General features: G+C 48.0%; 2 protein-coding genes across 4 annotated transcripts; one reads left to right on the top strand and one right to left on the bottom strand.

The window, feature by feature from the left end:
* The first annotated feature begins 5,911 nt into the window (after positions 1-5,911).
* On the top strand, positions 5,912-93,881 carry PLCB2 (phospholipase C beta 2). The gene is made up of 33 exons (XM_082057473.1): positions 5,912-6,050; positions 6,592-7,276; positions 11,198-11,275; positions 13,881-13,949; positions 22,906-23,046; positions 23,209-23,288; positions 23,891-23,944; positions 25,777-25,852; positions 26,455-26,555; positions 27,032-27,198; positions 27,379-27,525; positions 27,805-27,962; positions 29,933-30,015; positions 30,394-30,478; positions 31,839-32,010; positions 32,782-32,879; positions 33,601-33,697; positions 34,600-34,684; positions 35,130-35,254; positions 36,275-36,429; positions 36,870-37,034; positions 38,115-38,214; positions 38,487-38,591; positions 38,919-39,004; positions 39,102-39,198; positions 40,528-40,581; positions 41,778-41,988; positions 42,143-42,311; positions 43,502-43,578; positions 45,425-45,520; positions 46,484-46,541; positions 90,055-90,141; positions 90,559-93,881. Exons 2-33 carry the CDS (start codon positions 7,193-7,195, stop codon positions 90,829-90,831), a joined length of 3,633 nt encoding a protein of 1,210 aa, XP_081913599.1. The 5' UTR covers positions 5,912-6,050; positions 6,592-7,192; the 3' UTR covers positions 90,832-93,881.
* A 1,810-nt stretch (positions 93,882-95,691) lies between these two features.
* Positions 95,692-116,017, bottom strand: LOC309442695 (serine/threonine-protein kinase PAK 6-like). 3 transcript variants are annotated; one of them, XM_082058780.1, is made up of 9 exons: positions 115,900-116,017; positions 111,566-111,774; positions 107,506-108,123; positions 104,651-105,142; positions 104,280-104,413; positions 101,382-101,508; positions 101,069-101,194; positions 100,287-100,421; positions 95,692-98,347 (listed from the first exon to the last, which is right to left on the bottom strand). In XM_082058780.1, exons 2-9 carry the CDS (start codon positions 111,767-111,769, stop codon positions 98,180-98,182), a joined length of 2,004 nt encoding a protein of 667 aa, XP_081914906.1. In that variant the 5' UTR covers positions 111,770-111,774; positions 115,900-116,017; the 3' UTR covers positions 95,692-98,179. The 3 variants fall into 3 exon arrangements, with proteins under 3 accessions (XP_081914906.1, XP_081914905.1, XP_081914907.1); XM_082058779.1 differs by lacking the exon at positions 115,900-116,017 and adding an exon at positions 115,371-115,507; XM_082058781.1 differs by lacking the exon at positions 115,900-116,017 and adding an exon at positions 115,371-115,507 and having other exon boundaries at positions 95,692-96,736.
* Between the last annotated feature and the right edge of the window lie 5,773 nt (positions 116,018-121,790).

The following is a 121,790-nucleotide window of genomic DNA, read 5'->3' as shown; positions in this document are numbered from 1 at the left end:
ACTCTAAAATTGTACCTTACTACCACAATGTTATACAGTCCCTTGTCTGAATTTGGCCTTGATTTTTGTTCATGAAGTCTGCCTCTGGCACTGAGACTTCTACAGGCAGATTATAGACTTCATAAAGAATTGTAACTCTTGCTTTATTGGCTGTGTTGCTTTTGAAGTTTTGTGTCCTTGGTCACATTTGTGAGCTGGGGAGGGAAGAGGTGGATTAGGTCTTTCTATCTGCCTCCTAATGATTACAGGAAGGAATAGATACTTTTAAATTAATCTATTTCTTTGCTGGAGTCCTTGAGCAAATACTTCATTAGGCTTGAGCCTTCTGTCTTAGTGAACATCTCTGCTCTTGACAGGGGACAATATCTCAAGCTCTGCTGTCTGCTCTCCTAAAGGAAATATGCCTTATTTCACACTGTTCCAGCCTCCTGTTTGGAGTCTACAGGGAATCAGATTCTGTTCTTCTCTGGCATTTTCCTCATACACTTCAAAATATTCTCTGTTTTATGTGAGAAGGTGCTGTCTCTCTTGTTAAGCCAGTAGCAGATGGGGGGAGGTTGGGGATGTTCCTTCAGCTTCTGACTTAAGTGTGGTAAGTCAAGTTTGCACAGCCCACTGTCTTGTGCTGACTTGGAAAGTGACCTGCAGAGGTTATAGGGTGGGTGGGGAAGATAGTAAAAGTGATGCTGAATTTGAGATATAACAGCAAGAGGTCTGGTTTTGCTCAGGATAGAGGCCTTGGACAAAAAGCTGGTAGCTCAGGGTAGCGATGCATCAGCAGCTTCAACCTTGTGTCACTGATTTTTTGTGAGGCCCTTTTTTTATCCTGTGAACCATCTGCACAATACGAAGCGTGTGTCCTACTTGCAGGAGAGCCTTGGGCAGTAAACGTTTCCTTGGTGGGAAAACTCTTGAGAGAGTGAAGAGTATGTCTGAAAAGGATTTATTGGTTTGTTTTTAACATTTAGAAATTCCTGTAAGTAGATGATGGTTCAGACTCTGGAGTGGGGAGAGCCACTTGGCTGGCTTTATAGCAGAGTTGTGAACAGTTCAGGAGCTCTGCTTTTATTTGGTGTCATTTGAGGTTCTGTGTACTGTTCAGTGGAGATGTATCTTGGTCAGCTTTCTGGAGGCAGACTTGTCCCAGACCACAGGAGTTGTCTTTGCCTGTGAAACATTTCTGAAACTGGGAAAAGGCTGATAGGGATGGCTTGATAGTGCCCTGGCCATTCGCTGAAATAGGCCACCTTGCCATTTGCTGGCATGTTAAGCTCTAGTCCCAGGAGTTCCCAGAGCTCTGAGTTGTATGTTCCACACATCAGTTGTGGAGAGGAAAGATGCCTTTATTTCACTAAGTGCAGGAGTCCAAGAGGGTGAATGTGGTTTGTGTTAGTTTTTTTTTAATAAAAAAGGTTTGTCTTTGCATGTGAACCTGTGCTGTTTGTGGTGGTTGTGACTCTAAACACAGTCTCTGCAAGAATCTGGAGTCAGTGTTTCATTGTTCATTTTGCAAGGAGGAAATATGCATTTACACACACCCACACATACTTAACATCTGAACACAGTTCTAAGGGCTATATTTTGAAAATAACCACTTTTCAAGCAATAGAACAGCAATGATTAATGGCCATGTAATGGGACTGCATCTTTGCCTCTGGTTTTCATGGTCTGAAGAAGCTGAACTTGCCCACACTAAGTGTGGAGAATGAGTATGTAGGACTTGTGCTTCTTCCTGATACACACAGATATACATATATATATATATACACACAGTATTTGCTCATGTGCATGTGTGGGAGAGCATTGACATAGCTTGTCTGAAAGTGCAACCTATAATATTTGCAGAATGACAACAGTTTATCCAGAGTTGCACCAGCTTGTGATTGGCCCTGCAAGCACTGGAACAGGATTTGATTGGGGAGCCTTATCCACAGTCTCATGATGCAGCCCTGAGGCCAAAGTGATCCTGGTTTAGCCTTAGTTACCACCATTTCAATGTGGGATAGGTTGGGTTTTCCCTCCCCCAGGATGGTGAAGGGTGCTTTTTTGGGTTTGTGCATGTTTGCTCCAGCCATCTTTGGGGTGAGCTCTTAGTGCAGTGAAGCTCTTGCTTAGACTGAACAACCTGTCCTGTCTTCAAAGTTAGCTTTACTTAGAGTCCTTGCTGAGTTACACCAAGGCAATGTGGAGTTTTAGCTGCTTTAAAGATCCAAATAGGTTCTTTTTTTATATGGGGTCAACACAGGTTTTCATCCTAGTCAAAATAGCATAGCTTTGAATGTGGTAATGCTCCCTGATCCCACAGTAGTTTTTCATTGCAGTAAAAAAAATGAAAAGTGGCTGTTCCTTTTAACGTTCTCCATTTCTGTGTGTTTGGCATTGGTAGCTGACTAAGGAAGGTGTGCTGGACTCATGTTGATAACCCCATGCAAGGGAGGGATGTTCAACTGAATTAAAGTAGCAGCTGGAAACCTCTCCCAGTTCTGCTGGAGCTGATTCTTGCTTGTTACACCTTATTGTTTTCACTATTCTGCCATCCTGGTTCAGGCTGCGAATGGAAGTGGAGCTGTAAAGTCCTGGGAGAGAGGCTGTTCTGATGCTTCCAGGAGCAGAAGGAAAGGAAGATGTCAGCAGAAAGTTCAGTCCTGCTATGTTGTACCCCTGTGAAAAAGGGCAAGATTGGTTTGCAATGAGCTTAAGTGGGATTCATTATTAATGCTGCGTTGTCTGCAAATAAATCTTGCATTACAAGTCACTGGTCACTCTGCTCAGGAGAATATTTCTGACAGATCCAGTAGTTGGTTAACCATCCACTCTTCTGGATGTGTACTTTCTCAGCAGAGGTGTCCAGGCACTTCTGTCTGTGTAGTAGTAGTATTCTGCCGTTTTCTGCAGCCTGTGGTGCATGCATCTCTTTCAGCTGAAAAATGCTGCGGAGCCCATGCGAGCCTGGGGACCAACCACGCAGTGTTTACTGGGATCTTAAAGACCACAGACTGGGACCTGCAGAATGGAATTGAATGTTGATAAAATGGGGGGCAGGCTCCCCAGTTATGATTATGTTCTTGCTGCTCTGTTACTGCAGAGTAACAGGAGATGGACACTATCTGGTGTGCTGCTGCTCTTCATCCTCCTTCCTCTTCTGTTAGTGACCCATCTCAGAAAGTTTTGGTTTCTTGCTAGCAGTTAGGAATTGCATGGTTCAGTCGTCCCTGTGGAGTGATTCTGTTGGTAGTGCAGTAGCGGATAGGATGTTTAAATAGTGCGTGAGTCTGCTTGCCTTGCTCAGCTGTGCAGTTTGGAAACCTGCAGAAGGCGTATGCTGTAAGCATAATGTACTCCTGCTGCATGTTCCTGCCCAGTGGAAGTTAATTATCAGTCCAACAATGGCTCAGTGGTTGGTCAGGTTGATTTGGGTTTTTTTGTTTGTTTTGGGTTTGTTTGTCTGGGTTTTTTGTATTTTTGTTTTGTGTGTGTGTTTTTTTTTTGTAGTGGTGTCATTGTTTGTTTTGTTTTAGATCTTTTTACACGAAACCTCACTGCTATTATTGTATTGTGGCATCTGTTGCCACTTGTCTTTTTGTGCCATGGTCCACTGCCCTCTGAGTGTTACAGATGAAGCTGAAGAGTCTTGCTGTCAGCCGAGAGCTGTGGTGGTCCTTGGCCTTTGTGGTTTGGGCTCAAAGGAGGACACAAAATATGCTCTGGCAGACACAATTAGCACTTCTTGTCTTCAGGAGTGGTGAGAAAAATATTGTCCTTTGTGGTCCTCATGGTGCCATTAATCCTTTCAGGATCCCCAGGGTTTAAAGGGCAGAATAGAAAAAGGAGCAGCAGGATTAACTGTGCTTTGCTTAGCTGTGACTTCGGTACTGGTATTTGCAGGGGGTGCTAGTGGCTGTGTGTGCAATATCATAGCCGTTCACTAGAGGACAGCATTACACATTGCAAGCTGTAATTATAATGGAACAATGCTGGAAGAGAATTCTTACAGATTCTGTATGTGCTAGGAATAGGTTGGGATTGAGGTTGCAAAGTAATTTGCTGAAACCTGGGAGCCATCCAGTCAAGGTGGTTTAATAGATGGTGTGGCTTAAATTGCTGTCTACAGACCCTATTGTGTAAAATCTCTGCAGGACAATGCTGACTACCTTGCTTCTGCATGCTCTTTGTGGGGGGTAGATGGTGCTGAATAGGTAGGACAGGGAGATAAGGAAGACTCTGCAAGAGGAAAAAAAAAAGTGGGGAATTTTTGCATATCAGAACTCTTGTAGTGGTGGGATGCACAGTGGTGAAGTTAATGTAAGAAAGGAGGCATGATGCCCTGAGCAGAGGGGATGTAGGATGAGTGCATCCTGGGTGATGGACCTTGCAGGAGAAAGGAAAATAAAGGGTGGTTGGAATAAATACTGCTGAAAGTGCTGCTGCTTCTGCCTTCTCTGATATCAGAGCTTTCAGCAGAGGGCAGGACTGTTGCTTTATTCTATTGCTGTTCCATCAGCCATCTCTTCACGCAAGGGACAGAAGCTCCCACATAGAGCAAGGAGTGTGAAATGAAAGATAAGGAGGCTGGGTTATGCAAAAGGAGATGAGCTTCAGCTTTTTGACCATCTTTATGCAAGCAAGGCTCCTGGCAGTTGATGTGCAGTGCCATACAGCTGCTAGTTTGGTGGCAGCTCATCGTGCTGTGTGTGTGTGTTTTTTTTAGTTTGTGTTTTCGTGTGTGTGTATCCCCCAGCAAAAGCTGGCCTTGAGTGACAAGCAAGTGATTCTCAGACCTAAGTAAAGGTCTGCTGATGTGACAGAGCTATTGAATATCCAGGTGTGACAGAAGCAGCCTTTCTGTGAGGCCCAGTTCTGGCAGGAAGCAGACATAGCTCACCAAGTTATGATGATAACTGTAGTAAATACCAGATGGACCACTAGAACCAGTAGCTGTGACTACCTGATCTCACCTGCAGTCCCTCTGCTCTCGGCAGTACTGGGTGGCAAAGCTCATCCCCCTTTCACTCCCTTGCTGCTGTGACTTCTAAGACTTTCCTGTAGTGCTTTCTGTGCAGAGGATGGGAGGACTGCAGCGGTTCTGAGCAAGACTGATGCTCTGTCCTTTTCACAGCTGCACTCTCAGTTGAAGTTTAGCAGCCCTGAAGCTGCTCTGGCCTTGCAGAAGGGATCAGGTGTGAACACAGAAAGCTTCCGCTCCTCACAGCCACCTCCTGTGTTCCTGTGGCCTTTCTCTATACGTACCAGGCATCAGCGTCTGTTCCTAAGCTGCTTACAAGAAGAACACAGAGAACAAAACTCACCCAGCTGAGTCTGGTGTTTCACTGGCATTTATGCCGAGTCCCAGGCTGTTGCTGCTGTCCCTAAGTGCTTCTAGCTCAGGCTTTGGGCTCTGGGCAGACCCTGTCATCCATCTGCTGCTTGGGTGTAACAATGTTCTTGGGGCATGGTGGGGCAGTGATGCTGTTTTGGCTGGGCCTGGAGTACCATGGTGCTCCATCAGCTGGTTGCCTGAGAGCCATGTGTCACTTTGACACACACACGAAGAAAGCTTAATACTATGAGTGTGGCTTGGTTATGAGAACAGAGGTGCTGGATTCCCATGTCCCTGGTGTCAGCCCTGATACCAAGCAACTGCAGCCATGGGTGAGCCACCTCAGTTCCCTGCCCTAATAAAACAGAGCGAATGGCCTTAGCTTGGATAGCCAGTTCTTGGAAAGCATGGTGCCTTGCAAAATACATTAGTAAATGCAGAAAACTTGGTGATAGTTGGAAAAGTAGTTCTCTCATTCCCAGTTCATCGGGTCGATAAACCATTGAAAGAAATGAACAAAGGGTGTTAAGTTTGCTCAGGGTTGTCTTTCTGCAGCAGGCATCTCTGATAATTGCTGCCATCTCTGTTTTACAGCTAGAGCACTTGCTTCAGATCCACTTAATCTCTCCTCCCTCATGCCACTACCATTTGAGAATGCCCTTTGGATATCTTCAGTCAGCCTTCCCCTGGTTGTCCAGTAGGATTTGAAGTGCTGGACTTCTCATCAAACTGGGTAAGTCAGAGGTGGGACAGAAACACCAAACCCATGCAGCTGTCTCCCTTTGCACAGCGGGAGTTTTTGTCCACCCTTCTTAGAAAATCTCTGCTACTTCTGATAGTACCTTGTCCCTCTTGAGCAGTTACCTCCACTTCTAATTTGTTGTGGGGCTCTGCCTTTTTGACTAAAATTAACCTTGCCCATGTCAGTCCTTCTCACAAGCCAGTCTCCTGGTTAGCCAGTGCCTCTCTGCCACCAGCAGCTCCTTTTCTCCTCTGCTGTTCACATGCAATTCCTTTGTTCCAGGGTCAGGAGCAGGGACTCATTTTTGCCCTGTTTGCCATTAACTTTCTGTTCTGCTTTCTGTCACTTCCCTGCAGCTTCATCATTATAATCCCCGCCTTACACATCTGTCCCATTCTGTGTTCCCAGAGCATCTGCAGTTAGACCCAAGTGAATCTGGAGAATATTGCTGTTCCTAGGGACTCCTGTGAATGTTTTGTTTCATCTGTCTGTGGAATTTACATCTGTTCTGCTGGTCTGTCTCACTTTTCAGATTAACATTCAGTGGAACCCAGAAGAGAAAGGAAAAAAGTTAAAGGCTGGACAGTGCAGCATGTGGCCTCAGAAATGGAGTCTGTAAAGAGCAAGGAGTTAGTTTATTTTACGTGATATTTGGCCCATTGCATGAAGGGGGCAGTCTGCTTGTAGCCAAAGCCTGAGCTGTTCCGTAACCACATCTGCTGAAATAGTTTGAGTGTCGGCTGGCAATGCCTGCACTTCGTCAAAGAACATTTAAGGAAGTTCAGTTGCGGAAGTTCTATGAACCGTGCGCTTCACAAGTACAGCTCTAAGGACCAGGTCCCTTCTGGAGAGACAGCATCTCAGCCATCGCAGACTTTCCTCTAGGTGACCTTGTGCTGAGCTTCTCCTGCTTGCTTGGGGAGCTGCTGATTTACAATGCAGATTCATTGGTCCTCGCCTGCCTGCCCCTCCTAAATTTGGCTGTGATATAAGAGGCTGTCTGATGCCAAGGGTGGCAATGGCAGAGAGCCCTGCCATGTGAGAGACAGAGATAGAGGAGAGGGGGCCAAGGAGGAGCGAACTCTGCAGCTGCTGTTGCCTCTGGGAGCTGAGGAGCACATCTGTGGGACAAAATGTCAATGCTTACCCCTGTCCTGCAGCCCCCGAAGGTAAAGGAGTATCTCTCCACGGGCGAGCGCTTCATCAAATGGGATGATGTGAGTACCTGTGTTTTTCCTTCGCTGGGTTCTGTGCGCTGGAGGTCAGATGCAGTGTTGAGTTTTGGGGGAGCCTGGATGTGTGGGGGATGGGACACTGTGTGCTGTACTTGAGAGCAGCGATGTCTGAATAAGGGAGTGAACTGAGAAGAACAGGAGACCTGAGAGCTAAAAACAAAGGACATGTGTTAGGGGCTGGTGATGTGGCTTCTGCACCTCTGGTTATTGTGGCAGCTAGAAGGAAGTGGAGTGTGCCACTGGGTCTGTGTGCGAGGCTTCTCTGGTGTGGGACCTTAGCGTCCTGCCTGTGTGTGAACCAGCTCTCAGGAAGGTAGTTGCTGCTGGGGGTCTCCTTGGGGTAAGAGGCATCTACTGCATTTGGACCTGTCTGGAGGAGCATGAGGGGCAGGACTTCAGAGCTGAGCAGAGTCTGTGCTTTGCGGAGAGAGGGGAAATCAGGCTCCAAGTTTCTTCCTCTTCTGGCCCCGTTGCTGGAGGGGATCAGAGGGGGAGCCATGTCCTCCCGTGCCTGCCTGCCTTGTGGGTCTGTGAGCTACCAAGTGTGTAGCGGCTAAGCAGTGATCAGCCTGTGCTTTAGCAGTGTCAGAGCCTTAGAGGGTGCTGCAAAAACCTTTTTCTCCCTCCACTGTGTCCTCTTGTATCTTTAAAAATGCTTGGTTTGCAGTTTGTTTGTATTTTGTTGTGACGGGAAGAAAGTGTGGAACAGCGGAAGAGAGTTAATGTGAATGTAAAAGTCCCCTCACTTTCTAAGAGGCCAAAGAGTGTTTCCTCTAATACCTACATACCTGAGCAAGAGGACAGCAGCTGCCCATCCATTTGGCCTGGAGTAGGAATTGTCTGCTGTTGAGCATGGATGTTGATAAGACAGGGGGCAGGCCAGGTTGTGATTATTCACCAAGATCTGGGAGAAGCATTTGATGCGATGTTGCAAATGAGATGCATGAGAAGGAGCCTCCAGCAGCAGTGCTCGAGGGCTTAGTGCTTACTGCAGTGGGTGTAAAGCTGGAACAGAGTTTTAAGTCCCAAGGCAGTGTGTGTGGGGGAGGCAGATCACTTGTGCGTGGTGTAAGCCAGGGGTAGAGCAGCAGCACGGAGAAGTGAGAAAGCAGTGTAACGTACAGCTGGCAGAAAGGATGGATGCTGAGGAATACAGTTGGAACATCACTGGTAGTTATTCAACTCGCTGTACATAAACAGAGGATGACACCAGGGTATGGTGGAAAGCAGAGCCTTCTCTTCCTTTCCAGTGGGACCACTGCCTGGTGGCTTCTTTGAAACTGAACAGGGATTTGGAGAATAACAGGAGCCAAACTTGTTTAAAATTGCTGCTGACTTTCTATGGTCAGTCCTTGGGGACCATTTTCCCAAAAACCTGAAGCTGTTAAGTACTTCCCAGGGAATTCCTGGCATAGTTAGGCTCCCTTGAAACCCGAGTCAAGTTGGGCTGCTGTAACCATATGAGTTAGGGAACTCAAGTCCTGTGTGGATTTTTCCCTAGGGTTTATAGATGTTCCTGAAAGGTTGGTTCTAATTACTAAGTAGTTTACAGACTTGACCTCCAACAGTAAAGAATGCCTTCTCCACAAGTGGGCTGTTGAGGTCGTGATGCTGCACCTCCTCATGCTTTCCCACTCCACAGTTAGAGCAGGCTGCAAAAGGTGCTGGCAAGAGCTCCAGGCTGCAGGATTGCTGCTCTTCAGCGGTGAAGGGCCTGCATTTTTTTGTCACAGTCTTTGAATTGACCTTGCTGTGCTGTTGGTAACAGTCTGAACTCCTTCCCCAATATTGGTGGTGAAGGAATGAAGGTGGGTCAGATTGGCTCCTTACGTCACTCTGTACAGTTTGGGACTGGACTGGAGCTTTCACTGTACCAGATAGTTTCTTGAGAAAAGCAAACCCACACTTGTTCTATAGTATCTTTACCTTGTCCAGTGTTTGTAACGTGTTCTCTAGGGGGGTGTGCAGCAGGACCTCTGCCAGGCAGGACTGTTCTGACCAGCCTCACTGAGTGAGCTGCCTCATCCTGAGGTAAGGAGCAGCTCTGCTGCACTTTGTTTAGCAGTCAGCAAGCTGGGGCTGCCAGACAGACTAGAGAGGTTAAGTCCTACCACATGGGTGGCAGTTTATTTCATGAACCAACTTAGAAACTCTTTCAAAACCCCAGGTAGGGCACAATGGAGTAGCTGATCTCTTAAGCGGAGCAGATGCGTGTGGATTTGGCTCTGTGCTGGCTCTTAGCCCTCGAAGTGGAAGCAAAAATGCTTCTGTCTATTGAAGATCATGGATTACAGGATTTTACCAGACAAGGCTTGCTTTCTTCCCTAGAGTTGAACTCCACAGTGTGAGCAGCTGCCAGTTTGGCTGCCAGACCATCTTCTGCAGAACTGACCATTTCCTTTGATGCCAGGAGCCACCCTGCAGGAGGGTTTGCCTGCACCCCGCAGCTGTCCGCATCCCCGACCAGGAGTCCTTATTGCAGCCTCAGCTTGCTTGCAAGAAGGCTGCTTCATAGGAGATAAGGTTAATCTAGAAATGCGGCACTGTACTCAGTAGTAGTACTACAGTGCCTGTTCTGCAGTTTGTGCCTTGTGGCCCTGCGTTCATGGAGCTAATCAAGAGCTCCAGGAATATGGACATGATGCTCTGCAGATCAGCACTGTCCCTAGTATAGCGTGAGAAATACAAGGGGGAGCAAAAGGAAAACGTACAACACTGTGGCATGGGCAGTTTATTCTAATGAAGAATACTGAATGTGGAAATGGAGGTGCCTGGGAATACAGATGTGCTCTGGACTGAAGTGCGAGTTCAGTAACAAACTGAAGAACCCAAGACCAAGTGACAAATACGACTTCCAAATTTCATTACTGGTTTCATCTGAGTGGCTGGGTATTTCAGCTTCCTGAACTGAATTTGAAGCCTTCCTAGAAATGGCTGACAGGCCTTTTGATCCTATCTTCTGTGGCACCAGAGGTCAAATGCGGTGAGGAGTCATCTAGACTGAATGAATAAATGGGCTGGGACTGAAGCAGAGGCACCAAGTGTCCTTCATCTCGGTCTCCAAGGAGCTCACGCTAATTCATCTCTTAGCACAGGCTTGCCTGTGAGATGGGAAAGGATGTTGTCTTGAAAATGTCTGTGAAGTTGCCTTTAACTGAACATGCAGCAGCAGTGTAGTTATTCGGAGGCTAAGCACACAGCCTCAGAGCAGCCCCTGACTCCTTTGCAGTATGTGCCTCAGTTCTGATCTGAAGGGCCTCCCTCTTGTATGAGATTCAGGATCAGCCCTCAATAATTTAATCTGATTTTGTGCCTGTAGTGTGGGTGTTTAAATAGCTGCTGCTTTTTGTAGCCTGTGTAGAGCTAGTCCATGGAGTTTAAGAATTGCTACCTAAGCACTCATCTGCTGTAGTAGGTCGACCCCTCCTTGAACTCTTCCTGACTAGGTCTGTTCTCTGTAAAGAGAGCCCAGATAACACCATGAGCACCTAGGTGGTAGATGCCAGGGATGAATGCTGTCTCTGCTTGGACTGGGCTACTTCTGAAGCTTGTAGAATGAAGTAGGTGCCTCGGAGGGAAGGCAGTTCAAACAGAACTATTAATCTCACTGACAGGCACTTTTTTTCTCCTTAATTTGTTGTATGGAAAACTCCGAGAGTTGTTTGAGCTAAATGTATAGTTTAGCTGAGACTCAGGCTTCAGCAGAGATCAGTTTCCGTAGCCTCACACTGCTCTTCTGGAGATGTACTAAAATAATCTCGTTCATTTCTGTAAATCACGTGATGAATCACCTGACTGGGTCTGTATTTGAACTGGGAACCTTATGTGACTCGGAGAACCCATCGAACCCATCATGGGACAGAAGGTGCTAACCTTCTCTTTATCTTTTTTTCTTTTGGTCAGGAAACAGCAAGTGCTTCTCCTGTGATTCTTCGGGTGGATCCAAAGGGCTTTTACTTATACTGGACCTATCAGAATAAGGTAAGTGCTAAGACTTGAGAGCTTGGTCTCCAAATAGCTAGTTCAGGTTTGTGTGAGATAAAACACCATAAGTACTCGAGTTCTGCATTCAGGAGCAAACTTAACAGGAAGCCCTCCTGAAAAACCTGGGAGTCTCATGCTTATTCAAGAGCAGATTTGTCTGTCTTCAGAGTTCCAGAAAAGAGCAGGAAATTAAGCTGTGAACATGCCAAGGAGATGAGTGTGGCCTTTTTGTGCTCGTTGTGCTGGCATCTTATACTGGGAAGTTCATTAGATGTACTTCAAAGTACTTCACGGAGAACAGTAGTGTTGATAAGCCCTGTTACCCAGCATGCTAAAAGATTATCCCAGCCAGTGCAATGGTGCAGTTGGAAGAAAAATGGCTAGATGTGTGCAGCTTCAGTGAACATGTACCTCATGTGCAGCCTGCGTTGCAATTAACTGACTCTTCTCAGTGACAACGAATGGTAGGACAAGGGCCAGTGGGTGCAAACTGGAACACAGGAAGTTCCACTTAAATATGAGAAGAAACTTCTTCCCAGTGAGGGTGGCAGAGCCTGGCCCAGGCTGCCCAGGGAGGTTGTGGAGTCTCCTTCTGTGCAGACATTCCAACCCGCCTGGACACCTTCCTGTGTAACCTCATCTGGGTGTTCCTGCTCCATGGGGGGATTGCACTGGATGAGCTTTCCAGGTCTCTTCCAATCCCTGACATTCTGGGATTCTGTGATTTATTGGGGTTTTAGAGATTTTAATTAAAAAAAAATGTAGTGACTGTAGTGATGCAGAGACTACACCCAGTCTAGGGAGGGAGTTGTGCTCCTCTCAGGCCACGATGGTGTGTGCACAGTGCTGGAGATAAACCATGGGATGCTGGCTGCTGGAGGAGAGAGGCAACACAGGAAAGAGAATGCAGTTCCTTGCCAACAAGTAGCAACAAGGGGTGGAGAGCTCTGGCTGGCTGGAGGTGGAAGGCTTACTTCTGCTTTCCAGAGCAGGGCTGTGGTTCGGCTCTACTTCCTCCGTGTGACCTACATGCTGAAGAGGCATGTTAGATAATGAGACAGACAGTCCTGCACAGCCCCCGGCCCAGAGACCTGTCATGTCTTGGTGAGCTCTGCCTTCCCAGCAGCCTGTGCCCCAGTGCCCGCTGGGGCAGGGGCTGCCGCAGGGCTGTACCCTCTGGGAGGAGTGTCGCAAGGCTGGGGACTGTCACATCCCTCTAGAAGGTGTGCTCTCCTTTCAGCTGTCTCAATCACTCTCATTCCCCTTTCATGGTCTACTCCTGATGGTAGAGTTTTGCTGTAAGGTTTCTAGCAGACAGTAGGAAGAGGTTGTGGCGCTGGAGGAGATGCAGAAAAACAAGGCAAGGGGAGCTGTTGTCCCCCATCCAAAGTGAGATATTTAATTGGGTTTGTGGTCTGAGCGACTTAATTTCCTGGGAAAAGGGGCCAGGGTAAGGAAGCATTAGCTGACATGAGGAAATCTGGACTGGAGGGGCTCTCATGTAGCTGGAAGATGCCACTGATTGGCACCTAAAATAAACTGTAAACAAATTTGAGAGCTGCAGTGGAGCAGCAGCATGTTTTATATCCTTGGGGGAGTCATTGTCTGGCATCTTTCCTATTCTCTGAAGAAATTTGCAGACAGTGCGAAGGAGCAAGGGTGGTGGGCAAGTGCTGGCTGGCAGACAGAGCTGGGCTGCGCTTGTGAAGGTCCTGTGCAGGCTGGCACGAGATGGGCTGAGACAGCATGGTGTGGTATGGTCAATGGTCTGTGGAATTTGTGTGGCTAATTAATCTTTGGCTGATTCCAGATCAGCTTGTCATGGACAGCACGGAATTAAAACTGCACCACTTTTGCACTAGGAATTCAGAAAGGAGTGGGTTTAGGAGTAAAATTTCTACCCCACTTGAGAATAAAATGGGGATACAGCCAGAAGGCATGGTATCCACATTGTTCCTTATTGTGATCTTGGAAAATAATATTATCTGCTGCAACAAATATAATTTCTTCTCCAGATCCATGGTGAGCAGACAAATTAGTAACAGAGGAAGGAAATTCAGGTTGGATATTAAAAGAACAAACAAAATAAACCTGACAACTAGCCAGTAGTGAGGACATGGAGTGGGCTGCCTGGGGAAGGCTGTGGAATGTCCTCTGTGGGAATAGTTTCACACCAGATTAGGTGAAGGTCTGCTGGGAGTGACCTGGGGAGAAGCGGTCCTGCCTCCCTCCCAGCTCAGCTGCTCCGTGCTGAATGCACAGAGGAAAAAAGGGCTGAGAACATTTGTGACAGGAGCCTCGGGGGTGTATTAGCACACAGACTGAAACTGGGGTAGAGTTTCCCCCTGCAGAACTGTATGCATGTCATATGCTCCTGCTCATGGTAGTCCACACCAAGCCTCTGGCCTCACCCTGAAGAGGACGGGGCTGCTGGCCCCTGCTGCACTGGCCGTGTGGCCAGCTGGGCTGGTCAGCAGCTGATGTTCCCCTGCCTGGGTTGTTCCTGCCGGGAGGGCTCTTCCCCAGGGAAGGGTGCTGCCTGAGGATTTCTTTCCTTTCTCCTTTGTCGTTCCTAATCTTCCTTGTCCTTATTCTTTTGTAGGAAATGGAAATATTGGATATAACCAGCATCAGGGATACCCGAGTAGGGCGATTTGCCAAAATCCCCAAGGTGAGTGCATAGCTTCATTGCTGCCAGTTGTTCATCTGGGAAAGGCAAGGCTGCCTGGGGCTTCAGCGCCTGAGGAAGTGTGGCCTGGCTTTGTGTTACAAAAGGTGGAGAGGACCTTACATCACAACCACATAAATAAAGAGAAGCCGTCTTTACTCTTGTCCCTGAACTCCCTCTGTGCACCCGAAACAGAGGCATTTCCAGACTATGGTGTGTGAGCTTGTGGGAAAGAATACGCCAGAATGATTGAAAAACAACAATTCCCCTTCCAAGTGCCGAAAGAGCCATTTTCCAGTGTGCACAGTGGGTGTGGTGTGTGTTTGGTCTCAGCCTGGCCTTCACGGACACGGGGCTGCACCGGAGGAGACTCGTGATGCTTCTGTGGGGAGTCACCGGAGCCGCGCTCCTGCGCAAAGACGCGCAGGCTGGGTCAAGGCAGCCACAAACATGTAGTTACAGTGAGATTCCAACACAGTGTGTGGTGGGATTCTTTTCCTTTTGAAGGGAAAACTAGTTTTAGAAAACTAGTGTTTGTTTTGTTGTCCCGTGTCCCTGTCTCCCCCAGCCCCCTATGCTGCCCCCCCCCCCCCCAAAAAAAAAAAAAAAAAGAAAAGAATAATTTGCCTGTTTGCAGGGTGGCAGCCCAAGGGAAGCAGTGCTTATGGCTTTGTTCTTGGTTTCAGATATAATTTAACCTTCCTGTGGCAAAGTTGCCCTTGTTAGGACTTTTTTCTAGGTCTGTTTTTTGTTTGGTTTTAACTTTTCCATGTATGGAGAAGGCAAGGAGAAAATTGAAGTAAAGCTAGAATGTGCGAATGAAACAGAGGAGTAAAGATAATGGCTCCACGTGGTAATGTAGGTGATTCTCAGTCACACGCAGAAGAGCAAGATTTTGCAAGATATACTGAGAGACTCGAGCAGCCTCTTTGTGTAAGTAGTACAGCTGTTTGCTTGATACTGCTCCGAAAACGGCTCCTCAGAGCTCCCAAGACTGATGGTTCTCAAAAGACCATGAAGAGATGGGTACTAAAAGCACAGAAGAGCTCAAGAACTGTACCCACCTTACACAGCTCTTAAAAATCAACATTCTTCCTGAGAAACTTTTTTCTTGGAAATTCACTAGAATGAAATATGAGTTTTCAACAAGCCTAAAACTGTCTGCAACTTGTTTTGTGGGAATAATGTATGGGGGAAAAAAGGCTGTGTGATTTTTGTGTGTTTTGTTTGGCTTTGTTTTTCCTTTGAGAGCTGGTAGAGGTAGGTGCTACACTCCAGACAGAATGTAGTAAGGAAAAGGCCAAGGTTAGAGGTGTGGTATAGGTTGGATACATGGTGAAAGTACTGAGGCCATGAGTGGATATCCTTCTGGTGGCGGCAGCCAGGCTGGAGGAGAACGTTCCAGATTTTAGCAATTAGTGAAGGCAGACACTGCAGACTGCCAGGAGAAACGTGCTGGCACAAGCGCGGTGTCAGAGCTGCCTCTAGACAGCAGGAATTTCTACTGAAGCAGCATCTCTCGGTGATGAGCCCCTACTCGCAAACAAGGAACTGCCCTGGAAACAAGCCCGACTCCAGGTTTTTTAATAGTAACTCACAGCCCAGATTTGGGATGACCGCATTCCATATTCAGAAAAAAATAAAATGGACTCTTTTAATTTTTTTTTTTAATAAAAGCACAAAGAAGTGTGTGAAAAGAATGAGGAAATTTCTGAGCAATACCAGGACAGTAGAAATCAGAAGAGGAGGGGCAGCAGTGGCTGTGTTCCATAGCTAGCTCTGAATCTTATCAACAAAATTGGAACGTGGCCTATGTGGTTCTCATCAAAAGCTCTTAAAGAACTGAATAAGAGAGATCTTTGCATGGGAAAATTACTGCTGGAGAATAAGACAAAGGTCTCTTGAGAGAAGAGAGAACCAACAGACTCCCGGCATGATCAGTGCTTGGGCCCGTGACGCTCCGCATGTTTGTACGTGATCTGCAAAAGAGATGTGCAGGGAGAAGACCACGTTTGCTAATGGGACTGGGTTATTTGGGGTAATAAAATGAGGGCTGATTTCTAGGAAGACCTTGAATTGCTGATTAACTTGATCTATTAAGTGTAAAATTTTGTACAGATAAAAATCAGGTGGTGCACACAGGGGAGAAACCCCACAACAATCCCAACCTTCTGTAATAACAGGCTCTGAGTGGACTCTTGCTGGTCAGAAACAAGATCATGAGGATATGTTAAATCAAAAAATATCAACCCAGTGTTCAGTAGTATTTGCTCAAAAAAGTAAGCTGTGTATTAGGAATAGTAAGGAAAGAATTAGGAAATCATGCTGCTGTGTAGAGCCTGAATGTACCCATGTTTCTCTGCATTTCTAGTGTCCTTCTCTCAGGTGAGACAATGAAGAACTGGAAAAGGCAGAGAAGAGCAGTGACATTAATAAAAGAATTAAACAGCTGCTGTAGGAAGGGTGTCTGAGTAGGTGGGGGCTGTGGGCTGGCAAAAATGAAGATGGGGGGATGAGGAGTGCTGTGGAGTGCTGTAAAATCAGGAGTTGAATGGGAAGGTGAGAGGAGGAGTTACTCAGTGGTTCCCCCGCGTGCTAGCTGCACATCAAGTGGAATTTTCCAAAGGCAGGTTCAGCACAAGCAGAAGGAGGTGCTGCTGGTTTCTGTGTTGCTGTGCCGTGGGCTGCCTTCCCGCACAAGTCATGGAAACCTGGGGGAGTTTAACAAATCAGGACAAGAAGGAAATGCCCTTTGAGGGTTGTCAAATGCAAGAGGATGCCTCTGGTTTAGGAAGCTGCTGAATCACAAATTGCTGGAAACTGCAGAAATATGTCAGGGAAGTATCATTGCATTTGCCCTATTCTTATACCTTCCCCAGGCATCTGGATGGATCTGTGGCCTGACCCCTTGTAGCTGTTGTGTTCCGGCCATTGGAATAGGCCGGAGACAGTATCTTACAGCCCTGGGAATGGGCTACAGCTCACTCTTTACACGTGAAGAAACAAAGGTCAAGCACCAAGTGATTTACTAAGTTCTCAACAGGCAGAAGTGATGCACTCAATGACAACCCCTGCTGTGAAAATCCCAAGTGCTTTCTGAATTCTGTGTTTCACAGACACACATTTTAAATAAGTCCTTTTATTTCAGGGATTTTTTCCTGGCATTTCTATGACAACATGTAGTAAAATGCACTAGGCTCGCTACTTATCCACCTTTCTCTTATGGGCTGATGGGAGGTCTTGTGGGCACTGAAACGGCCGTTGAACTGAAATGGTGCGAGATGCACTGACCAGTGCTGGAAATTTCTTATGCACACATGGCGGAACTGTCCATGAGGCTTCTGCAGGGCTCACAGGCCTCGCTCGTGCAGTCAGTTGGCTCTCCTGGGAACAGAATTTGCTCAAAGGAATGCAGAAAGCAGTGAGAATTTCTTAACGTGAATCACCACGCCCTCCATGTAGGGCAGCTATGGCTGGTGCAGCCTTACAGAAGGGTATAAATGTGCAAAACTGGTGTGACAAAGCAAACAGATCTGTTAGAGGTGAGGGGTGGAAGAATGAAAAGGGCAGTCTCCTCTCTCACAAAATAATGCCTTGGAAGGGCTGTGGGGTACAACTGCTGACATTAATACAAAGAGGTACTTGTTTCATTGGCTAAAAGTGGAGAAGGGGCTAATGGATGATATTTAACACAAGGGGAACAAGATCTCAGCTGTGAAGCAGCTTTGGAGAGGACCAGTAACAAATCAAGCATCCTTTTGCTCTTGTCTCCCCTTCTTTGTGAGTGACCCCGTGGTCAATCCACAGCCTCTGTCAGGCAGAGCTGGTTTTCACGCTGAATATGACTGAAGGAGTTTCCAAGGCCAAAGGTGCTTTTTGGGGGGCTTCTGCAAGTACTGCTTCCCTCTGCAAGGTGCTGTGCACTTTTGGGCTGTGGCTTATGCTGCATGAGGGCGGAACGTGCCCGGAGTTTTTCCGACCGATGGAGGTGAAACGAGTCTCCTGCTAACGGGTGGTTGTACTGTGGATGCTGGGAGTTGCCCACTTTCAGTTAACATTTTCTTACCGCTGCTAGGCAAGCGGTTTGGGGTTTTTCTTTACAAGAAGAATAACACCAAAGCGCCCACGCAGAAAGCCGCGTGTGAAGAGCCCTGCCGTCGCAGGCGCTGCCCTGCCAGCGCAGGGCACAGCTCTGCCTGCCAGCGCAGGGCACAGCTCTGCCCGCCAGCGGGGAGGCAGGGATGGGTGGAACCCCCTTCCTGCGCTGTCGGTGTTAGGCAGTAGATAGGCAAGTGCCCAGCGCATGTGGCACTGAAAAAGGGACATGTCACCAACGGCTGTCAACCATAGGAGCCACCTCCAAACGAGAAGGGCCCCTGCAGTTTGCCCCAGAAGGAAACGATTCCTGGAGCTGAGCGGAGACTCTCGTCTTCCCTCCTGAGCTGTTGCCCTGCGCCTTATTCACACATAAGAATGCACACAACCCTCCAGTCCTCCTGTGACCTCTCCTATGCACGTGCAGATTTTCTCTTCTCACCCCCTTTGCTCTATTTTCTTTGAGAGCTACTCAGTGTTCCGCAGTGTTTTTTCTCCATGGAAATCTTTTTGGAGAGACAGGGCAGAATGAACTTTGGCACACGTTCAAGAGTAATAAAGATAAGAATTAGCAGGAACTCAATGTAAATGAGACAAGATAAAAAGCTATTGAATGTAGTTCAGCAGCATGCCGAAGCAGATCAAGATGTTATTTACAATGTAATTCTGTGTTTTCCTTTCAGTAACGAGGAACAATAATGGCTGCTCCATTTTGTTTTATTCTGATGCACCAAGACCCTAGAAAATGAAATAATTAGGACCAAAATACATGATGTTTTAGGCCAGACTGCTGGGCTGTTGGCTTCATCTCGGGTTTGTTTAGACGTGTCAGCAGGCATTGGCTTGGAAACAAGCATAGTTTTTCATAAAAACAGAAGTTGTATTTTCTGACTGTCATGATTGTGAAACAGTTTCATCCTCCACACACATTTTGTTACTGAACCCAGAGATGCAGACTCTGAACATGCACAAGGGAGAGGAATATATCAAGGTATTCCCCAGGTTGTATGTTGAGATGATGAAGTAGGACGAGTCGTGTTGAGGCACCGCCAATGCGGGGAGCATGCACAGTGTGCTCAGAGCGGGGCTGTGCGCTCTGAACACGTTGTGCGTGGTCAGTCGCTCTCCGCCACAGCGGGATGGCAGCAGCTCGGGGGACCGAGCATCATCTCAGCCCTCACGGTGGATTCAGCAATGTGCACCGGCACAGGATGGAACTAAACAAAGGTGATGTTCAAACAAAAGAATGATCACGAGAGACTGCATGGAGACAAACTGATAGGTGTGCATGCAAGAGAAGAGCGGGTAGAAGCCTGTGGTTTGCAAAGGATTTATAAATAGTGGAGCAGGGGCCTAGCGAGTAAACAGTAACATCCCAATATTGGCCTTTTGCCATGCTGGGCCCTTCTGCCTCTTCCATCTTTCTACAGCACGAGCTCTTAGACCACAGGGACAGCAGTTACTGTGGATGCCCAGTCTGCAGCTCTCCCTCGCAGTCTATTCCTGCTCAGTTCCAGAATGCTATGGGTTATTCTGTGACACGTGAATCTGTGTGGTGCTGCATTTTCTGGTTCCTTTAGATCAGACAGCGAGGAGAGCTGAGAGTGCTTCCTCTGTGTATTTTTTTCTGCCTCATCTCGCTGAGATACTTGGGCAGAGACAGGCTGGTCTTGGTGCTGAATCCCGCGATGGAGCAGTGCTGCTAACGAGGACAGAAGTGTTACTGCAGAGCCAAAGCCATTTGAATGGCCTTGCTGCTGCCTTTCCCTTCTGGCAACCAAGCAAGACCTTTCTTCTCTAAAGACAAGACTTGTTGTCAACTCCTGTCATCTAATACCCCAGGCTCTGTATCAGTAAGCACGTTTCATGGAGGTCCAGAGTTGTGCGAGTGTAGTCCGTGCGTGCAGCTGTGGCAAATCCTGGCTGTCATGGGGCCGTGTCCCGTTTCAAGTAGGGAGAGGACAGTCTGTCTCTGTCTCTTGCATCAGGCCTGGCTCTTTGTTTATATTTGCATGAGAATTTGCTTTTCTCTGGACTATGAATGTGGTTTGTACAGATGAGGGTTTTGGGCAAATGAGGAGGGTGGGAAGTGAAATGCAAGCTGGATCCATTTCAGCCGCTCTGCCGGTGGGTTGCTTTCTGTTTGGGGGTTTTTTAAGTGGATTTGCTAAGCATGTTTCCCTTCTGATTTGCATGGCTAATGTGGTTGTCCTGCTTTTCACATAGCAATTCCTATTTTTCCTTTACGGCCACCTGCAACGTGACACTAAGTAATGATGTAGCAAAACTGCAGTACAAGGTGCTAAAGGAGCACAGGTTATGAAAGAGCCAAGATGTGGCATCACGTTCAGTGCTTTTGGATGCCGTCACTGGGCCTCTCTTGCCATCTTCATTCAGGGTCACGCCAACATTGCTGCATTTATCCCGGGAGGGAGATAATCCCCACGTAAAGTCGGCAGCACACAGCGAGCGAGCGACTTGCTTAAGGCCTGGCAGGAAGTCAGTCGCTGGGAAAATATGACCCAATTTAGATCCCTAATGAGATCATCCGTTCCTCTCCCTGCTGCAGTTTCCCTCTCATAAAATGAAGCTGTCAGCTTCACCGAGGTGTGAGGGGGCGTCAGAAGTTGCTGCTGCTCAAGGGTATGGCATATGACAAGCTGCACGGGCTACGGCTCACCATGACCAGCTCCTGAGAAGGTGATCAGATATCAGGCCGTTACCGAGCACAGCGTGTGGCAGCTTTATCTGGCAGATGCTCTGATTTCAGCTTGCTAGGGCCATGGCCTGAACAGAAACATCTGCTGGAGAGCCCAGCGACACCAGCTTGCAGAGAAGGAAGGGCTGGGAGGAGCCCGTTTGTAACAAATACAGGAAATGAGTTCAGCATAAACCACAAGTTCTCTATTGTCTTAGCTTCGTCTGATTTACAACACTGGAGGTAAGGAAGCTGAACAAATGCCAGTGGGTTTGCACGATGAAGTTAAAATTTGAAGTTCGAATCCTAACAGTTGCAACGAAAAGTTAAGCTCCATCAAGAAGATGCTCTGAGTGTGGAAAGGAGGTGTGGGTATGTGGGTGCTTCTCACTTCTGTCAAGGACGATTGTTCATGAAGCAAAAATGAGGCATTTTGGAAATTCCTGAACTATTAGAAAATAGGCAAATCTTCTGGGTGGCTGACTGGCTTCCCCCTTCTTTCCCTCCAAATGCTCTTGGATTATGCAGGATTCAGAGTTACTGCTGTGGAGAGCTGCTTTTGTGAAGTGAAAGACAGCAGTCAGGTGATCCTGAGCTATAATCCAGCCCATCATGGTTTTCCTACAGATGCCTGTTTGCTACAGATGTGTCAAAACTGCAAATGCTCCAGAAATCTGGAAAAATGCAGTAGAAAAAGTCTGCAGAGTACCTTCTAAAATATATACGCAGCTCTATATGTGACACCAAGCAGATGTGTAAGAATGCCTGAGGCTGAGCTGCTTTGGGGTTCCCGCTATTGTGGTCCAAACATAAAGAGAAAATTCCAGGGCAGAAATGACTTTGTTTCCATGTGACTCACAACAGGATGCAAACAGATGGTTGCATATAGGGGGTTTTGGTTGGTTTGGGCTAAATTGAGGTCTATGGAAGTCTAAGATCGGGGGCTTTGCTTGCTTCAGCTAGCACAGATTCAGACATTCTCCAGTTAGCAGCAGCTTAACAAGTCACCAAACACGAGCTGCACTGCAGAGACTGACTTTGTACGTTCTTTAAGTTTATAGCAAACATAGAGTCATTTAGGCAAAACTTCTTTTGCTGAAGTTAACGTGATATCTACTGTGTTAAGGTGTTACTGGTGTTTTAACTTGTTGAAACGCGGTAACTCGGCCGTGTGTCTAACTGTAGGTTTGTGCATCCAGCGAGAGCTCCGATTCCGGCTCTGAGATTCCACTGGGAGTCTGACCTGCTCTGCCAACAATCCCGGAGGAGGAATTTTGCCCTTAGTTTGTGAAGGAGCAGGTGCTCTCGCAGCCTCCCTGGGTGCTTTGATATGGATTTATCCTGCGCTTTAGATAATGAATTGCTGTGCTTTATTCCAGGACGTGGGAATATTATCCTTTCATTATAAGTAGCAACTGTCAGTACAACTACAGGTTACCTTGGCTTAGTGAAGCTTTATGTAGGAATGCAGAAAATGCTAAATAATTTAATGGGATTCTATAAATACTTTCATATGGTGATGAAATCCAAGTATGACTAATCGGATGAGCCTTACACTTAACAAAACAAATCTCTGGTGAGCCATCGCTGTAGGATACTGCAATTGCGATGGAAAAAACCACTTCTAGCAACTGACAACTAGCAGAAAATGTGACTGGAGGGAGAGAGCCCATCCTTCCAGGCAGCAGCTCTAAAGCTGGTAGACGTTCTGCGTCCTGAGCTATGTCTTTCTTGTGGTGGAGGGAGGTTACAGCAAAAGGTATCACACTAATCTAAAAGACTTTCTTGGTATATGTTTTGACAAATGCAATAAGCTTGTTATGCAGCTCTGGCGTGAGCAGGCCGAATACTCACCTCCTTGTCTGCAGGCTCAGGCTGAAGTTTCAGAAGGAATTTCTTTAAGATCAGCCCAAAGACCAAAATGGCATGTTTGGGCAGTGACGTTAGTCACCAGGCTTTTGTCCATGGAAGTTCCGGGTCATGTAGGCTCCAGAACAACAGTGACAAATAAGGAAAGCCAAGGAAAGGAAGATCACATTAAACAATTTTGCAGCTCTTGAAAAGCTTGCTGTGAATTTGGGTCAATGTTTGGGTTGGGTGCTATCTTTTTTAGGTGTGGTTTGCCTCATTGTTCCTTCATCCCTGTCTGTTCTGTTTCTTTTGCAGTGCCAGAAGCTCCGGGAGGTTTTTAACTTGGATTACCCTCACAGCACCTTCCTGCTTAAGACTCTGACTATTGTGTCTGGCCCTGACATGGTGGACCTCACTTTCCATAACTTTGTGTCCTACAAGGAGAATGTTGGCAAGGTATTGGGTGCTGAGGGCGAGGAGGCACTGGGGAACAGTAAGGACTGGGGTGCTAATGGGGAGCAGGAAAGAAGAGGGGAAGGCAGGGAACACAGGTTGTTCTGTGTACTCTGCGCAGTTCCATAATGCCCAGCTGCCTCTGCCTTGTGTGTTTGTTCCCAGAGCTGGGCTGAGGATATTATGGCCATCGTTCGGAATCCCCTCACATACAACGCTTCTCGGTACACCTTCCTAGAGAAAATGTAAGTGATTTCTGACAGACTCTTTTCCCTGAAACATTCATGTCCTGCCCTTTCTGTCTGTACTAGAAAGAAAAGGCATCTTGGCATCCTGGTCCTTTGGCAGCCTCCGAAACAAATCCTGGGTCAGCTCCTGGGCAGGGGGTTGGCCGTTGGGCCATATGCTGCACGATGACTGAGTGGCACAGAAGTGCTTGAGCCAGCCAAACACACCTGTGCTATTAAACTGCAATTCTGAGCCTCAAGTGTGTCCCACAGCACTCACCCCTACAAAGTGCTGCCTCTTTTTCTTGGCTCAGTAATACTGTTTGGTTGGCAGCAGCCTGGGATCACTGAGAAATGCTAAATAATAGGGGATATCGTTATCTTACGTATGTATCATGTTTCAGAGGAATCTTTCTGGTATCTAAGATCTTGTAATTTACCTGTTTCTCCTTCCCAAGGAACAGGAACAGGTTCTGTCTGAGGTTAAGCTGATGGTCTGTAGGGCCCTGATTTTCAGTTAACTGTTAGATTGTTTTCCCAGTTGCCTGTTTTTTCTTTCCCCTTACTTAACGGGACCTCAGAGTGTACAAGTGCATTTTCATAATCTTTTTTTTTGACAGCCTGGTGAAGCTCAAGATGCAGCTTAATGCGGAGGGAAAGATCCCCGTCAGGAAGTGAGTATGGCTGCTTGTTTTGTCGTGTGCTCAGTCAGAGGAAAGGCAGAGCAGCTGCTAGGAGCTTGGCTGCCCAGTGGCTCCAGCCGCCTGCTCCTTGTGCCGCCAAGAGGCGGAGATCATTCTCTCAGGATTCAGGCTGCACCTATGTTCCTCCCAAGGAAGGGCCTGGACATAATTTGAGTCTGGCCTTCATCTACAGCAAGAAATTGCCTTCAACAGCCATGGATTTCACTTCCTGGCTGTTGGCAAGAAATGATCAACAAAACCAAGCAACTTTGCTAAAATTCTGATCACAGATTGTTTTCAAACCTGAATTGAAAGGTGGGTGTAGGACCTATTTTACCTTTCATATATGGAGTTCTGTGTTCGGAGAACTTTTTGCTTGACTCTTTGGCCAGCCTGAGGCAGGGGTTCATTGCTTTTGCTCGTTCCTCGCGGGTGTACCTCCGCTGCCCTCGGTGTTCACGCTGGATGTGCATGAGAGGGAAGCAGGCTCTGTGGCCAGACCGCTGGGCCAGTGTGCACAACAGGGGAGATCTGCCCTTCGCTGTCCCCAAGACTGCTGCCTGAATAAGCCAAGGCTACTTTGCCAAAGCATAAACCAGCCTATTACTTCTCCTCTGCACTGCATGGCATGAATCTAGAATGGATTTTGTGTCAGTCAGTGTCTTCCCTAGGAAAACCCCTCCGTGGCTGATCCTATGGCTCCTCCATCCCAATTCAGCTCGTAGAATGACAAAAGGCTGCACTGCCGTGTTGAATTCCCTTTTCGCTGCCTAAATTATCTTTTGTTTTAAGAATAAGGACCTGCAGATAGTGCACTTGTGGGTGTTCACTGGGAAGGTTTGAACCGCGCTGCTTCTACGTTTATGCTGTGTTTATGGCATCTCAAGAGGCAAGTGCTAATCACCTGTAATAAATATGCTGCCTACTGCGTGGTATATTGCATAACAATTCTAGATTAAGTCTATGCTGGCTAAATGCGCTCCTGGATGGTTGATCATTGTTCAACAATAAACATCTTTTGTTATTTGTTTTCTGAACCACCAACCAGCAGAATTTCATTCTGTCAGAAACCAGTGTATTCATCAAAGGGCTTTTAAAAATGTATAGGTCTTTAATGAATAACTCACACTAGGGAAGCGTACTTTGAATTGATCTTGAAAATGCAAGCAAGGTAGTATTACTACAGAGAGAAAACAGCTTGTTCTTCCGAAATAAGCTAGAAAAAACATCTGGTACAGGCTGTAACTCTCTTTAATGCCCTGGTCTGTCTTGCTTGCAGAGTGGTAGAAGTGCTTTATTGTGTAAAACATTAGACTATTAAATGGCCCAGATTAAGAGCCAAGTTTCTAAAAATATTCAGTATCTCCAGGTATATGTAAGGCTTTCAAAACTCTGTGTCTGAATTCTGAAAATTCCACTGAGCACCTGCCTTTCTCTTTAGACATTTCAATCCCTTTTGAATCAGAACAAGGGTGCTGCAGTTTTTGCCTTGCAAAGGGCACTTGGGAGCCAATATGCACCGAGTTTGCATACGGCTGCTGCAGCTCCCACTGGCCGCTTTCCCACCTGTCAGCACATTTGGCTCTTTTTGTCCCCCGTTTTTGGCTGTGAGCACCTGAGATGCCAGGAGGTTAATAGAGCTGACCTCTAAATCTCTCCACAGAGCAGACCTCCTGGCTGCTGACTGGGATAGTCTGAAAGCTGGGGAGACTTGACTCAGCGTTACTATTCCATAGTACAGCAAAGAGCAGCCACCCAAGCCCAGGCTTTCCAGTTTCACTCCTCTTACGTTACAGTGATTTATTTTTTCTGTGCCTGGTCAGTATTTTTCAGATGTTTCCTGCAGACAGGAAGAGGGTGGAAGCAGCATTAAGTGCTTGTCATCTTCCAAAGGGCAAGGTAAGGTTTTTGCTAGGTAGCCAAAGGTCTCACTAGTTTGAGAATAATCTTTTTACCTACCCTGGCTGTGATGGCCTTGGCTATGAAAAAAACTGTCAGCCCAGAGTCTCTCAGTTGCTGTGAAACCTTTTCCTTACCACTAGCTGCTATACCTTAACCATACGGCCGCTAAGATCAGTCCTCACTGTTTGTATTGCAGTAATGCTCGCGGCTCCAGCCCTTGCACTCTGCGGCACAAGAAGCAGCAGGTTCCCTTCCACCTGCTTCCCTCCCTGCTCTTTGAAGCAGCAGATGTGACGGTTAATGTTGGCACTTGTGCCAGCCCGCTGAGCACAGTGCAGGCCTCTGACAGCTCCTGCCACTGCATCGCGCTTTAGCTTTATACCATCGCACAAGAGGCACCAAGGAGCAGTTTAAATAATTGTCTGTCCTGAAACAGGGCATCGTGGTGCCTCTCCACTCCCTCTGCTCTTTCCTAAACACCTTACCAGATGTTCCAGTCGCTTACATTGTCACAAAGAAGTGCTGAACTGTGGGTGTTGATGGAGAGGTGAAAGCTGTAGTGGGTTTGTGATGCTGTCATGTCTTTGTTGCATTCCCAGAATGATGCCATCAACCCAGAGGACTTCCCCGAGACAGTGTATAAAACTTTCCTCATGAATCTGTGTCCACGGCCTGAGATTGATGAGATATTTACCTCACAGTAAGTTTCCTTCAAGCCGCAGCAGAGAACTTGATCTCTTGTGGCAAGAAAGAGTGACAAGGGGATTTTACGCTATGTGGTTTATCTGGTCTTAGGCCTTAGAAGAACAGGAAGCCAGGTCACAAAGCAGTGCCGGTTCACCTAACACTTTCACTCGCTGCCTGAATAAAAAGGAATAAAAAGGATGAGACCTCGCTGTGCTGCAGGGACTCTTTACTGTCCCCATCCAGAGGGCTGATGCCAGGTCAGCACTGGATCATGCCAGTGGGATCTTCTTGTGGCAAACGAGGCCATGTACGGTGTGAGAACCGTAGATCCTCACACGTAGCCAGTGACCTTTTTTTCACAACTAGATAAATCTGTGACTTCTTAAATGGGCTTGATTTCACAGGGCAAGCAATTCAGTGTGGTCTGAAATCCAGTTCTGGGTAATGCACGGGCCTTACCCCTGTTCCTCTGTCATTCTCTCACCTCAGCCATTTAAAAGCAAAGCCCTACATGACCAAGGAGCACTTGGCAAAGTTTATCAACAAGAAGCAGCGGGACTCTCGCCTCAATGACATCCTTTTCCCGCCAGCCAAACCTGAGCAGGTGCAGAGCCTGATAGAGAAGTATGAGCCCAGCGGGATCAACATCCAAAGGGGTGAGTCTTGTTCAGCCCAAGGTCTTGCTATAGCTAGCATGAAAATAGCAGAGGTTCTCGCACCTTCTGGAGCAATTGGCCCAGATCTCCCGAGTTACTGTGTTTCAGTGCACCAGCAAAGAGGTGCCAGAACCATTTTGTTTCAGAACTGTTACGTTAACAGCTTTGTTTTCCATGTAGGGCAGTTGTCTCCGGAGGGGATGGTCTGGTTTCTCTGTGGCCCTGAGAACAATGTCATAGCACTGGACAAATTGATGCTGTACCAGGACATGACCCAGCCGCTCTCACACTACTTCATCAATTCATCACACAACACATATTTAACAGGTAGGGGCAGTTCCAACACGTGTGTACCACCACCCGGGGGGTGAATGAACCTACAGTTGGGCAGGTGCATCTGCCCTGAAGTTTGGAGGGCCGAGGGCTGCACTCACCCCGAGGAGCTTGGCACTTAAATGCTGTGTAGGAAGAAGAAATGTGACCCTGTAACCAAAAACGTCTTGTCAGTCTGCCACGTTCACCTGCTCAAGGGTGGCAGAGAGTTCTGTCGCTCCTGTCATGTGTGAACAGCTGATGTTGAGCCTCCCTCTGTTTGCTCTTCCGCAGCTGGTCAGTTCTCCGGTATCTCCTCTCCCGAGATGTATCGGCAGACGCTGCTGGCTGGCTGCCGCTGCGTGGAGCTGGACTGCTGGAAGGGCCGGCCCCCGGATGAGGAGCCCATCATCACTCACGGGTTCACCATGACAACTGAGATCCTCTTCAAGGTACGAAAAGAAGGAGTTTTCTCCAAACTTGCTTTCCCCTGCTCAGTTTTAGACTGGTCTCTGTTTGAGGAGCCTGGCTGAGGGAACTGTCAGATGGATGCGCAGAGGGCAAAGGTGTTTGAGCAGAAAAGATTGATGGTGAGATGACAAGGGAATGGATGTGTAGATGGTATGAAAGATGAACAAATCTGCAATAGGTTGGCATTTGTGTACGTTTTTGGAGTGGGAGGTCGAGAAGGGAGGTTGTTAGCTGGAGGAAGATGACTGAGTGAGGGAAATGTGGACAGTCAGGTAGAGCTGATGGAGAGATGATAGAGTAGATGTGCCTGCGTACACAGGGCTGTGCAGCAGATGGATATATGGGCAGAAAGGTGCACAAGGATGGTGGATTTATGGATGGATGCAGGTCAGAGAAAGAAATAAGATGGCTTTTGGAAAACAAGTGGCTAAACTGAGTTTATGTTCTAACTGGCCTGCAGCAGGTTTCCGTGGCTCACAGCCTCACGCGGTGTAGCTTTGGAGGAGCAGGTTTCAATTACTTTGTAATTACACGAGTGTGTGGAATGTGTTCAGTGGAGCAGTCGCCCTCTGGCTCGCTGGGCAGACAGCTGCCCGGGGACTCAGCTCCCAGGCGTCAGCAGCACAGTGCGAGGCCTGTTTCTCCCTTGGAAATGTAGGGCACGTAAGCGCAGAAGTTACAAACAGCTTGCAGGTTACAAATCAATGCATCACACTTACATTTTTCTGCACTCTTTAACACAGCTGCTGCCAACGGGCAGAGGCACTTTAGATTCTATTTAAAGCTGTTTATTCTTCTTCATATCTCCCTCCCAGTTCCCACGCTTCACTATTACTAAAATATTTAGCGGGGGGGAGGGGGAGCAGTCCTTAAGATGAGAGGTATTGTCATATCCGGTGTCAGTGATTTCCCAAATCCTGTAGCACCACTGCTGCTTTTGCACAGCGGTTCACTGCAGCCAGGAGAACTAATGCCAGCTGTAGCTGCTCTAATTGCAGAGTTCTCCTGAAGCACGTGACTGGACCTCAAGGAAATTATAACCTATTAACACAGCATGTGCCCAGGTTTTAGTTTTCTATGATGTGTAGATCTTTCCCTCCACACCTCTCTCCCTTTTCTACCATTGCCTGTGGCCTTTTAGTAGCTTTTTCAGCTCCTCTGAACCTTGTGTGTTTCTGTGATAGGAAGTGCAAGTGGTCCGTGCAGGAGCAGCTTTGGCAGCCTCCTTCATGCTAAGGTCATGGCTGGACCAGGATTTGGGGGGCGCAGGGGACTGTCAATGACACTTGTTTACCATGTCAGTTAGCAGCACCAGAAAAGAAAATAGGGGAAAGTTTGTGGCAGTTTAACAGGGGCTTGGGAAAAACATGATTATTTTCTCTTACATTAGTAATGCTGAGAACGTTTCCATGGTATTTGCATTTGAAATGTCAGCACTGCTGGCTACTGAACATTTTGGTTTTCTCTGTTGCTAGACAGAAGGATTTTGTAAGCAGGTGAAATGACAGAAAACTGGACAGGTTCCCAGGCAGGTAGAAATAGGGGTCAAGCAGTTTGACCTGGTGCTGCACACACCTTTCTCTACCAATTAAAAGTGCTCATGGCAGTGGCTTTCCTCTGTGGCAAATGCTTTCACATTCGTTCATGTATACACTGAACTATGTAAGAATTACAGAATCACATAGAACCTCATATTCTTACCTCTTTGGCATCATTTTTAATGTAAGCTATTGAATTTAATTGCATGTTTTATCCCCTGGAGCTGGAAATCCAGGCAGGTATGAAAAAGATCAGGCAGTTATTCCCTTCTGACTGGGCGGAGGCTAGTTCCTTGAGAGAGAAGCTCCCGACAGTGACCAGTTTGGGGTGGGTTCCGTGGGAGGTCAGCCACATGGCTCTGTTATTAATTAATGAGCGCTGACCTTTTCTCTGTCCGTTGCCGCTCCTTTAGGATGCCATTGAGGCCATTGCAGAAAGTGCCTTTAAAACATCTCTCTACCCTGTCATCCTGTCCTTTGAGAACCACGTGGACTCGTGAGTATCTACTGACTGGGAGAATCGTGTTCTCTGTTGTCCAGAGCAGAAAGGGCCACTGGGTTTTCAGTGAGTGCTGGAGCTGAAACAAAACACCGGTTGAGATTTCTGAAGCAATGGGAGGTGGGTCAGAGCTGAAGTGTGAGCAACAGGCTGCAGAGTGAGAGTGACCACAGGTGTGCAGCCTTTTAGCTCAGGATAGGAGATTATGAACAGATGGGAATAAGTCCGAGATGGGACTTCAAGATCTGCACAGCTGTCTGAGCAACGGCAGGAGGTAGATAGAGTACGGGAATCTTGAGATGGTTGCACTTGCCGAGCTCTGGATTTGGGCATGTGTTTTCCTGTTCACTCCTACTTGATCTCTTTGTTCCTTAGGCCCAAGCAGCAGGCGAAGATGGCCGAGTACTGCCGAACCATTTTTGGAGATATGCTGCTGACAGAGCCGCTGGAAAAATTCCCGGTAAGCGGAAGTTGGGGAAGGAGGCTCGTGGAGAGGTCTTGGTGGAAAAACAGTCACTCTGGTGCTAGGAGATGGCACAGCAGTTACAAGGACAGTGACAAAGAAGACTGTTCATAGTGGTGAGCAACATAGCAAATGGATGGATTACCTCTCAGTCACAGAGGTTCTCCTAAGCCCTTGCCTGACTCTGCTCATATTTAATGCTCTGTGACTTGGGTGACTTTGGAAGCTGAGCTCTGGGTGACAAAGGCATACCAGTTGTACCAAGGTGGGCCAGTGTATTTTTGTACACAGTACCGTTTCAGATCTCTCTGCCAGCTCTTGATTTGGAAAGAAACAGGAACAAGAGCTTAGCAGTGCTTCAGGCTCTTCCTAGCAATGCTTCTCCATTCCTGCTACCAGGCTGGGGATAGTCCCTTCCAGGCAGAGAGGGGCAGGTCGGTGTCGTGCATCGCGTGGTGCTCAGAGAGCTCGGTAAAGCTCCCCATCCGCTTCACCCTCGTCAGCAGCTTCCTTGTGCAAGCCTGTGTTTTTGTGGACACAGTGACAGCTTTGGTGATCCGCAGGCACACTGCTGCTCCCGCCGCCTTCTGAGCAGATGCTGATTGACAACTAACAGGAAGTGTCTGTGTTCCACAAAGCGTGAGGCAGTTCCTTGGGATCAGTGGTGGAGCGGGGAGCTGAGACACCCAGCCCAAGTATCTGTTTTCAAGCACCAAGATCACAAGAAGAGCTAAAAGGAAGCAGGGAGCAAATCAGCAGTTGCCCACTGTCCAGACCCTTGTCCTTGTCCAGGCAACAGGGAGAAACAGGAGGGGGTGTGTTATGAATAGGCCTGTTGCTGTCTGTACAGGGAGCGTAGGTCGAGAAGCACGGGCTGAGTCACACATCCTTGTCTTGAGCCACCTACTCTGGGATCTTTTTTTTTTCAAATCTGCTGCAGGCAAAGTGTTTAAATGTGGCCTGAGTGCTGATCTGGGACTGAGGCTCTGGGATAATGAGGGAGTAGGTGGAATGTGAAAGCCAGGGGTGTGTGGATGGCTTCAGGACATGGAGATGTTTTTTTAGCTGTGCTGCAGGATGGGTGGCTGGGAACAGCATGACCTGTGCAGGCAGCAGAACATGGGAGGGCTGAGAGGTGCGAAATGCTGGTCTGAAACTGAAGGTGAAGTCTTAGAAAAAATGGCATGGATATAGTGGGATATGCTGGCAGATGGAGAAATTCAAGTAGACAGTGGGTGAGAGCTGTGTCCATGTACCAGCAAATGGCCAGAGGAACGGTACTGGCAGGAACAGGAGAGATGAGTATTTGAATTCTGTCTTTGCGATGAAAATTCAGTATGAAGTTTATTTGTTGCAGCTGAAGCCAGGAGTTCCTCTGCCAAGTCCTAAGGATCTCTTAGGGAAGATCTTGATTAAGAACAAAAAGAAGCAGTCTGTATCTGGGAAGAGGCAGAACTCTTTGAAGAAAGGGAGGAATGTGGAACCAGAAATCGTCGAGCAGCCAAGCCTTCTGGATGCTGAAGATACTGGTATGTCTGAAGGGAAATGGGACCAGTACAGCTAGATGAGCGAGTCTGGCCCACTGGAGACCTTCCAAATCACCCAATACCAGCTGGAGGCGAGCCGGTACTGGTCATTAACTCAGCTCCAGAAGCAGTATAAGCTTGGAAGAGAAACTAAGTCTTCAGAATATTTTCAAACACTTCATTCCAGCCAAAAAAGCCCATCAGCAGCTCTTTGCCTGCTCTGAGGTGTACGGCAGCATGAGCTGGTAATTCATTGATACATTGATTCATTGCTTTGATGCAAGGGTGGGGAATTTTTACTGCTTGTAGCTCTCTGATAACCACAAATGTACGATGGCCTTGTTCTTCGCCATGAGGTTCTTGGAGGTTTGTAGAACCTTCAGCCCCTCCCTCCTCCAGTCTCAAGGCTGTCAGCTCTTGGGCTCAGGGAAGAACAGGGAATTTTCAGCCCCTATCATGGTAGGAGCACATGAAGGCAGATGAAGACAAGGCGAGTGCCTCTACAGAGCACCTGGAAATGGACATTTATTCCCACAGAAATGTGTGAGCTTTGGGAAATCAGCACCGTGATTGGCACTCTTGGGGTGTGATGGGAGCCTGTGGCCTCTTGAGTGTGCTAGTTCAAATTTGGATTTGACTAATAAAATGGTATGATTCTGCCACTTAGTGCTCCTGCATGACTTGATGGTGAGGTTTGGCAGAGCTCTTCCTTGCTGACAATAGGCAAGGGCTTGTCTCGGTGTGCAGCTGATATGTGCCCCTGTGTGTGCTTAGTCTGGGCAGGTGATGTGGCTGAAGAGGAACCAGAGGAAGAGGATGAACTTGTGGGAAACCTGGATGAAGAGGAGCTTAAAAAGATGCAGTCAGATGAGGTGCTGTCACTGTTGTTTCTGTTCCTTTTCTGGTTTTTGATTTGTTTTTTTCTGACCTCCCGTTTCCTCTGGGGCCTCACCATATTGAATAGAGATGAACCCAAAATGCCAAGGGGAATGAGCGTGCTGTGACCAGTCGGGGACTTTCCTTCCCCCATGCAACAAGACTTTTGCAGGAGAAACTGAATAAGAGAAATTATGTGGCAAGCTTAGAGAATATGGCAGAAGGGTTATTACTGCTGACTCTGCCTTTGATATTCTGCATGATAACTCTGTGCCTTCAGGGGGTTTGGAGAGGCTTAGCCTCAGTCTGATAAAAGTTGTTGCTGAAACATGAAGTACTGCTGCTGAATTGGGAAGGAGATCAGCATTCCCTTGAATAAATCAATCCATTTCCATCTCCTCAGTGTCACTCAGAGAGGAGGGAAAACAATGTCCTGGGTGTGTCCCAGACTCTGTGCTTTCAGAGGTTAAGGAGGTCCTGGGCTTCTTACACACTGATGCCTCTCCGCGTGCCTCAGTTTTTGCCAAGCTACCTAGAAACTGTGCCTCTGGCTGCGCTGCCCACAGTGTAACCGTAGGAGCAGCAAGTCCAAGAAACTGGTGTGCTCTGGTCAGGGCAGCCACCAGAGCTTTGCTGTAGTGAAGCCGAGCTGTGTTTTGTTCCGTATCTAGGAAAAGACTCTTCATTTATCTTGTTTGGGTTTTGTTTTCTGCTCAGGGCACTGCTGGTTTGGAAGTGACAGCGTACGAGGAAATGTCCAGCCTGGTTAATTACATACAGCCCATCAAATTTGACTCCTTCGAAGTCTCTGCCCGTAAGTCAAACTCAGTCCTTTCAGAATCCCAAGTATTTCCATTTGACCAGGAGTACGGTGCTTTCAGATGCGACTGTTCTCCATTTTCTGTTGCGTTCTCTCTCTCCCACAATATATGTGTGATCTCAAACACTTCCCTTCTGCCTTCCTCCCTGTGGTAAGGAATTGGTCAGGAGAAGAGAGGGATAAGTCAGATACTGCTCCCATTTGTACAAGTGAGGATGGAAAGAAACAGCTCAGAGGCCAGTGACATCTCTGTGAGCTTGATTTGCTGCTTTGCAGGGCAGGGTTGAGCCCAGCTGTTCTTAGTGTATGTGACTGGCCTTCCTCTTCCATGGTGATTGAACAGAGAAACACCCGAAGCACTGAAAATGCATGTGATTTCTTTATACACAACAGGTTCCTCTAAACAGTTCCCTCGTTTGGGTCTGACTTTGAGTGAGCTGGTTTGACTGATGAAAGAAAGAAAAGAAAAATCAAGGGGGAGTGAAGAACAGGAAACTCAACAAAATAAAAAAAATGTGCAAGATCTTTGAATATTTGGATTCACTTGGAACTAAAACTCTAGGCAGGAGTTATTCTCTCAAAGTCACTGAAATCCAGAAAGAGATGGGCCAACTTATTGCCATTTAAACTTTGCCAGCCAGTCCTGCCTGTTCTCCATGCAGTTCCTGTCTTGTAGTGCACAACCATTGTCTCTCAGGTAAACATAAATCACCTTTTATGGAGTATTGTTCTTCATCCCTTTTCAAGACACCAGAGAAAGGTAAATTGTCTTGATAGAAAATGGTAGCTGGGAGAAAGTGGTAAACAGGCCCAGTGCTTCGTGGGTCCTTCAGTCCTCACACAAAAGAGGGGCTGGTCATGCCTTTCTTTTAAATGCTTTTTTATCTTTCTTGTAGAGAAGAACCGGAGTTACGTCATCTCTTCCTTCACGGAGCTGAAGGCTTATGATCTACTAACCAAGTTCCCTGTGCAATTTGTAGAGTATCCTTTGGGCAAACCTTGTCTGATGTAGTTGGTTGTATGGAGTTTGGGAGCTAGCCTGGAGCCTGGCTGAGGCAGAGGTGTACAGAATCACAGAGCCATAGCCACCCAGCTCCTGGTTTCAGGACCTGGTAAACATTCCACCAGAGATGTATAGTGTGGAGGTGGGCCATGGGATCTTCTGGGGCGGCTTGGGGGCTGTTGACAGAGATTCTTGACAGGGTGCATCCTGCTGTAGTGAATGCAGGGCTGCCAGATGCTTGTCCTTCAGTGGAAAGGGGATGGGGAAGAAGCCTGTTGTTGCAAGGGCCTCGCTTACTTCTTGTCAGGAAGGCTCTGAGCATTTGATAGCAGAGCTTAAACAATTTTCATAATCTGAATATGTGAGCTAGCCCCAGGGTACACAAAGAATGCTCCAGACTTGTTTCCAATAGAGCAACTGCAGATACAACAAGCGACAGATGAGCCGGATTTACCCCAAAGGCACCCGGATGGACTCCTCTAATTACATGCCCCAGATGTTCTGGAACGTCGGCTGTCAGATGGTGGCACTCAACTTCCAGACCATGGGTGAGCGTCACATTGTCCTCCAGCTTGCGAGCGGGTGAGGCTGTGTGCTTGTGTTCGCTGTCTCTTCCGTCACTGCTGGCTCCCTGACCGTGATTATTCTGTGTGCCTTCTCCCAGAGCGCTGCTCTGCTTTGACTCCATCTCCCGCAGACCAAAAGCACTTCTCTAGGCCCTGCACAGACCTCGCATGCAGTGTCCAGGGTTCCGCTCTGACACACTTGTGCTTACACACATACACAGACTTGCTGTCATCCCTGCACCGTGAGGTCAGAGTAGATAATGTGCACGGATGCATCAGAAGCTCCTGCTCCCCCTGAGTTGTGTCCTGTTTTGCAAGGCAGCAGGCAGGGCTCCATCTGGTTCCGGGACTGGCCTGTCATTGCTCTTATTTTCCAGTATTTCGATGTGAACAGGGAAGAAGGGCCTTCGTGCTCCATAACCAGCATGAGAAGTAGAGAAAAGCCTCCAGAAAATGTTATTCTTTACCCCTTTTCCTTCCTCAGAGGGGTGTCTTACGTATAGAGAGTGTAGGAGACTAGCTGTAGGGTCAGTAGGAGAGGGGAAAAAAGAAGCAACTTTAAAAGGGAGTGAGAGACGAGGGTTATGAAGAGGATGTCAGACAGGTGCAGAAACCACAAGACAGTGTTCTCAAGAAAAGTGGCAGGGGAGAAGGTGGACTCAGAGGAGGCCCAAAAAGAAAGGGAGAAGGGGTGGAAGGATTCAGACAACTATTTACTTCACACCTCAAAATAGCGGGTACTTCTTAAAGGAGGTTTTAATTTAGTTCTACCCAAGACTTATGGCGCAATCATAAGTAAACCACTTACCTTTCTTACAACAGCTGCTGTAATATTTTTCCCTGTAGGGTGCTGAGAGGCTTAATTAGTTTTTGGAATGGTTGTGCGAGCCTTTGGCTGGCAGGTGCTGTAAAAGAACAGCATCTTTCAGCTCACCCGCAGCACGCGAGCCACCCAGTGAGGTCCCACAGCAACCTGTCTCTTTGTGTTCCTCTGTATCGCAGACGTCCCCATGCAGCAGAACATGGCTCTCTTTGAGTTCAATGGCCAGTGTGGCTACCTGCTCAAGCATGAATTCATGCGCCGTCCAGACAAGCAGTTTGACCCCTTCTCTGTGGACCGCATTGATGTGGTGGTGGCGAGTACCCTGTCTGTCACGGCAAGTACCAGCGCGGTGCCGGTCCTCCCCTCACAGCCCGTGCCTGGCGCCGCGGCTAGAACTGGCATCTATGCTCCTGCTATTCATTACCCAGTAGGGTTCTTAGCGGCAAACGAACCCGGAGAGTCCTGGGGGAGAGTGTTACCATGGCAACTCCCAGGCTTTTCGCTATTTTAAATTAATCATAATCGCATGAAAATGGAAAATTAGCATCTGCCACACGGAAGAAGCCAAGGCTGTGGTGATGGGGAGGGAGGAGGTTGGAGGAAGTGCTGAGGCAAGAAACCTGGGTGAAGGTAAAAAAAAAGCCTATTGTGGATTGGAAGCTGCAGCAGAAAAGATGTTTGGGGTGGGAGAACGACTTTGGGGTGAAGGCCTGGGGGGGTTCTTCTGTTTCATTCTTTTCAGCAGTTGCTAATTATGTTTCTGCTTGTTTGTAGATTCTCTCTGGTCAGTTCCTCTCAGACCGCAGTGTGAAGACATACGTGGAAGTAGAGCTGTTTGGGTTGCCAAGGGACACAAAACGCAAATACAGAACCAAACTGACCTCCACTGCCAATTCCATTAACCCTGTATGGAAGGAGGAGGCTTTTGTTTTTGAAAAGGTAGTAACATTTGGTAGTAATTCAAACAGGGGAACCTTAAAGATCCTGTTGGCCACAAGCACTGCCTCTTGAGAGGTCAGGACAACAAAGGGACTCCCTTCTGGAGATCTCAGTCATGGCTGTAGACACACCAGGCACCTCAGATAATATCCAAACAACATCCAAAACAACTCTCCATCACTATTTCCCTGAACAGACAAGAGATAGCTGGGAACATTTCTGGAAACAACAGGGATCAAAAGTCTCCCATTTGTGATGTACTTCAGACTGAATTGACTAATCAGCTTTGAAAACTTCAAGCATCAGGAAGCAGAAAGGAACTGAATGTCTGTGGTTAAACTCTCAATGAGAAGCAGGCAAACTGGAGAAGTAATGGGACTGGTGGGAGGTTTTCAGTTGTGCTGGAAGAGGGAAAACTGCCCTGTTTGTCCACAAGAATTCAGCGGTCACTAATCCAGCTGCAGGGTACGGGGAAGTTAAGTCAGTGATAGTGATGTTCGGCCTTTCTGCAGTGAGTTACAAAATACGTGTTACACAATTCATCTCTGTCAAGCACACTGTGGAGCAGCAGATATTTTCAGCGTACTTGGGATGTGGTAGATAAATATTATCCTCATTTAAGAAGACATTTTTCAGGCTTCAGTCCTGGCAGAATAATTTTTAATTCATTTCATGGCAGAAGAAAATGGGGGAGGAGGGAGACAAGAGCCCTTGAGGCCAAGTTACCATGCGTGCTAAATTATCCTTCCAGGTTCATTCCCCACCCTGGTGAATTGCTTCACAGAAGTTGTGGTTTGGAGGGTTTGTTGCCCCATTTTTTCTTTAGGTAAACTGCCCTCCTATGATCCTGTGCAGTCTCTCCTCTGAGAAGCCCGTTTTGTGGCGTTTCTGTGAATTTAGTTATGTCTGTCATAAGCTGTGGCCTTAAATGACAAGATGCAAAAATAGGCAGTGGCTTCCATGGAGAGATGGCTTTGTTCTGGTGGAAGGAGGAGAGAGTAAAGCTCTCCTTAGTGATGCCAATATGCTGTGAGGAGTTAGAGGTGAGGACATGGGTGCCTTACTCTGTTTTTTCCTTAGATCATGATGCCCGAGTTGGCGTCTCTCAAAATTGCAGCTTGGGAGGAAGGAGGGAAGTTCATTGGTCATCGCGTCATTCCCGTGATCGCACTGCACTCAGGTAAATGTGGAAATTCCTTTGGCTTTTGTGCCCTTGAGACCTGTCCATTGAAAGCTGTAAAGAAGATAAGAACATCTGCATATTTTGCAGCTTAATCTCCTTTCCTGTAGGCAGTGGAGCCTTCAAATTCATCCTGTTATAGCCTTGGCTTAATTCCATAATACATTTACCATGCTCTTCCGTAAAGAGAGACTTTGTTTTAGTGTTGGGGCACACACACAAGGAGGGACAGAGATTCTCTCAGCTTACCCTCTTCTGCTCTCTGTTTCCAGGCTACCACCACGTTTGTCTCCGCAGTGAAAGCAACATGCCGCTCACCATGCCTTCCCTGTTCGTGTACCTGGAGATAAAGGACTACGTTCCTGATGCCTGGGCAGGTAGTACACGTTAGGATGCTCGTGGTGGGAGCTCTGGCTTTGTCCAGGAGCTTTGCAGGTTAGGAAAGTCTTAACCTGGCTTGGGCTTTTGGGAGCAGTATGTTCTTTTCAGCTTCATAGAGGGGCCCCACTTCAGAGTGGGACTGGGGTGGAGACAGTCCCCTTGCTTTGTGCTGTCAGGGAGAAGCTTGTTACAAGTGCAAAATACAAAATATCCCTTCTCCACAATTTCATGTCCTAAGCCAGAAAGGAAACCAGGAGGCGAGGAAAATCAGAGTACAACGAGTTATTTGATAATCTGAGCAAAGACCTTCTCTTTGTTTCCAGATCTGACTATTGCTCTCTCCAACCCCATTAAGTTCTTCAGTCTGCAAGACAAGAGATCAGTTAAGCTAAAAGACGGCTCGGTGGAGGTAAGCTTTCCCAAGTTCTGGCATTGTTTCTAAAACATGCTGTGTGGATTCAGCCTGAAATAATAGAATTTTGATTTATTTCTGATCCTTTTTTTAGAGGCCTGGCACACAGAGGAACTTCCCACCTGCTGAGACGAATGGGATGCCAGACTCCACTGGAAAATTCAGCACTCCTCTTTCAAATGGGCCTGCAGGTAAAGCTGCGGGCTGAGACAGTGCTGGGGGTGATGATCCTTGGTAATTGGGTCAGAACCTCTCAGGCCAAGTCACCAACTTAAATTCTTGTGCTTGTCATTAATGGCAAAAGTTGTAGCTATGCCCTGATTCCTGGGCTGGCGTAAGTGTGAGGTGCATAGTGCTTGTACTCCACAACAGAAGAGTAGTCTCAGATGTCTCCTAGAACCCCAGGAAACAACCTGAAGATCCAGCTGGTCTGAACGTGGTCTGTCCCCTCCAAGGCAGGGTGGGGGTGTTGGGGTAGCCCTGCCATTTGCTGGCTGCCCTGCCGTTCGCTGGCTGCCCTGCCGTTCGCTGGCTGCCCTGCCGTTCGCTGGCTGCCCTGCCGTTCGCTGGCTGCCCTGCCGTTCGCTGGCTGCCCTGCCGTTCGCTGGCTGCCCTGCCGTTCGCTGGCTGCCCTGCCGTTTGCTGGCTGCCCTGCCGTTTGCTGGCTGCCCTGCTGTTCGCTGGCTGCCCTGCTGTTCGCTGGCTGCCCTGCCGTTTGCTGGCTGCCCTGCTGTTCGCTGGGGACTCAGGCAGGGGAACCTCAGCTCTCCAGGGTCATCACAGGGTTCCCTGGGAGATATCTGAGTTAAGAGGGAACCACTGTCCAGGGAAGAAGTGGCCTGTGGCCGAGATGTAACCTCTCATCTTAAGTGTGAAACTGGAGATTGGGTATTGATTTCGAGCAAAGACATGAAAATTCTGGATGTTTGTGAGATAAAGGTTTTAAGATCTGGCTTGGTTTTATCCTATATCTCACTGCCCTGCATCTCTTTGTTGTTCTTTTCAAGGGTCTCTTTCTGCAAATTACTGTTGATTTATGACATTTTAAATATGTTTAGATCCCCCTGAAAACTCTGGATCTCTTGAAACTGCACTTGCACCTGTCTCCAGTTGTATAATACCTAGAAGCTTTAAAAGATTAGTGGTTTTATTCATCACCTGAGATGAACACCAGACTCTTCATAAGATGCATTACAAGTTCAGAGTGAACAGATGCCACATCTGGCATTCTGCAAGAGCGGGAGTGAAGCACGGTGCTGTGTTTTGACTGCTAGGTTATTTGGAGACCCATTGACGTAACAAGGGCAAAACCTGCTTAACTCTGGCCAGTCAGATGAGTTGAAAAAAAAGTTGTAGATTTGCTCTAATAGAAATCAAAGCACTTAAGCATCTCAGCATCTTAATTAACTCCTTTGTATTCACACCAACATCCTTCATGATCTTGATGAGCTCTCCACTGTCTGGTTTTGATCTGAAGATCCAGGATAGAACATAAACAGGAACATCTTTTGTGGTTTCAGGAGCAGCAGCTTTCACCAAGGATGAAACTGTGACAGAAATGACACAGATTGCAGGTAACTGCTCGTGCTGTTCACGTGGGCTGAGGCCCTGCCAGTCATCCTGCATTATTCCCTGTCTGCCCTGTTCCTGACTGGGATAGAGATGAAGCCTGGTTTGCAAATTAAAAAAGACCTGGCCCAACCGTGCATGTTGGAGCCTGCACTAAAGACAAACCCCAAGAATCTCTGGGCTCGGGGACCTGGTTTTCCTGCCTGTGGCACCATTTGCCCATTTTGACCACTGCCATGGTATGTGGCTGGGACAGAGCTCACAGCAGGTCTCAGGGAGAAAAGAGGCTTGAAGTTTCCATGGTGTACGCCTTGCACAAGCTGGGCCGCTGTCATCTGCACCGGTGGGTCAGAGGAGCTTCGGACTGCACCAGCTTTGGCTCTCTGAGGCCACTGGCTGTGGTTACTTTCAAGATGTACACTGGAAAGAGGCATCACAAACTGTGAAGGTGTAAGGGGCTCTGGTTTGAGAGTCTGGACTTGTTGACTGAGAGATTTGCATTTATTAATATCTGTGAGGCTCAATTTTCTCAATCCGAGCCTTTGGGAAGGGGCTGGCCCTGCACAGCATTGTGTTGCAGACACACCCACAAGTTCTGTTCGTTTTTACACATTCCAAGCCAAAAGAAAATAGTTACTTCCCCTGAGAAGAGAACTCCCTGTGTCCTTTTTGCCACAGATAACACCTGACTGACTTGCTACTGCCAGATAGCAAGTTCTCCAACAGTTCACAGGCATCCTTCCCCCCTCATTTTCATCTGCCTCAAAACCCCTTTCATTTATTCCACACAACTGAAGAAATGCCAGGCATTAAAACTGGAAGGGCTGAAAGCACTTGTCATTATAACTTAGTTTTGCAAAAAAACCCAGTAATGAAATAACAGAGCTTTTTTCCCTTATAGTTAGAGCTGCCAACCAGCTTAACAATTGTGCTGTACTTAGAATTGTGGAAAAGAGTGCAAGGCACGAGCCAGACAGACTGGCCCGTCACCACCACTGTGTTCCTCTGCCAAAATACCAAAAGGCAGCAGTTCTTCTGGCCATCACCATGCCACATCCCTCCAGATGGTGAACTGAGCTGCACATAATGCTGAAAAGAGGGAGGAAAAGTGCAGAAAAAACCTGTCTGACCACAAAAAGCATCACAGCAGTTGGGAAATGCTGGGTGAGAGAAAACGACCTCTCTTTATTTTGCATTTTAGAGCCTGAGACAGCCAGCCTCGCGGAACTGCAGCAGATGAAGCTCTTTCTGAAGCTGCTGAAGAAGCAGGAGAAGGAACTGAGGGAGCTGGAGCGGAAAGGAAGTAAACGGAGGGAGGAGCTGCTGCAGAAATACTCTGTACTCTTTTCGGAGCCCGTCTGCTATGGAGGCAAGAAGAGGATGATGCCCACTAGGAAAACCCAGAAGAAGAGGTAAGTGCAGCACAGGGTCTGCCTGTGAGTCACTTCCCCAAACCAAAGCTGCTCCGAAGGAAGCACAAGTGGTGCAGGCAGCCACATCGCCCTGGGTTAGGGGGCCAGGAAGGTCAGGATGGTATCAGCATCAGCTGCTCTATCTGCTCTGCAGGAGTGTGACAACAGGTGACATTGGTACATGTGCAAATCGTGTAGACATGGCAGAAAGCATCGATAGCCGAGTTTGGGAACTGAGAGAGAGGCTGGAGATGGACCTCATCCAGCTGGGGGAGGAGCACCATGATGGGATTCGAAGGAAGAAAGAGCAGCACGCCACAGAGGTAAGGACCACAAATGTCAGCAGAGGATGTGGCCTAGGAGAGTCCCTGCAAGGACAGCCCCAAAAAACAAGTTCTTCACTAAAACGTTAGCTTGGAAATGCGGCCCCAGGATGGAAAACAGCCCTCAGAGCAATTGTCAGGTCCATGCAAGATAATTGAGAATGTAGACAGTGATGCTTATTTGTTAGAAGCTATAAAAGTCCAGCAGAAATATTTTTATAGGTCTGTAATTTGACACATGGGAAAAGAATAGCCCTGCTGACCCCCTGGGTGTTTGCCATTGCCATGTCTGTGCCAACACGTGAGAGCCTGTGAGGGACAGGGCCCCTGGGACCAGCCAGTAGCACCCACAGCAGGGCTGGAGCTCATTCCTCTTGACACTGGGCAAGTGTTTTGCTGTTTGACTTAGTACAAGTCAAAGCAAGTGTCCACACAGCATGTTGCCAGTGAGTCCCACCCGTGCCTCAGTGTTTCCCACACCTCAGACTCCCCACCCTGAGCAAACGCCAGCAGTAGACACAGTGATGCCTGGAGACACAGCGCGGTCCACAAGGTGGTGGTGACAATACAGTATATACCGTCTGTTGCAGTGAAAGCAGGGTGGTTCCAGGGCTTGGAGATCTTTTCCTGTCATTATTTTCCAAAGGAGTTTGCATCATGTGTCTTAAGTCTTAGTTTCGCTGGTGCATTTTGCCTTGACAGGCACCTTGCAAACTGTCTACAAGACTGGCTGCTCTGACCTGTACCAACCCTGAGGGGAAAATAACCTGCTGCTTGAGAACTGGCTTTGCCCGGAAATCATGCTTATCACCAGGGAGAGAAGCCAAAGGAATAAAACATCCTTGTCTCACAACTCCGTCAAAGACTGAGAATTAGTGAGTGAGGCTACAAAAAGGAGGCCAAAACCCGAGTTCTCACTGTGCAGCACATAGCCCATATCCATAAAGATAACCCAGAGGTGTGTGATGTGGCTGTGGAGCCATGGGGGAGTCAGTCCACCTGCACGGTGCAACCTATGCCCGTCCGAACTTGGCGCTGTAGTGCAGGGTTTGCACAAAACCTCAGGGATTAGCTGGCCCTGGCATTCAGCACAGGGAGGGGTGAGGCTGAATCTGGCGGTAATTAGATATGGGTGGCATGCTGTGTCTCATCTTGGTTTGGTTTTGTTCTTGTTTTCATGCCCTGAACAGCAAGTTACCAAGATAACAGAGCTGGCCAGAGAGAAGCAGACAGCTGAGCTGAAGGCGCTGAAGGAGTCGTCGGAAAGGTAAGCTCAGCGTTTGAATAACAAAGTCAAAATGCCTAGCTCTCATCTGGGGTAGCATCTTCTGCTAGACGTCAAAGCACAGGACTACAGAGAGCAAGTGAACACAGGGGAAGGGAAGCGTTTCTTTTACTTTGGTGAGAAATTGAGGCACAGGGATGTGACCCAGGGTCTTAAACAGGGGCAGCGGTGGGATCTCTAGAGCAGTGTTCCTGCCACGCGGCACCACCTCGGGCACTGGCGTTCAGGCTGCTGTGAGGAGCCCTGACTGATTCAGAAAGATCAGAAATAAGGCTGCTGGTCACTGGGTGTCATCTCCATCTGCTGTAGTCAGTACATCACATTATGCCCTCCAGGGACTGATTGGCTTGGTCTTGTAAGTGAATTGAGCATCTTGGCTCCAGTAGTTAAATAAACTGGCAGAATCAATTCACCCGTTGCCAGCCAGGCATTTATCCATTTGTTCTTGCAGTAACATTGTCCTGAAGCTGAAATCCTCGCTCATTCCTCCTTCCTGTTAAATCCTTTCTCAGCCTTTAGTTGCTAAGTCAGGCAAAACTTCCTCTTTCCATGTCCTCCATCAAGAGAGATTTTCTGTTCCTCTCAGCTGTTCAGCATACTTAGACAAGACTAAGAAAAACACGTTGAGTAGCTTGGTAACGGTTTGCGAACAACACGTTGTCGTTTAGTACAGTCACATCTCCAGCTGCCCGTGAGGAGCTCCAGAACAATTTAAAGATCTTGAGCAAGGGGCAATAAAATGGCAGGTAAATTCAGTATGGATAAATACGCAGCGGCCAAAGTGGCAAATAGAGTTTTTTGGAATTGTATGGAAAAAAGGAGGTTCCAAGTCAGCATTATGCCATCAGATCTGTCTCTGCAGTGCGGTCGCTTTGTCAGTGTGCCATCTTGAACAGAACGCTTTGAAAGAGCAAGACGGGGGTGGCAAGGACAGGCAGCAGGGAGGAGTCATTTCTGCAGGAAAAGAAAGTAAATAGGACTCAGCTCGGAGAACAGATGACTGAGGGGGATGTGACAGAAGCACGTAAAATCATGAATGGGATGGAGAAGAACGGGAAAGTGATTACTCATTGTTTCTCATAAGAGAAGAAAGGTGGGGCAGCCAGTGCAGTTCTCAGGACGCTTGTGTCACACAGGGTATAAACTGGGTTCTCCTCTCAGGGCAGGAGCTATGAAGGCCAAAAGTGGAGCTAAACTCCAGGGGACAGAGGTGGGACTGGTGGTGCGTCAGCAGCTTCTCCTGCCCTGACACCCCCTGTGTGTCTGGGCGCGCTCTCCGGGCTGCAGTTTGTGGTTTTGGTGGCCTCAGTCAGGGGCACAGATCTGAGCTTTTTCTGGGTTTTGTTCTGTCCGTCTTTCCTACTGCTTGATGACATGCCTTTTAAGTGTTTATGGGTTTTGCTTTTAAGTCACATCCCATAGTTTGTGTGCTTGCTTCAGGCTTTCTTGTTAGCTCTGCAATATGAACATGTAGTTCCTTCTTTTCTTTTCCTTTTTTTTTTTTCCTTTTTTTTTCTTTTTCTAATTTAGCAGTGTAAGTACTTTCAGCAAATGTCCTGCTCCAGCAGAACCCAGTGCAGGTGTACAGTGCAACCTGATTACATAACATGTATTGTCTACTGTCCCTTTGTTATGACTCCCCCCCCCCAAAAAAAAAAAAAGTTACGGGACTGAACTATTGTTAAGACTCAGGGCGTTCTGCTGACAGTCACTCCAGCACGGCTTTTCTGGGCAGCACAGCACTCCAGAGAGCAAATGCGAGGGGCTGCCTCGGTCTCGGGGCTTTGTAGCCAGGCCTGTCTCTCACAGTGCTTGTTTCTCTCCACAGCAATATTAAAGACATCAAGAAGAGGCTGGAGGCAAAGCGAGTGGAGCGGATCCAAACCATGCTGAGGAACACGAGTGACAAGGCCGCTCAGGAGAGGTACTGGGGTCGATGGTCCTGGGCTTGGTCATTGGCAGCTGTCCCACCCTGTCCTGCTCCAGGACAGGGACGGTGCTATGTCACTGTCACCATCAGGGAGACCTTTTGAGCAGCCAGACAGGTGTGCACGGGCTGCCCACATCTCCCGAGCTGCAGCGATAGTGTCATTCCTGCCATCGCTGCTGACAGTGGCTTCCAGCGCTTTCTCCAGCAGCTTTGTATTTTTGTGTGAGGCACTTGGTTTCACTTACCAGCCTCTGACTGGCCCGAGAGGAGCAGAGCCTTAGAAATGCTGCAGGAGCTCCCAGGAAAATGCAGGGGGAGGCCATGACAGGTGGAGAAATTGTACGTTGAGGACAAACCTCCCAGGTGCACGTCTCTTTGGCTCTGGAAGGTGACACGGAAGGTTCTTGCTGACGTGACGATGCACCTTCCAGTCACTTCAGTTGAAGCCCAGGCGTGCTTCCAAATCTGCTTTGGTGGGTATGTACCTCCCCCTAGAATCAACAGCAGGTCTTCCCAGCCTCATCTCAGAGGTGTGTTCACTCAGGTAACGGCTGCAGCTTTCCCAGTTGTTCTAAATCTGATACTCGGGTACTGAGCTGTGCATTCACCTACTGCAGCATGTGAATCGGGGTAACAGCTTCACATGTTGGTGGTACAGAACAGGGGACACTCCCTCCTTTGCTCCCCACTCATAGCAAGGTTCTTTTGCGGTCTGTTAAGCTGAAAAAGTAGAACTTTGCATGTAATTCTTTGGCCTGTGTCTCAGTCAAATTTGAATGGTGGTTTATTTGCCTTTCCTAAAATTACAGCAACCTCTCAGTGTGGGAGGAGGCAGTGAGAATATAACACACCTGGCTGGCTGTTGTGCTGTACAGCACTTCATTGCTATTGTTCCACAGGTTTTATGTAAAGATAACAGAAGTATTACAGGTTTTTATACATTTCCTTTATTTAAAGGTTGAAGAAAGAGATAAATAACTCTCACATTCAGGAGGTGGTGCAAACAATCAAACGGGTAAGTTCTCCTGCGACAGGCTGCCCCAGCAGCGCTGGGCGCCGCAGCGTGAGGGTGTTGCGTTCCCATCAGCACCTCGCACAGAGCCAGTTCTCCCAGGCATGGAAATCCATTAAAGTGCTGCCACACCAAGGGCTCCAGCTGTGTCATTCAGCCAGTCCCAGGGTCTCTGCTTGTGTCTCTCTGTGTGTGCGTGTGTCTGTCTGTCCATCTCTGTGACTGTGTGTGCAGGTGTGCACCCATGTGCATATGTCTGTGCATCTGTACATGTGTGGCCTTGTGTGTATCTGTGCTTGTGTGTCTGTCTGTGTGTCTCTGTGCAGGCCTGTCTGTGTGTGCACGTGTCTCTGTATGTGTCTATATGTGAGCATCTGTGCTTGTGTGGGTCTGTGCCTGTGTGAGCGTGTGTGTGTCTATGTGTGCACATCTCTGTGTGTCAGGGTGTGCGTGTCTGTGCAGTCTGTGTGTGTGTCTGCATGTACCTGCTCAGCTGTGTGTGCGCATGTGGCTGTGTGTATGTCTCTTTGTGTGCATCTGTTTGCATGCACGTCTGTGTGTGTGCATGTGTCTGTGTGTGTGTCCGTGTGTGTGTCCATGTCTGTGTGTGTGCCGTTGTGTACATCTGTCCCTGTATGCATGTGTCTGTGTGTTTCCGTGTGTGCGCACGTGTGTGTGTGTGCATGTCTGTGCGTGTCTCTGTATGAGAGTGTGTGTCTGTGCGTGCATGTCTGTGTCTGCGTGTGTACATCCGTCTGTGTGTCTGCATGTACGTGTGTGTGTCTGTGCACGTGCCTGCGTGCATATCCATGTGTGTGTCTGTATGTCTGTCTGTGCATACATCAGCATGTCTGTGTTCATGTGCGCCTGTGTCTGCATCTGTGTGTGTGTGTGTGTGTCTGTGTGTGAAAGTTTCTGCGTGTGTCTGTCTGTGTGTGTCCGTATGTCTGTCTTCATGTGTGTGCCTGCATGCATGTGTCTGTCTGTGTGTCTCTGTGTGCGGCTCTGGGTGTGTGTCTGTTCATGTGTGTCTGTGTCTGTTTCTGTGTGTGCATGTCTGTCTGTATGCGTGTGTCTGGGTGAGTGTGTGTCCATCTGTGTGTCTGTGCACGTTTGTCCATGTGTGTGTGCATCTGTCTGTATCTGTGTACATGTCTGTGTACGTGTGTGTGTGTGTGCCCTTCTGCCTGTGTGTGTCCGTATGTCTGTGTGTGTGTGTGCACGTCTATATGGCTGTGCATGTCTGTGTGTATTTGTGTATCCACTTGTCTGTGCGTGTGTGCCTGTGTGTGCGTGTCCGTGTGTCTGTCTGTGTGTGTCCACACATGTATCTGTGTGTGTGTCTCTGTGTGCGCGCATCTGTCCGTCTGTGCAGGACTCTGTGTGTCTGTGTATCCATGTGTCTATGTGCATATGTCTGTGTGTGTGGGCTTGTGTGTGTGTCCATATGTCTGTCTGTGTCTGTCCATCTATCTGCGTGTCCATTTTTCTGTCTGTCTCTGTGTGTGTGTGTTTGTGTGTCCATATGTCTGTCTGTTTATGCATGTGTGTCTGTCTGAGTGCTTCTGCCTGTGTGTCCACACGTCTGTCTGTCCATATCTTGTCTATGTGTCATTTGTCTGCATGTGTGTCCATATGTCTCTGCGTCCGTTTGTCTTTGTATCCATTTGTCTGTGTGTCCATCCATATCATTCATATGTCTTTGTGTCTTTGTGTCCGTTTATCTGTGTCTATTTGTCTGTGTGTCCGTTTGTCTTTGTGTCCATTTGTCTGTGTGTCCATTTGTCTGTCTATATCCATTTGTCTGTCTATGTCCATTTGTCTTTGTGTCCATATTGCTGTCCGTGTGTCCATTTGTCTGTCTGTTTGTATGTCTGTCCTGTGTCCATTTGTCTGTCCGTGTGTTCGTATGTCTGTCCTGTGTTCATTTGTGTGTCCATTTGTCTGTCTGTGGGTCTGTGTGTCTGACTGTCCATTTGTGCATGTGTCCGTTTGTCTGTCTTTGTGTCCGTTTGTCTGTCTTTGTAACCATTTGTCTGTCTGTCAGTATGTCTGTCCTGTGTCCATTTGTGTGTCCGTTTGTTTGTGTGTCCATTTGTCTGTCTCTATGTCTGTCTGTCCGTATGTCTGTCTGTGTGTCCGTTTGTCTATCTGTCCGTCCGTTTATCTGTGTGTCGGTTTGTGTGTCCGTAAGTCTGTCCTTATGTCTGTTTCTCTGTCCTTGTGTCCATTTGTCTGTCTCTGTGTCTGTCTGTCCGTGTGTCCGTTTGTCTGTGTGTCCACTTGTGCATGTGTCCGTTTATCTGTCTGTCCGTATGTCTATCCTATGTCCATTTGAGTGTCCGTTTGTCTGTCCATGTGTCTGTTTATCTGTCTGTCTGTCCATTTGTGCATGTGTCAGTACGTATGTCTGTCCGTTTGTCTGTCTGTCCATCCGTTTATCTGTCTTTGTGTCCGCTTGTCTGTCTGTCCATATGTCTGTCTGTGTGTCCGTTTGTGTGTCTCTTTGTTTGTCTTTGTGTCCGCTTGTCTGTCTGTCCGTATGTCTGTGAGTCCATTTGTGTGTCTGTTTGTCTGTCTTTGTGTCCGCTTGTCTGTCTGTCCCTATGTCTGTCTCTGTGTCCATTTGTGTGTCTGTTTGTCTGTCTGTGTGTCCGTTTGTCTGTCCATGTGTCTGTCTGTGTGTCCGTGTGTCTGTCTGTCCATCTGTTTCTCAGTGTGTCGGTTTGTGTGTCCATTTGTCTGTCTTTGTGTCCCATTTGTCTCTGTGTCCGTTTGTCTGTCTGCATGCCCATTTTTTGCATGTGTCAGTATGTCTGTCTTTGTGTCCATTTGTCTTTCTGTCCACTTGTCTGTCTTTGTGTCCGTTTGTCTGTCCTTGTATCTCTCTGTCTGTCCGTATGTCTGTCCTGTGTCCATTTGTGTGTCCGTTTATCTGTCTTTGTGTCCATTTGTCTGTCTGTACATATGTCTGTCCCATGTCCATTTGTGTGTCCGTTTGTCTGTCCATGTGTCCGTTTCTCTGTCTGTCTGTATGTCTGTCTGTGGGTCCGTTTGTCTCTCTGTCCGTTTGTCTGTATGTCTGTCCGTGTATTTGTTTGTCTGTCCGTATGTCTGTCTGTCCGTATGTCTGTCTGTGTGTCCGTTTGTCTGTCCGTGTATCCGTATGTCTGTGTTGGTTTGTGTGTCCATTTGTCCGTGTGTCTGTCCTTGTGTCCGTTTGTCTGTCCTTGTGTCCGTATGTCTGTCCGTGTGTCCATATGTCTGTCCTTGTGTCAGTTTGTCTATCCTTGTGTCCGTATGTCTGTCTGTCCTTGTGTCCGTATGTCTGTCCTGTGTCCGTATATCTGTCCGTGTGTCTGTTTGTCTCTCCTGTGTCTGTCTGTCCTGTGTCCGTGTGTCTGTCCTTCTGTCCGTTTGTCTGTCTGTGTGTCCGTTTGTCTGTCTTGGTGCCCATTTGTGCACATGTCAGTATGTCTTGTCTGTCTGTCCATTTTGTCTGTGTGTCTGTCTGTATGTCCATTTGGCTGTCTGTCTGTTTGTCTGTCCATGTGTCCGTATGTCTGTCCGTGTGTCCGTTTGTCTGTCCGTGTGTCTGTCTGTCCGTGTGTCCATGTGTCCGTATGTCTGTGTGTTGGTTTGTGTGTCCATTTATCCATGTGTCTGTCCTTGTGTCCATATGACTGTCCTTATGTCCGTTTGCTGTCCTGTATCCATTTGTCTGTCCGTGTGTCTGTCTGTCTGTCCTTGTGTCCGTATGTCTGTACTGTGTCCGTTTTTGTGTCTGTTTCGTCCGTGTCTCTGTCCTTGTGTCCGTATATCTGTGCATGTGTCTGGTTGTCTGCCCGTGTGCCTCTTTGTCTCTCCTGTGTCTGTCTGTCCTCTGTCCATTTGTCTTTCCTTGTGGCTGTTTGTCTGTCCATGTGTCTATTTGCCTGTCTGTCCGTATGTCTGTCTGTGTGTCCGTTTGTCTGTCTGTCCCTTTTGTCTGTGTGTCCGTTTGTCTTTGTGTTCGTATGTCTGTCCTGTGTCCGTATATGTGTCCGTGTGTCTGTTTGTCTCTCCAGTGTCTGTCTGTCCTGTGTCCATTTGTCTTTCCTTGTGTCCATTATTCTGTCCATGTGTCTATTTGTCTGTCTGTCTGTATGTCTGTCTGAGTGTCAGTTTGTCTATCTGTCCATTTTGTCTGTCCGTATGTCCGTTTGCCTGTCCTCGTGTCCGTTTGTCTGTCCGTGTGTCCGTTTCTCTGTCTTTGTGTCCGTATGTCTGTCCTCATGCCCGTTTGTCTGTCTGTGTGTCCATTTCTCTGTCCTTATGTCCGTATGTCTCTCCTCGTGTCCGTTTGTCTGTCTGTGTGTCTGTCTGTCCTCGTGTCCGTTTGTCTGTCCTCGTGTCCGTTTGACTGTCTGTGTGTCAGTTTGTCTGTCCTTGTGTCCGTTTGTCTGTCCTCGTGTCCGTTTCTCTGTCTTTGTGTCCGTTTGTCTGTCTGTGTGTCTGTCTGTCTGTCCTCGTGTCCGTTTGTCTGTCCTTCTGTCCGTTTGTCTGTCCTTGTGTCCGTATGTCTGTCCTCGTGTCCGTTTGTCTGTCCGTGTGTCCGTTTGTCTGTCTTTGTGTCCGTATGTCTGTCCTCGTGTCCGTATGTCTGTCTGTTTGTCTGTCTGTCCTCGTGTCCATTTGTCTGTCTGTGTCTGTCTGTCTGTCCTTGTGTCTGTATATCTGTCCTCATGTCTGTTTGTCTGTCCTTGTGTCCAAATGTCTGTCTTCGCGTCCGTTTGTCTGTCCGCGTGTCTCTTTGTCTGTCTTTGTGTCCGTATGTCTGTCCTCGTGTCCGTATGTCTGTCCTCGTGTCCGTATGTCTGTCTTCGTGTCCGTTTGTCTGTCTGTGTGTCTGTGTGTCTGTCCTCGTGTCCGTTTGTCTGTCCTCGTGTCCGTTTGTCTGTCTGTGTGTCCGTTTGTCTGTCTATCCATTTTGTCTGTGTGTCTGTCTGACCGTGTGTCCGTCCGTATGTCTATCCTTGTGTCCGTGTGTCTGTCCTTGTGTCCGTTTGTCTGTCCGTGTGTCTGTCTGTCCTTGTGTCCGTATGTCTGTCCTCGTGTCCGTTTGTCTGTCCTCGTGACCGTTTGTCTGTCCTTGTGTCCGTATGTGTATCTGTCTGTCCGTATGTCTGTCTACATGTCAGTTTGTCTGTCTGTCCATTTTGTCTGTCCGTATGTCCGTTTGTCTGTCCTTGTGTCTGTATGTGTATCTGTCTGTCCGTATGTCTGTCTCCGTGTCAGTTTGTCTGTCTGTCCATTTTGTCTGTCCGTATGTCCGTTTGTCTGTCCTCTGTCCGTTTGTCTGTCTGTGTGTCTGTCTGTCCTTGTGTCCGTATGTCTGTCCTCATGTCTGTTTGTCTGTCCTTGTATCCGTATGTCTGTCCACGTGTCTGTTTGTCTGTCTTCGTGTCCGTATGTCTGTCCTCGTGTCCGTTTGTCTCTCTGTGCGTCCGTTTGTCTGTCCTTGTGTCCGTATGTCTGTCCTTGTGTCCGTTTGTCTGTCCTTGTGTCCGTTTGTCTGTCCTTGTGTCCGTATATCTGTCCTCGTGTCCGTATGTCTGTCCTCGTGTCCGTTTGTCTGTCTTCTGTCCATTTGTCTTTCCTTGTATCCGTTTGTCTGTCCTTGTGTCCGTATGTCTGTCCTCGTGTCCGTTTGTCTGTGTGTCTGTCTGTCCTCGTGTCCGTTTGTCTGTCCGTGTGTCCGTTTGTCTGTCTGTCCGTATGTCTGTCCTCGTCTCTTTTTGTCTGTCTGTGTGTCCGTTTGTCTGTCTTTGTCCGTGTGTCTGTCCTCGTGTCCGTTTGTCTGTCTGTGTGTTTGTCTGTCCCTGTGTCCGTATGTCTGTCCTCATGTCTGTTTGTCTGTCCTTGTGTCCGTATGTCTGTCCCCGTGTGCGTTTGTCTCTCTGTGTGTCTGTCTGTCCTCGTGTCCATTTGTTTGTCTTCGTGTCCGTTTGTCTGTCTGTTTGTCCGTTTGTCTGTCCTTGTGTCCGTATGTCTGTCCTCGTGTCAGTTTGTCTCTCCATGTGTCTGTATTTCTGTCCTCGTGTCCGTATGTCTGTACTCTGTCCATTTGTCTTTCCTTGTGTCCGTTTGTCTATCCATGTGTCTATTTGCCTATCTGTCTGTATGTCTGTCTGTATGTCCATTTGTCTGTCTATCCATTTTGTCTGTGTGTCTGTCTGTCCTTGTGTCCGTGTGTCTGTCATTATGTCCGTTTGTCTGTGTGTCTGTCTGTCCTCGTGTCTGTATGTCTGTCTGTGTGTCTGTTTGTCTGTCCTTGTGTCTGTATGTCTGTCCTCGTGTCCGTTTGTCTGTCTGTCTGACCTCGTGTCCGTTTGTCTGTCCTCGTGTCCGTTTGTCTGTGTGTCCGTTTGTCTGTCCTCGTGTCCGTTTGTCTGTCCTTGTGTCCGTTTGTCCATCCTCGTGTACGTTTGTCTGTCTGTGTGTCTCTCTGTCCTCATGTCCGTTTGTCTGTCCGTGTGTCCGTTTGTCTGTCTTTGTGTCAATTTGTCTGGCCATGTGTCCGTATGTCTGTCCTCATGTCCGTTTGTCTGTCTGTCTGTCCTCGTGTCCGTTTATCTGTGTGTCTGTCTGTCCTTGTGTCTGTATATCTGTCCTCATGTCTGTTTGTCTGTCCTTGTGTCCCTATGTCTGTCTTCACGTCCGTTTGTCTGTCCTCGTGTCCGTTTGTCTGTCTGTGTGTCTGTCTGTCCTCATGTCCGTTTCTCTGTCCTCGTGTCCGTTTTCCTGTCCGTGTGTCCGTTTGTCTGTCCTTGTGTCCGTATGTCTGTCCTTGTGTCCGTTTGTCTGTGTGTCTGTCTGTCCTCGTGTCCGTTTGTCTGTCCTCGTGTCCGTTTGTCTGTCTGTGTGTCCGTTTGTCTGAGTATCCATTTTGTCTGTGTGTCTGTCTGTCCGTGTGTCCGTCCGTTTGTCTGTCCTTGTGTCCGTGTGTCTGTCCTTCTGTCCGTTTGTCTGTCTGTGTGTCTGTCTGTCCTTGTGTCCGTATGTCTGTACTTATGTCTGATTGTCTGTCCTTGCGTCCGTATGTCTGTCCTCGTGTCCGTATGTCTGTCTCCGTGTCCGTTTTTCTGTCCATTTTGTCTGTCCGTATGTCCGTTTGTCTGTCCTCTGTCCGTTTGTCTGTCTGTGTGTCTGTCTGTCCTTGTGTCCGTATGTCTGTACTCATGTCTGATTGTCTGTCCTTGTGTCCGTATGTCTGTCCTCGTGTCTGTTTGTCTGTCTTCGTGTCCGTTTGTCTGTACTCGTGTCCGTTTGTCTGTCTGTGTGTTCCTCTGTCCTTGTGTCCGTATGTCTGTTCTCCTGTCTGTTTGTCTGTCCGTGTGTCTGTTTGTCTGTCTTTATGTCCGTATGTCTGTCCTCGTGTCCGTATGTCTGTCCTCATATCTGTTTGTCTGTCCTTGTGTCCCTATGTCTGTCCTCGTGTCCGTTTGTCTGTCCTCGTGTCCGTTTGTCTGTCTTTGTGTCCGTATGTCTGTCCTCGTGTCCGTATGTCTGTCCTCGTGTCAGTTTGTCTGTCCATGTGTCCGTATGTCTGTCCTCGTGACCGTTTGTCTGTCTGTGTGTCTGTCTGTCCTCGTGTCCGTTTGTCTGTGTGTGTGTGTCTGTCTGTCCTTGTGTCTGTATATCTGTCCTCATGTCTGTTTGTCTGTCCTTGTGTCCCTATGTCTGTCTTCACGTCCGTTTGTCTGTCCTCGTGTCCGTATGTCTGTCTGTGTGTGAGTTTGTCTGTCCTCGTGTCCCTTTGTCTGTCCTCGTGTCCGTTTTTCTGTCCGTGTGTCCGTTTTTCTGTCCGTGTGTCCGTTTGTCTGTGCTTGTGTCCGTATGTCTGTCCTTGTGTCCGTTTGTGTGTCCTTGTGTCCATATGTCTGTCCTCGTGTCCGTTTGTCTGAGTCAGTTTGTCTGTCTTTGTGTCCTTATTTCTGTCCTCATGTCAGTTTGTCTGTCCATGTGTCCGTATGTCTGTCCTCGTGTCCGTTTGTCTATCTCTGTGTCTGTCTGTCCTCATGTCTGTATGTCTGTCTGTGTGTCTGTTTGTCTGTCCTTGTGTCCGTATGTCTGTCCTCGTGTCCGTTTGTCTGTCCATGTGTCCGTTTCTCTTTGTGTCCGTGTATCTGTCCTCGTCTCCATTTGTCTGTGTGTCCGTTTGTCTGTCCTTGTGTCTGTATGTCTGTCCTCGTGTCCGTATGTCTGTACTCTGTCCATTTGTCTTTCCTTGTGTCCGTTTGTCTGTCCATGTGTCTATTTGCCTATCTGTCCGTATGTCTGTCTGTGTGTCCATTTGTCTGTCTATCCATTTTGTCTGTGTGTCTGTCTGTCCTTGTGTCCGTGTGTCTGTCCTTGTGTCCGTGTCTGTCCTTGTGTCCGTTTGTCTGTCTGTGTGTCTGTCTGTCCTTGTTTCCGTTTGTCTGTCCTTGTGTCCGTATGTCTGTCCTCGTGTCAGTTTGTCTGTCCATGTGTCTGTATGTCTGTCCTCGTGTCCGTTTGTCTCTCCATGTGTCTGTATGTCTGTCCTCGTGTCCGTATGTCTGTACTCTGTCCATTTGTCTTTCCTTGTGTCCGTTTGTCTGTCCATGTGTCTATTTGCCTATCGTCCGTATGTCTGTCTGTGTGTCCATTTGTCTGTCTATCCATTTTGTCTGTGTGTCTGTCTGTCCTTGTTTCCGTTTGTCTGTCCTTGTGTCCGTATGTCTGTCCTCGTGTCCGTTTGTCTGTGTGTCTGTCTGTCTGTCCTCGTGTCCATTTGTGTGTCCTTGTGTCCGTATGTTTGTCCTCGTGTCCGTTTGTCTGAGTCAGTTTGTCTGTCCTTGTGTCCTTATGTCTCTGCTCGTGTCCGTTTGTCTGTGTGTCTGTCCGTCTGTCTGTGTGTCCGTTTGTCTGTCCTTGTGTCCGTATGTCTGTCCTCGTGTCCGTTTGTCTATCTCTGTGTCTGTCTATCCTCATGTCTGTATGTCTGTCTGTGTGTCTGTTTGTCTGTCCTTGTGTCCGTATGTCTGTCCTCGTGTCCGTTTGTCTGTCCGTGTGTCCGTTTCTCTGTCCGTGTGTCCGTTTCTCTTTGTGTCTGTATATCTGTCCTCGTGTCCATTAGTCTGTGTGTCCGTTTGTCTGTCCTTGTGTCAGTATGTCTGTCCTCGTGTCCGTATGTCTGTACTCTGTCCATTTGTCTTTCCTTGTGTCCGTTTGTCTATCCATGTGTCTATTTGCCTATCTGTCCGTATGTCTGTCTGTGTGTCCATTTGTCTGTCTATCCATTTTGTCTGTGTGTCTGTCTGTCCTTGTGTCCGTGTGTCTGTCCTTGTGTCCGTTTGTCTGTCTGTGTGTCTGTCTGTCCTTGTTTCCGTTTGTCTGTCCTCGTGTCCGTTTGTCTGTCTGTCCTCGTGTCCGTTTGTCTGTCTTCGCGTCCGTTTGTCTGTGTGTCTGTCTGTCTGTCCTCGTGGCCGTTTGTCCTTGTGTCCGTCTGTCTGTCCTCGTGTCCGTTTGTCTGTCCGTGTGCCCGTTTCTCTGTCTTCGTGTCCGTATGTCTGTCCTCGTGTCCGTTTGTCTGTCCTCGTATCCGTTTGTCTGTCCATGTGTCTGTATGTCTGTCCTCGTGTCCGTTTGTCGGACCTCGTATCTGTATGTCTGTCCTCGTGTCCGTTTGTCTGTCCGTGTGTCCGTTTGTCTGTCTGTGTGTCTGTCTGTCTGTCCTTGTGTCCGTCCTCATGTCTGTTTGTCTGTCCGTCTGTCCATTTGTCTCTCCATGTGTCTGTATGTCTGTCCTCGTGTCCGTATGTCTGTACTCTGTCCATTTGTCTTTCCTTGTGTCCGTTTGTCTGTCCATGTGTCTATTTGCCTATCTGTCCTTATGTCTGTCTGTGCGTCCATTTGTCTGTCTATCCATTTTGTCTGTGTGTCTGTCTGTCCTTGTGTCCGTTTGTCTGTCTGTCCTTGTTTCCGTTTCTCTGTCCTTGTGTCCGTATGTCTGTCCTCGTGTCCGTTTGTCTGTGTGTCTGTCTGTCTGTCCTCGTGGCCTTTTGTCTGTCCTTGTGCCCATGTCTGTCATCGTGTCCGTTTTTCTGTCTGTGTGTCTGTCTGTCCTCGTGTCCGTTTGTCTGTCCGTGTGCCCGTTTCTCTGTCTTCATGTCCGTATGTCTGTCTGTGTGTCCGTTTGTCTGTCCTTGTGTCCGTATGTCTGTCCTTGTGTCCGTTTGTCTGTCCTCGTGTCCGTTTGTCTGTCCTCGTGTCCGTTTGTCTCTCCGTGTGTCCGTTTGTCTGTCTTTGTGTCTGTATGTCTGTCCTCGTGTCCGTATGTCTGTCTGTGTGCCCGTTTCTCTGTCCGTGTGTCCATATGTCTGTCCTCGTGTCCGTTTGTCTGTATGTGTGTCTGTCTGTCTGTGCTCGTGTCCGTTTGTCTGTCCTCGTGTCAGTTTGTCTGTGTGTGTGTGTGTGTCTGTCTGTCTTCGCGTCCGTTTGTCTGTCCGTGTGTCCGTTTGTCTGTCCTCGTGTCCGTTTGTCTGTCCTCTGTCCGTTTGTCTGTCTGTGTGTCTGTCTGTCCTTGTGTCCGTATGTCTGTCCTCATGTCTGTTTGTCTGTCCATGTGTCCGTATGTCTGTCCTCGTGTCTGTTAGTCTGTCTTCGTGTCCGTATGTCTGTCCTTGTGTCCGTTTGTCTGTGTGTCCGTTTGTCTGTCCTTGTGTCCGTATGTCTGTCCGTGTCTCCGTTTGTCTGTCTGTTTTGTCGTGTGTCTGTCCGCGTGTCCATTTGTCTGTCATTGTTTCCTTTTTGTCTGTCCGTTTGTCTGTCTGTCCCCGTGTCCGTTTGTCTGTCCGTGTGTCCGTTTGTCTTTCCTTGTATCCGTTTGTCTGTCCTTGTGTCCGTATATCTGTCCTTGTGTCCGTATATCTGTCCTTGTGTCCGTATGTCTGTCCTCGTGTCCGTATGTCTGTCTTCGTGTCCATATGTCTGTCTGTTTGTGTCTGTCCTCGTGTCCGTATGTCTGTCCGTGTGTCCATTTCTCTGTCCTCGTGTCCGTCTGTTTGTCTGTGTGTCTGTCTGTGTGTCCATTTGTCTGTCTGTGTGTCCGTTTGTCTGTCCTCGTGTCCGTTTGTTTGTCTGTGTGTCTGTCTGTCCTCGTGTCCGTTTGTCTGTCCGTGTGTCCGTTTGTCTTTCCTTGTATGTATGTCTGTCCGTGTGTCCATATGTCTGTCCTTGTGTCCGTTTGTCTGTATGTGTGTCTGTCTCCGCTCGTGTCCGTTTGTCTGTCCTCGTGTCCGTTTGTCTGTCCGTGTGTCCGTTTGTCTGTCTTTCTGTCCGTATGTCTGTCCTCGTGTCCGTATGTCTGTCTGTGTGTCAGTGTGTCTGTCCTCGTGTCCGTTTGTCTGTAGGTGTGTCCGTTTCTCTGTCCTTGTGTCCGTTTGTCTGTCCTCGTGTCCGTTTGTCTGTCTGTCCTCGTGTCCGTTTGTCTGTCCTCGTGTCCGTTTGTCTGTCTGTCCTCGTGTCCGTTTGTCTGTCTTCGCGTCCGTTTGTCTGTCCGTGTGTCCGTATGTCTGTCCTCGTATCTGTTTTTCTGGCTGTGTGTCTGTCTGTCTGTCCTCGTGTCCGTTTGTCTGTCCTTCTGTCCGTTTGTCTGTCCGTGTGTCCGTTTGTCTGTCCGTGTGTCCGTATGTCTGCCGTCGTGTCTGTCTGTCTGTCTTCGTGTCTGTATGTCTGTCCTTGTGTCCGTATGTCTGTGTGTCCGTTTGTCTGTCCTTGTGTCCGTCTGTCTGTCCTCGTGTCCGTTTGTCTGTGTGTCCGTTTGTCTGTCCTCGTGTCCAGTTGTCTGTAGGTGTGTCCGTTTGTCTGTGTGTCTGTCTGTCTGTCCTCGTGTCCGTTTGTCTGTCCTCATGTCCGTTTTTCTGTCCGTGTGTCCGTTTGTCTGTCCTCATGTCCACTTCTCTGTCCTTGTGTCCGTATGTGTATCTGTCTGTCCGTATGTCTGTCTCCGTGTCAGTTTGTCTGTCTGCCCATTTTGTCTGTCCTGTGTCCGTTTGTCTGTGTGTCTGTCTGTCCTTGTGTCCGTATGTCTGTCCTCATGTCTGTTTGTCTGTCCGTGTGTCCGTATGTCTGTCCTCGTGTCTGTTTGTCTGTCTTCGTGTCCGTATGTCTGTCCTTGTGTCCGTTTGTCTGTCCTTGTGTCCGTATGTCTGTCCTCGTGTCCCTTTTTCTGGCTGTGTGTCTGTCTGTCCTCGTGTCAGTTTGTCTGTGTGTCTGTCTGTCTGCGCTCATGTCCGTTTGTCTGTCCTCGTGTCAGTTTGTCTGTGTGTCTGTCTGTCTTCGCGTCCGTTTGTCTGTCCGTGTGTCCGTTTTTCTATCTTTCTGTCCGTATGTCTGTCCTCGTGTCCGTATGTCTGTCTGTGTGTCAGTGTGTCTGTCCTCGTGTCCGTTTGTCTGTCCTCGAGTCCGTTTTTCTGTCCGTGTGTCCGTTTGTCTGTCCTTGTGTCCGTATGTCTGTCCTCGTGTCCGTTTGGCTGTGTGTCCTTGTGTCCGTTTGTCTGTCCTTGTGTCCGTTTGTCTGTCCGTTTGTCTCTCTTTGTGTCCGTGTGTCTGTCCTTGTGTCCGTTTGTCTGTCTGTGTGTCTGTCTGTCCTCGTGTCCGTTTGTCTGTCCTCGTGTCCGTTTGTCTGTCTATCCATTTTGTCTGTGTGTCTGTCTGTCCGTCCGTTTGTCTGTCCTCATGTCCGTTTGTCTGTCTGTCTGTCCTCGTGTCCGTTTGTCTCTCCTTGCGTCCGTTTGTCTGTCCTCGTGTCCGTTTGTCTGCGTGTCAATATGTCTTTCCTCGTGTCTGTTTGTCTGTCCTTGTGTCCATATTTCTGTCCTCGGGTCCGTTTGTCTGTCTGTGTGTCTGTCTGTCCTCGTGTCCGTTTGTCTGTCCTCGTGTCCGTTTTTCTGTCTTTTTGTCTGTATGTCTGTCCTCGTGTCCGTATGTCTGTCTGTGTGCCCGTTTGTCTGTCCGTGTGTCCATATGTCTGTCCTCGTGTCCGTTTGTCTGTCGTTTCCGTTTTTCTGGCTGTCTGTCTGTCCTCATGTCCGTTTGTCTGTATGTGTGTCTGTCTGTCTGCACTCGTGTCCATTTGTCTGTCCTCGTGTCAGTTTGACTGTGTGTGTGTCTGTCTGTCTATCTTCGCGTCCATTTGTCTGTCCATGTGTCCGTTTGTCTGTCTTTGTGTCCGTATGTCTGTCCTCGTGTCCGTATGTCTGTCCGTGTGTCCGTTTGTCTGTCCTCGTGTCCGTTTGTCTGTCCTCGTGTCCATTTGTCTGTAGGTGTGTCCGTTTGTCTGTCCTTGTGTCCGTATGTCTGTCCTCGTATCCGTTTTTCTGGCTGTGTGTCTGTCTGTCTGTCCTCGTGTCCGTTTGTCTGTCCTCGTGTCAGTTTTTCTGTCCGTGTGTCCGTTTGTCTGTCCTTGTGTCCGTATGTCTGTCCTTGTGTCCGATTGTCTGTCTGTGTGTCTGTCTGTCCATTTTGTCTGTGTGTCTGTCTGTCCATGTGTCCGTCCGTTTGTCTGTCTTTGTGTCCATGTGTCTGTCCTTGTGTCCGTTTGTCTGTCCTTGTGTCCGTTTGTCTGTCCTCGTGACCGTTTGTCTGTCCTTGTGTCCGTATGTGTATCTGTCTGTCCCTATGTCTGTCTCCGTGTCAGTTTGTCTGTCTGTCTATTTTGTCTGTCCTCGTGTCCGTTTGTCTGTCCTCTGTCCGTTTGTCTATCTGTGTGTCTGTCTGTCCTTGTGTCCGTATGTCTGCCGTCGTGTCTGTTTGTCTGTCTTTGTGTCTGTATGTCTGTCCTTGTGTCCGTCTGTCTGTCCTTGTGTCCGTTTGTCTGTTCTCGTGTCCGTTTGTCTGTGTGTCCGTTTGTCTGTCCTTGTGTCCGTATGTCTGTCCTCGTGTCCGTTTGTCTGTCCGTGTCTCCGTATGTCTGTCCTCGTGTCCGTTTGTCTGTCCTCGTGTCCGTTTTTCTGTCCGTGTGTCCGTTTGTCTGTCCGTGTGTCCGTTTGTCTGTCCTCGTGTCCGTTTGTCTGTCCGTTTGTCTCTCTTTGTGTCCGTGTGTCTGTCCTTGTGTCCGTTTGTCTGTCTGTGTGTCTGTCTGTCCTCGTGTCCGTTTGTCTGTCTATCCATTTTGTCTGTGTGTCTGTCTGGCGTCCGTTTGTCTGTCCTCGTGTCCGTTTGTCTGTCTGTCTGTTCTCGTGTCCGTTTGTCTGTGTGTCCGTTTGTCTGTCCTTGTGTCCAGTTGTCTGTAGGTGTGTCCGTTTGTCTGTCCTCGTGTCCCTTTGTCTGTGTGTCTGTCTGTCTGTCCTCGTGTCCGTTTGTCTGTCCGTGTCTCCGTATGTCTGTCCTCGTGTCCGTTTGTCTGTCCTCGTGTCCGTTTGTCTGTCCGTTTGTCTCTCTTTGTGTCCGTGTGTCTGTCCTTGTGTCCGTTTGTCTGTCTGTGTGTCTGTCTGTCCTCGTGTCCGTTTGTCTGTCCTCATGTCCGTTTGTCTGTCTATCCATTTTGTCTGTGTGTCTGTCTGTCTGTCCGTTTGTCTGTCCTCGTGTCCGTTTGTCTGTCTGTCTGTCCTCGTGTCCGTTTGTCTCTCCTTGCGTCTGTTTTTCTGTCCTTGTGTCTGTTTGTCTGTCCTTGTGTCCGTTTGTCTGCGTGTCAATATGTCTTTCCTCGTGTCTGTTTGTCTGTCCTTGTGTCCGTATTTCTGTCCTCGTGTCCGTTTGTCTGTCCTCGTGTCCGTTTGTCTGTCCTCGTGTCCGTATGTCTGTCTGTGTGCCCGTTTGTCTGTCCGTGTGTCCATATGTCTGTCCTCGTGTCCGTTTGTCTGTCGTTTCCGTTTTTCTGGCTGTCTGTCTGTGCTCGTGTCCGTTTGTCTGTCCTCGTGTCAGTTTGTCTGTGTGTGTGTGTGTCTGTCTGTCTTCGCATCCGTTTGTCTGTCCTCGTGTCCGTTTGTCTGTCCTTGTGTCCGTATGTCTGTCCTCGTATCCGTTTTTCTGGCTGTGTGTCTGTCTGTCTGTCCGTGTGTCCGTTTTTCTGTCCGTGTGTCCGTTTGTCTGTCCTTGTGTCCGTATGTCTGTCCTTGTGTCCGTTTGTCTGTCTGTCCTTGTGTCCGTTTGTCTGTCTATCCATTTTGTCTGTGTGTCTGTCTGTCCATGTGTCCGTCCGTTTGTCTGTCTTTGTGTCCATGTGTCTGTCCTTGTGTCCGTATGTGTATCTGTCTGTCCGTATGTCTGTCTCCGTGTTCAGTTTGTCTGTCTGTCTATTTTGTCTGTCCTCGTGTCCGTTTGTCTGTCCTCGTGTCCGTTTGTCTGTCCTCTGTCCGTTTGTCTATCTGTGTGTCTGTCTGTCCTTGTGTCCGTATGTCTGCCGTCGTCTCTGTTTGTCTGTCTTCGTGTCTCTATGTCTGTCTGTGTGTCCGTTTGTCTGTCCTTGTGTCCGTCTGTCTGTCCTCGTGTCCGTTTGTCTGTGTGTCCGTTTGTCTGTCCTCGTGTCCAGTTGTCTGTAGGTGTGTCCGTTTGTCTGTCCTTGTGTCTGTATGTCTGTCCTCGTGTCCGTTTGTCTGTGTGTCTGTCTGTCCTCGTGTCCGTTTGTCTGTCCGTGTCTCCGTATGTCTCTCCTCGTGTCCGTTTGTCTGTCCTCATGTCCGTTTTTCTGTCCGTGTGTCCGTTTGTCTGTCCTCGTGTCCACTTCTCTGTCCTTGTGTCCGTATGTGTATCTGTCTGTCCGTATGTCTGTCTCCGTGTCAGTTTGTCTGTCTGCCCATTTTGTCTGTCCTGTGTCCGTTTGTCTGTGTGTCTGTCTGTCCTTGTGTCCGTATGTCTGTCCTCATGTCCGTATGTCTGTCCTTGTGTCCGTATGTCTGTCCTCGTGTCCCTTTTTCTGGCTGTGTGTCTGTCTGTCTGCGCTCGTGTCCGTTTGTCTGTCCTCGTGTCAGTTTGTCTGTGTGTCTGTCTGTCTTCGCGTCCGTTTGTCTGTCCGTGTGTCCGTTTGTCTCTCCTTGTGTCCGTTTGTCTCTCCTTGTGTCCGTTTGTCTGTCCTCGTGTCCGTTTGTCTGTCTGTGTGTCCGTATGTCTGTCTGTGTGTCAGTGTGTCTGTCCTCGTGTCCGTTTGTCTGTCCTCGTGTCCGTTTTTCTGTCCGTGTGTCCGTTTGTCTGTCCTTGTGTCCGTATGTCTGTCCTCGTGTCCGTTTGTCTGTGTGTCCTTGTGTCCGTTTGTCTGTCCTCGTGTCCGTTTGTCTGTCTTATCCATTTTGTCTGTGTGTCTGTCTGTCCGTCCGTTTGTCTGTCCTCTTGTCCGTTTGTCTGTCTGTCCTCGTGTCCGTTTGTCTCTCCTTGCGTCTGTTTGTCTGTCCTTGTGTCCGTATTTCTGTCCTCGGGTCCGTTTGTCTGTCTGTGTGTCTGTCTGTCCTCGTGTCCGTTTGTCTGTCCTCGTGTCCGTTTGTCTGTCCGTGTGTCCGTTTGTCTGTCTTTGTGTCTGTATGTCTGTCCTCGTGTCCGTATGTCTGTCTGTGTGCCCGGTTGTCTGTCCGTGTGTCCATATGTCTGTCCTCGTGTCCGTTTGTCTGTCGTTTCCGTTTTTCTGGCTGTCTGTGTGTCCTCATGTCCGTTTGTCTGTATGTGTGTCTGTCTGTCTGCGCTCGTGTCCATTTGTCTGTCCTCGTGTCAGTTTGTCTGTGTGTGTGTGTGTCTGTCTGTCTTCGCGTCCGTTTGTCTGTCCATGTGTCCGTTTGTCTGTCTTTGTGTCCGTTTGTCTGTCCTCGTGTCCGTATGTCTGTCCGTGTGTCCGTTTGTCTGTCCTCGTGTCCATTTGTCTGTCCTTGTGTCCGTATGTCTGTCCTCGTATCCGTTTTTCTGGCTGTGTGTCTGTCTGTCTGTCCTCGTGTCCGTTTGTCTGTCCTCGTGTCTGTTTTTCTGTCCGTGTGTCCGTTTGTCTGTCCTTGTGTCCGTATGTGTGTCCTTGTGTCCGTTTGTCTGTCTGTGTGTCTGTCTGTCCATGTGTCCGTCCGTTTGTCTGTCTTTGTGTCCATGTGTCTGTCCTCGTGACCGTTTGTCTGTCCTTGTGTCCGTATGTGTATCTGTCTGTCCGTATGTCTGTCTCCGTGTCAGTTTGTCTGTCTGCCCATTTTGTCTGTCCTGTGTACGTTTGTCTGTGTGTCTGTCTGTCCTTGTGTCCGTATGTCTGTCCTCATGTCTGTTTGTCTGTCCGTGTGTCCGTATGTCTGTCCTCGTGTCTGTTTGTCTGTCTTCGTGTCCGTATGTCTGTCCTTGTGTCCGTTTGTCTGTCCTTGTGTCCGTATGTCTGTCCTCGTGTCCCTTTTTCTGGCTGTGTGTCTGTCTGTCCGCGCTCGTGTCCGTTTGTCTGTCCTCGTGTCAGTTTGTCTGTGTGTCTGTCTGTCTTCGCGTCCGTTTGTCTCTCCGTGTGTCTGCTTTTCTATCTTTGTGTCCGTATGTCTGTCCTCGTGTCCGTTTGTCTGTCTGTGTGTGTGTCAGTGTGTCTGTCTTCGTGTCCGTTTGTCTGTCCTCGTGTCCGTTTTTCAGTCCGTGTGTCCGTTTGTCTGTCCTTGTGTCCATATGTCTGTCCTCGTGTCCATATGTCTGTCCTCGTGTCCATTTGTCTGTCCTCGTGTCCGTTTGTCTCTCCTTGTGTCCGTTTGTCTGTCCTCGTGTCCGTTTGTCTGTCCTCGTGTCCGTTTCTCTGGCTGTCCATTTTGTCTGTGTGTCTGTCTGTCCGTCCGTTTGTCTGTCCTCGTGTCCATTTGTCTGTCTGTCTGTCCTCGTGTCGTTTGTCTCTCCTTGCGTCTGTTTGTCTGTCCTTGTGTCCGTTTGTCTGTCCTCGTGTCCGTTTGTCTGCGTGTCAATATGTCTTTCCTCGTGTCTGTTTGTCTGTCCTTGTGTCCGTATTTCTGTCCTCGGGTCCGTTTGTCTGTCTGTGTGTCTGTCTGTCCTCGTATCCGTTTGTCTGTCCTCGTGTCCGTTTGTCTGTCCGTGTGTCCGTTTGTCTGTCTTTATGTCCGTTTGTCTGTCCTCGTGTCCGTATGTCTGTCTGTGTGCCCGGTTGTCAGTCCATGTGTCCATATGTCTGTCCTCGTGTCCGTTTGTCTGTCGTTTCCGTTTTTCTGGCTGTCTGTCTGTCCTCATGTCCGTTTGTCTGTATGTGTGTCTGTCTGTCTGCGCTCGTGTCCGTTTGTCTGTCCTCGTGTCAGTTTGTCTGTGTGTGTGTGTGTCTGTCTGTCTTCGCGTCCGTTTGTCTGTCCTCGTGTCAGTTTGTCTGTGTGTGTTTGTGTCTGTCTGTCTTCGTGTCCGTTTGTCTGTCCTCATGTCCGTTTGTCTGTCTTTGTGTCCGTATGTCTGTCCTCGTGTCCGTTTGTCTGTCCTCGTGTCCATTTGTCTGTAGGTGTGTCCGTTTGCCTGTCCTTGTGTCCGTATGTCTGTCCTTGTGTCCGTTTGTCCTGGTGTCCGTTTGTCTGTCCTCGTTTCCGTTTGTCTGTCCGTGTGTCCGCATGTCTGTCCTCGTGTCCATTTGTCTGTCCTCGTGTCCGTTTGTCTGTCCTTGTGTCCGTATGTGTATCTGTCTGTCCGTATGTCTGTCTCCGTGTCAGTTTGTCTGTCTGTCCATTTTGTCTGTCCTGTGTCCGTTTGTCTGTCTGTGTGTCTGTCTGTCCTTGTGTCCATATGTCTGTCCTCATGTCTGTTTGTCTGTCCGTGTGTCCATATGTCTGTCCTCGTGTCTGTTAGTCTGTCTTCGTGTCCGTATGTCTGTCCTTGTGTCCGTTTGTCTGTGTGTCCATTTGTCTGTCCTTGTATCCGTATGTCTGTCCGTGTCTCCGTTTGTCTGTCCGTTTTGTCGTGTCTCTGTCCTTGTGTCCATATGTCTGTCCTTGTGTCCATTTGTCTGTCATTGTTTCCTTTTTTTCTGTCTGTGTGTCTGTCTGTCCCCATGTCCGTTTGTCTGTACGTGTGTCCGTTTCTCTTTCCTTGTATCCGTTTCTCTGTCCCTGTGTCCGTATGTCTGTCCTTGTGTCTGTTTGTCTGTGTGTCTGTCCTCGTGTCCGTTTGTCTGTCCTCGTGTCCGTTTGTCTGTGTGTCTGTTTGTCTGTCTATCCATTTTGTCTGTCTGTCCTTGTGTCCGTCCATATGTCTGTCCTTGTGTCCGTTTTTCTGGCTGTGTGTCTGTCTGTCTGTCCTCGTGTCCGTTTGTCTGTCCGTGTGTCCGTTTGTCTCTCCTTGTGTCCGTTTGTCTCTCCTTGTGTCCGTTTGTCTGTCCTCGTGTCCGTTTGTCTGTCTGTGTGTCCGTATGTCTGTCTGTGTGTCAGTGTGTCTGTCCTCGTGTCCGTTTGTCTGTCCTCGTGTCCGTTTTTCTGTCCGTGTGTCCGTTTGTCTGTCCTTGTGTCCGTATGTCTGTCCTCGTGTCCGTTTGTCTGTGTGTCCTTGTGTCCGTTTGTCTGTCCTCGTGTCCGTTTGTCTGTCTTATCCATTTTGTCTGTGTGTCTGTCTGTCCGTCCGTTTGTCTGTCCTCTTGTCCGTTTGTCTGTCTGTCCTCGTGTCCGTTTGTCTCTCCTTGCGTCTGTTTGTCTGTCCTTGTGTCCGTATTTCTGTCCTCGGGTCCGTTTGTCTGTCTGTGTGTCTGTCTGTCCTCGTGTCCGTTTGTCTGTCCGTGTGTCCGTTTGTCTGTCTTTGTGTCTGTATGTCTGTCCTCGTGTCCGTATGTCTGTCTGTGTGCCCGTTTGTCTGTCCGTGTGTCCATATGTCTGTCCTCGTGTCCGTTTGTCTGTCGTTTCCGTTTTTCTGGCTGTCTGTGTGTCCTCATGTCCGTTTGTCTGTATGTGTGTCTGTCTGTCTGCGCTCGTGTCCATTTGTCTGTCCTCGTGTCAGTTTGTCTGTGTGTGTGTGTGTCTGTCTGTCTTCGCGTCCGTTTGTCTGTCCATGTGTCCGTTTGTCTGTCTTTGTGTCCGTTTGTCTGTCCTCGTGTCCGTATGTCTGTCCGTGTGTCCGTTTGTCTGTCCTCGTGTCCATTTGTCTGTCCTTGTGTCCGTATGTCTGTCCTCGTATCCGTTTTTCTGGCTGTGTGTCTGTCTGTCTGTCCTCGTGTCCGTTTGTCTGTCCTCGTGTCTGTTTTTCTGTCCGTGTGTCCGTTTGTCTGTCCTTGTGTCCGTATGTGTGTCCTTGTGTCCGTTTGTCTGTCTGTGTGTCTGTCTGTCCATGTGTCCGTCCGTTTGTCTGTCTTTGTGTCCATGTGTCTGTCCTCGTGACCGTTTGTCTGTCCTTGTGTCCGTATGTGTATCTGTCTGTCCGTATGTCTGTCTCCGTGTCAGTTTGTCTGTCTGCCCATTTTGTCTGTCCTGTGTCCGTTTGTCTGTGTGTCTGTCTGTCCTTGTGTCCGTATGTCTGTCCTCATGTCTGTTTGTCTGTCCGTGTGTCCGTATGTCTGTCCTCGTGTCTGTTTGTCTGTCTTCGTGTCCGTATGTCTGTCCTTGTGTCCGTTTGTCTGTCCTTGTGTCCGTATGTCTGTCCTCGTGTCCCTTTTTCTGGCTGTGTGTCTGTCTGTCCGCGCTCGTGTCCGTTTGTCTGTCCTCGTGTCAGTTTGTCTGTGTGTCTGTCTGTCTTCGCGTCCGTTTGTCTCTCCGTGTGTCTGCTTTTCTATCTTTGTGTCCGTATGTCTGTCCTCGTGTCCGTTTGTCTGTCTGTGTGTGTGTCAGTGTGTCTGTCTTCGTGTCCGTTTGTCTGTCCTCGTGTCCGTTTTTCTGTCCGTGTGTCCGTTTGTCTGTCCTTGTGTCCATATGTCTGTCCTCGTGTCCATATGTCTGTCCTCGTGTCCATTTGTCTGTCCTCGTGTCCGTTTGTCTCTCCTTGTGTCCGTTTGTCTGTCCTCGTGTCCGTTTGTCTGTCCTCGTGTCCGTTTCTCTGGCTGTCCATTTTGTCTGTGTGTCTGTCTGTCCGTCCGTTTGTCTGTCCTCGTGTCCGTTTGTCTGTCTGTCTGTCCTCGTGTCGTTTGTCTCTCCTTGCGTCTGTTTGTCTGTCCTTGTGTCCGTTTGTCTGTCCTCGTGTCCGTTTGTCTGCGTGTCAATATGTCTTTCCTCGTGTCTGTTTGTCTGTCCTTGTGTCCGTATTTCTGTCCTCGGGTCCGTTTGTCTGTCTGTGTGTCTGTCTGTCCTCGTATCCGTTTGTCTGTCCTCGTGTCCGTTTGTCTGTCCGTGTGTCCGTTTGTCTGTCTTTATGTCCGTTTGTCTGTCCTCGTGTCCGTATGTCTGTCTGTGTGCCCAGTTGTCAGTCCATGTGTCCATATGTCTGTCCTCGTGTCCGTTTGTCTGTCGTTTCCGTTTTTCTGGCTGTCTGTCTGTCCTCATGTCCGTTTGTCTGTATGTGTGTCTGTCTGTCTGCGCTCGTGTCCGTTTGTCTGTCCTCGTGTCAGTTTGTCTGTGTGTGTGTGTGTCTGTCTGTCTTCGCGTCCGTTTGTCTGTCCTCGTGTCAGTTTGTCTGTGTGTGTTTGTGTCTGTCTGTCTTCGTGTCCGTTTGTCTGTCCTCATGTCCGTTTGTCTGTCTTTGTGTCCGTATGTCTGTCCTCGTGTCCGTTTGTCTGTCCTCGTGTCCATTTGTCTGTAGGTGTGTCCGTTTGCCTGTCCTTGTGTCCGTATGTCTGTCCTTGTGTCCGTTTGTCCTGGTGTCCGTTTGTCTGTCCTCGTTTCCGTTTGTCTGTCCGTGTGTCCGCATGTCTGTCCTCGTGTCCATTTGTCTGTCCTCGTGTCCGTTTGTCTGTCCTTGTGTCCGTATGTGTATCTGTCTGTCCGTATGTCTGTCTCCGTGTCAGTTTGTCTGTCTGTCCATTTTGTCTGTCCTGTGTCCGTTTGTCTGTCTGTGTGTCTCTCTGTCCTTGTGTCCATATGTCTGTCCTCATGTCTGTTTGTCTGTCCGTGTGTCCATATGTCTGTCCTCGTGTCTGTTAGTCTGTCTTCGTGTCCGTATGTCTGTCCTTGTGTCCGTTTGTCTGTGTGTCCATTTGTCTGTCCTTGTATCCGTATGTCTGTCCGTGTCTCCGTTTGTCTGTCCGTTTTGTCGTGTCTCTGTCCTTGTGTCCATATGTCTGTCCTTGTGTCCATTTGTCTGTCATTGTTTCCTTTTTTTCTGTCTGTGTGTCTGTCTGTCCCCATGTCCGTTTGTCTGTACGTGTGTCCGTTTCTCTTTCCTTGTATCCGTTTCTCTGTCCCTGTGTCCGTATGTCTGTCCTTGTGTCTGTTTGTCTGTGTGTCTGTCCTCGTGTCCGTTTGTCTGTCCTCGTGTCCGTTTGTCTGTGTGTCTGTTTGTCTGTCTATCCATTTTGTCTGTCTGTCCTTGTGTCCGTCCATATGTCTGTCCTTGTGTCCGTTTTTCTGGCTGTGTGTCTGTCTGTCTGTCCTCGTGTCCGTTTGTCTGTCCTCGTGTCAGTTTTTCTGTCCGTGTGTCCGTTTGTCTGTCCTTGTGTCCGTATGTCTGTCCTTGTGTCCGTTTGTCTGTCTGTGTGTCTGTCTGTCCATTTTGTCTGTGTGTCTGTCTGTCCATGTGTCCGTCCGTTTGTCTGTCTTTGTGTCCATGTGTCTGTCCTTGTGTCCGTTTGTCTGTCCTTGTGTCCGTTTCTGTCCTCGTGACCGTTTGTCTGTCCTTGTGTCCGTATGTGTATCTGTCTGTCCCTGTCTGTCTCCGTGTCAGTTTGTCTGTCTGTCTATTTTGTCTGTCCTCGTGTCCGTTTGTCTGTCCTCTGTCCGTTTGTCTATCTGTGTGTCTGTCTGTCCTTGTGTCCGTATGTCTGCCGTCGTGTCTGTTTGTCTGTCTTTGTGTCTGTATGTCTGTCCTTGTGTCCGTCTGTCTGTCCTTGTGTCCGTTTGTCTGTTCTCGTGTCCGTTTGTCTGTGTGTCCGTTTGTCTGTCCTTGTGTCCGTATGTCTGTCCTCGTGTCCGTTTGTCTGTCCGTGTCTCCGTATGTCTGTCCTCGTGTCCGTTTGTCTGTCCTCGTGTCCGTTTTTCTGTCCGTGTGTCCGTTTGTCTGTCCGTGTGTCCGTTTGTCTGTCCTCGTGTCCGTTTGTCTGTCCGTTTGTCTCTCTTTGTGTCCGTGTGTCTGTCCTTGTGTCCGTTTGTCTGTCTGTGTGTCTGTCTGTCCTCGTGTCCGTTTGTCTGTCTATCCATTTTGTCTGTGTGTCTGTCTGTCCGTCCATTTGTCTGTCCTCGTGTCCGTTTGTCTGTCTGTCTGTTCTCGTGTCCGTTTGTCTGTGTGTCCGTTTGTCTGTCCTCGTGTCCCTTTGTCTGTGTGTCTGTCTGTCTGTCCTCGTGTCCGTTTGTCTGTCCGTGTCTCCGTATGTCTGTCCTCGTGTCCGTTTGTCTGTCCTCGTGTCCGTTTGTCTGTCCGTTTGTCTCTCTTTGTGTCCGTGTGTCTGTCCTTGTGTCCGTTTGTCTGTCTGTGTGTCTGTCTGTCCTCGTGTCCGTTTGTCTGTCCTCATGTCCGTTTGTCTGTCTATCCATTTTGTCTGTGTGTCTGTCTGTCTGTCCGTTTGTCTGTCCTCGTGTCCGTTTGTCTGTCTGTCCTCGTGTCCGTTTGTCTCTCCTTGCGTCTGTTTTTCTGTCCTTGTGTCTGTTTGTCTGTCCTTGTGTCCGTTTGTCTGCGTGTCAATATGTCTTTCCTCGTGTCTGTTTGTCTGTCCTTGTGTCCGTATTTCTGTCCTCGTGTCCGTTTGTCTGTCCTCGTGTCCGTTTGTCTGTCCTCGTGTCCGTATGTCTGTCTGTGTGCCCGTTTGTCTGTCCGTGTGTCCATATGTCTGTCCTCGTGTCCGTTTGTCTGTCGTTTCCGTTTTTCTGGCTGTCTGTCTGTCCTCATGTCCGTTTGTCTGTATGTGTGTCTGTCTGTCTGTGCTCGTGTCCGTTTGTCTGTCCTCGTGTCAGTTTGTCTGTGTGTGTGTGTGTCTGTCTGTCTTCGCATCCGTTTGTCTGTCCTCGTGTCCGTTTGTCTGTCCTTGTGTCCGTATGTCTGTCCTCGTATCCGTTTTTCTGGCTGTGTGTCTGTCTGTCTGTCCTCGTGTCCGTTTGTCTGTCCGTGTGTCCGTTTGTCTGTCCTTGTGTCCGTATGTCTGTCCTTGTGTCCGTTTGTCTGTCTGTCCTTGTGTCCGTTTGTCTGTCTATCCATTTTGTCTGTGTGTCTGTCTGTCCATGTGTCCGTCCGTTTGTCTGTCTTTGTGTCCATGTGTCTGTCCTTGTGTCCGTATGTGTATCTGTCTGTCCGTATGTCTGTCTCCGTGTTCAGTTTGTCTGTCTGTCTATTTTGTCTGTCCTCGTGTCCGTTTGTCTGTCCTCGTGTCCGTTTGTCTGTCCTCTGTCCGTTTGTCTATCTGTGTGTCTGTCTGTCCTTGTGTCCGTATGTCTGCCGTCGTCTCTGTTTGTCTGTCTTCGTGTCTGTATGTCTGTCTGTGTGTCCGTTTGTCTGTCCTTGTGTCCGTCTGTCTGTCCTCGTGTCCGTTTGTCTGTGTGTCCGTTTGTCTGTCCTCGTGTCCAGTTGTCTGTAGGTGTGTCCGTTTGTCTGTCCTTGTGTCTGTATGTCTGTCCTCGTGTCCGTTTGTCTGTGTGTCTGTCTGTCCTCGTGTCCGTTTGTCTGTCCGTGTCTCCGTATGTCTCTCCTCGTGTCCGTTTGTCTGTCCTCATGTCCGTTTTTCTGTCCGTGTGTCCGTTTGTCTGTCCTCGTGTCCACTTCTCTGTCCTTGTGTCCGTATGTGTATCTGTCTGTCCGTATGTCTGTCTCCGTGTCAGTTTGTCTGTCTGCCCATTTTGTCTGTCCTGTGTCCGTTTGTCTGTGTGTCTGTCTGTCCTTGTGTCCGTATGTCTGTCCTCATGTCTGTTTGTCTGTCCGTGTGTCCGTATGTCTGTCCTCGTGTCCGTTTGTCTGTCCTCATGTCCGTTTTTCTGTCCGTGTGTCCGTTTGTCTGTCCTTGTGTCCGTATGTCTGTCCTCGTGTCCGTTTGTCTGTGTGTCCTTGTGTCCGTTTGTCTGTCCTCGTGTCCGTTTGTCTGTCTTATCCATTTTGTCTGTGTGTCTGTCTGTCCGTCCGTTTGTCTGTCCTCTTGTCCGTTTGTCTCTCCTTGCGTCTGTTTGTCTGTCCTTGTGTCCGTATTTCTGTCCTCGGGTCCGTTTGTCTGTCTGTGTGTCTGTCTGTCCTCGTGTCCGTTTGTCTGTCCTCGTGTCCGTTTGTCTGTCCGTGTGTCCGTTTGTCTGTCTTTGTGTCTGTATGTCTGTCCTTGTGTCCGTATGTCTGTCTGTGTGCCCGTTTGTCTGTCCGTGTGTCCATATGTCTGTCCTCGTGTCCGTTTGTCTGTCGTTTCCGTTTTTCTGGCTGTCTGTGTGTCCTCATGTCCGTTTGTCTGTATGTGTGTCTGTCTGTCTGCGCTCGTGTCCATTTGTCTGTCCTCGTGTCAGTTTGTCTGTGTGTGTGTGTGTCTGTCTGTCTTCGCGTCCGTTTGTCTGTCCATGTGTCCGTTTGTCTGTCTTTGTGTCCGTTTGTCTGTCCTCGTGTCCGTATGTCTGTCCGTGTGTCCGTTTGTCTGTCCTCGTGTCCATTTGTCTGTCCTTGTGTCCGTATGTCTGTCCTCGTGTCCCTTTTTCTGGCTGTGTGTCTGTCTGTCCGCGCTCGTGTCCGTTTGTCTGTCCTCGTGTCAGTTTGTCTGTGTGTCTGTCTGTCTTCGCGTCCGTTTGTCTCTCCGTGTGTCTGCTTTTCTATCTTTGTGTCCGTATGTCTGTCCTCGTGTCCGTTTGTCTGTCTGTGTGTGTGTCAGTGTGTCTGTCTTCGTGTCCGTTTGTCTGTCCTCGTGTCCGTTTTTCTGTCCGTGTGTCCGTTTGTCTGTCCTTGTGTCCATATGTCTGTCCTCGTGTCCATATGTCTGTCCTCGTGTCCATTTGTCTGTCCTCGTGTCCGTTTGTCTCTCCTTGTGTCCGTTTGTCTGTCCTCGTGTCCGTTTGTCTGTCCTCGTGTCCGTTTCTCTGGCTGTCCATTTTGTCTGTGTGTCTGTCTGTCCGTCCGTTTGTCTGTCCTCGTGTCCGTTTGTCTGTCTGTCTGTCCTCGTGTCGTTTGTCTCTCCTTGCGTCTGTTTGTCTGTCCTTGTGTCCGTTTGTCTGTCCTCGTGTCCGTTTGTCTGCGTGTCAATATGTCTTTCCTCGTGTCTGTTTGTCTGTCCTTGTGTCCGTATTTCTGTCCTCGGGTCCGTTTGTCTGTCTGTGTGTCTGTCTGTCCTCGTATCCGTTTGTCTGTCCTCGTGTCCGTTTGTCTGTCCGTGTGTCCGTTTGTCTGTCTTTGTGTCCGTTTGTCTGTCCTCGTGTCCGTATGTCTGTCTGTGTGCCCGGTTGTCTGTCCATGTGTCCATATGTCTGTCCTCGTGTCCGTTTGTCTGTCGTTTCCGTTTTTCTGGCTGTCTGTCTGTCCTCATGTCCGTTTGTCTGTATGTGTGTCTGTCTGTCTGTGCTCGTGTCCGTTTGTCTGTGTGTGTGTGTGTCTGTCTGTCTTCGCGTCCGTTTGTCTGTCCTCGTGTCAGTTTGTCTGTGTGTGTTTGTGTCTGTCTGTCTTCGTGTCCGTTTGTCTGTCCTCATGTCCGTTTGTCTGTCTTTGTGTCCGTATGTCTGTCCTCGTGTCCGTTTGTCTGTCCTCGTGTCCATTTGTCTGTAGGTGTGTCCGTTTGCCTGTCCTTGTGTCCGTATGTCTGTCCTTGTGTCCGTTTGTCCTGGTGTCCGTTTGTCTGTCCTCGTTTCCGTTTGTCTGTCCGTGTGTCCGCATGTCTGTCCTCGTGTCCATTTGTCTGTCCTCGTGTCCGTTTGTCTGTCCTTGTGTCCGTATGTGTATCTGTCTGTCCGTATGTCTGTCTCCGTGTCAGTTTGTCTGTCTGTCCATTTTGTCTGTCCTGTGTCCGTTTGTCTGTCTGTGTGTCTGTCTGTCCTTGTGTCCATATGTCTGTCCTCATGTCTGTTTGTCTGTCCGTGTGTCCATATGTCTGTCCTCGTGTCTGTTAGTCTGTCTTCGTGTCCGTATGTCTGTCCTTGTGTCCGTTTGTCTGTGTGTCCATTTGTCTGTCCTTGTATCCGTATGTCTGTCCGTGTCTCCGTTTGTCTGTCCGTTTTGTCGTGTCTCTGTCCTTGTGTCCATATGTCTGTCCTTGTGTCCATTTGTCTGTCATTGTTTCCTTTTTTTCTGTCTGTGTGTCTGTCTGTCCCCATGTCCGTTTGTCTGTACGTGTGTCCGTTTCTCTTTCCTTGTATCCGTTTCTCTGTCCCTGTGTCCGTATGTCTGTCCTTGTGTCTGTTTGTCTGTGTGTCTGTCCTCGTGTCCGTTTGTCTGTCCTCGTGTCCGTTTGTCTGTGTGTCTGTTTGTCTGTCTATCCATTTTGTCTGTCTGTCCTTGTGTCCGTCCATATGTCTGTCCTTGTGTCCGTTTTTCTGGCTGTGTGTCTGTCTGTCTGTCCTCGTGTCCGTTTGTCTGTCCGTGTGTCCGTTTGTCTCTCCTTGTGTCCGTTTGTCTCTCCTTGTGTCCGTTTGTCTGTCCTCGTGTCCGTTTGTCTGTCTGTGTGTCCGTATGTCTGTCTGTGTGTCAGTGTGTCTGTCCTCGTGTCCGTTTGTCTGTCCTCGTGTCCGTTTTTCTGTCCGTGTGTCCGTTTGTCTGTCCTTGTGTCCGTATGTCTGTCCTCGTGTCCGTTTGTCTGTGTGTCCTTGTGTCCGTTTGTCTGTCCTCGTGTCCGTTTGTCTGTCTTATCCATTTTGTCTGTGTGTCTGTCTGTCCGTCCGTTTGTCTGTCCTCTTGTCCGTTTGTCTGTCTGTCCTCGTGTCCGTTTGTCTCTCCTTGCGTCTGTTTGTCTGTCCTTGTGTCCGTATTTCTGTCCTCGGGTCCGTTTGTCTGTCTGTGTGTCTGTCTGTCCTCGTGTCCGTTTGTCTGTCCGTGTGTCCGTTTGTCTGTCTTTGTGTCTGTATGTCTGTCCTCGTGTCCGTATGTCTGTCTGTGTGCCCGTTTGTCTGTCCGTGTGTCCATATGTCTGTCCTCGTGTCCGTTTGTCTGTCGTTTCCGTTTTTCTGGCTGTCTGTGTGTCCTCATGTCCGTTTGTCTGTATGTGTGTCTGTCTGTCTGCGCTCGTGTCCATTTGTCTGTCCTCGTGTCAGTTTGTCTGTGTGTGTGTGTGTCTGTCTGTCTTCGCGTCCGTTTGTCTGTCCATGTGTCCGTTTGTCTGTCTTTGTGTCCGTTTGTCTGTCCTCGTGTCCGTATGTCTGTCCGTGTGTCCGTTTGTCTGTCCTCGTGTCCATTTGTCTGTCCTTGTGTCCGTATGTCTGTCCTCGTATCCGTTTTTCTGGCTGTGTGTCTGTCTGTCTGTCCTCGTGTCCGTTTGTCTGTCCTCGTGTCTGTTTTTCTGTCCGTGTGTCCGTTTGTCTGTCCTTGTGTCCGTATGTGTGTCCTTGTGTCCGTTTGTCTGTCTGTGTGTCTGTCTGTCCATGTGTCCGTCCGTTTGTCTGTCTTTGTGTCCATGTGTCTGTCCTCGTGACCGTTTGTCTGTCCTTGTGTCCGTATGTGTATCTGTCTGTCCGTATGTCTGTCTCCGTGTCAGTTTGTCTGTCTGCCCATTTTGTCTGTCCTGTGTCCGTCTGTCTGTGTGTCTGTCTGTCCTTGTGTCCGTATGTCTGTCCTCATGTCTGTTTGTCTGTCCGTGTGTCCGTATGTCTGTCCTCGTGTCTGTTTGTCTGTCTTCGTGTCCGTATGTCTGTCCTTGTGTCCGTTTGTCTGTCCTTGTGTCCGTATGTCTGTCCTCGTGTCCCTTTTTCTGGCTGTGTGTCTGTCTGTCCGCGCTCGTGTCCGTTTGTCTGTCCTCGTGTCAGTTTGTCTGTGTGTCTGTCTGTCTTCGCGTCCGTTTGTCTCTCCGTGTGTCTGCTTTTCTATCTTTGTGTCCGTATGTCTGTCCTCGTGTCCGTTTGTCTGTCTGTGTGTGTGTCAGTGTGTCTGTCTTCGTGTCCGTTTGTCTGTCCTCGTGTCCGTTTTTCTGTCCGTGTGTCCGTTTGTCTGTCCTTGTGTCCATATGTCTGTCCTCGTGTCCATATGTCTGTCCTCGTGTCCATTTGTCTGTCCTCGTGTCCGTTTGTCTCTCCTTGTGTCCGTTTGTCTGTCCTCGTGTCCGTTTGTCTGTCCTCGTGTCCGTTTCTCTGGCTGTCCATTTTGTCTGTGTGTCTGTCTGTCCGTCCGTTTGTCTGTCCTCGTGTCCGTTTGTCTGTCTGTCTGTCCTCGTGTCGTTTGTCTCTCCTTGCGTCTGTTTGTCTGTCCTTGTGTCCGTTTGTCTGTCCTCGTGTCCGTTTGTCTGCGTGTCAATATGTCTTTCCTCGTGTCTGTTTGTCTGTCCTTGTGTCCGTATTTCTGTCCTCGGGTCCGTTTGTCTGTCTGTGTGTCTGTCTGTCCTCGTATCCGTTTGTCTGTCCTCGTGTCCGTTTGTCTGTCCGTGTGTCCGTTTGTCTGTCTTTATGTCCGTTTGTCTGTCCTCGTGTCCGTATGTCTGTCTGTGTGCCCAGTTGTCAGTCCATGTGTCCATATGTCTGTCCTCGTGTCCGTTTGTCTGTCGTTTCCGTTTTTCTGGCTGTCTGTCTGTCCTCATGTCCGTTTGTCTGTATGTGTGTCTGTCTGTCTGCGCTCGTGTCCGTTTGTCTGTCCTCGTGTCAGTTTGTCTGTGTGTGTGTGTGTCTGTCTGTCTTCGCGTCCGTTTGTCTGTCCTCGTGTCAGTTTGTCTGTGTGTGTTTGTGTCTGTCTGTCTTCGTGTCCGTTTGTCTGTCCTCATGTCCGTTTGTCTGTCTTTGTGTCCGTATGTCTGTCCTCGTGTCCGTTTGTCTGTCCTCGTGTCCATTTGTCTGTAGGTGTGTCCGTTTGCCTGTCCTTGTGTCCGTATGTCTGTCCTTGTGTCCGTTTGTCCTGGTGTCCGTTTGTCTGTCCTCGTTTCCGTTTGTCTGTCCGTGTGTCCGCATGTCTGTCCTCGTGTCCATTTGTCTGTCCTCGTGTCCGTTTGTCTGTCCTTGTGTCCGTATGTGTATCTGTCTGTCCGTATGTCTGTCTCCGTGTCAGTTTGTCTGTCTGTCCATTTTGTCTGTCCTGTGTCCGTTTGTCTGTCTGTGTGTCTCTCTGTCCTTGTGTCCATATGTCTGTCCTCATGTCTGTTTGTCTGTCCGTGTGTCCATATGTCTGTCCTCGTGTCTGTTAGTCTGTCTTCGTGTCCGTATGTCTGTCCTTGTGTCCGTTTGTCTGTGTGTCCATTTGTCTGTCCTTGTATCCGTATGTCTGTCCGTGTCTCCGTTTGTCTGTCCGTTTTGTCGTGTCTCTGTCCTTGTGTCCATATGTCTGTCCTTGTGTCCATTTGTCTGTCATTGTTTCCTTTTTTTCTGTCTGTGTGTCTGTCTGTCCCCATGTCCGTTTGTCTGTACGTGTGTCCGTTTCTCTTTCCTTGTATCCGTTTCTCTGTCCCTGTGTCCGTATGTCTGTCCTTGTGTCTGTTTGTCTGTGTGTCTGTCCTCGTGTCCGTTTGTCTGTCCTCGTGTCCGTTTGTCTGTGTGTCTGTTTGTCTGTCTATCCATTTTGTCTGTCTGTCCTTGTGTCCGTCCATATGTCTGTCCTTGTGTCCGTTTTTCTGGCTGTGTGTCTGTCTGTCTGTCCTCGTGTCCGTTTGTCTGTCCTCGTGTCAGTTTTTCTGTCCGTGTGTCCGTTTGTCTGTCCTTGTGTCCGTATGTCTGTCCTTGTGTCCGTTTGTCTGTCTGTGTGTCTGTCTGTCCATTTTGTCTGTGTGTCTGTCTGTCCATGTGTCCGTCCGTTTGTCTGTCTTTGTGTCCATGTGTCTGTCCTTGTGTCCGTTTGTCTGTCCTTGTGTCCGTTTCTGTCCTCGTGACCGTTTGTCTGTCCTTGTGTCCGTATGTGTATCTGTCTGTCCCTGTCTGTCTCCGTGTCAGTTTGTCTGTCTGTCTATTTTGTCTGTCCTCGTGTCCGTTTGTCTGTCCTCTGTCCGTTTGTCTATCTGTGTGTCTGTCTGTCCTTGTGTCCGTATGTCTGCCGTCGTGTCTGTTTGTCTGTCTTTGTGTCTGTATGTCTGTCCTTGTGTCCGTCTGTCTGTCCTTGTGTCCGTTTGTCTGTTCTCGTGTCCGTTTGTCTGTGTGTCCGTTTGTCTGTCCTTGTGTCCGTATGTCTGTCCTCGTGTCCGTTTGTCTGTCCGTGTCTCCGTATGTCTGTCCTCGTGTCCGTTTGTCTGTCCTCGTGTCCGTTTTTCTGTCCGTGTGTCCGTTTGTCTGTCCGTGTGTCCGTTTGTCTGTCCTCGTGTCCGTTTGTCTGTCCGTTTGTCTCTCTTTGTGTCCGTGTGTCTGTCCTTGTGTCCGTTTGTCTGTCTGTGTGTCTGTCTGTCCTCGTGTCCGTTTGTCTGTCTATCCATTTTGTCTGTGTGTCTGTCTGTCCGTCCATTTGTCTGTCCTCGTGTCCGTTTGTCTGTCTGTCTGTTCTCGTGTCCGTTTGTCTGTGTGTCCGTTTGTCTGTCCTCGTGTCCCTTTGTCTGTGTGTCTGTCTGTCTGTCCTCGTGTCCGTTTGTCTGTCCGTGTCTCCGTATGTCTGTCCTCGTGTCCGTTTGTCTGTCCTCGTGTCCGTTTGTCTGTCCGTTTGTCTCTCTTTGTGTCCGTGTGTCTGTCCTTGTGTCCGTTTGTCTGTCTGTGTGTCTGTCTGTCCTCGTGTCCGTTTGTCTGTCCTCATGTCCGTTTGTCTGTCTATCCATTTTGTCTGTGTGTCTGTCTGTCTGTCCGTTTGTCTGTCCTCGTGTCCGTTTGTCTGTCTGTCCTCGTGTCCGTTTGTCTCTCCTTGCGTCTGTTTTTCTGTCCTTGTGTCTGTTTGTCTGTCCTTGTGTCCGTTTGTCTGCGTGTCAATATGTCTTTCCTCGTGTCTGTTTGTCTGTCCTTGTGTCCGTATTTCTGTCCTCGTGTCCGTTTGTCTGTCCTCGTGTCCGTTTGTCTGTCCTCGTGTCCGTATGTCTGTCTGTGTGCCCGTTTGTCTGTCCGTGTGTCCATATGTCTGTCCTCGTGTCCGTTTGTCTGTCGTTTCCGTTTTTCTGGCTGTCTGTCTGTCCTCATGTCCGTTTGTCTGTATGTGTGTCTGTCTGTCTGTGCTCGTGTCCGTTTGTCTGTCCTCGTGTCAGTTTGTCTGTGTGTGTGTGTGTCTGTCTGTCTTCGCATCCGTTTGTCTGTCCTCGTGTCCGTTTGTCTGTCCTTGTGTCCGTATGTCTGTCCTCGTATCCGTTTTTCTGGCTGTGTGTCTGTCTGTCTGTCCTCGTGTCCGTTTGTCTGTCCGTGTGTCCGTTTGTCTGTCCTTGTGTCCGTATGTCTGTCCTTGTGTCCGTTTGTCTGTCTGTCCTTGTGTCCGTTTGTCTGTCTATCCATTTTGTCTGTGTGTCTGTCTGTCCATGTGTCCGTCCGTTTGTCTGTCTTTGTGTCCATGTGTCTGTCCTTGTGTCCGTATGTGTATCTGTCTGTCCGTATGTCTGTCTCCGTGTTCAGTTTGTCTGTCTGTCTATTTTGTCTGTCCTCGTGTCCGTTTGTCTGTCCTCGTGTCCGTTTGTCTGTCCTCTGTCCGTTTGTCTATCTGTGTGTCTGTCTGTCCTTGTGTCCGTATGTCTGCCGTCGTCTCTGTTTGTCTGTCTTCGTGTCTGTATGTCTGTCTGTGTGTCCGTTTGTCTGTCCTTGTGTCCGTCTGTCTGTCCTCGTGTCCGTTTGTCTGTGTGTCCGTTTGTCTGTCCTCGTGTCCAGTTGTCTGTAGGTGTGTCCGTTTGTCTGTCCTTGTGTCTGTATGTCTGTCCTCGTGTCCGTTTGTCTGTGTGTCTGTCTGTCCTCGTGTCCGTTTGTCTGTCCGTGTCTCCGTATGTCTCTCCTCGTGTCCGTTTGTCTGTCCTCATGTCCGTTTTTCTGTCCGTGTGTCCGTTTGTCTGTCCTCGTGTCCACTTCTCTGTCCTTGTGTCCGTATGTGTATCTGTCTGTCCGTATGTCTGTCTCCGTGTCAGTTTGTCTGTCTGCCCATTTTGTCTGTCCTGTGTCCGTTTGTCTGTGTGTCTGTCTGTCCTTGTGTCCGTATGTCTGTCCTCATGTCTGTTTGTCTGTCCGTGTGTCCGTATGTCTGTCCTCGTGTCCGTTTGTCTGTCCTCATGTCCGTTTTTCTGTCCGTGTGTCCGTTTGTCTGTCCTTGTGTCCGTATGTCTGTCCTCGTGTCCGTTTGTCTGTGTGTCCTTGTGTCCGTTTGTCTGTCCTCGTGTCCGTTTGTCTGTCTTATCCATTTTGTCTGTGTGTCTGTCTGTCCGTCCGTTTGTCTGTCCTCTTGTCCGTTTGTCTCTCCTTGCGTCTGTTTGTCTGTCCTTGTGTCCGTATTTCTGTCCTCGGGTCCGTTTGTCTGTCTGTGTGTCTGTCTGTCCTCGTGTCCGTTTGTCTGTCCTCGTGTCCGTTTGTCTGTCCGTGTGTCCGTTTGTCTGTCTTTGTGTCTGTATGTCTGTCCTTGTGTCCGTATGTCTGTCTGTGTGCCCGTTTGTCTGTCCGTGTGTCCATATGTCTGTCCTCGTGTCCGTTTGTCTGTCGTTTCCGTTTTTCTGGCTGTCTGTGTGTCCTCATGTCCGTTTGTCTGTATGTGTGTCTGTCTGTCTGCGCTCGTGTCCATTTGTCTGTCCTCGTGTCAGTTTGTCTGTGTGTGTGTGTGTCTGTCTGTCTTCGCGTCCGTTTGTCTGTCCATGTGTCCGTTTGTCTGTCTTTGTGTCCGTTTGTCTGTCCTCGTGTCCGTATGTCTGTCCGTGTGTCCGTTTGTCTGTCCTCGTGTCCATTTGTCTGTCCTTGTGTCCGTATGTCTGTCCTCGTGTCCCTTTTTCTGGCTGTGTGTCTGTCTGTCCGCGCTCGTGTCCGTTTGTCTGTCCTCGTGTCAGTTTGTCTGTGTGTCTGTCTGTCTTCGCGTCCGTTTGTCTCTCCGTGTGTCTGCTTTTCTATCTTTGTGTCCGTATGTCTGTCCTCGTGTCCGTTTGTCTGTCTGTGTGTGTGTCAGTGTGTCTGTCTTCGTGTCCGTTTGTCTGTCCTCGTGTCCGTTTTTCTGTCCGTGTGTCCGTTTGTCTGTCCTTGTGTCCATATGTCTGTCCTCGTGTCCATATGTCTGTCCTCGTGTCCATTTGTCTGTCCTCGTGTCCGTTTGTCTCTCCTTGTGTCCGTTTGTCTGTCCTCGTGTCCGTTTGTCTGTCCTCGTGTCCGTTTCTCTGGCTGTCCATTTTGTCTGTGTGTCTGTCTGTCCGTCCGTTTGTCTGTCCTCGTGTCCGTTTGTCTGTCTGTCTGTCCTCGTGTCGTTTGTCTCTCCTTGCGTCTGTTTGTCTGTCCTTGTGTCCGTTTGTCTGTCCTCGTGTCCGTTTGTCTGCGTGTCAATATGTCTTTCCTCGTGTCTGTTTGTCTGTCCTTGTGTCCGTATTTCTGTCCTCGGGTCCGTTTGTCTGTCTGTGTGTCTGTCTGTCCTCGTATCCGTTTGTCTGTCCTCGTGTCCGTTTGTCTGTCCGTGTGTCCGTTTGTCTGTCTTTGTGTCCGTTTGTCTGTCCTCGTGTCCGTATGTCTGTCTGTGTGCCCGGTTGTCTGTCCATGTGTCCATATGTCTGTCCTCGTGTCCGTTTGTCTGTCGTTTCCGTTTTTCTGGCTGTCTGTCTGTCCTCATGTCCGTTTGTCTGTATGTGTGTCTGTCTGTCTGCGCTCGTGTCCGTTTGTCTGTGTGTGTGTGTGTCTGTCTGTCTTCGCGTCCGTTTGTCTGTCCTCGTGTCAGTTTGTCTGTGTGTGTTTGTGTCTGTCTGTCTTCGTGTCCGTTTGTCTGTCCTCATGTCCGTTTGTCTGTCTTTGTGTCCGTATGTCTGTCCTCGTGTCCGTTTGTCTGTCCTCGTGTCCATTTGTCTGTAGGTGTGTCCGTTTGCCTGTCCTTGTGTCCGTATGTCTGTCCTTGTGTCCGTTTGTCCTGGTGTCCGTTTGTCTGTCCTCGTTTCCGTTTGTCTGTCCGTGTGTCCGCATGTCTGTCCTCGTGTCCATTTGTCTGTCCTCGTGTCCGTTTGTCTGTCCTTGTGTCCGTATGTGTATCTGTCTGTCCGTATGTCTGTCTCCGTGTCAGTTTGTCTGTCTGTCCATTTTGTCTGTCCTGTGTCCGTTTGTCTGTCTGTGTGTCTCTCTGTCCTTGTGTCCATATGTCTGTCCTCATGTCTGTTTGTCTGTCCGTGTGTCCATATGTCTGTCCTCGTGTCTGTTAGTCTGTCTTCGTGTCCGTATGTCTGTCCTTGTGTCCGTTTGTCTGTGTGTCCATTTGTCTGTCCTTGTATCCGTATGTCTGTCCGTGTCTCCGTTTGTCTGTCCGTTTTGTCGTGTCTCTGTCCTTGTGTCCATATGTCTGTCCTTGTGTCCATTTGTCTGTCATTGTTTCCTTTTTTTCTGTCTGTGTGTCTGTCTGTCCCCATGTCCGTTTGTCTGTACGTGTGTCCGTTTCTCTTTCCTTGTATCCGTTTCTCTGTCCCTGTGTCCGTATGTCTGTCCTTGTGTCTGTTTGTCTGTGTGTCTGTCCTCGTGTCCGTTTGTCTGTCCTCGTGTCCGTTTGTCTGTGTGTCTGTTTGTCTGTCTATCCATTTTGTCTGTCTGTCCTTGTGTCCGTCCATATGTCTGTCCTTGTGTCCGTTTTTCTGGCTGTGTGTCTGTCTGTCTGTCCTCGTGTCCGTTTGTCTGTCCTCGTGTCAGTTTTTCTGTCCGTGTGTCCGTTTGTCTGTCCTTGTGTCCGTATGTCTGTCCTTGTGTCCGTTTGTCTGTCTGTGTGTCTGTCTGTCCATTTTGTCTGTGTGTCTGTCTGTCCATGTGTCCGTCCGTTTGTCTGTCTTTGTGTCCATGTGTCTGTCCTTGTGTCCGTTTGTCTGTCCTTGTGTCCGTTTCTGTCCTCGTGACCGTTTGTCTGTCCTTGTGTCCGTATGTGTATCTGTCTGTCCCTGTCTGTCTCCGTGTCAGTTTGTCTGTCTGTCTATTTTGTCTGTCCTCGTGTCCGTTTGTCTGTCCTCTGTCCGTTTGTCTATCTGTGTGTCTGTCTGTCCTTGTGTCCGTATGTCTGCCGTCGTGTCTGTTTGTCTGTCTTTGTGTCTGTATGTCTGTCCTTGTGTCCGTCTGTCTGTCCTTGTGTCCGTTTGTCTGTTCTCGTGTCCGTTTGTCTGTGTGTCCGTTTGTCTGTCCTTGTGTCCGTATGTCTGTCCTCGTGTCCGTTTGTCTGTCCGTGTCTCCGTATGTCTGTCCTCGTGTCCGTTTGTCTGTCCTCGTGTCCGTTTTTCTGTCCGTGTGTCCGTTTGTCTGTCCGTGTGTCCGTTTGTCTGTCCTCGTGTCCGTTTGTCTGTCCGTTTGTCTCTCTTTGTGTCCGTGTGTCTGTCCTTGTGTCCGTTTGTCTGTCTGTGTGTCTGTCTGTCCTCGTGTCCGTTTGTCTGTCTATCCATTTTGTCTGTGTGTCTGTCTGTCCGTCCATTTGTCTGTCCTCGTGTCCGTTTGTCTGTCTGTCTGTTCTCGTGTCCGTTTGTCTGTGTGTCCGTTTGTCTGTCCTCGTGTCCCTTTGTCTGTGTGTCTGTCTGTCTGTCCTCGTGTCCGTTTGTCTGTCCGTGTCTCCGTATGTCTGTCCTCGTGTCCGTTTGTCTGTCCTCGTGTCCGTTTGTCTGTCCGTTTGTCTCTCTTTGTGTCCGTGTGTCTGTCCTTGTGTCCGTTTGTCTGTCTGTGTGTCTGTCTGTCCTCGTGTCCGTTTGTCTGTCCTCATGTCCGTTTGTCTGTCTATCCATTTTGTCTGTGTGTCTGTCTGTCTGTCCGTTTGTCTGTCCTCGTGTCCGTTTGTCTGTCTGTCCTCGTGTCCGTTTGTCTCTCCTTGCGTCTGTTTTTCTGTCCTTGTGTCTGTTTGTCTGTCCTTGTGTCCGTTTGTCTGCGTGTCAATATGTCTTTCCTCGTGTCTGTTTGTCTGTCCTTGTGTCCGTATTTCTGTCCTCGTGTCCGTTTGTCTGTCCTCGTGTCCGTTTGTCTGTCCTCGTGTCCGTATGTCTGTCTGTGTGCCCGTTTGTCTGTCCGTGTGTCCATATGTCTGTCCTCGTGTCCGTTTGTCTGTCGTTTCCGTTTTTCTGGCTGTCTGTCTGTCCTCATGTCCGTTTGTCTGTATGTGTGTCTGTCTGTCTGTGCTCGTGTCCGTTTGTCTGTCCTCGTGTCAGTTTGTCTGTGTGTGTGTGTGTCTGTCTGTCTTCGCATCCGTTTGTCTGTCCTCGTGTCCGTTTGTCTGTCCTTGTGTCCGTATGTCTGTCCTCGTATCCGTTTTTCTGGCTGTGTGTCTGTCTGTCTGTCCTCGTGTCCGTTTGTCTGTCCGTGTGTCCGTTTGTCTGTCCTTGTGTCCGTATGTCTGTCCTTGTGTCCGTTTGTCTGTCTGTCCTTGTGTCCGTTTGTCTGTCTATCCATTTTGTCTGTGTGTCTGTCTGTCCATGTGTCCGTCCGTTTGTCTGTCTTTGTGTCCATGTGTCTGTCCTTGTGTCCGTATGTGTATCTGTCTGTCCGTATGTCTGTCTCCGTGTTCAGTTTGTCTGTCTGTCTATTTTGTCTGTCCTCGTGTCCGTTTGTCTGTCCTCGTGTCCGTTTGTCTGTCCTCTGTCCGTTTGTCTATCTGTGTGTCTGTCTGTCCTTGTGTCCGTATGTCTGCCGTCGTCTCTGTTTGTCTGTCTTCGTGTCTGTATGTCTGTCTGTGTGTCCGTTTGTCTGTCCTTGTGTCCGTCTGTCTGTCCTCGTGTCCGTTTGTCTGTGTGTCCGTTTGTCTGTCCTCGTGTCCAGTTGTCTGTAGGTGTGTCCGTTTGTCTGTCCTTGTGTCTGTATGTCTGTCCTCGTGTCCGTTTGTCTGTGTGTCTGTCTGTCCTCGTGTCCGTTTGTCTGTCCGTGTCTCCGTATGTCTCTCCTCGTGTCCGTTTGTCTGTCCTCATGTCCGTTTTTCTGTCCGTGTGTCCGTTTGTCTGTCCTCGTGTCCACTTCTCTGTCCTTGTGTCCGTATGTGTATCTGTCTGTCCGTATGTCTGTCTCCGTGTCAGTTTGTCTGTCTGCCCATTTTGTCTGTCCTGTGTCCGTTTGTCTGTGTGTCTGTCTGTCCTTGTGTCCGTATGTCTGTCCTCATGTCTGTTTGTCTGTCCGTGTGTCCGTATGTCTGTCCTCGTGTCCGTTTGTCTGTCCTCATGTCCGTTTTTCTGTCCGTGTGTCCGTTTGTCTGTCCTTGTGTCCGTATGTCTGTCCTCGTGTCCGTTTGTCTGTGTGTCCTTGTGTCCGTTTGTCTGTCCTCGTGTCCGTTTGTCTGTCTTATCCATTTTGTCTGTGTGTCTGTCTGTCCGTCCGTTTGTCTGTCCTCTTGTCCGTTTGTCTCTCCTTGCGTCTGTTTGTCTGTCCTTGTGTCCGTATTTCTGTCCTCGGGTCCGTTTGTCTGTCTGTGTGTCTGTCTGTCCTCGTGTCCGTTTGTCTGTCCTCGTGTCCGTTTGTCTGTCCGTGTGTCCGTTTGTCTGTCTTTGTGTCTGTATGTCTGTCCTTGTGTCCGTATGTCTGTCTGTGTGCCCGTTTGTCTGTCCGTGTGTCCATATGTCTGTCCTCGTGTCCGTTTGTCTGTCGTTTCCGTTTTTCTGGCTGTCTGTGTGTCCTCATGTCCGTTTGTCTGTATGTGTGTCTGTCTGTCTGCGCTCGTGTCCATTTGTCTGTCCTCGTGTCAGTTTGTCTGTGTGTGTGTGTGTCTGTCTGTCTTCGCGTCCGTTTGTCTGTCCATGTGTCCGTTTGTCTGTCTTTGTGTCCGTTTGTCTGTCCTCGTGTCCGTATGTCTGTCCGTGTGTCCGTTTGTCTGTCCTCGTGTCCATTTGTCTGTCCTTGTGTCCGTATGTCTGTCCTCGTGTCCCTTTTTCTGGCTGTGTGTCTGTCTGTCCGCGCTCGTGTCCGTTTGTCTGTCCTCGTGTCAGTTTGTCTGTGTGTCTGTCTGTCTTCGCGTCCGTTTGTCTCTCCGTGTGTCTGCTTTTCTATCTTTGTGTCCGTATGTCTGTCCTCGTGTCCGTTTGTCTGTCTGTGTGTGTGTCAGTGTGTCTGTCTTCGTGTCCGTTTGTCTGTCCTCGTGTCCGTTTTTCTGTCCGTGTGTCCGTTTGTCTGTCCTTGTGTCCATATGTCTGTCCTCGTGTCCATATGTCTGTCCTCGTGTCCATTTGTCTGTCCTCGTGTCCGTTTGTCTCTCCTTGTGTCCGTTTGTCTGTCCTCGTGTCCGTTTGTCTGTCCTCGTGTCCGTTTCTCTGGCTGTCCATTTTGTCTGTGTGTCTGTCTGTCCGTCCGTTTGTCTGTCCTCGTGTCCGTTTGTCTGTCTGTCTGTCCTCGTGTCGTTTGTCTCTCCTTGCGTCTGTTTGTCTGTCCTTGTGTCCGTTTGTCTGTCCTCGTGTCCGTTTGTCTGCGTGTCAATATGTCTTTCCTCGTGTCTGTTTGTCTGTCCTTGTGTCCGTATTTCTGTCCTCGGGTCCGTTTGTCTGTCTGTGTGTCTGTCTGTCCTCGTATCCGTTTGTCTGTCCTCGTGTCCGTTTGTCTGTCCGTGTGTCCGTTTGTCTGTCTTTGTGTCCGTTTGTCTGTCCTCGTGTCCGTATGTCTGTCTGTGTGCCCGGTTGTCTGTCCATGTGTCCATATGTCTGTCCTCGTGTCCGTTTGTCTGTCGTTTCCGTTTTTCTGGCTGTCTGTCTGTCCTCATGTCCGTTTGTCTGTATGTGTGTCTGTCTGTCTGCGCTCGTGTCCGTTTGTCTGTGTGTGTGTGTGTCTGTCTGTCTTCGCGTCCGTTTGTCTGTCCTCGTGTCAGTTTGTCTGTGTGTGTTTGTGTCTGTCTGTCTTCGTGTCCGTTTGTCTGTCCTCATGTCCGTTTGTCTGTCTTTGTGTCCGTATGTCTGTCCTCGTGTCCGTTTGTCTGTCCTCGTGTCCATTTGTCTGTAGGTGTGTCCGTTTGCCTGTCCTTGTGTCCGTATGTCTGTCCTTGTGTCCGTTTGTCCTGGTGTCCGTTTGTCTGTCCTCGTTTCCGTTTGTCTGTCCGTGTGTCCGCATGTCTGTCCTCGTGTCCGTTTGTCTGTCCTTGTGTCCGTATGTGTATCTGTCTGTCCGTATGTCTGTCTCCGTGTCAGTTTGTCTGTCTGTCCATTTTGTCTGTCCTGTGTCCGTTTGTCTGTCTGTGTGTCTCTCTGTCCTTGTGTCCATATGTCTGTCCTCATGTCTGTTTGTCTGTCCGTGTGTCCATATGTCTGTCCTCGTGTCTGTTAGTCTGTCTTCGTGTCCGTATGTCTGTCCTTGTGTCCGTTTGTCTGTGTGTCCATTTGTCTGTCCTTGTATCCGTATGTCTGTCCGTGTCTCCGTTTGTCTGTCCGTTTTGTCGTGTCTCTGTCCTTGTGTCCATATGTCTGTCCTTGTGTCCATTTGTCTGTCATTGTTTCCTTTTTTTCTGTCTGTGTGTCTGTCTGTCCCCATGTCCGTTTGTCTGTACGTGTGTCCGTTTCTCTTTCCTTGTATCCGTTTCTCTGTCCCTGTGTCCGTATGTCTGTCCTTGTGTCTGTTTGTCTGTGTGTCTGTCCTCGTGTCCGTTTGTCTGTCCTCGTGTCCGTTTGTCTGTGTGTCTGTTTGTCTGTCTATCCATTTTGTCTGTCTGTCCTTGTGTCCGTCCATATGTCTGTCCTTGTGTCCGTTTGTCTGTGTGTCTGTCTGTCCTTGTTTCCGTTTGTCTGTCCGTGTGTCTGTCCTTGTGTCCGTGTGTCTGTCCTCGTGTCCATTTGTCTGTCCTCGTGACCGTTTGTCTGTCCTTGTGTCCGTATGTGTATCTGTCTGTCCGTATGTCTGTCTCCATGTCAGTTTGTCTGTCTGTCCATTTTGTCTGTCCTGTGTCCCTTTGTCTGTCTGTCCTTGTGTCCGTGTGTCTGTCCTCGTGTCTGTTTGTCTGTCTTCGTGTCCGTATGTCTGTCCTCATGTCTGTTAGTCTGTCCTTGTGTCCGTATGTCTGTCCCTGTGTCCGTTTGTCTGTCCGTTTTGTCGTGTCTGTCCTCGTGTCCATTTGTCTGTCATTGTTTTCGTTTTTTGTGTCCGTGTGTCTGTCTGTCCCCGTGTCCGTTTGTCTTTCCTTGTATCCGTTTGTCTGTCCTTGTGTCCGTATGTCTGTCCGTATGTCCGTTTGTCTTTCCTTGTATCCATTTGTCTGTCCTTGTGTCCGTATGTCTGTCCTCGTGTCTGTTTGTCTGTCTTTGTGTCCGAATGTCTCTCTGTGTGTCCGTCTGTCTGTCCTTGTGTCAGTATGTCTGTCCTTGTGTCCGTTTGTCTGTCTGTTTTGTCCGTGTCTGTCCTCGTGTCCGTTTGTGTCTCCTTGTGTCCGTATGTCTTTCCTGTGTCCATTTGTCTGTGTGTCCTCGTGTCCGCATGTCTGTCCTCGTGTCTGCATGTCTGTCCTCGTGTCCCTTTGTCTGTCCTTGTGTCCATATGTCTGTCCTCGTATCAGTTTGTCTGTCCATGTGTCTATTTGCCCATCTGTGTGTCCGTTTTCTCTGTGTGTCTGTCCTTCTGTCCGTTTGTCTTTCCGCGTGCCCGTATGTCTTTGTGTCCGTTTGTCTGTCCGTTTTGTCCGTGTGTCTGTCCTTCTGTCCGTTTGTCTGTGTGTCCGTTTGTCTCTGTCTGTCTTTGTGTCCGTACGTCTGTCCCTGTGTCCCTTTGTCTGTCTGTCCTTATATCTGTCCGTGTGTCCGTTTGTGTGTCTGTGTGTCCACTTTTATGTGTGTCTATCTGTCCTTGTGTCCGTATATCTGTCCTGTGTCCATTTGTCTGTCCCTCCGTCCGTTTGTCTGTCATCTTGTCCTTGTATCTGTGTGTCCATTTGTCATTGTGTCCGTTTGTCTGTGTGTCCGTCTGTCTGTCCTGTGTCCATTTGTGTGTTTGTTTGTCTATCTGTCCCTATGGCTGTCTGTGTGTCCGTATGTCTGTCTATGTGTCCTTTTGTCTGTCTGCATGTCTGTGTGTTGGTTTGTGTGTCCTTTTGTCTGTCTTTGTGTCCGTACGTCTGTCCTTATGTTTGTCCTGTGTCCATTTGTGCGTCCATTTTATCCGTTTGTCTGTCCTTGTGTCCGTATGTCTATGTGTCTGGTTTGTCTCTCCTTGTGTCTGTCTCTCTCTGTGTCTGTTTGTCCTGTGTCCATTTGTCTTTCCTGTGTCTGTTTGTCTGTGTGCCCACTTGTGCATATTTCAGTATGTCTTTGTGTCCGTTTATCTGTCTGTATATTCGTTTGTCTGTCTGTCCATATGTCTGTCCTGTGTCCATTAGTCTGTCAGTTTGTCTGTCCGTGTGTCCATGTGTCTTTTTCTGTGTTTGTCTGTCTTTGTGTCTGTCTGTCCTTGTGCATTTGTGTGTCTGTTTCTCTGTGTGTCCCCTTGTGCATGTGTCAGTATGTCTGTCTTGGTGTCCATTTATCTGCCTGCCTGTCCTTGTGTCTGTCCTGTGTCCATTGGTGTGTCAGTTTGTCTGTGTGTCCATTTGTATCTTTCTGTGTCTGTCTGTCTTTGTGTCCATATGTCTGTCTGTGTGTCTGTATGTCTGTGTGTCCATTTGTCCATCTGTCTTTGTGTCCGTCTGTCCTATGTCCATTTGTCTCTCGGTCTGTGTGTCTGTCTTTGTGTCCGTATGTCTGTCCTGTGTCCGTGTCAGTTTGTGTGTCTATTTGTCTGTCTATGTCTGTTTTTTCTGTGTCTATTTGTGTGTTCATTTGTCCCTCTGTCTTTGCATCCATAGGTGTGTCCTTATGTCCATTTGTCTGTCTCTCCCTATGTCTGTCCTGTGTCCATTTGTCTGTCTGTGTGTCTATTTGTGCATGTGTCAGTATGTCTGTGTGTCCCTTTGTCTGTCTTTGTGTCCATTTACCTGTGTGTCCGTTTATCTGTCTTTGTCTCCGTTCGTCCATATGTCTGTCCCCTCTGTGCCTTTGTCCGTCTATGTGTGTCCATGTTTCCGTCTGCGTGTCTGTTTGTCTGTGTCTGTTTATTTGTCTGTGTGTGTCTGTATGTCTGGCTGTGTATGTGTCTGTGGTCTGTGTCTTTGTGCATGTATGTTCTTATATGGGTGTCTGTCTGTCTGTGTGCATGTGTCTCTGTGCGTGTGTACATCTCTGTCTACCTGTGTGCGTCTTTGCATGTGTGTCTATGTCCATATATCTGTTTGTGTCCATGTGTCTGTCTGTGTCTCTGTGTCTGTGTTCACACACACTCAGGCCTTACCTGGAGCTCAGGGGTTCCCACTCGACACCATTATCCTGGGGCAGCAGGACCAGTTGGGAGCTGGGCCGGAGAGGCTGCCCAGCCCCGGCTCTTGCTCCCCTGGGCTCGGGAGGGCTAAACCATTTGTTTATATAAACATAAATGTGGGTTTTTTCAATGTGTTCTCTTTGAAGGTGACAGAAAAGACAGCCAGGTATCAGCAGAAACTGGAAGAGAAGCAGGCAGAGAATCTGAGAGCCATCAAGGAGAAGGAAAGTCAGGTAAAGCACAGACAGCGCTCAGGGTCAGGGCTGTTACTCAGTACCGTAAATCCCTAATCTCAGAGGGGATTGGTCAGTAATTAACGCTGCACCACCCTCCACACACCCCAGACACCCCTCCTGAGCACAATGAGGAATGAACACCCCCATCCAACCCCTCTCATGCACAGTGTGATGCAAAAGCACCATCAGACATAGTGTAAATCAGCACAACATCGTTCACAGACTGTCCCCGCTGCCATTGTCAGGCAAGCACAGAGGCGTGTGGGGGTGGAGACAAGTCCTTCCTCGGGGGGGTGAGGCCGCAGACGTGCAGAGCTGACGTGTCACCGTGCTGGTCTCTCTCAGAGCTGGTTTTTATCCCATTCTTGGCCTGACGTCGCTGTTTGGAGAATGATGCGAGGTCTCTGTTTGCAGCTCCTGCAGGAGGCGCTGGCAGAGTATGAGGAGAAACTGCAGAGCCTGAACGCAGCGGTGCAGGAGATGGTGAAGAACTGTGTGCGAGCGGGCTGTGCTGGAGAGCCGGAGACACCTGGGGAAGCAGTTCAGAGCGTTCCAGAGGGAGAACAAGGCTCTGCACAACAACTGGAAGGGAAGATGCCAGTGGCAGAGGCATCAATGCTTACGATAGCCAGGCCTGAGCCCCCAGGAGCCGAAACAGCTGTCGAGATTGAAGAAAGCAAACTTTGAGAGATGCTTCCCTTGCATTTCCACTTCAAGAAGGTTTATGGAGGTAGAGAGTGAAGTTAAAGACCGGCTTGACAAACTACTACAGTCCCTTTCCACTCCGGGGAACTCCTGCAGTCCTTCAGGAATTTACTACTTTATTATCCTTGACAGCAGCCGGGGGCTGATGGACTCGCCCTTCAGAGGGCTGCGCGCTCTCCTTCCACAGCCTCGGCCCTCGGTGCTCGAGCAGCACAACAGCCTGCGCCTCAAGACAAGTCGGCCTTGGCATTCACAGCAGCATCTACATTCATGTTTTAGTCTGGATTCAGACCTCAGTTTTTAGATTAAGTTCTGTCACATACATTTGTCACACACAGCTCTTCACATCAGAGCACAATCGCTTCGAACAGAATTTACCAGACCTTGTCCAGTCACCCCAGTGCGCTCCAGGCAGCTGAGAGCCATCCCAGAATAGACCTCCCGAAATGCAGGGCAGCATGGATGGCAACAGCAAAAACTGTTGTTTTCTAAAGTGCCATTTTTTCTGGCAACACTACCTGCTAACGCAGACACAGCCTCTGCTCCCAGGAGGAAAGGTCAGTTTGGCAGAACCCCAGACCCGTTTTGTCCCCACACCACTGCCTTGCACCACCTGTGCTGGCTTGTTTAATTGGTGTGTTCCACCCCCCCAGAGTCAGATGAGGACAGTTTTCAGTACATTGGTATCCACACAACACAAACCAGCATTTCCTTCTGTGGAAATGTGCATTACCAGCATCACAGCTTTTCTTTCTGACCTCCCCTTATTCCCAGGGGCTGATTCTCACTCCTGATTCTACCTTTGACTCTGAGAGGCCCTCAGGCAAGTTCTCAGATCTGGATCCACATCTCCCTGAGACCTGCCAGCCTTGAGCAGGCTCCCTGGGCAATTACAAGGCATATGATGAGTGTAAGAGCCTCATCATTTGTTCCAGCTCCCACAGAAACACTTGCAGAGTTCTCTTCTACAGCAGTTTGACATTTTTAGAGCTTCACCAACACTTTTTCTCATACAGCTAAATTAGTTCCATATTATGGCCTTAGATGACAATAGTTAAAATCTCTAAACAGTTTGAAAATAATTTTGTTGCACAAATAAAGAACCAGCCAGTTATATTGCCCATAAGATTCCTCATACACAAAGCTGAATATGGCTCATAAGAAACCACATGGAATTATCCATTCAGGTAGCAGCAAGCAGTTCTCTGGAGCTGCTTTTCTAAGCTGCCATCCCATCTAATGAGAACAGCGGGCTCAGCAGTGAGCTCTAGAATCTGTTCCTTGCTGCTGGGAAAACCACACTCCCCAAATATCCACGTTCCTGAGGACCTTGTGGGGAGGAACACATGCTACTGCTGTTTGCAGGAACACAGACACATCTTACCTCAAAGCCTTCGTCCCTTCCCCTTTCTTCAGGAAGCACGTGCATCTGTAACCAAGAGCAGTCCCCCCCCTTGGTGACATAACAGATCAGTCTCATTCCACTGCCCACACCAGCAGACATTGCCCAGCCCTGCGACTTTGAACAGCAAGTGGTCCTCGGCCTCTATCAGCCCTGCTGCAGACTTGCTGCTCTGTCTTCACTTATACAAAACCTAAAGCAGAAGACACTTGCAGGGCAGGTTTCCAGCATGCTGGCCTTGTCTTGCAACAGAAAAAGGGTCAGCTCCTCTTCCCCATCTTTACACCTCCACTTGCTACGCCAGCAAAGCCTTATTTTGTGAATACAGAACTTACATTGCTGTCCCCTGCCTCCACACGTACTCTCACCTGTTTTCTGACCTCATGCACTGAACAGCTTTGACACAGCAAGTGCTCGCTCATCCAGGAAGAAGGAACTGGAAACACACGGTCCAACTCTTTTCCTAGCACCTTCTAAGACAGACCTTGCTTATGGCTCCTAAAAAAGCAGGAAATAGCAATAATTCAGTATAGAGCAGCCACGTCCTGCCCTTCCTTGTGTCATGGCTGACACAACGTTAGCCCAAAACCTGGAGTTCAGCCTGCCAAAGTACACTGGCACCAGTCACGGGGACCCTGGCAAACTGGGACTTCTGGTCACCAGATGTCACAAGCAGAGGGCGAGGAACTGACCCTCATCGCCCCCCCAAAAAAGTCAACCCTCTCCAGTCACACACCTGCAAATGCCAGAAGTAATTAAAGGAGAAGATACACTTAGGGACACAAAAGAAAATGGGAACTGCAACTGTTTCATTACAAGTGCTTACCCTAGAGATAAATTACTGTGGGTCAAATTTGCCAAATTGTTCAAGGGAACAACAAAAACCCAAACAACAACCCCCCCCAACACTGCTGAAGAGAAATGGGGGGTATGGGGCCCCCAAATCTCCACCTGCAATTGAGCAGATCTGTGACTGCTGCAAGTCTGAGCACCTGCAGCCCAGAGAACCCCATGCTGCCAAAACCCTCCATGTATTTATTTGCCCATTCAAGCCCCTTTTACTGCTACCTTAGAGATCCCCAGAGGGTCAAGTGTCTTTAAACCCGGACATAGAAGAAAAACCAGTTAGACTATGGTCTGATAAAGGAGCTTCTTCCATCCTCTTGTTATGAAAACCTTTGCCCTTAATTTGAGACAGTACTAGAGGAGATGACATGTTCCTGTCTGGAGCAATGTGTCTCTGCTGCCCCAGAGCTGTAAGTGCCACCCGGCAGAGTGACCCCAAAGTCCCCACTCACCCCTCTGCTTGTTCTTCGGGTTTCTGTCTTCTCTGAAAAAGTGAGCTCAGTCACAGCCAACCTACAGCATGCAGTGGTTGGGACACGAGAACAGTTACACCTGGAAACTGCATTGACAAACACAGTATGAAGTGCTGCTATTAAAAAAAAATAAAGACAACCGAACAACCAAAACAGCTCGAGTAGGTATGAGAGACCTTCCAAGCCTGGTCTGACACCCAAGAAGAGACCATACTTCCCCTGTGGTGTTCACATCATACTGGAATTATGTATTGTACATTTCTGACTTATTTATTTTCTAAAAAGAAATAAAATGTTGCATTTCTTAAAAAGTTGGATCGCCTTTGTTGGTTTCTAGAGCAGTCTCCATCCCTCCAGCAGCACAGTGGCTCAGTCACATCATCTGGTTACTGACATACTCGGGAGAAACGCCACTTTCTGATTTGCAGCACTCGCTCCGCCCCAGCGTTGCCCAGCCCTGCGGGCGCTGGGCGCCCCGCCTGTGCTCGCGCTTCACCGGGATACTCGCCGACCACAGCAACACACAGCACTGGCATCACATAGGTCACTAATGAGGCTGTTACTTACAGAAACCAAATTCAATGGTGATTAAGACGATAATAGTGCCTGGTCAGACACTAAACAGCAGCAGATCTAGGCATAATCTTAGATATTTTTTCTTCTCATATTTTCATCTTTTATGCGTCATATTCTAAATGTCATTCTCTACCACTAAATTCTCCTGCCCTAAATACTTATTTTAATGAACCCAAACTTTGTACTATATTCTTAAAAAAATAAATAATGAGGATTCCTAAGCAAAGGAGGACTCAAACCACACCAAGGGATACAAACACAAGACATCGCACCTGAAGGATCAGCTCAGGGACTCGAAAACAGGAGCATTACTAACAAATACACAGCAGTCCATCTCCTCTCTCAGCCAAGCCCTTTGCAGGCAGCTGCCCTCATGAGAATTCAGCACCGGTGTTTTTCAGAGCACTTCACAGACACCAGGAAAAGCCTGAAGGTCATTGCTGAAGCAAATCAGTTTGCTGTGAATAGATAGAGATGCCTGGGAATATGATGCCGTCAACCAAACCCTGAGCAGCAAATAGCCAGAAAATGCTCAGAGCTGGTTGCTGTAGCTTTATTCCCGTCATCATTCCCCGGGCAGTCAGGGGCCCAGAAGCCTTTGATGTTTCTTTGCAGCTCCACACACGTCTGGCCATCCTCTCCTCCGCTGTAAGCAACAGTAACGCATTTCCTTCCAGTCTGCACGGCTACAATGCCTCATTTTTAACTGAACACTGGGCAGTGTGTCCAGGTAGTTCTCCCTGATCCCTTTCCTGCAATTAAAAGAAACTTTGTATTCAAGTATTTTGTAACCACTCTGCAGAGCACAAACTTCTCTAGGTATTCAAACAAACCGTATCCAGCTGAGAGCCACCATTCAGCCTCACTTTGTACTAAATAATCCAAAATTATCTTCTACCTCGGTAATAAAGATCTGGTGCTGATGTGACCGTTTCTGCTACAGAAGGAAGCGCTGCACAGCAGCTCCTGTATTTTAAAGCCACTCTCCCTGCCCCACACACTCAAGATTCACTACTTATTATTATCTCCATTTATAGACCAGGACGAAGGGCACAGCAAAACGCTTTCCAGGCTACAGGGGGAAGCGTAGGATTCCTCACTAGACTGAACAATCTTTAAAGTCGTGAGCCTCATTTGATCTAAGGTCCTTCTGTAACCACTGATTAAAAGACAGGGGCCTTCAGAGAAAGGTTTGTCCCATTCTGAAATAAATGGGACAATACGCTGCTGCATTTGACAGTGCAGAGCCCTGTCTGAGGAGGACAGGCACCATTCCATATAAACAAGTGCAACTGGGAGATGACAGCAGTCACAGGCTCCCCGTTTGATTCAGCAAATTGTTCACATAAACTCAACTTGCCGTCTTCAAAGGCCTGCTGCATGCTGATTGCCAGGGCTGTGGCAGCAGGAACAGACTCCATACCAGCAATGCTGACAGGAAGGAAAAATGAAAGGGAAGGATTCAGGTGAAACATGACACAAAACAAAAAAAAACCCTGAGACATAAGGGTAACCTTGTTGAAAGCATAAACAAAAAGATATTCAGAGAAAACAACATCTCAAAGCATAATTACCCAGGGAGTAGGCGAGGAGCTCTTCAGAGAAGAGGTTACAATTTGTATGTACTCAGGTATCACTCAGCATACACAAAATCTCCCTCGCGAATGCAAATTACAAACCTGCTCTGCTTACAGTTGTGCAGCCTGGCTGCCTCTTCCTGGGGAGGAGCTCCTGGCCCTGCGGACAGAGCTTCAGTCTCCCAGCTAATCTAGGTTTACCTTAGGATTTAGATTTCATTCCATACTCATCTACATAATGGAGCAGCTAACTGGTGATATGCCATGCACAAACTGTAAAGAGAGAAACACAAGAATCAGCTATTTAATTCTGTATTGGACAGGAAGATGGATACTTTCTGCATTCTTTACAAATAGGGTAATGAGTTTTTTAAATTTTGTAAGATACTTCAATGCAATCTTTCAAGGGCCTTCCCTCACTGTGTTTAGTCAGACTTGGGCCAAAGTATAAAAGGATGTTAAATGTTAAACCTGTTACCTCTGTCGCTAAGAAACAGACATTTTAAAGCATCTCAGCACCGCAAGAGGATTATGAATAAATCAGGATCTACTTTAATTTAAAACACAAGTGCAAAGGATTCACAACTACAGATGAGCAGGATCTTTTGTTTCAATTTATAAATCTTTTCAAAGCCCTGCTCTTTTGCATTTAAAAAAAAAAAAAAAAAAGCAATAAATCTGGAATACAGAAACTTTTTACATCAAAAGTTTTTCAGTGCAGCTAAGGAGGAGCTAAATGAATTCATTTCAACCAGCCTCATCAGCCCCACGCTTGGACATCCCGTGTGGGCGATCCCCGCACCGGCCGCACTGAGCGGTGTCAGAGGGCATCTCAGAGAACGGAGATGAAGCACCCGCCGGGGTGCTCGTCTCACCCTGCTCTGCAGGGCCCACCCACACGCCCGCAGACGGGGTGCCCACCATCTGGGTGGCTGGCAGCAGTGCAGATTCGTTCCATCCCAAATTACTTCAAGTAATCAACTGTGGCTTCACTTTTGAAGCAGGATCTGTAACTGAGTAAATAGCAGAGGATAGAGATTATTCACATCTTCTGAAAAAATGCAACTATGAGTTCAGTTTCAGAGACAGTAGGACTGTCCCAAGAATAACTTAAATTCCAATAAATTTCTATCTGAAGTTTCAAAATAGGATCCCAGTTTTACATGTAAGATTAAATTCTTGAGACCTCACAACAATACACACCAGCACTGTACAATGTTACATCCTGACCTAGAGTCCAATTACCTTGACTATCTCACTGATCAAAAAGTGTATCATACAAAATATCTAACTCAATTTAAAATAACCAAAAGAGCTGCTTAGACAACCAGGAACCTCTGGAATGTATCAAAGGGATGGTGGGGAAGGGAATACCAATAACAAAACAAACATCAAAAGTTTATCTTCTCACATCCTGCGGCAACAAGCAGGGGGGATGGAGGCTCAACAAACTGCTTCACACGAACACAAAAGCCTCTCCTGGGATGTGCAGGACAGCTGAAACCTTTTCATCCAGCATCCCAGAGCATCTCTAAAGTGCTACCCAACAAGTGTCTCAGGGCAGCGTTTCTCAGCCTCTCCTGGGAGAAAGGACTTGGAAAGAAAGGTGCCTGAAAACTAAACACAGGAACAAGCTCTCACAGACTCTGCTCCAGCCAGGAAGGGAGATGTTGCATATTGCGAAGTTTCAACTGCAAGATCCTGGTGGCAACAAGATGTGTCTTCCCAGAGTCCGTTTTGAGGAGTTTATCCAAGGGTTCCCCCTCCAAAAGTTCAAGATCATGAAATGATTCAAGATTGACCACTAAACCATACATATTCCTCAGCAAAAGAGAAGCACGTTGATGCAAGAAAGCCATTTAGAAACAAATACATACATATCACATCTGCTCCCTGGGAAAATATAGGCAGTTTTCTAGGTCCATGTTGAACTGAAGGAAATAAAGATCATCTGTGAAAAAGTCTCAGAGGAAAAAATTGTTAAGTCTTTGTGCATCATTTGAGAGTTTAAAAGGGTCTGTGCCCCAAAATGTACATTTGAGTCAGCTCAAGACTCCAGTGTATGACTAATGAAACAAAGATCACATTTCTAATTGGGAAATACAGTTCCAGTTCAGTAGTCAGCAGCCAAGGTTTGCAGGAACCTGCAGACATTCAGATACACAACTTCAGACTCCGCTTTAAAATGCCATTTTCAGAAGAAGTGATGCGCAAGTCATGAAACACCTCATTGTTCTTGAGACATACTCGCTCTTATTTGGATCTAGTACATGTTGATTGTCTTCAGCAAAGAGAAGCCGCAAAGGCTGAGACTGCAAGGACAGTATTCACATTCATCCTCTAAGAAGATCGCTGACAATTTCCAAGCACCATTCAGAGGATGAGACTGCCTTGTCTCATGATTATATTGTTTTTAATAAACATTATTTTTTCCTAGCATTTCCCCTCATGTAAAATCAGCAGGTGGATGTACGCTTCCTGTATTGCTGGATAAGGGGGACCAGGCACTCTGGAAGTCCTGTCTGGAGCAAAAAGGGGTGATCCAGAAGTTCTTGTGCCGTTGCTCTTTCTAGCGGATCCCGAGTCAACATCCTTTCCAAGAAGTCCCTCAGAACCGGGGAGGTCTGTGAAAAAGCAACCAACCAAGTCAACCCCTCAAAGGAACCAGGCAACGCTTCATGCGACAACAGCTGCCGAGGTAGGTTTGGTTAAAAGGGATCCTGCACATTTCAAGTCTGCAACCCTGCTTTTGCACAGAAATGGAACACAAGAGCATGCTTTTTATGGCAGGGTAAAAACTTTCTGTCACAACACAACATTTATTGACACACAGGTGGTTTTCTTTTTAGTGGGGCACAGCAAATTAAGACAAGACTGCCTGCCATGCCCTTCCATCTAAGTTGATGTTGCTTCCTGTTTTGTTATTTAATCTTTTCTGCATTACAGCTCAAAAATTCAACAGAATTCCTGCCACCCAAAGAACATCACTTGGGTGGGAAGGGTTGATCAATTTATTTTTTTCCTGGCCACAGACTGTGGAAAAAGTAGTTAAATAGTATTCCCAAAGGGTTTTGGGAGTCTGGAAACCTGATGCTGCCAAGTACAAGAAGATGGAGAAGCTGCAGAACAGCATACTGGAAAGGTAAATGTCCCCAGCAGGTTTGTCCTTTAAAGGATACGTAAAAGCCTGTTGAGAAGCCAGACCCAAGAACCACTTAATGGCCCTGCACATCTCTTGCTGGTGGTAATCCTCTGCATCCTTAAAACTGAATAAAAAAATTAACTTGGCATGTATTTATTTATTTTAATGCTGCTAATTACATCCATTTTAGATTGGGGGCATTTTCCCAGCTCTGGTTAACTTGGAAACAGATCACAAAATACTGTTCGCACTGAGCTACTGCTTATTTGATGAATGCTCTGAATGCCTTCGCTGTCACTGCTGAAGGAAGAAGGCACAAGACAGCTACGTACGAGTGCCATGATCCAACCTTTATCACTCTGGGTCAATAAACCTCATCATGCTTTAGAAAAACAGCAGAGATGATCCCGAGTGCTGTCTGTTTAACCTGGCGCAGCCCACACTCCAGTAAGTGACCCCACCAAACTATTAATTGTCGCTGGAATGGAGCGCTGGATCCGAGCTGGCGCTGAGCTCTGCAATCTAGAGGTCTGCTGGAAACTGGTTTGCTTCCCAGTACAAAGCAGAGAAGACCATAAACAGCTCTGGCTTTCACAGCCTGTGAAAACCAGGCAGGGTTGTCTCACCAAGCAAGGTGTGCGGTCCAGAGCAGAACTGGCTTTACAGCACCTCACGAGTAAAAGCACTGGGTCCAGGATGTGCCATTGACATTTTAATTAGTGTTGTGAAGGCAAAGAGGAAAGAGCAGCTGTTGATGTTGGAGTGTATGCTGTTAGTTCAGCAGTCTACTCTGTTAAATAATTCAGTTTTAGCAGCTGCAGATATTCTGATTAATTGGAAAGTCTGGATAACTCAGGAACTGTTTGATCTCAGAGGCTTGGGCTGAAATGAAAGGAGGACTGCTCTAAGTGGGGACTAAAAGGTAATCATGGTATTTCTTATGTCACTGCTACTTTGTCACAGGAAACCATGAAGCTGAGTTCATCTTCAAAGCAGCTGCATTGTCTCCAGAAGCCACTGTCTGTACTGAGCACTCCTGCTCCGAACATGACACGGTCTTTGCAGACCTGAAAGCCGTGAAGCTGGAAACTCTCAAGAGCAAAGATCCTCCGAGTTACTTCCCTAAAGATGAGCTACTCTGTCGACATCAGCAAGATACTGGCGGTTGAGTGCACCTGAAGCAGCTGTGATGTGCTTTATCAGGTGTGTGCCCCAGTGACCCTACATCATGAGGGCTATTTCCCAAACCCACCAGTAGCTGTTGGCAGCAGCTCACAGCCACTGAGGCACCAGGGCCAAGAGCTCCCCAGGAAACATGGCCTGGCAAGATCCCTGTCACAGCCAGCTTTACTGGGAAGGGCTGATATGGATGTTTCCCCAGCATAACCACCAGGTTTATGAGTGTTTGATGATATGCTCACCCTGTGGAAGTTTTTCAGTTTGGGAGGAGGGCTGTCACGGAGCCTCTTCATTGCCTGGACTGGAGAATCACTAAAATAAGGGGGTTCTCCATCCACCATCTCTATCACCATGATCCCCAGAGACCAGATGTCCACCTGTGGGAGCCAACAACCACATCAATACGCACAGTTCAGAGCAACAGGTCCTTGCTCTGCTGCTTTCACACAGACTGCAACAGCCCACCCATGACAAACATTACCGAGACAGTACAACATTAACCCACTGGATGCTATTGGACCCATCCGGCAGTTTTCCAAAGACAGCTTTGCACCTAGGGCTGAGCCACACCGGTGTTGCAACATGCAAAGGTCTGCAAGTAACTGCTTGTGCTATACCTGGTTGGCTGGTAAACAAAACTAATCAATCTGCTGCCACCTGCCCCTAATTTCAGAGCTCCCATCTGTGCCTTCCCTCCTCTCTTCCCCTCCCTCCATGGCACTGATTGATTTACTGATCCGTATCTTGTCACAGGCCGCTCCTTGCTAACATCTGTCTGCTCCACAGCAGATCCAAGCCTATGCCGAGCTTCAGCTGTAAGAATAGATTAAGTTTACACCTTGCTCTCGGAAAGCAGAATAACCTGGTCTCCTACTGGTTTAGGAAATATTAATATAATCACAATCAAATCTGTAGTCATAGTTGCATCTATATTTTAAATAGGGCCTAGCCAGTAGTTATTTTCCTGGAACACATTAGAATATTATTTGCTACCCTCTCTGATATTAGGGAAGTGGGTCCTTACCTCGGTGGTGTACGGTATCCTTGCAATAACTTCTGGAGCCATCCAGTAGGGAGTACCTACTAGGGACTTTCTTTTAGGTACATCTTTACTGATCTGAGCACAGAAGCCAAAATCTGAGAGTTTGACCTGTACAAAGAGAAAAGCAACCAACCTTAAAAATAATTTTTAAACAACATGGAGGGAAACACCAAAGATGAAGACAAAGGGAGTAAGGGGACGAGGTACAAATGAGATTGTGAACAGAAAGGAAATAAGGAGACAGACTAAGTCTGCAGCAGCAGACGACAGGAAACGATTTGTCTCAGAACCGTACCCTTCCATCCAGTGTCAACAGAATGGAGTCGCTCTTAATGTCCCGGTGAATGACCCCCTGAGAGTGAAGATAGGACAGAGCCTGCAGCACTGACTCACACACTGTTGCAATTTGCTCTTCATTTAGCCTGAAATTAAAGACACGGCAGTTTAAGCGCAGTGGACAGTGCTCATTCACGGGTCCGCTTTAAAGGCACAGTGCAATTCCAGTGTTGAACTGCAGATACATATTTTGGTTCCCTACGACCATCACTAGTTAATTTTTACTGTTCTTCTATGACTGTCTTTTACTGTTGAAAATATTTTTGTTTTGATGGGTAGCAATTTTAAGTTTTCATAAGTCTAATACAGAGAAATTGCATTTTAAATCTTGAATCTACATTCATTCTGGAAGATGCTGTTTCAAGCCAATTCTGATAGACAAGAGTGCTTCTTCATGCCAAGGTGCCACAGGAACTGTTGAGACAGCTTTTCTTAAAAGCAAATACAGTAAAGCTATTGTGCACAAGGCATATTGTGTAACTTTATCCAGAAAGTGTCTAAATATGTAATTTGATAGAGAACATAGGGATCCTTTACAGGTTCCATGCAGCTAGACACCATAGTTTTACATGTAACTAAAGGTAGCACAGGTTAGAAAGGAGGGAAGACGCTGCTGAATTTTACCACTCTCTCTTTCAACCGGCTGAACAGGAACACCAAGAAACTTCCCGTTAAAAGCTCTTTCTGTTTGGAACACCAACACAAGAACCTTCATGGTCAAGCATAAGTGAAAACAGCAGAAATGCAAACTGTTTCCTGTAACTGGGGACAGCAGCAGTGTTCTCTGCACATTTACACTGAGCAATGCGAGAAGTTAAGTATTTCAAAGAATAGCTCAAGTACCCAATTAGAGCACTTTTGATTCTCAGCCTGTCTCGAGCAGTTGTTTCAAACCACTCTCAGCTGGAAACATGGAAATGACATCTCCTCAAACCCCGGTCTGCAAGTGAGACTGAAGAGCAGAGCGTGCTTGGAAGAGAGCACCAGCACCTTCTAAATGCACACGAGCAATTCCTACATGTTCATGAAGGAGGTTGCACCATCAGCTGAGAAATTTATCCTTCCACTGCTTGTTTGGCTTTCCGTATCTTGCTCTACCAAACTGAGCACCTGACCAGGACTCCACATGTTGTGGCAGCACCGTGCCATGAGAATCTATCCGAATGGTAGCAGAGGGCTCCTTTTGCCACTGATTTAACCTCTAACAGGAGAGGAACTTCTCCGATACAGAACCTGAGCTATTCAGAAACAGTGCTTTCCATTGCAGAGTGCCTGAGCTGTAAGAACAGCTGATCCAGCCCTGCGCTCTAACGAGAGCTATGCTTTCAGCTTGTCACCCATGGAATTTGGTTTCAGTCAAGTGATTGCACAGTCTAAAACAGACTACTAGAGGATTAGCTCACTCCTGGAGATGCAAATCAGTTATCACCTTCAGCAAATGTTTCATGAGTGGAACGAGGGTATTTTCCTTCCTGCGAAAAACTGATAAGGGCTCACAGCTGACTTTTGATAAATGTTATAACAGATCCTGTTTCCACTACATGGAAAAACAAGCACCCATTAGTTCAAAGGAAGGCTTTGTAAAATAACTCGAACCTAGGTTGAGGTCCCACCATAGAACTCAGTCTCACTGGTGGATTTAAACTACACAGACCTTTCATAAATCTCCTCAGAATACTTTTTTTTATCTGTAGTTCCATTGGTTCTAGTACCAGCTAAGACCTCCCAGAGTTTCACTGGCTCTGCAATGCCGTAACTCAGCACTCTGTAAGACTAAATGGTCCTTCTCCTGTCCAGGAGCAGATCCATGAGTTGCAGTGAAATCTGGGTTCTCAGACCCAGGACGTGCCCCTGAACTGGGCCTGGAGAGTCTGCCTGTCCACGTGTCTCCAAGAAACTCCTTACATGAGGGGCTGTAGAAGCTACAAAGGACAACGTGCTCTTTTATGCCTCCCAAACACATCACAGACGTGCTTGCAAAACAGAGAACCCAACGGAGCGAGATACCTGCCTTAAATCCACCACGGATCAGTAAGGCTAGTCAAAGCACTTAAGTGAATTAAAGTCACATTGCAATTTTTAAAAGTAAATACAATTAGTGTTAGCAATACTACCTAATTGTAATCCAATTAAAATTCTGAATCTTCAAAAAAGGAAAGCTCATCCTACAGACTTTGTTGGTTCATTGGCGGTCCCTGCACCAGTCACCAGCCTCGCAGGACTGCTGGGCAGGAGAAGGGGCCCAGGGTCAGGGGTACGACACGATGGGCACAACTGCGTCACCAGAACACCTCGTGAGGGGGACTCCAGAGGCCATTGCAGAATAAGCGCTTTGCCCTACAGGCACATTTTGGGCATTAGTGAACATGAAGTGGTGTGGATAAGAAAACAAATTTAGGAGAGTGTCCAATAGTTGCTATCTTTAGGCAACGAAGTTTGGGAAGGAGTCCAGATCTCAAGGCTCTGCTGCGCTCCTCCAGAGGAATGAGCCACAAATTCAACCTCTCTAAGGTTGTACCACTGAAAACTATTTCTGCATGTTCTTTAATACTTGTTCAATGAGCTTCCTGGCCAGAATACAACAGATACAGCAAACAATACTTTTCATTAGTACTGTGTTTTACAGGGAAGGTCATCAAGCAGATGAAGAGTGATCAGTACTATAAATTAGTTCACTTCTACATCAGAAGTATTGTCACATGCTTCCAATTTATGACAGTTATAAAGCCTAATAGTTTCAGGGCACTGCAGTCACAAGATCTCAGAGGGGACCTATTCCTCCCAGAAATCTCCATTCTGTTGCTCTTGCCCGCCAGGTGGGCACACAAACATCAACGTTTTGGATTTTGCTTCATACCTGATTTGAGACACGATGTCTGTGAGGGCTCCTCCCTGCAGGAACTCCATCAGCACCCAGAGCTCCTCTCCCACCAGATAGCTCTTGTACATCTCCACCACATTGACATGTTGATAGTCCCTCATTATCACCACCTGTAAAAACACAGTGGACAATCGACCCCTACAAAATCACTAATGTCACTTAATTTTATCCAACAAAGCAAGTACACACAACCCTGTGAGCACAACGCAATAGCCTCCATCCCCCCAGGCATTTTTCTTCTTGGTACTAGCAGAATTCTATTAAAAGGAACATCTCCTCCTCTACCCTTTTTTTTACCACGGCTTTTCAGTGGACAGCAGATCTCCACCTCTTGTCATTCTACTCACCTCATTAAAAAGAAGCTCTCGGCGCTGCTGCTTTCTCAGATCCATCATTTTCACTGCCACCTGCCGCCCCGAGTGCTTCTCTCGAGCAATACAGACAATACCTGTGGACCCTTCGCCAATCTTTACGTAATTCTCCAGCAATGTCCGGGGATCCCCCTGATCCACCACCATCCTGAGGGCAGCTTTGAACTGCTCATGGGTCACAACCACCGGGTCCTCGCTGGCCAGCTGCCCTTTCACAGAGGAGTCCTGGGGAAGGTGAAGGTTGCTAGAACTAGTCTGAGTCTGGTGGTTCCTGGGCGATCCTGCCGGTGAGGGCCTGCCCGGTGGCACTGCAACCGCCTTCTCCACTGTTGGCGACTTCTGGGGGGTCCCAGCTTCTGAGATTATCCTGGGGAAATCGGATGCAGGCTGGTCTGGTGGAAGAGACTGGGCTTTGGCTGCAGGACTGCACGGTGAACCCCACTGCTGTGGCCTGAAGAAAGCAGTCGGCTGCAGGAAGAACAAACGTGAAAGTGGGAGAAAGAAAAAGTGATGGTTAGATTAACAAGAAGAAAGAAGTGCTGGGAATCAGTTGCGTGTTATGCCACTCTGGTCTAGTACATTTTGTAGCAGACTGGAGTTACAGGTTATGCCCGACGTGCTGCATGACTAGGAGCAGCCGCGTGGCTGCACATTTTCAAGAATCAGTTACAGGATGGGTGCTGTGCTTTAAGGACCTCCAAATGGAGGCAGTTTAAAAAGGACCTTTTAAAGCACATGCTTTAAAAATAATTCAAAACAACAACAACAACAACCCCTACAAACACCAAAACCCACAGAAAAAAAAAAACAGCTGCTAAAAAGCATTCCAGCCTTGCCACCAAAACTCAGGGGCAACCTGTATTGCAGAGAATTTGAAAATCCTTTATCCCTCTGTGCCTCTGATCTTCCTATATATAAAAGGAAAGAGGATTCATGCCAAAGCTATAAATCACTTTGATGTCTTGGCCTAATTCCCTTTGGGTAATTACACTCTGCCTACTGAAAACTCTCCCTGCACTCTCCGCTGGTACCTGCGGAGCTTTCCTGTCAGTCAGATGCAGAATTCGCATTCTGTTTGGGGAAAAGCACCCTGGACCGGGCCAGCTGTGCCTGAGACCCCAGCTGCACAGAGCCTCCAGACTGGCTCCACACTGACCTACGATGAATCTGAATTAGCAGTTGCTCTTTCCCAAAACACTCGAGGCTTTCGGAGACCTCCCACTCAAGTACCAAGCAGCCCAACCCTGTTTGGTTTAGGAGATGCAGGAGGATCACAGCCTGCGGCAACGTGGCTGCAGGATACATAATTCCCATGCTCACACCACACATAGGTCTCCCAAAAAGGATAAATCTTGGCGTACTAATACTCACCCAGGAGAAGTTGACTAATTCAAATTCAACATCATCTAGCAGGTTAGGTATCAAATACATTATATACTTGGCTATATGTAAAACAATAGTGGATCCAACAAAGTAGCAACTTCAGAAAGAGCAAGTCAATCATTTATGTTATAGGGCAAAATAAAAACTTCAAAGCAACAAGCATTTTCTCTCTCACAATTCAGACAGATTATTAATAAAGTTAATAATATGGGTATGGGAATTGAAAACTGCCAAGAGAGAAACGTTTAAAAAAGCACTAATTTTCTCCGTCTCAGACAGAAAGTAATTGTATAGAGTTTAATTTAATAAAGAATTTTTGTCAACAGGAAAATCTGCATAAGCCTTACACGCATACAGTTCATTTTCACACACAGCAGCTCTGAAGAGATGATCGAGCAGCTCCTGGCACTGGGTGCAGGAGGGCGCAAACACAAACTGCCTGTCAGAAGTTACTTCCTCCTCATACACCAGCTCCACCCCTGCATTCCCGCAGAGACACGCTCATGACAACCAAGTATTTATTTCCCAACTCTTGTTTTGTCTCAAGAGAAAGAAAAAAAAAAAAAAAAGTCTTATATAACCTAGAGCATGCAAAAGGGCACACAAGATGCACGCAAGCTCACACATGTTTGCTTAAGGATTATTTCCTGCTTCTGTAATTTGGCAGCCCCTCTCTCCACGTTTTCAGTCTCTGGACATTTGGAGATGTCACTGGTTCTCCCACTCCCACCCCCCACATTAGGCTGAAAGAGCACCCAACCTTCCCATGGTGACTACAGGAGCCTGTCAAGGTACCCAGCCTCCCTGTTCTCAGCCCATTATATCCCCTGTGCCGTTCATCTGCAATTGTGTGTTTCTTACACATCACAGTTACACGTCATCATCTCCATTCGTAAGGGAGTCAAAGGTTTGACTCACTGGAGGCCGTTCAGAGCAGCTCAGATAAACAGCTGCCATCGATGGCAGAGATGGACTGGATAACCTCCAGGTCTTTCCAGCTCCTCTGTCTCAAGCAGCTCCAGTTCAAGCACATCCATGCACACACACCATTTGACTGGTAACCACTGTCCTCCCTGCAAAAGTGCCGAGGCCTGGCAAAGACCCTCTTGCTGGAGAAAGGAGTGTCAGTTGTGCCTCTACTACTATAGAAGGGCAAAAGCGAGTAAGCCCCCTACCTCCCTCCCAGCTGCACTCCTGCAGGCACAGCTCCTCTAACAAGCCTTTCTCATGTAGATCTGGCTGCCATTTTGAGCTCCGCCTAGCAGTGCATTCTGTGAAGCTTAGGCGGACTACACAATCCCCCTTCCAGGACTATTTTGATTCCAGCATTAATCATATAATAACAGATGGTTGCATGATGTTTGCAATTAAATTTGTTCAGCTGTGTAAGTAACCTCTGGAACTGTAAAGTCAACATTGCACTCACAAAAATACTGAATAAATTATACCTTTATCTGCAGGGAAGGGCCTGACTTGTTTGAGCTGCTGGATGAAGGGAACACGCTGCGTAACAGCCTCCTCTTCAAGCTGTTTTCCCTTGATTTGGAGCTAGGGCTGCCCTCCCCTGAGGGTCTGGAGTTTGCTTGTCGTGCGAGACAAGGCTGAGGCCAGCACTCTTCCGAGCTCTTTAATCCCGTCTTCTCACTATCCGCTGGTAGAGTTGGCATGTGCTGCAAACCAGAGACACGCTGGAGGCAGCTACCATCAGCGTCCTGGAACTCTGACGGCCCAAGGGATTGTGCTTTCGTTACCATCCCATTGGGATGAGACTGTCCTTCCAAGCGGGGTTTATAATCTGGCCACATTGTTTGCCTCCGGGTCACCTTGGTCCCACCGTTGCAATTGAGGTAGTTTCCATATTTGTCTGCCCAGTCTGCTTCAGGGCTCTGGAGATACATATCTGGGGGTCTGTCTTCCCCCAGGAGCCCAAGGGACTGAGCTCTCCTCCTGCTAGTGGGGCTCCTTCCCCTCAGAGTGTTGGAACTGATGGCAGAAAGCTTCTGGATGTCATTGAGTATCCCGGAGATGTAGCCTTCCACTTCCATGGTGCTGCCCCTCACCACCGTCTGCCAAATAAAAGGAAGGGGGGGAAAAGTTGGAGTTGTAAAAATTAAGGCTCAGTTTATCTTGCAAAGGTTAGACTTTGTCTATCCAAAGATTACTGAGGAAAGTTAGGAAAAAAGATAAATGTTTATTTCTGTCTTTTTTTTTAATTGTCCTTCACTGAAGACAAAAAAAAAAAAAGGAATCACTGGGTTCCATCCTTCTGTCGGAGGCAGCAGTGCTTTCAGGCAGAACAGTGAGTTCTGCTGCAGGCACATGCTGAAGGACATTCTAGCAAAACTGGGATGTTTTCAGCACTCCTGACTCTCTTATGCTCAAGTTGTGCTCCACCACACCACCAACTTAGGCTCAACAAGCTCCTGAAAGTATCATTTCTCAGGGGCTGCAGCACGCCCCAAGCTCTACCTGGAAAAATCACCTTTCTATTCCAAGTCAAGGTTCATCTCTCCCCTGCACCCCTCTCAATTGTGTTGTAATCAGCCTCCCTTAGTCTGATTCTCTACAAGTTTTGCTAATGCATCTTAATTCTGACCAGTGAAGACCACGCTGTTCCAACACTGCATCCCTCCTCTGTTCTGCCAAGCTATTATAATTAAAAACGATGAACAAAGGGTCACAACAGCTCCCAACTGCCTTGTAAGCAAACAAGGAAGAACAAGGCTCCCATCCAAAAGAGCAACAGCACTATACACGCAGGACACTCGAAGCTGTGTATTCTGCAGTGCTCTACCTTGTTTATTCCGGAACCAAAAAGCTTACAGAAGCTTTTTCAGTGCCGGGAACCAAAATGTCTCATTTCTTCACAGAAATTCACAGCACAGGATCACTCCTAGAGTTCCATGAATCTCTGTCTGGGGAAAATCCTTCCCTGGAGTGATGGCAATCTCCTGTTTGCTAGCGGAACTCCAGGGATCTTCCAAAGATGCTGAATTTTAATTACACTGAGCCTAATATTTAGCTGGTGCGAAACAGCAGCTCCAGTTTGCCAGAATGCCACCACAGCACACAAAACAAGCACCCAGTTTGCTCCGTGTCCAAGCATGAAAGACAGAATAGAAAGATTTTGTCAAACAAGGTGAAGAAAGGACAATCTGGCTCCTATCATTGCATACACATCATCACTCGCAGCAGGAAATTCTGCTCTTTGGTCCTAGTGCAGCAAAAGAGCTCCCCCCCGCCATAAACGCACCTTCCTCCACAGCCCCCGCTGCTGGCCAGTATTAATAAACAACCCGCTGAGGACACTAATGCCTCAAACTGGCCCCATCAGTTTTGTACCAAACTCAATAGGGGAAAAAGATACCAAAAGTAAATGGTCAGAAACTCAGTCTTGGAAATCTGTCAGTGGGGTGGGAAGAGCCTTCTGTCCATTGTACCCCATCCATTAGAAACGTCACACGTCTCAGCACACCTCAGGAACGCACCAGCTCCCCAGGGGACAGCAGGGACGGCTGTAACCCGCACACCCACGTCACAGAGTGCTTGGCAGGATCCTTCCACGGTCTCCTCCTGCTCACGTTCTATCGCAACAGCCACACCCCAAGTTCTTGTTTTAAGTATACTTTTCCTAAGACTTGAGAACTTGCTCAGTTTGCTCTGGGAACGGTGCAGGTGCAGCGCCCAGCGCCTGCCTGCAGTCAGACGGAGGCCAGAGCTCTCGGTTTGCCCTGAGCCAGAGCGGGATACCCTGGGATTGACAGAAATCGGGTTGCCTGACGTGATTTGTTTGTGATAAACCCATGCTGGCTGCTGCCTATTACCCTGCTATCTCCTAGGAAGTGCTCGCAAATAGATTAGTTGCTTATTTGTTCCAGTCTCTTTCTGGGAATTGAAATTAGTCTGACTGATCTGCAATTCCTTGAATTTCATTAGGCCCAGCTGACTTGAATATATGTAACTTATCTAAGAAGCCTCATTTCTGTTCATGTTCTGTTCTTATTCTAGCCCGCATTCTTATCTCTTCATGCTTGGGTTAATTGTGTTAGCCCACTGATCACAGTTAACCTTTTCAATGACGACTGAGGAAAAGTCATTAAACACTTCAGATTTCTCAGTGTCATCTGTTATTAACTTCCTTCCACAATGAGTAGCCAACAAATTCTTTCCTTCATCCTTCTACTCCTCAGTGTACTGATGATGTCTCCTTGGTGCCCTTTGTGTTCTTTGGGAACAACATCTCTTTTTGTGCCTTGCTCTTCCAGTTTTATCCCTCCATACATTTCTTTTCTATTTGCCCTTTATAACTTGACCCATTTTCCACCCTTCTGAGCAATCCTCCTGCAGCTTAAGCTCATTAGAGAGCTCCCGATCTAACCAAGTTGGTCTCTTATTACACTTTTTCTCTCTTCTCTGGATTGTGGTCCTATCTCCTACTATATTTTGGACCGCAAAGCACATTCAAGACACCATAAAAGAGAAGACACCTCCTCCCTTTTTCTTCTACTTGTTCTTCCTGAGCAAGTTCTTCCTTTCTAAATCAGCATTCTACTCAAAGATCCTGATGTACCTTTTAAAGTGCAGGTTTGATTTTGCATTAATACCTGCATTATATGAAAATGTAGTCCCATTTAGTCCCCATGTTTTAAGCATCTGTACACAAAAGCTGAACATATTCATCAAGACAGACAACTATTTTCTTTTATGTCCCTCCTAAAATCCAAGTATAATAGTAACATCTCTACCTTACAATTTACCTTTCAGTTTTTAGGCCCCTAGAAAGAATTTAAACACAACAGTTCTGTCACCATCCTTCATTGCCTTCTCCAAGAGGTCAGCGTGGATCTGCCTCTTCATGCTGCAGGTCTCTGCAGTCACTGAGGAGCACACAGTCCCAGATGCTGTTATCAACATCCATCCATCCATCTAAACACACCCACTTACAAACATCAGGAACTTGTTTCTCCTTACTGAAGGAATTGTTTTAAGGCTGTTCCCTGTTTACTATGTCCCACTTTCTCTTAAACTGCTGCTGTAAAAACCCTCGTTTAGTCCTGCTCCCTGTGTCACTCAGCCATTCATAACCGCAAGGGAGTGCTACCCCGCTCGCTCCCACTCAGCCTTTCCTGTCAACTTCATTACCAGCCAAATTTGCTCACCCACAAGAATGACAAACTTGCTAAAACTGGTCCCTCCACAAATTCTCCTCTTTGCTTCCCTGCACAAGGGCTGAACACATCCTAGGCCCTGTCAGCTGCCACTGGAGCTTTCAGTGACAGGCAGCCAGCTGGTTATTGGAACAGTGAAGGATACTACTGTCCTTATTGCTGATGAAGATACTATCACCACAACAAAAAGACGGTGTTACAAAAACCGAGACCCTGCTGCCCCCAGAATTCCTTGCAGATCCCACCCTTGGCCCCACTTCAATACATATGGGGCAATGGAAACATTGTCTCACCTTGGGGGCCCCCCAAGGAACAGCAAGAATCAGTCTTCCTCTCTTACCTTCATGGGCTGGAGTTGCATCCTCGTGATCCTTGAAGGATCTACCACCGGCTTGGGGCGCCTCAGCGTGTCTAGAATGTTCTGCCATTGAGGTGGCAGGCCAACAAACTTGCCCTCTTTTGGATCAAACGAAGTGTGGACACGGTGCTCAAAGTTCTGTGGAGCCGAGATCTCCGGGCGTTTCTTCTTCTTCTTGCGGAACATGATGCCTGAATCAGAGAAGGCAATGCTGTCAGTGCTCTTGCATGTCTACATCTGATATGCGCCATCAGTAATATCACATCTCAATTATACTATTTAATTACATTGTATTAAGAACATTCTCCAGTGACAGGCACTTTAACAATAGAGTTGATCATCTGCTTTTTGCAGATGGGAAAACGGAGGGAACAAGAGCAATGACTTGCTCAAGACCACTGAGCAGGTGAGTGGCTGAGCTGGGATTTCTAGGGACACAGCGCTCCTGTTTCAGCAGACCAAAGGACACCTGCTACATCTGTAGCTGAACTCCTACCACTTGACATCCTTTATTTCTACAAATTCATATTGCTCAACATAAACATTTTAAATATAGATGAGATACATATTTATATTTTACAGGCTTGTACTCAGGTTAAATGGCTTTGGAGTCCAGCCAGCGAGACAGCACTGATTCCACCGCAAGCCTGCAATGAAGGCTGGTTACAAACAGGGCGCAGGCTGCCTTCTCACTGCTTACTCCAAGTAAGTAACGAACATTTAATTCCCACTTAAAGATGACAGAGTTGTTGCCAAAGGGAGAGCTACCCAAGACTGATTTTGGATCTCGCTTTTTCTAGCTTAGACAGAGGGCTTGGGAGAGAGCGAGGAGGTGATAGGTGGAAATCAAACTCTGTCAGCAGGTGGCTGAAGAAGCTAAAATTAAAAACCACGATTCCTTTCCCTTGGGGGCTGAGAGAGACAGTTTGTGTGAACAGCCATCACGGTTGCAACAAGCCAAAACTAGCTAACACTTAAATATACCCAAACAAAAGAGATGTTCAAAATCTGAATTTAGACTTTATAGCACCCCCCAAAAAAAAAGAGATGTAGATAGATAAAAAGACAAAAGTTTTAGACCTTTTTGAAATTGGGAAGATACAAAGAAAAAGGAAGAACTGGAGCTCCTCACGCAGTCAAAGGTGGGAAAGCTTGAATAACTGGAGGACTGCAATAGATGGACACAGCCTCTTCACAAAAGACAGGAGAGATCTCCTGAATTGTTCTATTGTTCTATGATTCTACTGAGTGGTTTGATGGCTCTGAAGTTACAAATATTGTAAGTTACATTTTCCTATTTGCTGATGAAGAAACACATCTAATGAGCAGATCCACACAGATCCATTGTGTGCATGCAATGGAACTGGTGTGCTCCAGAGCTCATCATCTCATCTCCAAGATGCTTTCTGTCAATGCACGGGATGAACTGAGCAGCAAGAGCCATAAGAGAGATGAGACAAAGCTCAGACCCAGTGTCAAAACTTTTTAGGTAGTTCAGCAATAAAACTCTAGCTGGGGGCGGGGGGAAGACAAAAAACAAAAAAACACAACACACACCAGCACCACCAACCAACCAAACCAACACTGCACAGGTATTTATATCCACCAATAGAAAAAAAAAAGATATGCTCCTTCCCTTCCCACTGACAATTTTAATACTACCGGTTGTCTCTCACTAGCATCACTTCAAGTGATGAAGGCTGCATCTTCCTCGATCGCTCTTCCCCATACAGGACCTCAGCTTCCAACTTTTTGTGCTGAATAAATATTTGCAAGGGTCAAAGGCACAGAACACATAGAGAGATAACATGTTGTGGTGCAGACATGAACACAGAGGACACTAGTCTCGAACACCAGCACACCTCATGCTTTTTGTCCCTCACAGTCAAACTTTTCCCACATTGTTCCACTTAGAACTTTTTCAGGGATCAAAATGCAGACACCAGGTAAATGACGACTTTGCTTCCTAGTGCTAGACGGAGGTCCTGAAAATGTATACACGCTTGCTTAAAATGTGGTGACCATGATCCTGTAGTCACTGGGATGGAAAGCGTTTGTATGTCACAGAAGGACCTTCACACCACCTAACCCCTCCAGTCATGCACTCCTTGCTGAAATACAGGCTTCACACACTGACAATGCCTATCGCAATATTGTGTCCAGAAGCCTACTGAAGGTACCTCCCAGTTAATAAAGCAAGCAAAAGGTTAGGCAACTAAAACACCACTTACAAAAGAGGCTGGAAGCAACTGCTTTGCCTAGGAGAGGTTCTGCAGCCAAAATAATCATTGCTTAGAATGTGTTCCAATGAAAACTCAAATACATCTTAATGGAGAGTTTATGGGAAGAGCATCTGTGCTGCAGGTCTGTATTGCAGCTACTCACACACAGTGATTCATCTCTAAGGCCCCTTAGGTGCTGCATATTAACTAATAATCAAGATTAAAGTCATAGGGCAATTCTTTAAGGGAAAAAAAAAAAAGTGCAGACAGTCCTAGAAAGGAAAGATATGCTAATAGCTCATGGTGTTAGTGCTGTTCAAACCAACAGCTGGTGCTAGAGAGAAGCTTTCACAGCCTCCAAGGGAAGCAAAGAATGTATCTGTAGTTGATATCAAGTGCTTCAGTTCGGAATCATTGACTACACGTCAGTCGTGACAGCTGCTTGGCCCACCAGAACAGGGGCATTTCCAGACACAGCCATGTCACTATTTTAACCAGCACCTTTCTGTCTCCTGTTCCGATTCTCTATTCTACTCCTCATCATAATAAGAAAATATTCAGGGCACAGCACACAGCGTCTTTTAAGTTTTCTCTTTACCTGCTTCAGGTGGCAAGGGGTTCTGTAAAATGTGGTGTCACAGGCACCACAAACATTCGCACTTGTAGTATCAATTGTTTTCTAAATATTTCAGTCATGTCCCCATAAAGAGAAGGATTCCAGCTAAACTACTTCAAAATGCAAATTTGTAAAGTCTGGGTGATATTTTGGTCTCAAATAGAACAGTAGTTCTATGGCAGCACATCAGTTTGCATCAGCATAAACAGCACATCTGTATATTTACATTAAATCACTATGCCTGTCAATCAACACCTGGACCACATTTAGATCCTACACACACAGGCATGCTTCCTCAAGCCACAAAGAGGCAACTACCAAGTTCACAGTCAATTTGCTCGTGCCTAGCTGCCACGGCCTGCACCTACCTTACTGCCTTATAACAGACATCTTAAAAACAACAAAATGTCATCAACTCCAAACACAACACGCCCCTGGGTATCCAATGACATTTGCTTTATATGGTCAGCATCAATCTCGATTATAAAGACGCTGCCCTATCAGACAGGTGGTTTAAAGGCACACCGCATCAAGATCAAATGAAATTCATACACTAAAAATAGTTATTTGAAATCCAGTGGATTGTAATAATCTGTGTAGGTTTTGCATTTCATTGAGAATGTCTGTATTCAACCAGTCTCGTTTCACTTTCTGGTTTTCATGCAAGAGCTACTTACTTGTATTTCCAATAGCCAGCTAAAGAACATTTTAATAAAATACATAAAACAGGCCTTTTCTAATTCAGTAAGAAATTCATAAAAACATTTTACGCATATAAAATTTTGTAAATCAAGCCAAACCTGTATTTAAACGCAGACAGCATCTCCTGAATATAATACAAATACTGTGACACTGATTTTATAATAATCTACTAGACTTCAGTCTTTCATTCATTGCTGACAACTGTGCTATAAGAAATGTCACAAACACAAATAAGAAAATTCACTACCACAAGACAAAAGCAGTCGGAGATGGAAATTCTCTCAGCGATCCATTCCTGCTGCCTGGGAAACCACGTTAGGTTTTTCAACTCCAGATATAGCTGTTCCTAGATGATACAGTTCCAAAAGCTGTCACATCTGCCAGTGAGCACGAGAACAAATCCCCCAGCCAGCAGCTCAGAGAGGGGGAGGGATCGGCTGGGAAGGAGGGGCAAGAAGAGAGAAGGGTCAGGCTGGAGGAGAGGAAGGGGTGGGAAGATGAAGGGTGAGAAAGGGGACCAGAGTTGGGAAGGGAAGGAGGAATGGCTGGGAGAGAGGCGAGGAGCAGCACGCAGAAAAGCATCCACCCACTGAAAAAAGCAGTAGATAAAGGTTATCAGGAATCGCTCGCTACACGACAAGAGTTCAAGCGCTCAGACAAAGCAGCGAGCACCCACTGGCGTTTCAGCTGCCTTGCCTCAGCCTGTGCACACACAGCTACCCACACCAGTACTACACATGCCCTGTACGGAACTGCTCGCACGCTTGCTCACTCACACGTACTCTTGGTGATAGCAAGACAGCACAGAGCTACTTCAGCCGCACTTGTCTAGTTTCCAGTTAAAAATAAGCTCTCCCTCCCCCTCCTTGCTGCAGCAGCCGAACTGGCTCCTCCGTGCTCGTTGCGCTGCTATCGCAGAGCTGGCCGCAGTTGGTACATTCCTCCTCCTGGACAAGAGATAACGCTCAGGAAAGCCATCCCCAGCATTTCTAAGCTCTCCCTCAGCTCACACCCAAGCTACTCTGGCCAGCTGCAAGATGAGGGGAGGGAGGAGAACTCTTCCTACAGGACCTGCGGAACTGCAATATGCAGATTGAGTTTGGAGGAGGAAGATGAAGAAGATCCCAGAGATGTCACCAGTTAAAAGGAAATACATATTTCCATACTCTGCTATGCTGGTCACTGTCATATAATACATCTCAACTGCAGCACGAGTTAAATAGGCCATTATAGATGTACGTTGTATCCATAAATGCATGTGTTCATGCATATGCACATGTGAATATGCACACATGGCATTTTACTGTATCCCATACCTTCTAGAATCCTAACGTTTGCCCTCCTGAGGTTTCTGACATGATGGTTATTTATAACAAGCCATAAAGGTTCAGAGCATTTTGCAGACAAAGAAAAATGACAGGTTACTTCCCTGAGGAGCTTACAAATCTAAATGTGACTTCACACAGTGAGAAACGACAACAAAGGGTGAGGGAAGGGGGGAAAGAAAAGCAAAATGGTCTGAAACCTGAAATGGGATCTAAGAGCACAGAGCGTTATGACCATGACTCCTTCCACATTCATCTGCAATTCTGCTTTCAGGTACTTTTTTTCCCCTAAGGGAAGAGTGAATGTTTGCCTGCTGCGCTATCACTTCCCCTAGTTCAAGTCTCTTCCTTCCACTCCTCTCTCGCCCGCCAGCCCCCAATAGCAAAGCTACATGGAGTGAAGTAGCAGCACAAACTGATGGAATGCTCTAAATCCTGCCCCAACATACACATGTGCACAGATTAACATTACATTAGAAATAAGCTTAGGGAGGGACATATTTGTTATATCTGTGGATTTATTTTTGACAAATGGGAAAAAGAACACAACTGCTTGACAGTTCTAGCCCTGGCTCCACTAAGCAGGGTTCTAAAGGCTCTGGTGCGGCCTCATGCTCCCCTGCTCCGTTTCCTGGTTCATAAATTAGGACTCAAACCTGAAACGCAGTGAACGCCTATGTGCTGAGCTTGTTTTGGACGCTAGGCAGTAACATACTTTTAGGTGTGTTTTAGCTGTACTAGACCAAATTCATTCTGGGACATACAAAAGCACTTGCAAAGAAAAGGCCTCTTGAACTTTCTGACACCAGTCCAGGCATGTCCCAAATGCTAATGGGCTTCTTCCCTTGACAAATAATCAAGTTTTCCAGCTTATTTACAGTCCCCTAAAAATCCCAACTAAATTCACTGTCCCATAGCGCCCGTCTCTGAAGTCAGGCCCCACCCTCCATGGGGTTCATCTAAAGAGACGAAAGCTAAGGAAAAAGAATTATTACCCTCATTTGCAGACGAGACAAAAAAATTACTAGCTCCGTTTCTTCCCAGCTATGTCTAGATTAGCAAACCTAAAAGAGCTTCCAGGTACGTCTCCTGTCTGCTTTTTAACTTCATATCAAGGCCAGATTCAGGCCAAACACACCCTGGCTTCCATGGAGGGAAAACATGGGTGCACAGCCCCAGTGGGAGCCAAGCCACGCTTTGACCACAGGTTTGATCTTGACACCAGCATGTAGGTCTGGACGCCATGACAGAAACAGCTGCACAGACAGAAATCACACCCAAATCTCAGCTGCAATCCAATGCCTTCATTATAAGATTAGCCTTTTCCCATCTGTGTTAGGTTTGTGAGAGAGTTACAGGCAGCAAATACCACACAGCACCAAGGGAAAGCTGCAACTCGTTGCATTCTTTTCCCCCCAAGCCAGTAAGATGCACGCTGCAAGTCGAAAGGCAAAGACATAAGGACTGTACCAACTATGACCCTTTTTCCCAGCCTTTAAAATACTCAGTGGGACTGTCCACTGTTCTGGATACACAAAACCACACAGTACTGCATCCCTTTGACACCTGCCGTACACATGCACACTTCACTGTTCATGGCCAAAGAGTAACCGCATTGTTTCAAATGGGTTTACTGGCATTATTTTGCCATGAAGGATGCATCAGGGTTAAAAACAGGAGTCTGTATTTTGCTGTTAACCCAGAATACCAGAGTTTTAAGACAGGGCACGATACAGGGCTTTACTCTCCACTGCCTTGTGTGACAGACCCATTCCAAATGAGCACAAAAATGCTACTGAGCTTAGATTAAGAACGTTTAAGGCTCTGCCTCAAAAAATTCACGTGAATAGCAACAGCTAACATATCAGATAAGAGGTTATGTTGGGACAAGTGCAAGGGGCCACATCTGGCACGCCAGCTCACATGACACACGAAGGAGCCAAGGCGCTCGGCTGCATCTGGGGAACACGCTCCTTCAAGCACAGCTCTTCGAAACACTGAGTGCCACGTCCCATGGCTCTATCTGCACGGTAACCTCTCCGAGCTCCTCTGTGCCATGTCATGGGTCACAGATCCAGCTGCCTCTGGCACTCTGGGTTATGAGAGGGAAGCTGTAGCTCTGTGCTGCAAATGTGCAGAATACAGACTTCGCTGTTGGGAAGCACCGGGCAGGAGCCAAGGAAGAGCCGTGCACTCAATGAGCATGGCCAATTGCTCGCAAGCAGACCTGGCCCAGCAGAGGTACCAGCGATCACACACGTCCCGGATCACAATCCTCGCTGCAGCAGCATGGCGAAGGGCTGCCAGAGCCACCACAGTGCCTCCCCAGACCACCCAAGTATAGGCATGGAAGAGTTAAACTACCTCCCAAACAACACTAAACAATCTTAGTCCCTATTTATGATCTTCGTGTTCTCCCAAAGTGAGGTACATACCTATTTAATAGCTGTCAGCAGCCTCAAGGCAGTTCACTTGGGTTATACCCCCTTGAGATAACTGCTGGGAAGACTGCAGCCCAGGTGGTGTGCCCCAAAACGTGGCAGAGACAGGTTAGCTTAAAGCCCACAGTCTGCCGACTGACTGCCTTCCTGCTCACTACTGCAACACCGAGACGGAACTTCACATCACAGCAGACAAGTCTTCTCCGAGAGAGTATTAGTTATTCTGTTCTGTTTGGAAAGGAAAAACACATCATGACTAGGAGTGGTCACACAGCACTCCATACATTAAAACCTGAGGTGCACTCATAACACAAGTAAAGACAAATAACTGTTATTGTCTACAGCTACTGTCTGTTCATCAATTAATTACAAAACAATCCAATTACTAATTCCTACAAGTTAAAATGGCTCAGCCCTAGGGTGAATGTAATTTCCTGAGAGGTTTTTGAGGGAAATGGATCTGAACTTTTAGTCTATTGTCACCCTACATTCACATTGCTCTCTTATGCCAGATAAACAGAAGATCGAGTCTCAAAACAATATCACTAATGACCAAGTCTCAGTGCATTAGCCCTCAAGCCTTATGGTAATCCTGCAACTTTAGAAACCATCCTGAGACATTCCTTAAAACCGAGACCTGTATCAGCCAAGTCCTGATTCTGTCCTCCATTGCTCCGAGTCTGTACAATGAGAACTGCAAAGCCAATGGGACTGGTGCAGGAGCAGGGTGAGTACAACAGACAAGAAAACTAGTCCCCCCGTCCAGATGCTCCCCTGGCAAGATGAGAAAGTTTGCTGTGCTGTGTCTGGCTCTCGGTGCTGTGCAGCCCAACACACTGGGTACCCTCCAGCTGCTCCTGCTGACTTCAGAGCTGATGTCTGTGCATGTACAGAACCGATGTGCAGCTTTGAATGTGATGAAACTGCAGCGTGGCACCTCTGTTGGTACCCTCAGGAAAACATGATGTGCAATGCAGAACTCAGAACCTGGCCAAATTTTTACTTGCGGTTGGAGTAGGCTACTGCAAGCTCTTTTAAGTAATTTGCACACAGTATTTAGCTCTTTTTTCTGCTTGTGAACTTCCCCAAGCACACTAGAGAAGTAGGTTAAAAGGTGCTCTTTTTTTCTGATGGGAGGTAGGACAGCCAGACTTTTATAGTGCTTCTCCTTGTGAATGAAAAGCATTTCGCAACCAAGCACGAGTTGCGTTGCTCACTTCTGCAAGCCTCGGCAGCAGGACCCAGGATATTCTTTCCAGGTACATACATACTCACACCCATCCGGACAGAAATAACCCCTGTCCCTTTGGAAGCATAGTTACTAATCCAGCAAACTATTTGCTTATAGCTCTTTCCATAAACCATTGCTCACACTTAGCACACAGGATGCACATACCAAGGCAGAGTGGAATATCAAAATCAATACACAGCTTCATCACACCGTCGAGAATGAGACTCCTCAGTGGGACAGAGCTTGAGAGAGTGCCCTGCAACAGCATTTCTTTCCCCAGCAGCTGTGCAGGGGCACAGCTGACTCAGGTTTTACCCAGTCACAAAACTCAGAAAAGCAGAGGAAGACTCAGCAAATCTCTCTTACTCCATGTACATACCCAGCCTCACCCGAGAACTCACACTCACCAGCCACAAACTTCTCTTCTGTTTTTTTTCAGTACTCTGTCCCCAGACACGTTAAGGCATTAACGACCTGGCAAAGAAGAAAGCAAACGCATCAGCAAACATTAACGGACAGGACTGTCTTCTGTAGCTGTAAATGCCTGGCTGTATATGTTGGTTACCACCTTGACAAAAATAATTAAGTACAAACACCCAATAGAATTGCAGATTGTAACTTAAATAGGAGGAGATTAGCCAGCTTTCGTATAGCCAAAATACACTCACGCATCCGTACACACGAGTACTACAGCGTGGTTGCAGTAGGTGTGCTGAGAGGATCCTGGCCAGCACAGCAGCCAGGTCAGGAACAGAGACACGAGGGGCTTTAACTGGTGAGTCAGTCAGACCTCCTCCTAGGATATGGCAAGGGTCCTTGCAGATACAAGAGACTTAAAAGGAGATGTTGCAATGTCTCGCGTAAAGGCAACGAGCATGCATGTTCCTGACATGCTGTCTGCTTTCTCAAGCATCATCCAGAGTCATTTTTAACCCCTTCTTCACCCCAGTGTTTTAAGAGCATCACGCTGCAAGATTCAACAACGCATTTTCCTCTCCACATTCCCCATCATTTTGAGTGTCAACAGGCTAAATTGCTAGACCCCAGGTACCACAGACCCATACACTGGCCCACCCAAAAGCCATTGGAAAGCAAAAAAACACAAGATCTTACTGGCAATCCTGCTGCAACAATGCCGGTAGGGGACAATTCCAAATGAAAGGAGAAAGAAGGGTCTGGAGGGAAACTCTCCCACTGTCATGCAGCAAAGCCGATTGGAGGACAGTGTTGCTGGGCTATAGGAGCAAAGATGAAGTAAACTCCTTCCCAAGGGAATCCAGCTCCTGGGTTTTCTTCCCTTCCAAAACCATCCCTTGAGAGAAAAAACTGTATGACCCTCCGAACCATTCCCCTCTTCGCCCTAGGCTGGCACTGCCAACATATGCGTGATCATTACACTAATTCTTGGCAGTGGCAAGGCTTAGCTCCGAAGGGAAGGGGTTAAGCCGTGGCAGCACAGCCACTGGGGAGCGAAGACGTTAGTTTAAACTGACAAACCCAATCCTCTGTACACTGAGAAAACAAATCGCCAAATGCACGAAACAGCAGCCATTAAGACAGTGTTGTTACTGGTTTAAAGCAAGCGAGCAAGTCAATGTTGATCCCCAAATCTATGGGAAGGAGCTTACCCTCGACTCCTCATTGCACCGTCACCAGAGGTGACGTGGGAA

The sequence above is a fragment of the Streptopelia decaocto genome, assembly GCF_964273445.1.
Source record: "Streptopelia decaocto genome assembly, chromosome: 7".
Classification (NCBI taxonomy): domain Eukaryota; kingdom Metazoa; phylum Chordata; class Aves; order Columbiformes; family Columbidae; genus Streptopelia; species Streptopelia decaocto.
Note: the sequence above shows the minus strand (reverse complement) of the source record. Positions and strands in the feature narration are given on the sequence as shown.

Bases quoted from the DNA above. Each gene is read 5' to 3' on its own strand.
- LOC309442695 (XM_082058780.1), bottom strand. From the start codon at position 111,769: ATGTTCCGCAAGAAGAAGAAGAAACGCCCGGAGATCTCGGCTCCACAG. The intron at 108,124-111,565 runs GTAAGAGAGGAA...TTTATTTGGCAG, and splicing joins TGCAACTCCAGCCCATGAAG to ACGGTGGTGAGGGGCAGCAC. The intron at 105,143-107,505 runs GTATAATTTATT...TTCTTCCTGCAG, and splicing joins GCCCTTCCCTGCAGATAAAG to CCGACTGCTTTCTTCAGGCC.
- PLCB2 (XM_082057473.1), top strand. From the start codon at position 7,193: ATGTCAATGCTTACCCCTGTCCTGCAGCCCCCGAAGGTAAAGGAGTAT. The intron at 27,963-29,932 runs GTACGAAAAGAA...CCGCTCCTTTAG, and splicing joins CAACTGAGATCCTCTTCAAG to GATGCCATTGAGGCCATTGC. The intron at 33,698-34,599 runs GTAAGTCAAACT...TCTTTCTTGTAG, and splicing joins CTCCTTCGAAGTCTCTGCCC to AGAAGAACCGGAGTTACGTC.